Source organism: Musca domestica, unplaced genomic scaffold (assembly GCF_030504385.1).
Source record: "Musca domestica strain aabys unplaced genomic scaffold, Musca_domestica.polishedcontigs.V.1.1 1, whole genome shotgun sequence".
NCBI lineage: Eukaryota > Metazoa > Arthropoda > Insecta > Diptera > Muscidae > Musca > Musca domestica.
Genome location: NW_026712114.1, coordinates 1279760 through 1408573, shown reverse-complemented (window position 1 = coordinate 1408573; position 128814 = coordinate 1279760). Strand labels below are relative to the sequence as shown.

The window sequence follows — 128814 nt, the reverse complement described above, 5'->3', positions numbered from 1 at the left end:
CCAAATATTACGATTCCACCCCTGTTGTTCCGCCAAAATACAAATTGTACATTTTTTTTTTTTGGAAAATTGAGGTACATATAAGTACGAGTTTCCAAAACTACCATACTCCGACAGCAATCAAACTTAGTACTATTTAATACTTTTCGCACAATTGTAGTATACATATCCAAAACCACCTCCATATTAAAATTCCAAATACCAAAAGAGACCTCAATATCAAATTTCAGGATTCCAGCTATATGTATTCACTCAAGATTTGTTCGAATTGGTCATCTTTGGCAAGAATTATAGCCTTCAAACGGCCAATGAAACCGTTACACGCTGCCCGAATTTTGAACTGTGGAATTTTGGCCCATTCCCGGCAAAGCGCTTGCTTGAAGTTATCGACAATTTGGTATTTTTTAGTGCCAACCTTGCATTCCAAAATACTCCGGACACAATAGTCCAACGAATTGGTATCCGGAGATTTTGGTGGTCATTGTGCACTGGAAGTGAAGCGAGGAACCTCATTTTGTAACCGTTCTTGGGTGGCGCGTGCTGAATGCGATGGTCCTGAGTCCTGTTGGAAAGTCCAAGGTCTGCGGCCAAAATGTTTGCGTGCCCAAGGCTTTAATACACTTCCCAGAATATTTTCGCGATAATAATCGGTATTTATTCTGATGCCACGGATCAGAGAGCGACCATCGGCTGTTTTGGCACCCTAAAACACCATCACCTTGGCCGGCGCTTGAGTTCTGGTGGTCAACCGAAGGTGCACATTTTCAGCCGACCACTTTGGTAAGTAAACACGATTCATTTCGTTTGCTTACAAACTGCTGGACAACGAATGTTTTCTCATCGGAGAAAACCAAATTCGGTAGTTCAACACTTTCGGTCAAGCGAAGCAACCCTTTAGCTCTTTTGAGTCTATTTTCTTTCTGTTGCGGTGCAAGTTCTTGCACTTTTTGGAATTTCAAAGGATTTACCTCGAGTTTTTTTTTTCAATATTTGTCGAATGGAATATTGCGATATGTTCAGCTCACGAGCCATTTTTCGGCCACTACGACGCGGATTTCGATCAAATCGCTTCTTTACTTTGGAACCATTTTTGCTGGTGTTGCTGTTTTCTTCCGTCCACTTCCTTGACGTCAGGCTATGCTACCAGTATCACGGTAACGAGCGATGGTACGAGACACAAAAGATTTATTCACATTTAAATGCTGGAGTGCTCTAATGTAGCCACTTGTGGTTTTCCAGCCAAATATATAGCACGCTTCAATTGCATCACGAATAACTTTTTCTGGAAAATTCTCACCAAAATGCCTATGTACGTTCGTATACAATATAATGAGCTGTCGCTGGAATAATTTTAACAGCTGTCGGACGAGTGGCTTAGAAATGACAGTTGTCTGCTCTCAGCAATATAGTACCTTTTTTAAGCCACCTCCATATCTTAACCACAGACCCCAACAGTGACATGTATATCAAATTTCAGGATTTCAGTTCAATTTCTTCACCTAATACGAACTATGGTACCATTTAGTACTTTTCGTACGATTATAGCACACATTTAGTATAATTTAGGCCATTTGGTACAAATATAGTACACATTTTCAAAACCCCCTCCTCATCTAACCATAGACACCAACAGTGGCATCCATATAAAATTCAGGATTCACCTCAATTCCTTCACCCAATACCAAATTTAGTACTTTTCGTACAATTACAGTATTCATTTCCAAAAACCACCTACATATCTCAATTGCAGATACCAACAGGGACCTCAATATCAAATTTTTGGCTTCCAGCTAATTCACCTAATACCAAATTTAGTTCAATATAGTACTTTTTCGTACAATTATAGTACCCATTTCCAAAAAACACCTACATATTTCAATTCCAGATACCAAAACAGACCTCATTATAAAATTTCAGGATTTCAGCTCTATTTCCTCACCCAATACTACATTTTCTACCATTTAGTACTTTTCGTAAAAATATAGGACGCATTTTCCAAACACCGCCAAATCTCAAACATATACCATCAGAAATCCAAATATCAAATTTCCGATTTTTATCTATATCCTTTCACCCAATACCAAATTTAGTACCATTCAGTACTTTTCTTACACTAATAGTACAAATTTATAAAACCACCTCTATTCCTCAATCCTAGAAACCAACAGAGACCACAATATGAAATTTGACCTTTCCAATCCCTTTACCCAATACCAAATTTAGTACTATTTAGTACTTATCGTACAATTTTAGTACGGATTTGCAAATCTTCCTCCATATCTTAATCATAGAAATCCACTGTGACATCTATATTAAATTTGAGGATTCCAGCCCTATCCCTTTACCCAATAACAAATTTAGTACCATTTAGTGCTTTTCGAACAATTTTAGTACCCATTTCTAAAAATCATTTCAATTTTAGTACCATTTCAATATCAAATTTGAGGATTTCAGCTCGATTTCTTCATCCAATAAAAAAATTTGTACTCTTTAGTGCTTTTGGTACAATTATAGTACATATATCGAAAACCACATCCATATCTAAATTCCAGATGCCAACAGAGACCTTAATAACAAATTGAAACACATTTCATCCATATATCCAGGTTACATATGAGCAACGACGCTAATACAAAATTTTAGATTTCAAACAGTATCTCTTCACTCAATACCAAATAGTACCAAATATAGTACTGTTTTGTAATTTCCACGCATTTGTACAAATTTCCATAACCACCTCACTATTACAAACCTATCACCAACAGGGACCCCAATACAAAATTTTAAAATTCCAGCTTCATCCAATCCCCCTAAATCAAACTGTTCCGAATTTAATGCATTTAGTACAGTAAACCCAATTTTAAATGTCAGGATACCAAATATAAATTGTACATATTTGGGCGAACCGATTTAGTACCATACAGAGTGAGATGCAAAAACTGCAACCAACTTCAGATGAACATATCCTAATATTCCATTCGGCAAATATTGAAAAATGAGCTTGGGGTAAATCCATTGAAATTTCAAAAAGTGCAAGAACTTACACCGCAGAGTAAAAGAGTTGCTTCGCTTGTCCGAAAGTGGTGAACTGTCGAATTTGGTTTTCTCCGATGAGAAAACATTCGTTGTCCAGCAGTTTGTAAACAAACAAAATTATCATGTTTACTTGTCAAAGATATCAGCTGAAAATGGCCAACATAATTCAAAAGCCGGCCATGGTGATGGTGTGGGCCGCCATAATAGCCGATGGTCGCTCTGGAGGGTGTATTAAAGCCTTGGGCATTTTGGCCGCAGACCGTGGACATTCCAACCGGACTCAGCACCCTCGTACTCAGCACGCGCCACCCAAGAATGGTTACAAAATGAGGTTCCTCGCTTAATTTTCAGGGAACAATGGCCACCAAAATCTCCGGATCAGTTGGACTATTGCGTCTGGAGTATTTTGGAAAGCAAGGCTGCCATTACAAAATACCACAGTGTTCATCACCCGCTTCGCCGGAAATGGGCCAAAATACCACAGAGCAACATTCGGGCAGCGTGTTATGGTTTCATTGGCTGTTTGAAGGCCATAATTCGTGCCAAAGGTGACCAATTCGAACAAATCTAAACTTATTCTAAAATGTGATGCTATTTCCGACATTTTTTGCTTTCATTCAATAAAATAAAAAAAAATTAAAAATTATAGCGCTTTTTATGACGCATTAGTACGAATTTCCAAAACTACCTACATATCCCAATCTTACACTGCGACATTAATATTATTTTTAGTTTTCAGAATATTGGTTCACCCAAATCCAAAGTGTGCCAAATTTAGTGCTATCCTATACTCCATCAGTAGTCTTAGTTCAAAATTTCAGGACTCCAGCTGTATGGGTTCAACCATATCCAAAGTGTACCAAATTTAGTACATATGAGTACAAATGTCCTACACTACCTACATATCACAATCCTAAACTCCGAGAGTATTTTATTTCCAATTTTCAGGATTTAATACCACCACTTTTCAAATACTACCTACATACCTCAGTCCTACAATGCAATAGTAATCTTATTTCCAAATATCAGGATTCCAATCTTACGGGTTGACCCAAAATTTCAATAGTACCAAATGTTGTACCATTTAGTACACATAGGTACGAATTTCAAAAAACTCCCTACATACCCTCAGTCCTAGAATGCAATAGTAATCTTATTTCTAAATTCCAGAATTTCAGCTATATTGATCCACCCAAATCGAAATTGTACCAAATTTAGTACCATTTAGTACACAAAAGTACAAACTTCGAAAACTTCCTCCATATCCCAATCCTACACTCCGCCAGTGATATTCATTTCAAATCTCAGAATTCCAACTTCATCCGTTCCTCCAAATTCAAATTTGTACTAAATTTAGTACGGTTTAGTTATTTTCCTATAAACGAGTACACACTTCCAAATCTACCACCTTATATTGATTTTACTCCACAACCTTAATTACCATTCCAAATTTGATTACCATTTTTTAGCTCTAACCGTCCACATAATACGAAATGTTTCCAAATGTAGTACATTTTAGTACTTTTCGTACACTGATAGTGATGATTTCCAAAAATCCCTTGGTACATCAATCATACACTTAATCAGTGACCCTCATTCCAAATTTAAGAGTTCTAACTTTACTGCTTCCTCAAATAAAAAAGGATATCATATTAAGTACCTTTTAATACTTTTCGTACCGTTTAGTACGCATTTCTAAAAACACAGCCTTATCCGAGCCCTTTGGACCACGAGTGATCCTCAGGAAAATTTTAAAAATTCTAGCTTTAGCCGTTTCGTCTAGGAGTTGATGAATCATTAAATAAGTCAGTCAATTATTTTTCTATTTTATTTATATAGATGTAGATTTCTAGATAGAATTAGATTATGGCGTCTTAAATGATAATTTCACAAAGTTACAAACATAATGACAACAAATCCATTTCATAACAAATTAATTACAACATGGCAACACTGATATTTATTTTGGTTTAGTTCTCTTTTTACTTCGGTCGGTTGTGGTCTATATTGTGCGTGTCCGCGTCTTGTGAATTGATTTCGATAGTTTGGTAAATGAATACTTGTGTTTTGTTAATAAAATATAAATTTAATGCGTTAATTAAATGAAATTCATAAAAAATTCCTTAAATATTGTCAAAATTGTCATAAATTTGTGCAAAAATTATTCTTGTGTATCGTCTTCTTCTCACGAGAGAGTGAATTGCATTTTTGCTTTGTTGTGTCTCTGCATAGACAAATGAAAATATAGACAACGAAAAGTTAGTTTTGTATTTTTTTCCAGGTGGCTCTCATCATGTTTTGCATAGTAAACATGCTGATTTACGCGTTCAACCCACTCGATTTCGAAAACACATTTTATGGTTTTTCAAGAATTTCACTGGAATATTCCCATATTTTTCGATGTCATCACGTACTTTTCACATTTCTTTTATTATGAAATAATTTTCAACTGGCAAATATCCTACAGTTTTTGTTATTTTTAACGTTTTAGAATTGAGTGACTTCAATATTCCCACTCAAACCCCTGAAACGATATGAACGACATCTGCTGATTCGATTTTTTTCGAAGATAAACGGTGAGAGCATTTCGTTGTCTATATTTTCATTTGTCTATGAATGTTGTTGTCGATTATTTGTATATAGGGTTGTCAATAGTGAGAGTTTAAAGTGAGTAACATGATTTTCTATGCGAGTCTTGTCTCTGAAAGGGCGAGATCTTCTAAAATGATTTTTATTATCCATGGAGAGATATCCGTTGCGTTGGACTTCGCACTTAAAATTTTCGTATTGCATTTTTAAAAGAAAAATCAGTTTTGTGGGAATGACAAGCGAATTAAGAATACTTCGTTCTTTCTTTTTAAAGCAAAGGTTTTTATTTTTATAGGTTTATGAAACACTTCTAAACATGAAGTGCTGCCTCCCAGACCCGTGGAGCTTGTCGCAATTGCGGCGAAATTTGACATACGTCTGTGATCTCCTGGGAGTTTTATTATTATTTTTGCATCTTCCTTTTTATATTCTGATGCTGTCATGATTTTTTTTTCGCGCTTTTGAGCAGAATGTAGAAGAGCCTGACACTCGAAAGTCGTCTAGCATAACTCCATGTGAACTGTGTAGGTTCATCCGCTATCATCTCTACTATCTTATCCAGCGCACATATCTGAAGACCCTATTCCACAATGGTTATACCCTCCACCATAGCATGGAGGGTATATAAAGCGTGTCATTCCGTTTGTAACACCTCGAAACATGCATTTTAGACCCCAACATAAAATTTTATGTCCATTTAGAGATGTCCGTCCGTCTATCCGAATGTGGAATCACTCCAGGTTCCGAACGAAATGAAGTAGGTTGATACAATTTTACTCAAATGTATATAATGTTTGCAGGACTTTTGGTTTTGAAAATGGACCATGGAGGTCTACGTTTTAGTGTAGCCCCCATATAACGATACCTCCCGATATTCGGTACTTTGATGATATAAGAGACATTATTCACCGGGAATGTTTGAAATTTGGTATTTAAAGGTCTTAAGAATGCTACAGCCTATGACAGAAAATTGTCTTTGCAGGCCCACGTCTTCGTATAACCCCCATACAACGGTACCTCCCGATATTAGGTTTTTGATGATTTTAGCGACATTCTTCGTATAGCCTCCATATAACGGTACCTCCAGATATTCGGTATTTTGATGATTTTAGCGACATTTTTTCACCGGAATTGTTTCAAATTTGATATTTGAAGGTCGTAATGGGTACTACAGCCTATGACAAAAAATTGTCTATGCAGGTCCACCTTTTGGTATAGCCCTCATACAAAAGAACCTCCCTATATTCGGTAATTTTAAGATTTTAGCTACATTATTTACCTTTTTTTTCAAATTTCGCATTTGAATTTTGTAAAGGCTTATGACAAAAGTTGCCTATGCAGGCTACATTCGTATACATACGGCTACATTCGGTATTTTTAAGATTTGAACGGAATTTTAAACGGCTTTTATATATATATTTTTTTTTTTTTGAAATTACCAAATTCGTTCCAAATGGTGGAGGGTATTCAAAGTTCATCCGGCCAATTTTACAGCTTTTTTTCTTGTTGTTTTTTTTTTTTTTTTGAAGTTAGATCGTACCGATATATTGGGACCGCTGAAGGTATTTCTTCCATACAACGTTTTCAGGAACGTACTACCCATAATTGGTACATTGAGGACCACGGCATAGTTAATACTGACAATTTTTTTAATGCCCCTTACTGTACAAAGAAAACAGAAACTCATATTTGAATAATTACAACATGGCAACACTAACATTGATTCTAGTTTAGTGCTCTCCTTACTTCTGTCGGTTGTGGTTTATTTCGTGCGTGTCCGCGTTTTGTGAATAGTTTTCGGTAGTTTATTAAATTAAAATATGTCTTTTGTTAATAAAATATAAATTAAATTCGCTAATTAAATGAAATTCATAAGAAATTCTATAAAATTTTAACAAAATTGCCATAAATTTGTGCTAAAGTTATTCTTGTGTATCGTCTCCTTCTCATGAGAGAGTGAATTGCATTTTTGCTTTGATGCCTCTCTGCCGGTAACAAAATGTAAACAAACGTCGACGTCAACGTTCGGGATATTTCGCTGTCGCTGTGGAGTGTTGTTGTGAATGTGTATAGGAATGTGAGTAGTGGAATTTTAAGGTGAGTAACCTGGCTTGTTTTTGTGAGTCTTGTCTGATAGGACGACTGTCATATCTTGCAATTTTTGTCCTATTCTTTCTGTATTTTGTATGGGAAGTCTAAAAATAAAATGTATGTATGTAGATATTTTAATAAGAAAGCCAAAACATCATTGATAATGTAAAATTCGTATTTAAAAGGAAAGCATTGTAGTATTTTTGTCCAAATTTTACTCAAATGTATATTATGTCTGCAGGACTTTTGGTATTGAAAATGGGTCATGTAGGTCCACGTTTTGGTATATGTACCTCCATATTTTCGGTATTTTGGTGATTTAAGCGATATTTTTCACCGCGAATGTTTCAAACTTAGTATTGGAAGTTCGTAATGGATACTACAGTCAGTGATAGGAAATTGTCTTTGCAGATCCTCGTCATCGTATAGCCCCCATATAACGGTACCTCCCGATATTTGGTATTTTGATGATATTAGCGACATTATTCACCGGAATTGTGTAAAATTTGGTATTTTGGTTAGAACGGTAGAGATCGATCCATTCTCTCTGGTACCCTGCCACAAAGGGTCAAAATTTTGAATAACCAAAACGTTTATAAAATCCGAAATAAGCATCAGGTTCCTTTTATATATCAAACCTCCCTTTTTTCCATTAGCAAATGATCCGTTGTGAGGATGGGATATATCTACTTGCTACATTTCAATATTTCCATCAATGGACCATTCATTCTAGTACCTCCATTATGATGTCTTACTCCTTTGGAAGTCTGTTTTTTTATAAATCCTTCATGAAATAAAACCACAATTTATAGATACATAAATTCCTTATAGTAAAATATATTTTGTTCGATATTCAAGTTTTACAAAGTTCTTAACTCATTAACCTATTTTTTCCTTGGTGGCAACCAATTTAAAGCTTCATAAACTGATTAACTGTCATTATTTTAAAATCTTTGGCATTCAGTCGAACGCATTCCTTTGCCTCGAATTCGAGATGAAGAACACAACTCGATGAAGTCATCATAAAACCATTTTTCGAAAATTTATAATGCTTGATGTCGGGGTGATTTTCCAATATTAATTCTATGTAGACAAATATTGCCGGATATTTGGCGTTCAGTGTCAGACTGTAGCTGTTCATTTTGACGTTGACTTGGGAGCTGCAAAATACATTGGAAATAAGGATCTGAAAAAAGAAAGAATTTTATTTTATCTTAATTCCGAAGGAAATGAAAATTGTTGTTGTTGGCTTACTTGTATCTGAGGATCTTTGATAGCCTGAACACTGCTAAACGAGGCAGGGAAATAAAATGTCCTAGCCAATGCCATGTTATTTCGTTGCAGCACAAATTCCACAAAACTGTTGTAGTTGGTAAACTCTCCTTGAAAGATGTCATCCACGGGTATTACCTTGTCGTAGTGAACGCCATTTGGTACCTGGAATTGAGAAAGGAGTTACAATTATTTATAATTTACTAGCAAATGCCTGCTATTTCGTGTGCGAAATAAGGAATTTATGTTAAGAGCATTCTTTACCCCGCAATAGAATGTATTAAATAAGTATCTTCCACAAATACCAAATTCCCTATTCCCGGCGAAGTGCTTGCTTGAGGTGATCGACACTTTGGTATTTTTTGGTGCCAATCTTGCTTTCCAAAATACTCCAGACACAATAGTTCAACGGATTGGTATCCGGAGATTTTGGTAGCCATTTTGCGCTGGAAATGAAGGAATCCCTATTTGTAATCATTCTTAGGTGGCGCGATGGTGCGGAGTCCTGTTGGAATGTCCAAGGTCTCCGGCCAAAAATTTTACGTGCCCAAGGCTTTTAATACACCCTCCAGAATATTTTCGCGATAATATTCGGCATTTATTCTGATGCCACGGTCGATTAATACGAGCGGAGAGCGACCATCCGCTGTTATGGCGGCCCACACCATCACCATGGCCGCGCTTGAGTTCTGGTAGCCAACCGCAGGTACACATTTTCAGCTGACCTCTTTGGCAAGTAAACACGATTATTTTGTTTGTTTACAAACTGCTGGACAAGAAATGTTTTCTCATCGGAGAAACCCAAATTCCGCAGTTCACCACTTTCGGCCAAGCGAAGCGGAAATATCATAAAATTTTAGAATTGTTGGAATTGGTCACCTTTGGCACGAATTATGGACTTCAAACGTCAATGAAACCGTCACACGCCGTCCGAATGTTGCTCTGCGGTATTTTGTCCCATTCCCGGTGAAGCGCTTGCTTGAGGTGATCGACACTTTGGTATTTTTAGTGCCAATCTTGCTTTCCAAAATACTCCAGACACAAAAGTCCAACGGATTGGTATCCGGAGATTTTGATGGCCATTGTGTGCTGGAAATGAAGCGAGAAACCTCATATCGTAACCATTCTTGGGTGGCGCATGCAGAGTGCGATGGTACTGAGTCCTGTTGGAATATCCAAGGTCTGCGGCCAAAATGTTTGCGTTGCCAAAACTTTAATACACCCTCCAGAATATTTTCGCTATAATATTCGGCATTTATTCTGATGCCACGGTCGATTAATACGAGCGGGAAGCGACCATCGGCTGTTATGGCCGCCGAAACACCATCACCATGACCAGCGCTTGAGTTCTGGTGGCCAACCGAAGGTGCACATTTTCAGCTGACCTCTTTGGCATCGTTGCTTTTGTTTACAAACTGCTAGACAATGAATGTTTTCTCATCGGAGAAACCCAAATTCTGCAGTTCACCACTTTCGGCCAAGCCAAGCAACTCTTTAGCTCTCTTTGAGTCTATTTTCTTTCTGTTGCAGTGTAAGTGCTTGCACTTTTTGGAATTTCAATGGCCTTACCCCGAGCTCGTTTTTCAATATTTGCGGAATGGAATATTGCGATACGTTCAGCTCACGAGCCATTTTTCGGCTACTGCGTCGCTACCTTATTTTTCAATCCATTTCTGCTGATGTTCTTGTTTTCTTCCGTCCACTTCCTTTACGACTATTTAGCATTTTTGTACTTTTTAGGTACTAAGAATTCCCAAATCATCTCTCAAACAAATTTAAAGCACTATTCGACAAATTTAGTACCATATAGTACATTCCGTATAATTGTAAAACGTATTTCCAAAACCACCTTCTTATATCAACCCTATTTCCGCAGACTTAATTCTCATGTCATATTTCAAGTTTTTACCTATACTTGTTCTCAGTTCTCCCACCATTTAAATTATACCAAATTTAGTACCTTTTAGTACACATAAGTACGAATTTCCGAAATCTAAACTTATTCTAAAATGTGATGCTATTTCCGACATTTTTTGCTTTCATTCAATAAAATAAAAAAAAATTAAAAATTATAGCGCTTTTTATGACGCATTAGTACGAATTTCCAAAACTACCTACATATCCCAATCTTACACTGCGACATTAATATTATTTTTAGTTTTCAGGATACCAGCTCTATTGGTTCACCCAAATCCAAAGTGTGCCAAATTTAGTGCTATCCTATACTCCATCAGTAGTCTTAGTTCAAAATTTCAGGACTCCAGCTGTATGGGTTCAACCATATCCAAAGTGTACCAAATTTAGTACATATGAGTACAAATGTCCTACACTACCTACATATCACAATCCTAAACTCCGAGAGTATTTTATTTCCAATTTTCAGGATTTAATACCACCACTTTTCAAATACTACCTACATACCTCAGTCCTACAATGCAATAGTAATCTTATTTCCAAATATCAGGATTCCAATCTTACGGGTTGACCCAAAATTTCAATAGTACCAAATGTTGTACCATTTAGTACACATAGGTACGAATTTCAAAAAACTCCCTACATACCCTCAGTCCTAGAATGCAATAGTAATCTTATTTCTAAATTCCAGAATTTCAGCTATATTGATCCACCCAAATCGAAATTGTACCAAATTTAGTACCATTTAGTACACAAAAGTACAAACTTCGAAAACTTCCTCCATATCCCAATCCTACACTCCGCCAGTGATATTCATTTCAAATCTCAGAATTCCAACTTCATCCGTTCCTCCAAATTCAAATTTGTACTAAATTTAGTACGGTTTAGTTATTTTCCTATAAACGAGTACACACTTCCAAATCTACCACCTTATATTGATTTTACTCCACAACCTTAATTACCATTCCAAATTTGATTACCATTTTTTAGCTCTAACCGTCCACATAATACGAAATGTTTCCAAATGTAGTACATTTTAGTACTTTTCGTACACTGATAGTGATGATTTCCAAAAATCCCTTGGTACATCAATCATACACTTAATCAGTGACCCTCATTCCAAATTTAAGAGTTCTAACTTTACTGCTTCCTCAAATAAAAAAGGATATCATATTAAGTACCTTTTAATACTTTTCGTACCGTTTAGTACGCATTTCTAAAAACACAGCCTTATCCGAGCCCTTTGGACCACGAGTGATCCTCAGGAAAATTTTAAAAATTCTAGCTTTAGCCGTTTCGTCTAGGAGTTGATGAATCATTAAATAAGTCAGTCAATTATTTTTCTATTTTATTTATATAGATGTAGATTTCTAGATAGAATTAGATTATGGCGTCTTAAATGATAATTTCACAAAGTTACAAACATAATGACAACAAATCCATTTCATAACAAATTAATTACAACATGGCAACACTGATATTTATTTTGGTTTAGTTCTCTTTTTACTTCGGTCGGTTGTGGTCTATATTGTGCGTGTCCGCGTCTTGTGAATTGATTTCGATAGTTTGGTAAATGAATACTTGTGTTTTGTTAATAAAATATAAATTTAATGCGTTAATTAAATGAAATTCATAAAAAATTCCTTAAATATTGTCAAAATTGTCATAAATTTGTGCAAAAATTATTCTTGTGTATCGTCTTCTTCTCACGAGAGAGTGAATTGCATTTTTGCTTTGTTGTGTCTCTGCATAGACAAATGAAAATATAGACAACGAAAAGTTAGTTTTGTATTTTTTTCCAGGTGGCTCTCATCATGTTTTGCATAGTAAACATGCTGATTTACGCGTTCAACCCACTCGATTTCGAAAACACATTTTATGGTTTTTCAAGAATTTCACTGGAATATTCCCATATTTTTCGATGTCATCACGTACTTTTCACATTTCTTTTATTATGAAATAATTTTCAACTGGCAAATATCCTACAGTTTTTGTTATTTTTAACGTTTTAGAATTGAGTGACTTCAATATTCCCACTCAAACCCCTGAAACGATATGAACGACATCTGCTGATTCGATTTTTTTCGAAGATAAACGGTGAGAGCATTTCGTTGTCTATATTTTCATTTGTCTATGTTTTTGCTTTGATGCCTCTCTGCCGGTAACAAAATGTAAACAAACGTCGACGTCAACGTTCGGGATATTTCGCTGTCGCTGTGGAGTGTTGTTGTGAATGTGTATAGGAATGTGAGTAGTGGAATTTTAAGGTGAGTAACCTGGCTTGTTTTTGTGAGTCTTGTCTGATAGGACGACTGTCATATCTTGCAATTTTTGTCCTATTCTTTCTGTATTTTGTATGGGAAGTCTAAAAATAAAATGTATGTATGTAGATATTTTAATAAGAAAGCCAAAACATCATTGATAATGTAAAATTCGTATTTAAAAGGAAAGCATTGTAGTATTTTTGTCCAAATTTTACTCAAATGTATATTATGTCTGCAGGACTTTTGGTATTGAAAATGGGTCATGTAGGTCCACGTTTTGGTATATGTACCTCCATATTTTCGGTATTTTGGTGATTTAAGCGATATTTTTCACCGCGAATGTTTCAAACTTAGTATTGGAAGTTCGTAATGGATACTACAGTCAGTGATAGGAAATTGTCTTTGCAGATCCTCGTCATCGTATAGCCCCCATATAACGGTACCTCCCGATATTTGGTATTTTGATGATATTAGCGACATTATTCACCGGAATTGTGTAAAATTTGGTATTTTGGTTAGAACGGTAGAGATCGATCCATTCTCTCTGGTACCCTGCCACAAAGGGTCAAAATTTTGAATAACCAAAACGTTTATAAAATCCGAAATAAGCATCAGGTTCCTTTTATATATCAAACCTCCCTTTTTTCCATTAGCAAATGATCCGTTGTGAGGATGGGATATATCTACTTGCTACATTTCAATATTTCCATCAATGGACCATTCATTCTAGTACCTCCATTATGATGTCTTACTCCTTTGGAAGTCTGTTTTTTTATAAATCCTTCATGAAATAAAACCACAATTTATAGATACATAAATTCCTTATAGTAAAATATATTTTGTTCGATATTCAAGTTTTACAAAGTTCTTAACTCATTAACCTATTTTTTCCTTGGTGGCAACCAATTTAAAGCTTCATAAACTGATTAACTGTCATTATTTTAAAATCTTTGGCATTCAGTCGAACGCATTCCTTTGCCTCGAATTCGAGATGAAGAACACAACTCGATGAAGTCATCATAAAACCATTTTTCGAAAATTTATAATGCTTGATGTCGGGGTGATTTTCCAATATTAATTCTATGTAGACAAATATTGCCGGATATTTGGCGTTCAGTGTCAGACTGTAGCTGTTCATTTTGACGTTGACTTGGGAGCTGCAAAATACATTGGAAATAAGGATCTGAAAAAAGAAAGAATTTTATTTTATCTTAATTCCGAAGGAAATGAAAATTGTTGTTGTTGGCTTACTTGTATCTGAGGATCTTTGATAGCCTGAACACTGCTAAACGAGGCAGGGAAATAAAATGTCCTAGCCAATGCCATGTTATTTCGTTGCAGCACAAATTCCACAAAACTGTTGTAGTTGGTAAACTCTCCTTGAAAGATGTCATCCACGGGTATTACCTTGTCGTAGTGAACGCCATTTGGTACCTGGAATTGAGAAAGGAGTTACAATTATTTATAATTTACTAGCAAATGCCTGCTATTTCGTGTGCGAAATAAGGAATTTATGTTAAGAGCATTCTTTACCCCGCAATAGAATGTATTAAATAAGTATCTTCCACAAATACCAAATTCCCTATTCCCGGCGAAGTGCTTGCTTGAGGTGATCGACACTTTGGTATTTTTTGGTGCCAATCTTGCTTTCCAAAATACTCCAGACACAATAGTTCAACGGATTGGTATCCGGAGATTTTGGTAGCCATTTTGCGCTGGAAATGAAGGAATCCCTATTTGTAATCATTCTTAGGTGGCGCGATGGTGCGGAGTCCTGTTGGAATGTCCAAGGTCTCCGGCCAAAAATTTTACGTGCCCAAGGCTTTTAATACACCCTCCAGAATATTTTCGCGATAATATTCGGCATTTATTCTGATGCCACGGTCGATTAATACGAGCGGAGAGCGACCATCCGCTGTTATGGCGGCCCACACCATCACCATGGCCGCGCTTGAGTTCTGGTAGCCAACCGCAGGTACACATTTTCAGCTGACCTCTTTGGCAAGTAAACACGATTATTTTGTTTGTTTACAAACTGCTGGACAAGAAATGTTTTCTCATCGGAGAAACCCAAATTCCGCAGTTCACCACTTTCGGCCAAGCGAAGCGGAAATATCATAAAATTTTAGAATTGTTGGAATTGGTCACCTTTGGCACGAATTATGGACTTCAAACGTCAATGAAACCGTCACACGCCGTCCGAATGTTGCTCTGCGGTATTTTGTCCCATTCCCGGTGAAGCGCTTGCTTGAGGTGATCGACACTTTGGTATTTTTAGTGCCAATCTTGCTTTCCAAAATACTCCAGACACAAAAGTCCAACGGATTGGTATCCGGAGATTTTGATGGCCATTGTGTGCTGGAAATGAAGCGAGAAACCTCATATCGTAACCATTCTTGGGTGGCGCATGCAGAGTGCGATGGTACTGAGTCCTGTTGGAATATCCAAGGTCTGCGGCCAAAATGTTTGCGTTGCCAAAACTTTAATACACCCTCCAGAATATTTTCGCTATAATATTCGGCATTTATTCTGATGCCACGGTCGATTAATACGAGCGGGAAGCGACCATCGGCTGTTATGGCCGCCGAAACACCATCACCATGACCAGCGCTTGAGTTCTGGTGGCCAACCGAAGGTGCACATTTTCAGCTGACCTCTTTGGCATCGTTGCTTTTGTTTACAAACTGCTAGACAATGAATGTTTTCTCATCGGAGAAACCCAAATTCTGCAGTTCACCACTTTCGGCCAAGCCAAGCAACTCTTTAGCTCTCTTTGAGTCTATTTTCTTTCTGTTGCAGTGTAAGTGCTTGCACTTTTTGGAATTTCAATGGCCTTACCCCGAGCTCGTTTTTCAATATTTGCGGAATGGAATATTGCGATACGTTCAGCTCACGAGCCATTTTTCGGCTACTGCGTCGCTACCTTATTTTTCAAACCATTTCTGCTGATGTTCTTGTTTTCTTCCGTCCACTTCCTTTACGACTATTTAGCATTTTTGTACTTTTTAGGTACTAAGAATTCCCAAATCATCTCTCAAACAAATTTAAAGCACTATTCGACAAATTTAGTACCATATAGTACATTCCGTATAATTGTAAAACGTATTTCCAAAACCACCTTCTTATATCAACCCTATTTCCGCAGACTTAATTCTCATGTCATATTTCAAGTTTTTACCTATACTTGTTCTCAGTTCTCCCACCATTTAAATTATACCAAATTTAGTACCTTTTAGTACACATAAGTACGAATTTCCGAAACTATGTACATACCTCAGTCCTAAATGCAATACTAATCGGTTCGCCCAAATGGAAATTGTACCAAATTTAGTACCAATTCCCAATTTCAGAATTGCACCCCTATCGGTTCGCCCAAATACATATTGAAGCATATATGGTACTATTTAATACATATCCCAATCCTACACTTCAACAGTCATCCTAATTCCAAATTTCAGGATTCTATCCCTATCGGTTCGCACAAATCCAAACTGTACTAAAAAAATTGTTACAAATTTCCAAATTTCCCACACCAATTCTACACTCAAAATTTCCAGAACTGCCTCCATACCTCAATCGTACAATCCTATAGAAATCTTATTTTCAAATTGCCGAATTCCAGATCTATCGGTTCATCACAAATACAAGTTATACAATTTTTAGTACCATTTAGTACTCCGATATACAAATTTTCAAAAATACCTACACATCCCAATCCTACACTCCGGCAGTAATCTTACTACCAATTTTCAGCTTCATTGATTCACCCAAATCCAAATTGTACAAAATTTAGTATCATTTAGTACACGTAAGTACGATTTTCGAAAACTTCCAAATCCAAATTGTACCAAATTTAGTGTCATTAAGTACTACTTTCCAGAACTTCCTACATTCCATAATCTTACAATGCAATATTAATATTATTTTCATGGATTTCAGAACTCCGACTCGATTGGTTCTCTCAAAATTTAAATTGTACCAATGTTAGTACAATTTAGTATACATAAGTACAAATTTCAAAAACTACCTAAATTCCTCAGTTCTAGAAGTCCAATAACGATCTATTTCTAAAATTCAGAATTCCAACTCTCTCGTTTCACCCAAATCGAAATTGTATCAAATTTAGTACAATTTAGTACTTTTTGTGCACATAAATCGAAATTTCGAAAACTTCTCCTATGTCCCAGTCCAACACTGCGCCAGTAATTTTAATTTGAAATTTCAGTATTCCAGCTCCATCCGTTCCTCCAAATTCAAATTGTACTAAATTTAGTACCGTTTAGTACTATATATATGTATACATGAGTACACACATCCAAAACTACCTCCTTACATCGATCCTAATCGTCTACCTTGATTCCTTTTCCAGATTTCAAGTTTTTAACACTAACCGTTCACATGATACGAAATGGTACCAAATGTAGTACATATTAGTACTTTTCGTACACTTACACAGTGCGAATTTCCAAAAACCCTTTAGAACACCGATTATACACTCCATCAGTGAGCCTCATTCTACATTTAAGAGTTCCGGCTCTACGGCTTCCTCAAATACAAAGGGTACCATATTTAGTACCTTTTAATACTTTTTGTACCGTTCTATTACGAGTTTCCAAAAACCCAGCCATATTTTACCCCTTCTAATCAAGAATGACCTCACCCAAAATTTCAAGATTCTAGCTTCAACCGTTTCGTCTGGGCATTGATAAATCGTTAAGTCAGTCAGGTATGGATCTTTAGTATCTCTGCATTAATTGGTTAAAAGGGGCGACACATAAGTGGATTTTTATAGACATGTTTTACGGTTTAAGGGTTGTAGAAATTGAAACACCTTACCATCGTTACAGGCCATGTTGTGGTATTCTTTGGAAACAGCTGAGACCATTTGTAAATATTCATTGAGACCTGCAAGCCGTCGGTATTTATTTCGAATAGATCGCATATCAGAGAGACATTTAGGGATCGAATTTTACTCTCATACAAGGCGGTTATGGCAATGGGCGCCAGAAATTCCTTGGACCAATAGTGCAGCAGCTAAGAAAAAAAAAATAAAATGAATTTAATTAAAAAAAGTAAATAAAACAAATAAAAAAGTTTTGAATACCTTCCACCATTTGCACAAGCTATTACAATATTCAAATGCGGAACTTGAAAAAAAATCTGTTTATAATGTAGGTAAAATCATCGAAATACCGAATATAAGGAGGTACCATAGGGGTTGTAAAACGTGGACCTGCACAGACAATTTTCTGTCATAGGCTGTAGTATCCATTACGAACTTCAAATGCGAAATTTGATACAATTCCGGTAAATAAATGTCGCTAAAATGATCAAAATATCGGGGGGTACTGTTATATGGGGGCTATACGAAGACGTGGGCCTGCACAGACAATTTTCTGTCATAGGCTGTAGTATTCATTATGAAATTCAAATGCCAAAATTGAAATAGTTCCGGTAAATAATGTCTCTAAAATCATTAAAATACCCAATATCGGGTTATATGGGGGCTATACGAAGATGTGGACCTACATGGCTCATTTTCTGTCTTAGGATGTAGTATCCATTACGAACTTCAAATACAAAAATTGAGACAATTCCTGTAAATAATGTCGCTAAAATCATCAAAATACCGAAAATCGGGAGGTACCGTCATATGGGGGCTATACGAAGACGTGGACCTACATGGCCCATTTTCTGTCTAAGGCCGTAGTATTTATTACAAACTTTAAATATTAATTTTGAAAAAATTCCGTTAAATAATATCGCTAAAATTATTAAAATACAGAATATCGGTAGATACCGTTATATGGGGGCTATACGAAGACGTGGACCTTCACAAACAATTTTCTGTCTTAGGCCGTAGTATTCATTACGAACTTCAAATACCAAATTTGAAACAATTCGGGTGAATAATGTCGCTAAAATCATTAAAATACCGATTATCGGGAGGTACCGTTATATGAGGGCTATACGAAGATGTGGACTTACATGGCCCATTTTCAATACCAAAAGTCCTGCATACATAATACACATTTGAGTAAAATTTTATCAACCCACTTCATTTAGTTCGGAAGCTAAAGTGATTTCCACAGACGGACACACTGGCGGACATTGATAAATCGACATAGAATTTTTTGCTGATCAAGAATATATATACTTTGTGGGGCCTAAAATGTAAATTTCGAGGTGTTACAAACGGAATGACAACCTTAATATACCCTCCATACTATGGTGGAGGGTATAAAAATCTGAACACACCTTATAATTTCCATAGTAATCAATGGCGGACCATGACGGCGCAACCCAGACATCATTCAGCTGCCAATACAAAGCACCCATTGTTCGATGTTCGGTATCGCGTAGACTGCGATACAACTCTGTCTCGGTTTTCGTGGCCATAGCCTGTGAGATTTGACTGAAATATACCAAAGCTTCCAAATAATTGGCATCCTCCGGCAGCGGCAGAGGAAAATGAATTCGCACCAAAGGTGTTATGGCCATCATGCCCAGTGGATGATGTTGACGATGTTCTATCAAATCGGCTAGATTATCCTCAGCACCCAGTGTGCGTTGCCAAGTCTGTAAAGAAGGTAAACTTTGGAAACCATATTCCGAAGCAAATCTTGGGCGGGGATATATGGAGGGATTCCAACCATCCTTGAAAATGTCATAGAAGTGGACTAAAATAAAAGAATAATTCATTATTTCTATTATTATTGTTTTTCTTCCGAACTCACCATCTCCATAATTTGGATCTTGAGGATTTGCCGATATATAATTATCTCTCGCCGATTCTTTGCCATTTGATGGCGACGAGACCAAAGGCAATGGTCGTGTTGCATGTTCCAATGCCTTTAGTTCATGTACTACCGTAGCTATATACAATTGCCGATATTCTGTCTTAAAACGTTCCTCAACTGTGCCATACCAATTTTGCGCTATGGCCACCTCATTTTCATTATTTGTCGCAAATATGGCGATACTTGGATGATGGGCAATACGTTGAGCATTTTGTATAACCTCTTTACGTACGGAAGCCAAAAATGAATCTGTAACGGGATACATGGCACAGGCAAACATCATATCCTGCCATATCATTATGCCCAACGAATCGGCCATTTCATAGAAATATTCGGACTCATAGATGCCACCACCCCAAACGCGTATCATATTTTGATGCGTGTCCTTGGCTGCTTGCAGGAGGTGTTTAACTGAAAGATGGGAAATACATATACAGGGTGAGATGATAAATGCCACTCGTCCGACAGCTGTTAAAATTATTCCAGTGACAGCTCATTATATTGTTTACAAGTGAGTGAGAATTTTCCACAAAAAAAAGTTATTCGTGATGGAATTCAAGCGGAATATTGTGATTTCTTTATATTTGGCTGAAAACCCACAAGTGGCTGTCGTTAGAGCACACCAGCATTTAAATGTGAATAAATCTTTTGTGTCTCATGCCATCGCTCGTTACTGGGATACTGGTAGCGTAGCCCGACGTCAAGGAAGTGAATGGAAGAAAACAGCAACATCAGCAGAAATGGTTCGAAAAGTAAATAAAGGACTTGATCGAAACCCGCGTTACAGTGGCCGAAAAATGACTCGTGAGCTGAACATATCGCAAGATTCCATTCGGCAAATATTGAAAATGAGCTCGGGTAAAGCCATTGAAATGCCAAAAAAAAAAATACAAAAAAACATAGACATACGGACGGATGAACTGGCAAGCATAAGTCGACTCAAAATTTGATTTTATGTGGATCATACTCGTTTATAATTGTTTCTCCTACAGCTACCTAATAACTTGTAATGATTATTTTGTACAGTACATTTTCTATAACTCCTAAAAGTATGCTCCATTTTCAGTCTTATTGTTATTGGTGATGAGTTACAAAGTAGAGAACTAGATGGTTTATTCAAAATGACATACGACAAACTTTCAGATTTTAACCACACGAGACTGAGGTATAGGGTATATTTATACCTTCCACCTTGGAAAGGAGGGTATATTATCTTTGTCATTCCGTTTGTAACAAGTCTAAATATTCGTCGTAGACCCCATAATGTATATATATTCATAATCAGCATAAAATTCTAAGTCCGTCAGTCTGTCTGTCTGTTGAAATCACGATACAGGCCACATTATTTGACATAGAGCGTCAAAATTTAGCTAAATAATTTGTATTGTGTTTGGAGGTTGGTATTGAAAATTACATATATCGGTCCACGTTTTGGTATAGCCACCAAATAACGGTACCTCCCGATATTCGGTATTTTGATGATTTTTGCCGCATTCTTTCAATCATTTGTCTAAAAATTGGTATTTGTTGGTCATAGTTCGTTCTAGCTCCGGTGACGGAACATTGCATGTATAAGTCCACGTTTTGGTATATCCCCCATATAACGGTACCTCCCGATATTCGGTATTTTGATGATTTTTGCCACAATTTTTTCACGGATTTGTTTAAAAATTGGTATTTGTAGGTCATAATTGGTTGCAATGTTTCCATTACCCTAAGGTGTAGGGTATTAAAAGCTCGGGCCGGCCGAACTTTATGTTTTTTTACTTCTGTGTGCATTTGTTTCTAAAATTCAGAAAAAAAAATAAGTCGAGTTAAGTGAAAATTGCTAGAGGTCCGATATATACAGGGTGAGAGGAAAAAACTGCAACCAACTTCAGACTGCTGTTGAAATTATTCCAGTGCCAACTCATTATATTGTTTACAAGCGTACAAAAGTATTTTGGTGAGAGTTTTTCAAAAAAAAAAGTTATTCGTGATGGAATTCAAGGGTGATAGTGTTATTTCTTTATATTTGCCTGGAATACAACAAGTGGCTATCGTTGGAGCACTCCAGCACTTAAATGTGAATAAATCTTTTGTGTCTCGTATCATCGTACCATGTCTCGGTAGCATAGCCCGACGTCAAGGAAGTAGATGGGAGAAAACAGTAACATCAGCAGAAATGGTTCGAAAAGTAAAGAAGCGACTTGATCGACACCCGTGTCGCTGTGGCCCGCGAGCTAAACATATCGCAATATTCCATTCGGCAAATATTGAAAAATGAGTTCGGGGTAAAGCCATTGAAATTCCAAAAAGTGCAAGAGCTTACACCGCAACAGAAAGTCATTGAAATTCCAAAAAGTGCAAGAACTTACACCGCAACAGAAAGAAAATAGACTCAAAAAAGGTAAAGAGTTGCTTCGCTTGGCCGAAAGTGGTGAACTGCCGAATTTGGTTTTCTCCGATGAGAAAATATTCGTTGTCCAGCAGTTTGTAAACAAACAAAATGGTCGTATTTACTTGCCAAAGAGGTCAGCTGAAAATGTGCACCATCGGTTGGCCACCAGAACTCAAGCGCCGGCCATGGTGATGATAGCAGCCGATGGTTTCTCTCCGCTCGTATTAATCAGAATAAATGCCGAATATTATCGCGCAAATATTCTGGAGGGTGTATTAAAGCCTTGGTCACGCAAACATTTTTGCCGCAGACCTTGGACATTCCAACCGGACTCAGCACCATCGCACTCAACACGCGGCACCCAATAATGGTTACAAAATGAGGTACCTCGCTTCATTTCCAGTGCACAATGGCCAACCAAATCTCCGGATACCAATCCGTTGGACTATTGTGTCTGGAGTATTTGGGAAAGCAAGGTTGGCACTAAAAAATACCAAAGTGTCGATCACCCCAAGCAAGCGCATCGCCGGGAATGGGTCAAAATATCGCAGAACAACATTCGGGCAGCATGTGACGGTTTCATTGGCCGTTTGAAGGTCATAATTCGTCCCAAAGTTCACTAATTCAAACAAAACTAAACTTATTCACAATTTGATGATATTTCCGACATTTCTTGCTTTCATTCAATAAAATTTAAAAAAAAAATGTAAAAATTATGGCGTTTGACTTTGTTGCAGTTTTTTTATCTCACCCTGTAATTTAGTACCAAGTTTGAACCAGATCGATGAGAGAGGAGTACCCCAATTATCGCGTAGACGAGAATATTTCACCAGATTGACTCTTACGTCCTGAATCGAATTCTTTTGCAATGATATATGGTCCAAAGCCGTTATTTCTTTGAAGCTTATTTTAGCCGTATAAAACAATGTATACCCTCTGGATCCATGAGTTTAACAAATAAATTTTCAGATTTAAAATGCAGCCACAAAATGTGCACTGAAATACAGATTTTCAAATGCCAACCTGAACAGGTGCCATAAAGAATTGATTTGTTCAACAAGAACAAAAATGCAGGTAATCCTCCGAAATCAAAGTTATAAGGGCCGAAAAAATATTTAAGTTTTAAACATTTCCCCCAATAACCCTATCGCATCGTCGTTATTATTTCAAACTTATTTCGGGATTACATCGTTGACTTCGTCATTAATCAAATAAGGCTTCGCCTATAAATAATGCAATTTCATGACAATTTAATTCAATTCGTTTTCATTGAGAATGTGACAAGTGTTTTGGCCATAAAACTTCACTCGTAACAAGGTTCTGATAACGCAATACGCTCCCCTCTTGCACAATTTTTTGTGTATAAATGAATAATAATACAAATACATTTGATTATGTTACGTGTGTTTCTTTAAGACCTTGCACTTGCCGGTTCTTTTTTCTGCACCACAAAATATAGATCTAACTGTCATAAATATCGTCATATGGTGTTGTTAATACTTACTTCGTTTTTTATCGCGACTAAATTCTGGTAATATATGACCCGGTATATAGTTGCTGCCTTTCATGAAGATCTCGTTGTCATTGACTTTGAAGAGAAACGTATTGCCGCTACCTAAAAGAGAATAGAAATAAAAAATGGAATGGTTAAGTTTACAAAAAAGTAAGAAGATAAGAAAATTTTAAACTTTTCTGAGATATCGGTAAATATCGTATAATATTTGGACAATTAAATGGGCCAGTTATCAATGGCATTCTAATTTAATGAAATATTTATTGACTAACTGAGTGAAAATCAATGCCCACATTAAACGGCTAAAGCTAGAATCTTGAAATTTTGCACGAGGGTCCATTGTGGTGGCGTAGGCTGGATTATTGAAAATTCTAAAAGGGTACGAAAAATACTAAAATGTAAAAAAATGTAATACTGAAACGTAGTGAGCTAGAATTCAGAAGGTTAGATGGAACCTTGCTCTCAGATAATGGCTGCCCTTCCTCCGGAGAGAGTATTATCTAGACCATTCACCACTACCGGTGTTGATTTTGCAGGTCCCCTTGATCTTAAATCATTTACAGACCGTTTTTCTAAAATCACTAAAGGCTACGTCTGTGTTTTTTTTTTGTCTGCTTTTCTACAAAAGCAATACATATTGAGGCTACTTCGGATTGGTCTACGACAAAATTTTTAACAGCTTTTCATCGCTTTATCTCCAGACATGGTTGTCCAAAAACCATTTTTTCTGATAATGGCATCAACTTCGTTGGAGCTTCAAGGGAAATCGAAAGTAATTTTAAAATAGTTCTATGTGAAAGTCATAATGACTTCTAACTTGTTCCACACTGCAGTATCAGGAACTTTCATGGCAATTTATTCCCACTGGCGCCCCCCATATGGGTGGTGTATGGGAGGCCGCCGTGAAAAGTTTTCGTAAGTGGCATTTTCTCTTTGGAACCCCAATCCTTGCCCCTCCGAAGCCAGTAATTGACGAAGCGCCTTTGCATCCGGTAAATCGGTTTCGGAAACTGAAATCTCTCACTCAGCAACTCTGCCTACGGTGGAAGGATGAGTATTTGAAGAGCTTGCACAAAAGATACAAATGGAAGTTTCCGCAACGCGATCTCCAAAAAGGCGACTTAGTCGTAATTAGACATGAAAATATTCCTCCCACTTCGTGAAAATTAGCGGTTCATCCGGGTTCTGATGGTCGAGTACGAGTCGCATTGGGTTCTTTTTATCTGTATTAGATGAAATATGAAAATGGAATATTTCGGTCTACTATATCTAGTACCTGAAGCACATTTTAACCTTTTTCTAAAAACTATCAGATATCTTATATAAACTAAAGGAAGAATTCGATAAAGTCCGAACCTGACACATCGCAATATTTATATCATATTTATTTAGGTCCGATACGAAATGGACGATATTGGACCATTCCTTCGTAACGTACTCCATAGAGGATCAACAATTTGAATAATCATAACAAAAGTCAAAATAATTAAAAAATCGAATGTTGGCTGAGGGTCAGGGTATTATGTCTTTGTGCATTTGTTTGTAACGGGCAAAAGGAAACGAACCCTATTGAAATTGGAGATAATTGGTAAAAATTTAGATATAGCTCCCATATATATCTTCGTCCGATGTGCCTTTTATTGTGCACCAAACGTGTAATATCAGTAGTATAGTATGGAATTTTGCACATACAACCAAATTAGGCCTGAAAATAAGTATGCAAAATTTGATCGAAATCGGTTCAGATATAGCTATAGCTCCCATATATATTGTTCATCCGATTTGTTATTTTTGTCCTCCGCAGCCCTAATATGCACTCTGTAACAACAATATTTGGGGGAATATATCAAATGCAGCTCAGAAATACCATTGCTTAATTTTATCGAGATCGGTTCAGATTTGGATATAGCTCCCAAATATAACTTCGTCCGATTTACCTTTGATTGTCCACCAAACGTCTAATATTTGCCCAAATGGGATCGAATTTGGCACATACCGAATTGAGTCTAGAAGGTAGTATGCCAAATTTGGTGAAGATCGGTTCAGATATAGCTATAGCTCCCATATATATTATTCATCCGATTTGTTGTATTTGTTACCCACAGCCGTAATATGCACTCCGTAACAACGATATTCAGGGAAATATATCAAATACAGCTCAGAAATATTTTTGCCAAATTTTATCGAGATCGGTTCAGATTTGGATATAGCTCCCATACATATCTTTATCTGATTTCAAATTAATTTTGCACCAAATGCGCAATACAAGTCCGAATTTAAAAGATACAAATGTTTGGCATATTTAGTCCATTGAATTTTAAATTATAATTATAATCATAGGGTGTATGATTAAATTCTCCCATAAAAACTTTTAATTATTATGTGGAGCTCAACTAAATTAGCAAAGTGGTGTAGGGTATCATAAAGTCGGCCCCGCCCGATTTTAGGACTTTCTTTATTGGTTTTTAACTGTTTGTTTTTTTGTCGTTTTAATCATATTTTTCATTCAATTTTTGCCCATTTTCGGAATTCAGAATTATGTTGAGACTCTCGCACTAGAAACCTGGGCGAATATTCTCAATTATGATTTTGGGCATAGCACTTCAAGCACACATACCCTGGGTTAACTTGCGGTGTAGGGTATACAAAACCTCTACGATTGACCCAAAATTGGGTGTGTCTTCATCAATTATTTATTTGTTGTTGCATTTGTCCAAACAATGACAACCTAATCTTCGAATGACAAATAAAAAATTAGTTGTCAGTTTATTGTCTATTTTATAACCGCCGAGATAATGATGAAGCAAATGTATTCATCATTTATTGACATAAAAAATATTTACGCCACAAAAACAAAATGTTTAAAATTAGATTCTCGTACAAAAAAAATCTGCTTCTGTTTCCACTTACCTTCCACCACGGGATCTTCCACCAATTCCACGGTACGAAAACCAATGCTAATCGATTTTTGTGAAGCAATTTTATTTTTGAGACTGGTGCCCCTCTTATCCAACCAAGCTTTGAGAGTAAAATGTAATGGATACAACTTTTGGCCACCATAACCATTTGGCCACCAAAGAGTAACTTCATCCTAAAAACAAACCAACACACACACACACATACACATGGATTATCATTACAAGATCACAATTGTGTGTGTTCAACTCACAAACTGCATTCAATGCCGCAATACTTACAATAGGAAAGGCCACTTGAAACTCAATTACTGGAGCCTTGTAACTAATTGGCGTTTTTACATGGTCACTGATAATTAGCGGATTCTTCAGAAGTTCTCTAAACGAATCAAGATCAATAACAAAATTTACATAATTCGTATAATTTTTCAATTTACTTGCCCCCATCATTGTTACAGGGTCTCAATTTAAAGTGGCCACCAAATACTTACACGGCATAGAATGTCAGTTCACCATAGAAATTCTGCCGCCCTGCACAGTCCATAAACACCCGAATATCCATTATCCAGTGTGTCGTATTTTTCCATGTGGCCACATCAACATCACGTATCACAGCCACATCATAATACTCCAAGGCTACCGATTTCCAAATACCCATCGAAGGTGCCGCCAGACCCCAATCCCATGAGAAACTAGCCTGCATTTTACGCAACATATTCATGTGACATTCCCCATGATAACGTGCACTGGGACAATTGGGTGGGACATCAAAGCCTTGAGCTTTCAACTCATTGGCCCTTTGGCGGGCCGCATAGACCGGTGACATTATCTCAATTTCGAGTAAATTTTCTTCTTGGAGAAACTGCGAAATTTCATAGGAATAGCGGACAAACATATTATCGGTACGGCCCAGGAGATAGTGATTAAGGCGCACCTCTGCCACAGTGTCGATGCCGTAGAGAGTTAAGTTTTTATAGCGAATATTCCGCATGGTGGTGGTGTTCACTGGAAGACAGTAGGAAGATTTTGAAAAGTTTTCATTACCTCTATTTATATAAACTAACCCATAAATTTATTGGTATATGTCCAATTATCGTAGGCAATCCAACGCATATCCACATCGTTCCATGAATCCAACACTTGTTCGCCATACAGTGCGGAATAGACACCACTCGGTAAAATTATATCCGAAACAGTTAAAGCTAGAATAAAGCAAATAAAAAAACATTAATTTCGGCGAGCGAAAATTTTAATACCCTCCACCTTAGGGTAAAGGAAACATTAGAGCCTATATACCAATTTTTGGGGAAATCATCAAAATACCGAATATCGGGAAATAGGCTATATGGGGCTATACAAAAACGTGGACCTATGCCTACAGTGTTTCACCAAAAGAGCTAGATCCCATTTAGATCAAAAAATACCAATTTCTAGACGAATCCGCGAAGAAATGTGGCAAAAACCATTAAAATACCGAATATCGGGAGGTACCGTTATTCCCGATATTCGGTATTTATGCTGATTATGAATATATATACTTTATGGGGTCTACGACGAATATTTAAGGATGTTACAAACGGAATGACAAAGTTAATATGAAAAAGTGGCTAATTAAAATAATAATCAGAAATATGAATTAATACATGGATGAATCAAATGGTCGTAATCTAAGAGACCTTGAAAAAAGCAAAAACAAAATTCATGTTCTTTTAGTCCTAAAAAAAAAAAATATTCAAATATTAACAATTGTTGGTCTATATTTCATATTCTTAGGATAAGATTATTTTATTTACGAATATTTTTCAAGACCCATATTTTTTGGTATAGCCCCCGGATTTCAATAATTTTAGCAGAATTTTTATCATCGTTTTTTTTTTTTTTTTAATTTTACAAGTTCCCATACGGTAAGTGGTATTTAAAGTTCGACCCTTCCGAAATTATCATTTTTTTTTGCCGGTATGGCGTTACAATATTTGTGGACATAAAACGATTTTTTTCAAGGTCCGTACGGTTTAAGAATATTTTTTCCAGGCCCATGTATTAATAAAAAAAAAGTTTTGAAATTTTCCAATTTTTTTTTTCAAGGGGCAATAAATCATAGCTCTTGGTAGAATATTTTTTAAACATTCCAAAACTATTCTTCAAAATCCCAGGAGCTAGAAAAAATATTCTTAAGAAGCTTAAATATTGTACCACCAATCCCCCATTAGAAAACCACTTTATTGGTATAAAAAACATATAAGTTCAGCCGGGGCGAACTTTTAATACCACCACCGAAAGGAGCTCGCAAATTTTCAGAAAATAAAGCTTAAATTATTAAAATACCAAATATGAATTTGGTATTTGGTTCTCTTGAGAACTCCAAATATCAATTTTTAAACGATTCCGCTGGAAAATGTGGCTTAGTTTAGCAAAATACGAAAACATCGAAATATGGGGTTATAAGAAAATGTCGGCATGTATTTCTGTATAAGCTCCAGATACCAAATTTGAAATAAAGGCATAGAGCACCAAAATATCGAATATTGCCAGGTACAGATATATGGAAGTTATACAAAAATATAGGGTGAGATAAAAAAAACTGCATCAAAGTCAAACGCCATAATTTTTACATTTTTTTAATTTTATTGAATAAAAGCAAAAAATATCGGAAATAGCATCAAGATTTAGAATAAGTTTAAATTCGTTCGAATTTGTCACCTTTGGCACGAATTATGGCTTTCAAACGGCCAATGAAACCCTCACACGCTGCCCGAATGTTTCTCTGCGGTATTTTGGTCCATTACCGGAGAAACGCTTGGTTGAGGTGATCGGCACTTTGATACTTTTTAGTGTCAATCTTGCTTTCAAAAATACTCCAGACACAATAGTCCAACGGATTGGCATCCGGAAATGTTGGTAGCCATTGTGCGCTGGAAATGAAGCGAGGAACCTCATTTTGTAACCATTCTTGGGTGGCGCGTGCTGTGAGCGATGGTGCTGAGTCCTGTTGGAATGTCCAAGGTCTGCGGCAAAAATGTTTGGGTGCCCAAGGCTTTAATACACCCTCCAGAATATTTTCGCGATAATATTCGGCATTTATTCTGATTAATACGAGCGGAGAGCGACCATTGGCTGTTATGGCGGCCCACACCATCAACATGGCCGGCGCTTGAGTTCTGGTGGCCAACGGAAGATGCACATTTTCAGCTGACCTCTTTGGCAAGTAAACACAATCATTTTGTTTGTTTACAAACTGCTTGACAGCGAATGCTTTCTCATCGGAGAGAACCAAAATCGGCATTTCACCACTTTCGGCCAAGCGAAGCAACTCTTTAGGTCTTTTGAGTCTATTTTGCGGTTCTGTTGCGGTGTAAGTTCTTGCACTTTTGGGAATTTCAATGGCTCGGGGTAAGCTCATTTTTCAATATTTGCCGAACGGAATATTGCCATATGTTCAGCTCAGGAGCCATTTTTCGGCCACTGCGAGGGGGGTTTCGATCAAGTCACTTTTCGAACCATTTCTGCTGATGTTGCTGTTTTCTTCCGTCCACTTCCTTGACGTCGGGCTACGCTGCCAGTATCACGGTAACGAGCGATGGTACAGGACAGAAAAAATCTATTCACATTTAAATGCTGGAGTGCTCGAACGATAGCCACTTGTGGTTTTCCAGCCAAACATAAGGAAATCACACAATCACGCTTGAATTCCATCACGAGTAATTTTTTTTTTTTTGGAAAATTGTCAACAAAATGCAGTTGTACGTTTGTATACAATATAATGAGCTATAACTGAAATAATTTTAAGAGCTGTCGGACGAGTGGTTTGGGAATGACAGCAGTCTGAAGTTGATTACAGTTTTTTCGTCTCACCCTGAGAGAGAGAGAGAAAGAAATAACTGGTTGGTCCAATAGGCCTTGGTTCAATAGCTTCAAGAAATATTTTTAAAAAATTTACGATTATTGACCCAATATGTGTAAAGAAGTATATTTAAAAAAATTAAGATTATTCATAATATAGTCCCCGAAAATATCCAGGATAATTGATAAAATTGGCCGCGAAATTATAATTTAAAATAATTACAATTATTGGTCCAATATTATGAATGTAAATATATTATTATTAGTCCAATAGATCTTGAAAAATATTTTTAAAAAATCCACGATTTTTAATTCAAAAACTCACGAAAAAAATATTATTAAAAATCCATGATATTTATACATTCCGTTGCAAACTCTCTGTACCAATTTTTCAACAATTCCGAGGACAAATGTGAATGAAAAAATCAAAATACCGAGGTTCGGGGGAATATTGGGATATATGGGGGCTTTACGAAAACGTGGAACGACATATCTCATTTGCAATACCAACCATCCCAGGGACAACACAAACTATTGTGCGAAATTTCGAATATTTAGAGGTTTTACAAATCAAATGACAAAATTAATATATCCTCCATACCAAGGTGGAGGGCATAAAAATCCATGACTTTATATTCTTTTTCCTGTAGACCAGTGTTATAATTCAAAACAGATTTCAAACAGCTTGCAAATCGCATACGATAACACCAAGAAACTTAAACAGCTGTTAATTGATACAAATTTAATCAAATCAATTCGCTCGAGCAACAACAACAAAAGCAGTTAATTTGATTGCTTTTATGGGATAGGTCGTGAAAAACGGTGACATTCATATTTTGAAAAAATACTTTTGGCAGATTTTTTTTCAGACTCAACAAATATCTCCGTAACTTCCATTAAAGCTGATTCAAAATCATATTTGCCTTTATTTTCATTTGATTTCATATTACAGACGTTATACTAATCTTTATGGCTTAAGGACGCACACACACATCGATATAGCAATTAGAATTACGTTTAATTATCTTTCCGATAAACAAAAACGTCAATTCAAATTGAGTCTTCAATGGAATAATGCCTATTGCGTTGATTAGTGGAGATATTGATTGATTATAAACAAATATGTGAGTGAATAGTAGTAAGTATTGGCAAATATTGAGACTCACAGTATCATAGTATCTATAGGGTATCATATTAACCCATAATCACAAAGCTATCGTTTTCATGAAGGGATACAGGGTGAGATAAAAAAACTGCAACAAAGTCAACCGCCATAATTCTTAAATTTTTTATTTAATCAAATTTTGAAATACGTTTAGATTTGTTCGAATTGGTAACCATAGGGACGAACTATGGCTTTCAAACGGCCCGAATGTTGCTCTGCAATATTTTTTGGTCAATTCCCGGCGAAGTGCTTGCTTGAGGTAATCGACACTTGGTATTTTTAAGTGTCAACCTTCCTTTCCAAATTACTCCAGAATATTCCAACGGATTGGTATCCGAAGATTTTGGTGGGCATTGTGCGCTGAAAATGAAGCGAAGAACCTCATTTTGTAACCATTCTTGGGTGGCGCGTGCTGAGAGCGATGGTGCTGAGTCCTGTTAGAATGTCCAAGGTCTGCGGCCAAAATATTTGCGTGCCCAAGGCTTAAGTACACCCTGCAGAATATTTTCGCGGTAATATGCGGCATTTATTCTAATGCCACGGTCGATTAATACGAGCGGAGAGCGACCATCGGCTGTTATGGTGGCTCACACCATCACAATGGCCGGCGCTTGAGTTCTGGTGGCCAACCGAAGGTGCACATTTTCAGCTGACTTCTTTGGCAAGTAAACACGATCATTTTGCTGTTGTTTACAAACTGCTGTTCAATGAATGTTTTCTCATCGGAGAAAAAAACAAATTCAGCAGCTCACCACTTTCGGCCAAGCGAAGCAAGTCTATTTTCTTTGCGTTGCGATGTAAGTTTTTGCACTTTTTGGAATTTCAAAGGCTTTACCCCGAGCTTATTTTTCAATATTTGCCGAATGGAATATTGCGATATGTCCAGCTCACGAGCCATTTTTCGGCCACTGCGATGCAGGTTTCGATCAAGTAGCTTCTTTACTTTTCGAAACATTTGTGCTGATGTTGCTGTTTTCTTCCGTCTACTTTCTTGACGTCGGGCTACGCTACGAGTATCACGGTAAAGAGCGATGGTACAAGACACAAAAGATTTATTCACATTTAAAAGCTGGAGCTCTCCAGTGATAGCCACCTGTGGTTGTCCAGCCAAATATAAAGAAATCACACTATCACGCTTGAATTCCATATGAACAACTTTTTTTCTGGAAAAATGCTTTTATACGTTTGTAAACAATATAATGAGCTGTCATTGGAATAATTTTAAAAGCTGTCGGAAGAGTGGCTTAGAAATGACAGCAGTCTGAGTTTGTTTGCAGTTTTTTCATCTCACCCTGTACTATTAAGATGGTAGCCCGCGAAAGGTAGAAGCTGAAGTGGATTAATTGCGTCGAAAAAAAGAATCACAAAGTATGTTTGTTATCTTCTGAAATACGAGTGGAAGGGAATTATTTTTAGCGAAGACCTGAAGAGAGTATTTTTTCATAGACGATCTTCTCTAAGGGTAAAATTACGTTTTTGACGACTTGAGGGGACTGATTTAATTCCATCAGTAATTCATAACTTTCTTTGTAGAGACTAAAAAATATCAAAAAGCAAGTTAGAAAATATCAGTCGGTTTAACGACAAATATTAAGTGTGATAATAAAATATATTTCGACTCGATTATTCCAAATGGGATGGTATCGAAGATATAGGGCAACATTTTCTATTTAGCAAATAGCCGATTTGAAATATTTGTTCATATTTTTTGGAAAATGTTGGTTATTGAAATATTGAGATGTGTCGAATTTGAATGAAATCAGATGCTCATTTCCCGTTTATTGAGGTTTATGGTTATTCAAAATTTTGACACGTTGTAGGGGAGGTACGTTCCGTCTATTCGTCACACCAGGTCTCGTGCTAATAAGAATATTGGGACGTGTCGAGTTTGATAGGGATCGGATGCTTAATTCACTTTTTATAAGCGTTTCAGTCATTAAAAATGTCAACCCAAAAGGAGTGGACCAATATATCTCACAGTCCTACCTGAGGTTGCGTTAATACAAATTTTAAAAGGTTTGAAATTTGATGGGAATCGGATGCTTTATTCGCGTTTTATGAGGCATACAAATATGCAAATCATTGATCCCCAGCAATTATGTAGATTATGTCTGTATTTTTTTTTTTTTTTTTTTTTTTTTTGCCATAATATGGTGGGGACTATGTCCGCTTCCAAAACGGTCATTATAACCATTTGGAGTAGACCGGACATAATCCCCAGAAAGATAACAAGGCTTAAGTTGAGTTTAGGGTATTATCATTGTGCATTCGTTAGTAACACGTAGAAGGAAGCGAGACAAGATCTTCATAAAATCACTTTCTGAGTTAATTTGTGCATGCCAGTCCTTCCGCCTGTCCATTTATTTTTGTGAACAAAATGTAGGTCGCATTTATTATCCGATTGAGATGAGCTTTTACAGTGTTTGTTTGGTCCAAGGACGAACTCTATTGAAATTGGTGAGAATCGGCCAATATTTGAATTGAATTTCGGCACATCCGACCGAATTCAGTCTAGAAGCAAGTACATCAAATGTGGTGAAAATCGGTTTAGATATAGCTATAGCTCCCATACATATGTTTCATCCGATTTGGGATTTTAAGTCTCTCACATGCGTAATATGCACTCCACAACAATGAATTTGGTACAGGTATCAGATAAAGCTCAGGAAAAAGTGGTTAAAATTTTATCAAGATCGGTTCAGATTTGGATATAGCTCCCATATAAACTGAATCTAGGCAATTTCGACTGAATTCAACCTAGAAACAAGTACTTCAAATTATTGTAAAAATCGTTTCAGATATAACTATAGCTCCAATATATATTTTGCATCAGATTTGGTGTTAAAGTCCCTTACATGCGTAATATGCATACCACAACAATATTTGATACCAGGTACAGATATAGCTCACAAATAAGTGGTTAAAATGTAATCCAGAACGGCTCAGATTTGGATATAGCTCCCAAATATCTCTTTATCTGATTTCAGTTTCTTTGTGCACAAAATGGCTATTATTAGCCCAAATGCATAGAATTTTGTCGATTCCGACTCAATTTATTCTAGAAACAAGAGCTCAAAATTTTGGGGAAAATTTGTTCCATACATGTTTCATCCGATTTGGGGTTTAAAGCCCCTCACATTCGTAATATACACTCGACAACAATAATATTTTGTACTGGGCATCATATACAGCTCGAAAATACCTCGGCCAAATATTATCGAGTTGGGTTCAGATTTTTATATACCTTCGATATACATCTTTATCCGAATTTACGGATGTCAGCCCAAATTGGATGGTGTTTTTCGTATTCAACCGAATTATTCCATTTGGTAAAACTCGGTCCGGTATACCTATTGCTCCAATAAATATTTTCTAATATAGTCCTTATACAGCAATGTTAGTTGGTATTAGAGTTACAGAAGCCTCCGTCATATTTGTTGAAAATCAATTCGGAGTTGGATATAGTTTCCAAATTGTGACTACCCTAAAGGCATGATGCGCATTCAAATAAGATTCATAGTTTCTATGTTCTGCTTCACATAAATTTCCAATATAAACATTTCTTGTTACGGAAGCTCTACTAAACATGCATACTGGGTTGGAAATACCAGGTTATCCGAATACGAAATCCGGGTTTTATCCGGCTCTACAAAACTGATATGTGCAAAAATGAAAGTATATGGAAATACCTATCCAACTATTGATGGGCGGCAAGGTAATTTGTTCGTGTTGAAAATACCTGGTTACCCGGTTATTGGTTCAAATAGGAAATCCTAGTTTTATCAACATCTGATGGGCGGCAAAATATTTTTTTTTATGTTGAAAATACCTGGTTACCCGGTTATTGAACTCGAAAGTTCGAATACAAAATCTGGGTTTTATTCGTTTCCCAAGAAGTGGTATATACAAAAAGAAAAGCTTTTATAAAAACCTATCAAGAAAGTGGTCATATGATGGGGTTGTATGAACCGGTTCCGGAGCAATACAATAACATAATTATTTTTGTACCGGAACATTTTGAAAGACCTCTAAAAAGTCGAAAATCACTGTAGGCTACCTTCAGATATTTTGTATTTTGGCTATTTAGACGACAACTTCAATGGAATTTGTTTAAAATCTAATGTTTGTAGTTCTTAATGGACTCTACCAGCGGGGTCTAAACATTGTTCATATTGGTCCACGGTTTCTTGTAACGGTACCATTCGATATTTGGTATGCTGGTGATTTTAGCCACTCGAAATGTATTCCATTCCCGGAAAATACATTTAAATATGTAATAGTGCCCAATTGAACAAAGAAGGTACTTAAATTATTTAAGTAAAAACCTATTTTTAGAATGGTCTTCAAAAGTTTGGGGTACACAGCTGCTGGAAAAACCCAAGGCTCTTTGAATAGCAAAATTTCTGTCGAGAAAATTTATTGAATTATCTATCAAAAAAAACAGTAAAGAAAGTCTTAAAGTCGGGCGTGGCCGTCTTTATGATACCCTACATCACTTTGCTAATTAAGAAGAGCTCCGCATGGCAATTAAAAGTTTTTATGGGAGAATTCAATCATACACGCTATGATTATAATTATAATTTAAAGTTCAAAGGACTAAATATGCCAAAGCATTTGTATCTTTTAAATTCGGACTTGTATTGCCCATTTGGTGCACAATTAATTTGAAATCGGATAAAAGTATATGTGGGAGCAATATCCAAATCGGAAAAGATCTCGATATTTCTAAGCTGTATTTGATATATTTCCCTGAATATCGTTGTTACGGAGTGCATATTACGGCTGTGGGTAAGAAATATAACAAATCGGACGAACAATATATATGGGAGCTATAGCTATATGTGAACCGATCACCGATTCACCAAATTTGACATACTGGCTTCTAGACTCAATTCGGTCGTAATTGCCAAATTTCATCCAATTTGGGCAAATATTAGACGTTTGGTGCACAATCAAAGGTAAATCGGACGAAGTTATATATGGGAGCTATATCCAAATCTGAACTGATCTCGATAAAATTTAGCAAATGTATTTCTGAGCTGTATTTGATATATTTCCCCAAATATTGTTGTTACAGAGTGCATATTACGGCTGCGGAGGAAAAAAATAAAAAATCGAATGAACAATATATATATATATGGGAGCTATAGCTATATCTGAACCGATTTCCATCAAATTTGGCATACTTATTTTCAGGTCCAATCTGATCGTACGTGCAAAATTCCATACTATTCGGTCTGATATTACACGTTTGGTGCACAATAAAAGGCAAATCGGATGAAGATATATTTGGGAGCTATATCTAAATTTTGACCGATTATCTCCAATTTCAATAGGATTCGTCCTTGGACCAAACAAATGATTTGTGCAAAATTTCATCTGGATTGGGTAATAAATGCGAACTGTACTTTGTTCACAAAAATACATGGACAGACGGGCGGACAAGCATAAATCGACTCAGAATGTGATTCTATGCAGAACATCAATAGGAACTATGGGTCTATCTCGTTTCCTTTTGCCCGTTACAAACAAATGCACAAAGACATAATAACCTGAACACCTTGTGGTGTAGTGTATAAAAAACAAAATTGTGGACAACATCCCACCCAAGAAAAATATGTATATCTCCCTATTTTCCCGTTCAAGTACCCACTTCAGATTTTTCAATGCTTCCCCAAGAACATCAATCAATTAAAGAATGTCATTAGCCGATAACGTCAAGATTTTGTTGATATTAGGCAACTGTGTTGTTGCTGCTGATTTTTTTTACTTCCATTCCAATTTTCATCATCACCAAAAAATTGACTCACTTTCATTTTGATTTTTCAGCGACCAGTTACGATTCAGGTAAACCACACTTATTGAGTCGGCTCGGCTCTCACGTGCCATGGCGAATAAAAATAGCAAAGTAATCACAGCAAACATTGTAAATGGGGTGCCATAAAACCCTGTCTTGTGAACACAGGAGTTAATTTTTAATCTCAACATTTTCTTTTCTTAATTTATATCACTTCAATTTTCTACTCGGAACAGTTGAAGCGAACCTTAAACTTTTAACACAAGAATAATCTCAATTTTCATATATTTTCAGTACACAAAACAAATTATCTTAATTATTTGAGTTTGCCGGCATGAATTTAATTTCAGTTTAATGGACGTTTTTATTATACAATTTACTCTTTTTTTTTTTTTTTTTTTGTTTTGTTCACTTCATATCATAATTTGTTTGTTGATAATTCACAAAAAAAAAAAAAAACAAAACGAATTAAAAACATTTGTTATGGTTCGAAAACTTTGATGCTTCCTTCCTAGCAGCGTTCGCACATTATTTCCATTTTTATTAGAATTTTCGAAGCGCTTCCATCGACTTGACCGCGACCACAAACAAATGACGACTGTTTGCCTTGCGGTTTCATTTCAAAGTTTCAATTGGAGAAGCTAGTGCCGCTTTGGCCGTTGGTCTGTTCATTCATGCATTTCTTCTTTTTTTATTTTTTCTTTGCATGCAAACCTTATCACAGTCATAAATATTGAAATACGTTCTTTGAGTATAAGAGAAAACCTCCAAAAAAAGAGAATGAATTAAGAGTTGGGAGTTAGAATGCGAGAGAGAATGTTTTGAAATGTATGAACGTTTGTGTACTAATCAGCGGTGCTCAAGAAGAAATATCTCTTTTCAGTCAAATTTCTCTTTTCTTATTTAAATCAAGAACTAGACAGTGTTAAGTCATTATTTATACAAATATTTTTTATCAATTTGTTTTATAAATTATTTTGGCAAACATTCGTGTTTAAAAACAATTAAATAGAACCGTAAAATATAAAGAAAAACAGAAGCTTAATTTTCTCTTAAATTATATCTTTTTTCTCTTCATGTTCTAGAACACGGTTTTGAGCACCGCTGGTACTAATAGATCATGCGTTCAAGTGTGGCCAATTTAGCGTGTTTTTTGAGGGTGGTATAATAGACTCAACCCATATGCTAGTAAAGAAAAGTCATAAGAAACCTTTAAATTATAGCAAAATCGGCTTGTAAATTCGGCTAAGACATTTAAACCTGGTTTTTATACCCTGCACCACATTGAGGTAAGGGTATTATGTCTTTGGGAATTTGTTTATAATATGGGAAGGAAGCGAGACAGACCCATAGTTACTTTTGAGGATTTTCATGGAAACACATTCTGATTCCGATTTATGCATGGCAGTCCGTCTGTCCGCCTGTCCATGTATTCTTGTGAATAAAATGCAGGTAGCATTTAATTTCCGGTTGAGATGAAATTTTGCAAACAATATTTGTGTGATCCAAGGACGACTATTGAAATTGGTGATAATCGGATCAGATTTAGATATAGCTCCCATATATCATCAACCGATTTCGGGTTAATTGTGCACCAAATGGCCAATATAAGTCCAAATGACTTGAATTTTGGGTCATTCCACCGCATTTGGTCTAGAAGCAGGTATTTGGGAAAAATCGGTACAGACATAGCTATAGCTCCCATATATACGTTTCATCCGATTTGATGTTAAAGTCCCTAACATTCGTAATATGCATTCGACCACAAAGATATTTGGTACCAGATATCTTATACAGCTCGAAAATATCTCTACCAAATTTAATTAAGATCGGTTTAGATTTTGATATAGCTCCCGCATATATCTTCAACCGATTTCGGGTTAATTGTGCACCAAATGGCCAATATCAGTGGTAAAGCCCTGAATTTCGGTACATCCGGCCGAATTCAGTCTAGAAGCAAGTATATCAAATTTGAAAAAAATCGGTTTAGATGTAGCTATAGCTCCCATATTCAGGGTGAGATAAAAAAACTGCCACCAACTTCAGACTGCTGTCATTTCCAACCAACTCGTCCAACAGCTATTAAAATTATTCCACTGACAGCTCATTATATTGTTTACAAGCGTACAAAAGCATTTTGATGAGAACTTTCCAGAAATAGAGTTATTCGTGATGGAATTTAAGCGTAATAGTGTGATTTCTTTATATTTGGAAAACCATAAGTGGCTATCGTTAGAGTACTCCAGCATTAAAAGGTGAAGAAATCGTTTGTGTCTCGTACCATCGCTCGTTATGGTGATACTGGTAGCGTAGTCCGACGTCAAGGAAGTGGACGGAAGAAAACAGCAACATCAGCGGAAATGATTCGAAACGTAAAGAAGCGACTTGATAGAAACAAGCGTCGCAGCGGCCGAAAAATCGCCCGTGAGCTGAACATATCGCAATATTCCATTCGGCAAATATTGAAGAATGAGTTCGGGGTAAAGCCATTGAAATTCCAAAAAGTGCAAGAACTTACACAGAAGTACTGAACTGCCGGCCATGGCGATGGTGTGGCCGCCATAACAGCCGATGGTCGCTCACCGCTCGTATTAATCGCGAAAATACTCTGGAGGGTGTATTAAAGACTTGGGCACGCAAACATTTTGGCTGCAGACATTGGACATTCCAAAAGAACTCAGCACGCGCCACCCAAGAAGGGATACAAAATGATGTTCCTCGCTTCATTTGCAACGCACAATGACCACCAAAATCTCCGGATACCAATCCGTTGAAATATTTTATCTGGAGTTTTTTGAAAAGCAAGATTGACAAAAAAATACCAAAGTGTCGATCACCTCAAGCAGGCGCTTGGCCGGGAATGGGCCAAAACACCGCGGAGCAACATTCGGGCAGCGTGTGACGGTTTCATTGGTGGTTTGAAAGCCATAATTCGTGCCAAAGGTGACCAATTCGAACAAATCTAAACTTATTCTAAAATTTGATTCTATTTTCGACATTTTTTGCTTTCATCCAAAAAAAAAAAAAAATGAAAAAAAAAAAATGTAAAAATTATGGCGTTTGACTTTGTTGCATTTTTTATCCCACCCTATATATGTTTCATCCGATTTGGTGTTTTAATCCCTCACATTCGTAATATGCGATCGACAACAATGATATTTTGTACCAGATATCAGATACAGCCCAGAAATACCCCTGCCAAATGTTATCAAGATCGGCTCAGATTTGGATATAGCTCCCGTATATATGTTCAACCGATTTCGGGTTAAATGTGCACCAAATGACTAATATCAGTCCAAAGTACCTGAATTTTACCACATTCGACCGAATCAAGTACATCAAATTTGGTGAAAATCGGTCCAGCTATAGCTATAGCTCCCATATATATGTTTCATCCGATTTAGTGTTTAACATTCGACAACAAGGATATTTCGTATAGCTTTCATATATATCCTTAATCAGATTTTAGGTTTATTGTGCAAATAAACGCTAAAGCCAAGTGTTGGTAGGTGGTATGAAATACTTCAAATAAATTCTTTTGTTACGGAAGCTCTACTAAATATGCATTGTGGTGAAGGGTATCATACAGTCGGCCCCGCCCAATTTTGGACTTTTCCGTACTGTGTTTTAGATGAAGTGCGAAAGTGGAATATATCGGTACACTCTTTCCGGTACACTCTCCACAAAAGTTTCACGTTTTTATACCCTACACCACAAGGTGGTCAGGGTATTATGTCTTTGTGCATTTGTTTGTAACAGGCAAAAGGAAACGAGATAGACCCATAGTTCCTTTTGGTGATCTGCATAGAATCGCATTCTGAGTCCATTTATGCATGTCCGTCCGTCCGTCCGTCCGTCCATCTGTCTATGTATTTTTGTGAACAAAGTACAGTTCGTATTTATTACCCGATCCAGATGAAATTTTGCACAAATCATTTGTTTGGCCCAAGGATGAACCCTATTAAAATTGGAGATAATCGGTTAAAAATTTAGACATAGCTTCCATATATATCTTCGTCCGATGTGCCTTTTATTGTGCACCAAACGTGTAATATCAGCCGAATAGTATGGAATTTTGCACATACAACCAAATTAGGCCTGAAAATAAGTATGCCAAATTTAATCGAAATCGGTTCAGATATAGCTATAGCTCCCTTAGATATTGTTCATCCGATTTGTTATTTTTGTTATCCGCAGCCGTAATATGCACTCTGTAACAGCAATATTTGGCGAAATATATCAGATACAGCTCTGAAATTTCTTTGCTAAATTTTATCGAAATCGGTTCGAATTTGAATATATCTCCCATATATAACTTCGTCCGATTTACCTTTTATAGTGCACTAAACGTCTAATATTTGCCCAAATGGGATGAAATTTGGCACTTGCTAACGAATTGAGTCTAGAAGCTAGTATGTCAAATTTGGTGAAGATCGGTTCAGATATAGCTATAGCTCACATATATATTGTTTATCCGATTTGTTATATTTGTTACCCACAGTCGTAATATGCACTCCGCAACAACGATATTCAGGGAAATATATACAGCTCAGAAATATCATTGCCAAATTTTGTCAAGATCGGTTCAGATTTGTATATAACTTCCATATCCCATATCAAATGGGCAATACAGGTCCGAATTTAAAAGATACAAATGCTTCGGCATATTTAGTCTTTTGAACTTTAAATTATTATGATTAAATATTATGATTGAATTCTCCCATAAAAACTTTTAATTGTTATGTGGAGCTCTACTAAATTAGCAGAGTAGTGTAGAGAATCATAAAGTCGGCCCCGCCCGACTTTAAGACTTTCTTTACTGATTCTTTTTCATTTTGACCCAAAGAAGTACCCGACGTAGTCCAAACCTAGTACGTCAAAATATATATGTCAGACTAAGGTCAGATGCAAAAAATGGATACTCCTTTCGTACATCCCGATAGAGGGTCCACATTAACGATATTCTTAGGCTAATGGTATACATCTATCTGAAAACAGCGGCCTATACTTTTAATACATACATATTTGTAGAGATTTGAAGAGTAATAAATTAATTTTGTATTGCATTAAAAGAGAATAGCATGTCATAGAGAGATAGAGAGAGGGGGAGAGAGAGAGTGAGTGGCAGAAAATTGCAACAATGCAACGCATGGCATTGTTGTTTTCCAGTCAATGAACTGCAAATGATCCACTTTTATAGTCTTGCTAACAAACAAAGAGAGATTAACATAAACACTAGCAACGTATGAGGAAAAGTACACGTGTATTAGGTGGGAACGTTCGAAATTAGTTTTTTCTGATATATACTTTGAAGATGTGTTTATGGGATAGTACTACAGTATTCCAAACTAAGATTGTAATCGACTCTTTCAAAAAAAAAAAAAAAAAAAACGGAATATAATCTTGTCATTAATTTGCCGTATTTTAAGGCCCACCCTAATGTCCAAACAATAACTGAACTGAACAATTTGTCTAATATTGTTTGCTGTAACGCTTCGAAACCTTGTTAATGAACTTTAAATTGAGCTGGAAAATTTACTTGGAAAATTTAGAGAGGGTGGAGTGTTATATCTCGAATAAGAAAAAACATGTAAGGGTCGGCTTTATATGTATAAGAATAAAATTTACTCAATATTTTGGAATTTATGTAATAAATAATATATTTTTTAAATTATATGTATATCTTTGTATAATACATATGTTTATATATGTGTTCGGATATTTCCTTTCGATCAGTAAAATATTTATTTTTAAATATGATATTAAAATATTTATAATCAATCTGCTCCAGTTCCTTCATCTTCCGTTGTTGTTGGTCGAGCCGACGTAAAATTTACACCTTCACCATTCTCCGTATTGTTATTGGCGGTAACATCTGAGAAATTTGGACGTTCACTAGTTGAGTAGCCAATTCCCGAAGAACCGGCATACAATTGATTCAGGTGAAAGACTTTGACATGATCCGCCGACAACTTGATGCAATATTCATTTTTCAACTCAATTTCGGCGTGTATAATTTTGATGGGCTCAGTTAGGACGAAACCATTTTCCGAAAATTTATATTTATGCACTTCCGGATGGTAGAGTTCCAAATACACAAAAACGGCAGGTTTCTTTACCGAAATGATGAAACTATAATAAATTGTACGAATTTTATTGTTTTTGTCCTGGCAATTGTCCGAGACAAATTGGATCTGAAAAAAGGAGAAATTCAGAAAATTAAAATAAAAACCAAAAAGAAAAAATCCAAAGCATTTACCTCCAATTGAGGATCGGTCATTCCCACAACCTGATGGAATTTTGTGGGGAAAATATAGGTGCTGGCCAGAGTTCTCTCATCCTTGACCAAATTGAATTTCAAAAAGCTATTATTGATTGTAAATATTTGATTGAAAACCTGTGACAGCTCTATATACAGTTTATAAATGCCATTTGTGGTCTAAAATGGGAAATAAATATTAATTTATGTACAATTTTGAAAAACTATATCTCATCCTACCACAGATATTTCAAACGAATTGGAACGTCTAAAATATAGTTCAGACCATAAATACGTGTATATGGTTATATTATATGATTCCGGCTTCTCTATATCATCCACATGTTCGTCTTTGGTAACTGTGATATTTATGCGATCATTTTTGCTGTCGATCAGGGCAGTAATTGCAATTGGAGCCATAAACTCCCGGGACCAATACCAGAGTAACTGAAAGTTAATGAAAAGAATAGAAATAATAATTGAAAAAATAAAATTATATTTAAACTGAAAGAAAATCCTTAAAATAAATATTTGTTTAAAACCTAATAGTCCTTTAAAAAAATAATTTAAAAAAATCCACGTTTGTAGCTCTGATTGTCCCTGAAAATATATTTTTAAAATTCCACGTTTGTAGCTCTAATAGTCCTTGAAAATATATTTTTAAAAAATCCACGTTTGTAGCTCTGATTGTCCTTGAAAATATATTTTAAAAAAGTCCACGTTTGTAGCTCTGATTGTCCTTGACAATTTATTTAAAAAAATCCACGTTTGTAGCTCTGATTGTCCTCGAAAATATATTTTTAAAAAATCCACGTTTGTAGCTCTGATTGTCCCTGAAAATATATTTTTAAAATTCCACGTTTGTAGCTCTAATAGTCCTTGAAAATATATTTTTAAAAAATCCACGTTTGTAGCTCTGATTGTCCTTGAAAATATATTTTAAAAAAGTCCACGTTTGTAGCTCTGATTGTCCTTGACAATTTATTTAAAAAAATCCACGTTTGTAGCTCTGATTGTCCTCGAAAATATATTTTTAAAAAATCCACGTTTGTAGCTCTGATTGTCCTTGAAAAAATATTTTTAAAAAGTCCACGTTTGTAGCTCTGATTGTCGTTGAAAATATATTTTAAAAAAATCCACGTTTGTAGCTCTGATTGTCCTTGAAAATATATTTTTAAAAATCCACGTTTGTAGCTCTGATTGTCCTTGAAAATATATTTTTAAAAAATCCACGTTTTTAGCTCTTGAAAAATATTTGTATAAAATTCACTTTGTAGCTCTGATTGTCCTTGAAAATATATTTTTAAAAAATCCACGTTTGTAGGTCTGATTGTCCTTGAAAATATATTTTTAAAAAATCCACGTTTGTAGCTCTGATTGTCCTTGAAAATATATTTTTAAAAAATCCACGTTTGTAGCTCTGATTGTCCTTGAAAATATATTTTTAAAAAATCCACGTTTGTAGCTCTGATTGTCCTTGAAAATATATTTTTAAAAAATCCACGTTTGTAGCTCTGATTGTCCTTGAAAATATATTTTAAAAAAGTCCACGTTTGTAGCTCTGATTGTCCTTGACAATTTATTTAAAAAAATCCACGTTTGTAGCTCTGATTGTCCTCGAAAATATATTTTTAAAAAATCCACGTTTGTAGCTCTGATTGTCCTTGAAAAAATATTTTTAAAAAGTCCACGTTTGTAGCTCTGATTGTCGTTGAAAATATATTTTAAAAAAATCCACGTTTGTAGCTCTGATTGTCCTTGAAAATATATTTTTAAAAATCCACGTTTGTAGCTCTGATTGTCCTTGAAAATATATTTTTAAAAAATCCACGTTTTTAGCTCTTGAAAAATATTTGTATAAAATTCACTTTGTAGCTCTGATAGTCCTTGAAAAAATATTTTTAAAAAATCCTCGTTTGAAACTTAAATGGTCCTTAAAAAATATTTTTAAAAATTCAATGTCCAATGTCAAAAATATTTTTTGGAAAAAATCCGTCTGTAGCTCTGATAGTCCTTGAAAAATGGTCTTTAAAGTTAGTTGCATCCCTTTAGAGGATTTCTCTATTTTAGTTCTTTTTACAAATCCACGATATTTGTCCTTGAAAGCCCTCAATTTTCACCTTTATATTCCTACAAATCTACCATTTTCATCCTTGACAAACCTCATACCTTATAATTTCCAAAATAATCAATGCTCGACCAAGTGGGTGCAACCCAGGCATCATTCAACTGCCAATACATTGCACCCATTGTCCTTTTATGTGTTCTCTCCGAACGGAACAGATCAGTGGCTGTCTTCACGGCCATTGCTTGTGTTATTTGACTCAAATAGATTAATTTATCGATATTCTCTTCGGATACTGTTGCAGGTAGGCGGAAATGTCGAGATATCATTTTTGTTATGGGTGTAAAACCTTTGGGATCATGTTGTCTGTGGACAACAATATCGGCTATCTCATCATCGGGATACATTGTGCGATTCCATGACGACCGTATGGGTAGACTTTGGAAACCGTATTCCGTTATAAATCGAGCCCTTGGATATATATCGGGATCCCAGAGATCTTTTTCATCGTCCCAGAAATGAACTGAAATGGCAAGGAAATAAGTAAAAAAAACTTCAATCTGCTGTTTAACACCCCTCACTTACCATCACCATAATTCGGATTTTGTGGTTCGGTGGATAGATCTTTTTTACTTTCTTCCACACCCATAGAGGGCGTGGAAATCATTGGCCCAGCTCGAGGATTGAAATCATTGCGCGAGATGACATTCAGCTCGTGACGAATGGTACCCATAAACAATTGACGATATTCATCCTCCAAACGTTCCGAATCATCTCCAAATTCGGTTTTATTTTTCATTAAATACCATTCAATTTCATCGTTTGTTACAATCATGGCAAAGCTAGGATGAAAAGCCAAACGTTTGGCATTTTGATAGACCTCGACGCGGACCGATCTGCAAAAATAAGATTTAATATTTGAAATGATATTCTAGAGCTTCCATGCAATACTTACTCCACAAAGTCTTTATTTGACATGGGATATGTAGCGCCTGAAAATGCCATTTCCTGCCACACCAGCAGGCCATAGTGATCGGTTAAATTATAGAAGGTATCCGATTCGTAGAGACCTCCACCCCAGACTCGTATCATATTCAAGTGAGTTTCCTTTGCCGATTTGATAATATGCTCCAAACTCGATTCCTTAGACGAGTGCTCTGGCAGTATGTGTGAGGGCACATAACTGGCACCCTTAACAAAAATCGGCTGATCATTAACTTTGAAATAGAAGTTGCGACCATAATCTGGAAAAGAAGAAGATTTTGGAAATATTAAATCAAAGATCGTTTAGAATACTTTGATGGGAAAAAAAAGATATTTCTCAAAAAGAAATTGAAATAGAAATTACGACCATAATCTGAAAAAAATTACAATTTGGAACAATCAAAGACCATTTAGTATACTTCGATAGAAAAACAACGATTTTTCATAAAGAGAAGATAAGAATATCTTTCTTTAGCAGAATATATTGTCTTTAGCTGAAGACCCTAGTGTTACCTTAATAATATCCTTACAGCATTTCTCCCATACAGCAGATGATATTCACTCGCATTGAAGAGCAGACGATAGGCTAGAAAATCTCTTTTATAAAAGAGATGGCTATATTCTGTCCTATAGGGAAGCAAACGATCTTCCCTACCTTTAGGTGATATTTACGGAGAACAGACGAACTTCTCTCTTATAGAAGAGAACATTATTTGAAAAATACATTCCGATTTTTTCCTCACCTATGGGGGAGCAATCTTTGTTCTCTCCTATCGGACAGAACAAGATCTTCTCATAATAGCAAACCTAACGATTTATAGAAAAGCTGACGATACATTCTGTCGAAGAGCAGACGATGTTCACTCCCATAGGGGGGCATAGGATTTCCCCCTAATAAGAGAAAACGATCTCTCCACTATAGGAAATAACTTTACTCGCCCTTTTAAAAAGAAAACGATATGATTTTCTCCCTTATAAGTGAGCTGATAAGAAATAACTCTCTTAGAGGTGAGCAGAGTCGATTTTCTCCAATCTTCTCCTATATAGTGAATAAAAACATTCCAATTTTCATAGAAAGGTAGAGACAATGTTCTCTCTTGCAGGTGAGCTGAGAAAAAAAATACTCTCCTAGAGGTGAGCAGAGACGATTTTCTCTCCTATAGGAGAGCAGACGATCTTCTTACAATGGCAGAACAAACAATTTATGAGAAAGCTGATGATGTATCCTAGCGAAGAACAGACAATCTCCCCTTCCATAGTAGGGAGGACAATCTTCTCTTCAAGAGAGAACAATATCCTATCCACCATAGCAAAGAACTTTACTTGCCTTTTGGTGAAAGAAAAAAAACATCCCGGTTTTCCTATAAAAAGGCAGAGACAATCTGACCTCTTATAGGTGAACCTTGTGGATTATCATTCCCAGAGGTGAACAGAGACTTTCTCTCCAGAGTTCTTCTTACAATAGAAGAGCAAACGATTTATATGAAATTTAACGAATATTTATCGGAGAACAGACGATCTCCTCCTTCAAAGGTGTGAAACCATCTGTTCTTTAAGAGAGAAAAAGAAACATTTGGTTTTTTGCTAAGGATGACTTTCTCTGACTTGGAGGGAACACTTTATTTTCTCCTAAAAGAGAGCAGTTTTTATATATTCTCATAGAAACTTTCGCTCCTGAAGGAGAGCGGAGAAATTCTTTTATCCTCTAATAGAAGAGCAGAACGGCTCATATCTTATAGAAGACAAAACAGACTCTTCTCCTACATGAAATTAACTAATATCTTCTAAAAGTGAGCGGTCGGCCCTCTTATATTCCATAGAAGAGAGAAATATATTCTCCACTTAAGGAAAGAGCTTTATCGTCCTTTGGATGAAGAAACCATTCCTTGTTTTTCTATAAGAAGACAGAGACGACCTTCCCTTTTATAAGAGAACAGTCTTCTACTCTTCATGAGAATAGATTATACATTCTATAAGTGAGCGAGCCGTCTGTTCCTACAAAGGCCAATATCACGCTATGTTTACTTACAGAAACCTTCCTTTTTTTCTACAGATGGCTTTCTTTCATTCAGGAGAACATAATTTATTTTCTCCTATTGGAGAGTAAACCTTCTTCTTTACAAGTGGAGATTAGCTGACGATTCTCTCCAGTAGGAGAGCAGCAGGCCATATTTTCTTCCGTAGAAGACCAGCAGACTATATTCTCTTATAGAGGAGAGTAAAATACAATCTTCTCTCCTATAGGAGAGCAGCAGACGAGAACAGAAAAAAATGTCTACCTACTCATAGAAAACCAAGGAGTATTCCCATCTAACAAAGAATGGAACTCACTACATATTTATACCCTCCACCTTGGAAAGGGGGGTATATTGACTTCCGTTTGTAACATCCTTAAATATTCGTCGTAGACCCATAAAGTATATATATTCATAATTTACATAAAATTCTAAGTCGATTTGTAGGTCATGACGGGTCCCAGTTCGTGTGGCGAGGCATTGCATGTATAGGTCCACGCTTTGGAATAGCCCCCATATAAAGGTACCTCCCGATATTCGGTATTTTGATTGTTTTTACCTCATTTTTTTCACGGATATGTTTAAAAATTGGTATTTGTTGGTCATAATGGGTTCTATGGTCCGATGGCAGAACATTGTATGTATAGGTCCACGTTTTGGTATAATCCCCATATAACGGTACCTCCCGATTTTCGGTATTTTGATGATTTTTGACACATTTTTTTACGAATTTCTTTGAAAATTGGTAGTTGTAGGTCATAATGGGTTCTAGCTCCGATGGCAAAACATTGTATGTATAGGTCCATGTTTTGGTATAGTCCCCATATAACGGTACCTCCCGATATTCGGTATTTTGATGATTTTTGACACATTTTTTCACGAATTTCTCTGAAAATTGATAGTTGTAGATCAAAACGGGTCCCAGTTCGTGTGGCGAGGCATTGTAATTATAGGTCCACGTTTTGGTATTTTGGTCCCCATATAACGGTACCTCCTGATATTCGGCAATTTGTTGATTTTTGCCACATTTTTTCACCAATTTGTCTGAAAATTGGCATTTGTAGGTCATAATGGGTTCTAGCTCCTTTGGCGAAATATTACATGTAAAGGTCCACGATTTGGTATAGCCCCCATATAACGTTACCTCCCGATATTCGGCATTTTAATGGTTTTCGCCACATCTCTTCGCAGAGTTGTCTAGAAATTGGTATTTGTTGGTCTTAGCTTTTTTGGCGAAACACTGTATGTATAGGTCCACGTTTTTTGTATAGCCTCATATAGCCGTATTTCCCAATATTCGGAATTTTGATGATTTTTGGCAGATTTTCCCATGAATATGTCTAAAAATTGGTATATGTGGGTCATAATGGGCTCTAATGTTTCCTTTACCCTAAGGTGGAGGGTATTAAAAGTTTGGTCCGCCCGAACTTAATGTTTGTGTTTTACTTGTTTTATATACAAAATGTCCTCTCATCTATAGAAGATCAATTGTTATTCGTATCTCTCTGAACATGGAACATACCGACTTCTTAGATTCGAGACTACAAAGTCCCCTCAAATAGTAGACCGTAAGTGTTTCACTCAGAAAAAAGATTATCTGAGAAGGAAACGCATAGAGTGTTCTCAAATAGGGTGTTCTCACTTACGGTTGTATCAGATGGAAGACCATACGTATTTCTCGGATTGAAGATCGTAATGCCTTCTGTGAAAGATAAAAGATCATAAAGACAAAATACCATAGGATCTTCTCAGGTAGAAATTGAAAATCTCTAAATCACTCTAGCTTCCGAACGAAATGAAGTAGGTTGATAAAATTTTACTCAAATGTGTATTATGTCTGCAGGACTTTTGGTATTGAAAATGGGCCATGTAAGTCCACGTCTTCGTATAGCCCCCTATATAACGGTACCCCGATATTCGGTATTTTGATGATTTTAGCGACATTATTTACCGGAATTGTTTCAAATTTGGTATTTGAAGTTCGTAATGGATACCACATCCAAGGACAGAAAATGAGCCGTAGACCTACACGTCTTCGTATAGCCCCCATATAACGGTAAAGCCCGATATTGGATATTCTGATGATTTTAGAGACATTCTTTAGCGGAACTATTTCAAATTTTATATTTGAAGTTCGTAATGGATACTACTGCTATGACAGATAATTGTATGCGTAGGTCCACGTTTTATAACTCCCATTGTACCTCCTTATATTCGGTATTTTGATGATTTTAGCTACATTATAAACAGATTTTTTTTTTTCAAGTTTCGCATTTGAATATTGTAATAGCTTGTGACAAAAGGTCCACGTCGTTGTATAGACCCTAATATACGGCACATTCGGTATTTTTAATATTTTAACAGAGTTTTTAACGGATTTTATTTTTTTGAAAATTGTTAAATTTTTACCAAGTGGTGTCGGGCCGAACTAACACCTTTTTACCTGTTAATTCTATTATTAATTCGATTATTACTTACCATCTAAATCCTCCTCAAGTTCGATGGTACGAAAACCAATGTTGATAGTTTTTTGGGACTTTGTCTTCGACCGAAGCGTTGGACCATTGATTTCCGTATAACACTTGGCGACAAAGTATAGCGGGTACAATTTTTGTTCACCATAGCCATTGGGCCACCACAATTTGATTTTATCCTAAAATTAAGGACGGAACAAAGGGTAATGATGCAGATCAATTTAAAAAATGTCATTGAAAACATTACCTTGGGAATATGAACTTGAAATTCAATCAGTGGGGAGTTATACAAAATCATGCGTCGATTCAAGGTAAGGGGTGTGTCTAAAAGTTCTCTAAAATGTTTTCAAAATTTTCACTCATATCTTCATTGCTTTCAATTTCGATTTCACTTACGCTGCAATAAACAACAATTCGGCATAGAAATTCTGCCTTACACCCGTGGTGAGAAAAACACGTATATCCAGCGTCCAGTGGGTGTCATTGCGACGCATGGCCACATCAACATCTCGCATAATGGCCACTTCATAATACTCCAATTCGACAGGTTTCCAGAGGCCAATGGATGGCGCTGCCAAATTCCAATTACCACCAAAGCTCATTTGCATTTTCCGCAACATATTACGATGACATTCACCATTCTCCCGTACATGTGGACAATTGGGTGGAGCATTAAACCCCTTGGCCATTAAATCCTCGGCTCGTTCCTTGGCCACCTGTATGGGTGATCTAATTTCAATTTCCAAAACATTTTCCGGTTGTAGCAATGTTGTTATGTCATACGAATAGCGGATAAACATGTTATCCGTTAAACCGAGAATTTTATTGTTCAAACGTATTGTCGAAACCGTATCGATGCCATGGAAGGTCAGATTCAGTTTGGTATTGACATCAAGAGTAGCTGAAAGAGGGTATAAAGGTTTGGAGAATTTCTTTGGGGTTTTTTTTGGGTGGATGGGTTTAACATACCACTAAATGTTGTTGAAAATGTCCAGGAGTCTTTGGCAATCCAACGTAAAGCTTCATCGTTCTTGGAATATAAAACATCGCCATAGAGATTTCTGAGGGCGGAATAGACACCAATGGGTGATTTCAATCCATTTAAAGTGATAGCTGCAGGAGATAAAGAAAATATTACTCAGATGCCTTTAAAATAAATTTCGAGAAAACTAAATAACCACAAGTCATGCCCCGTCGCCATTCAGCCGTCGTAAGCAAACTTCTACAGATTCTGGTGTCTTGGCATCTGTAGCAGGAAGGTAAGCTACAAACCCCCAGACTTTGGGGAAACCTAAGCTTAAGTTCGTTTCAACTTTCGGAGACAGGTAGAAACATTGCTTGGAACTCCGAATCGCCAAGGACTTACTTACACAGAGGAAGAGGACCATAAGTCATGAAAGCAGCCGCTGTCTTTTTCTAAAGTTGCCAAGAAGCACTATAGGGTAGAGCCAACAAACTGTATAAAGATCTCTTTAAGACCGTGGCAGGCTAGGACAACAGAAGATATTGGAACACCTCCGACAAGGCGGGAATCCGAAAAACCAAATGAATTTCGAGATAAAATTTCGAGATAAAATTAAACTCGAAGGGACAAATCTGAGGAGGTTGGTGAGGAAGGAAGAGGCTTGACTAAGGCAACCTTTTTCGTCGGATGATGGACGTTAAAAGGTGGGAGATCTTCCCCAGGAAGGGGTGAGAGGACTGTACTCTGCTTGTAAGGGCCTGTACAAAATCTCAATGTCCAGTCCGACCAAGATGAATGTCATGGCATTCTACGTCCCGAAGACTCTCTTCTTGGCATCTGTAGCAGGAAGGTAAGCTACAAACCCCCAACCTTTGGGGAATTTTAAGCTTAAGTTCAATTCAACTTTCGGAGACAGGTAGAAACATTGCCTGGTACTCCGAATCGCAAAGGACTTACTTACACAGAGGAAAAGAGCCATGTGTCATGAAAGGAGCCGCTGTCTTTTTCTGAAATTACCAGGAAGCACTATAGGGAAGAGCTATGCTATGCAGTAATCGACACCGACAAACTGTATAAAGATCTCTTGAAGGCCGTGGCAAGCTAGGATAACAGAAGATATTGGAACATCTCCGACAAGGCGGGGATCCAAATGAAAAACCAAATGAATTTCGAGGTAAAGGGCGACATATTATCAATTAAACTCGAAGGGAAAATCTGAGGTTGGTGAGGAAGGGAGAGGCTTGACTGAGGCAACCTTTTTCGTCGGATGATGGGGTACAAAGCACAAATGCTAGAAGATATTGGCCTGCAAAACAAGAGGTTGGATGTTAGACGGTGGGAGACCTTCCCCAGGAAGGGGTGAGAGGACGGTACTCTGCTTGTAGTGGGCTTGGACAAACTCTCAATGTCCAGTGTCGAAGGCTCTCTTCTTTAAAGAGAGAAATCGAGGATCGACCAACAGGAGCACTAGCAGCAAAAAAATTAAATGAACAAATGCTCGAAGATATTGGCCTGCAAAACAAGAGGTTGGACGTTAAAAGGTGGGAGACTTTCCCCAGGAAGGGGTGAGAGGACGGTACTCTGCTTGTAGTGGGCTTGGACAAACTCTTAATGCCCAGTCCCGAAGGCTCTCTCCTTTAAAGAGAGAAATCGATGATCGACCAACAGGAGCACTAGCAGCAAAAAAAATCCCTATGCAATAAAGAGGAGAGAGCCACACAAATGATCAGCGATCCAACCTCAGATATCAACAGCAGCGACCCTTATATCAAATTTTATGATTTCAGCTCTTTAATTTCGCCTATTACCAAATTTAGTACCATTTAGTACAATTATAGTACGCATATCTTCTTCCCTCACCCATAGGCATCAACAGTGATATGCATACAAAATTTCGGGATTCTGGGTCTAGTACCATTCAGTACTTTCCGTATAATTTTAGTACAAATTTCCAGAACCACCCCTATATCTCAATTCTAGATACCAACAAAGGCCTCAGTAATAAATTTCGGCATTGCAACTCTATTCCCTCACCCAATACCCAATTTAGTACCCCTTAGTATTTTTCGAACAATTATGACACACATTTTCAAACCACCTCATTATTTCAATCCCAAATAGCAACAGAGAGTACTTTTTGTACAAATATGGGAATATTTCAAAATCACCGCCAAATCTCAAACACAGATGCAATCAGTAAGCTAAATATCAAATTTCAGAATTTTATCTCTATCTCTTCACTCAATACCAGAGTTTTCGTACAATTATAGTACACAATTCCGAAACCTCCATATGTCCATATGGGTACACACGAACAGCGGACCTAATACCAAATTTCAGATGTCAGGCACTATATCTTCACCCAATATCAAATTGTACCGAATATAGTACCATTTAGTACTTTTCGTGGACTTGTAGTACACAATTTCAAAATCATGTAAATATACCAAATTTAATTCAATTTAGAACACATAAGTACGAATTTTTAAAAATACCTACAGACCTCTGTCCTACAATGCAATAGTAATCTAATTTCCAAATTTCAGGATTTCAACTCTATGGTTTCTCCCAAAATTGAAATTGTACCAAATTTAGTACCATTTAGTACACATAAGTTCGAATTTCCAAAACTTCCTACATTCCTCTGTCCTAGATTGTAATAGTTATCTTATTTTTAAATTTCAAGATTCCAACTCTTTCGGTTTACCCAAATCTAAATTGTACCAAATTTAGTACCATTTGATACTTTTCGTGCACATAAGTACACATTTCGAAACATTCTTCATAACCCAGTCCTATACTCCGGCAGTAATGTTAATTTAAAATTTCAGGGTTCCGCCACCATCCGTTCCTCCAAATTCCAATTGTACTAAATTTAGTACGAATTTCCAAAACTCTAACATACCTCAGTCCCACAAGTCATATTTCAAAATTCCAACTATATTTGTTCTACCAAAATCGAAATGGTCCCAATTTAAGTACAACTTAGTACACATAAGTACAAATTTCCAAAACTACCTACATTTCTCAGTCCTAGAATGCAATGTCAATCTTATTTTCATATTTCAGAATTTCCATTCAATTTGTTCTCCCAAAATTTAAATGGTACCAAATTTAGCACCATTTAGTACACATAAGTACGAATTTCCAAAACTACCTACATTCCTCAGTCCTAGAATGCTAGAATAGTAATCTTATTTCTAAATTTGAGAATTCCAGCTGTATCGATTCATCCAAATGAAATTTAGTACCATTTAGTACTTTTCGCGCACATAAGTGCAAATTTCGAACACTTCATCCATATCCCAATCCTACATTCCGCCAGTAGTGCTAATTTCAAATTTCTGAATTACAGCTGCATACGTTCCACCAAATTCAATTTGAACTAAATTTAGTACCGTTTAGTACTTTTCGTATACATGAGTACGTACTTGAAAAACTATCCCTTACATCGACTCTACCCCTCAGCCGTGATTCCCATTCCAAATTTCAAGTTTTTAGCTCTAACTATTCAAAAGATACGAAATGTTACCAAATGTAGTACATTTTAGAACTTTTCGTACACTTAAAGGGCGATTTTCCAAAAAACGTTTGGTACATCTAACATACACTCCATCAGTAACCTTCATTTCAAATTTAAGAATTCTAACTCTACAGCTTCCTCAAATACAAAGGGTACCATATTTAGTACCTTTTAATACTTTTCGTACCGTTCTGGTACGAATTTCCAAAAACCCAGTCTTATCTGGCCCCTTTCGGACCAAGAGTGACACTCAAAATTTAAAGATTCTAGCTTCAGCTGTTTCGTATGGCCTTTGATGAATCGTTAAGTCAGTCAGTCAGATATACAACAGCAGGACTTTAGAAGCGGAAACTAGAAGTCAAACCCTTGCCATTAGAACGCCAAACCCTATAGAACCTTCCCACTGGTTTCTTATGACATATTTATTTTTTTTTTTGCCCCCAAACTTTGAGTAACCTACAGCTTTGTTGTATTTATTCACTTCAAAAAACGAATGAATTCCACCAGAAACCTCAACATTACTTTTCTCGAGAATCCAAAAATAGTTACAAAAGCTAAACAAAATCACAATCACAACGATTTGTTCGCGATATAAACAAACGAGATAAACAAAAATAAAAATTCGCCAATTCAAAGTATTCTCACAATTGTGTTATAGAGAGAGAATATCTTTGTTTCCCATTTTTGATTGGTTTTGTTGGTTGAAGAGAACAGTAGGCGGAATTGAGTACCGGTTATCTTATCGCAGAGTGGCAGCCCATCACACAGCATATTGTTATTAAACATTTTTTTCCGATTTGATTAGATACGCTTGTTTTATACACCACTGTTGTCTGTAATTGCGAGCCAATTGAGAATGTTCCCAGTGTGTGACGCATGTTTCGATGGTGGATTCCAGACAAAATGGGTCGTAGAGATTATAATTCAGGTGGTCATATGTTATGTGGTGTTATGGGATGTAAGTACACAAATGTAAGATTTCAGTTTTTTATACCCTCCACCATAGTATGGAGGGTATATTAAGTTTGTCATTCCGTTTGTAACACCTCGAAATACACATTTTAGACCCCACAAAGTATATATATTCTTGATCAGCATAAAATTCTATGTCGATTTAGCGATGTCCGCCTGTGGAAATTACTATAGCTTCCGAACGAAATGAAGTAGATTGATAACATTTTACTCAAATGTATGTTATGTCTGCAGGACTTTTGGTATTAAAAATGGGCCATGTAGGTCCACGTTTTGGTATAGCCTCCATATAACGGTACCTCCCGATATGCGGCATTTTTATGATTGTAGCGACATTATTCAACGGAATTGTTTTAAATTTGGTATTTAAAGTTCGTAACATATGCTACAGCATAAAACAGAAAATGAGCCTTGTGAGTCCACGTCTTCGTATAGCCCCCATATAACGGTACCTCCCGAAATTCGGTATTTTTATGATTTTAGCGACATTATTCACCGGAATTGCATCAAATTTGGTATTTGAAGTTCGTAATGGATACTACAGCCCATGACAGGAGATTGTCTGTGCAGGTCCACTTCTTCGTATAGCCCCCAATATAACGGTACCTCCCGATATTCTGTATTTTGATGATTTTAGCGACATTATTAATCGGAATTGTTTCAAACTTGGTATTTGAAGTTAGTAATGGATACTGCAGCGTAAGGCAGAAAACTCTCTGTGCAGGTCCATATTTTGGTATAGCTACCATATAATAGTGCATCCCGCTTTTTTTCAAGTTCCGCATTTGAATCCACTACATGACATATCTTGTACCAAATATCATTGTTTTGTAGTGCATAGTGCGAATGTGAGGGACTTAATAAAACCCAAATCGGATGAGACCCCGATGAACCGATTCTCACCAAATCCCAAGTTCTTGCTTCTAGGCCGAATTCAGTCGTTGGGTAGATATTTACCATTTGGTACACGGGAGATATATCAAAACCTGAACCGATCTGGATGAAATTTGGCAGAGATATTTCTGCCTACAAAGTGAGATGAAAAAACTTCAACCAATTTAAGACTGCTGTCATTTCCAAGCCACTCGTCCAACAGCTGTTAAGATTATTCCAGTGACAGCTCATTATATTGTTTACAAGCGTACAAAAGCATTTTGGTGAGAACTTTCCAGAAAAAAGTTAGTCGTGATGGAATTCAAGCGTGATAGTGTAATTTCTTTATATTTGGCTGGAAACCACAAAGCGGCTATCGTTAGAACACTCCAGCATTTAAATGTGAATAAATTTTTTGGGTCTCGCACCATCGCTCGTTACCGTGATACTGGTAGCGTGGCCCGACGTCAAGGAAGTGGACGGAAGAAAAGCGCAACATCAACTGAAATGGTTGGAAAGTAAAGAAGCGAAGCAAGTTATCGAAAACCTCGTCGCAGTGGCCGAAAAAGTGGCTCGTGAGCTGAATATATCGCAATATTCCATTCGGGGTAAAGGCATTGAAATTCCAAAAAGTGCAAGAAATTACACCGCAACAGAAAGAAAATAGACTCGAAAGAGCTAAAATGATGTTTCGCTTGGCCGAAAGTGGTGAACTGCCGAATTATGGATTTCTCCGATGAGAAAACATTCGTTGTCCAGCAGTTTGTAAACAAACAAAATGATCGTATTTACTTGCCAACGTGGTCAGCTGAAAATGTGCACCTTCGGTTGGCCACCAGAACTCAAACGCCGTCCATGGTGATGGTGTGGGCCGCCACAACAAGCGATGGTCGCTCTTTGCTCGTCTTGACCGACCGTGGCAGCAGAATAAATGCCGAATATTATAGCGAAAATATTCTGAAGGGTGTATTAAAACCTTGGACACGCAAACATTTTTGCCGAAGACCTTGGACATTCCAAGAGGGCTCAGCACCATCGCATTCAGCACGTGCCACCCAAGAATGGTTACAAAATGAGGTTCCTCGCTTCATATCCAGGGCACAATGGCCACCAAAATCTCCGGATACCAATCCGTTGGACTATTGTGTCTGGAGTATTTTGGAAAGTATGTTTGGCACTAAAAAATACCAAAGTGTCGATCACCTCAAGCAAGCACTTCGCCGGGAATGAGCCAAAATACCACAGAGAAAAATTCGGGCAGCGTGTGACGGTTTCATTGGCCGTTTGAATGTTATAATTCCTGCCAAAGGTGACCAATTCGAAAAAATCAAAACTTATTCTAAAATTTGATGCTATTTCCGGCATTTAAGGGTTTCATTCAATAAAATTAAAAAAATGCAAAAATTATGGCCTTTGGCTTTGTTGCAGTTTTTTTATCCCACCCTGTATATTAGATGTATACCTAGATTTCTTTGGGCGAAATCCGTTTCAGGACATTTGGAGTCGATCTACGATGTCTGTCCGTCCGCCTGTGTGTCTGACTTGTGTGCACTTTACCTCTCGAAGGATCTCTCCAATTTCCTTGAAATTTGTTACAATGTAAGCTAATATTTATTACCAAACATGGATGACATTCGGAGATGCGCAACATCGGTCCACTCCTTTTAGTATTTCCCTCCACATACGATCACAATTTTAAAAGGAAAATAATTTATCTTATAGAGAGAGAGAATTGATCATCCCATTTTGTTCAACCTTGGAAAATCCTAATGTTTTGTATGAATACAAGTTCAAATTCGAAAATGTACAATAGCAGACCTCCCCCGGTTAAAATCTCCACAATTAAAACGGTTAAAATCTCCACAATTTTTGTTTCATTTGATATAATTTACCGATTTAATGCAGTCATAATATTCCATGGAATCATTCGGTCTCGGCAGACTTCAAGTTATTTGTATAAATTTATTATTTACAATTAAAACCTATTTGACAATGAAAATTTATCACTTAAGTCTACACTAATTCCAGATAATATTGAACACCACTTTTAAAAATAATTTATAAAATAAATTATTGTTCAATATTTAATTGACTTCTTGCATTGACAGATAAAATCCCATGGCCTTCGAGTGGAAATATTACTACCCATCATTGGGAACTCACTTTTATTTTCATTACTTAAATTCCAATTGGTCAGACTGACCGTTTTGACTTTATCACATTTCACCGGAGAACTTGAAAAGATAGCTGCTGTTGCTACCAATATCAGTAGAAGCGCAAATGATTCACTCGACTTTAACATTTTTGTTTTCAATTTGATTTATTGTTATGGTGGTATATTTTTTTTTAATTTTTCATTTTTGCATTTATATGGATCTTTTTTGTTATTGACAATTTTATTAAGCCATTTCTTTTTTAGACCATTCAAATCTTTTGTTTTTTTTTTTCTTATCACTTTTTTTGGGGGTGGCAATTTGATTTGAAAATCACACACGTGCGAATTTACTACGTTGCGTTCGTTTAAAGAGTTCGTGGAAAACTGTTCTCTGTTTGCTCGCTAAAGTTATTTTCTCTACCGGAGCTGCCCAAAATTTATTGATTATAGCTTGTTTTATATTGACATATCGCTTTTGAAGAGCTGATATGAACCATTTATCAAGAGACTTCAATCAGTCATGTCGTAGCAATCGATTAGTTGTTATTGTTGTGGAACGTTTTTTACAAAAGGGAAAATATGGGGAATTTTTCGGTATAAGGGAAATACAGCCACCTGTTCTGTGAGAGCAGTACAAATATCAGCAAAATCTACTCAATATTGAGGAAGTTGTTTCTGAAGAGTTTCCGTTACTAAAATAGGGGCCTCCACAATATACATTAACAAGAGAGTAATTTGGTTCATTGGCTGAACACAGAACTTTAAAGGAGATCGAGAATTTTGAAAATTTGCGTTGGGCATTTATAGTTTAAAGTGAGATAGTACCAAAGAGCTTAAATATTTAATTTGGGGGTTTTGTAACTTAAGGACACCACGGACAAACGCAATCGTAGCAAGTCAAAATCTTCCTCAAAATTATTTGTCATATAATTCTACTATAGGTCTCAGAAGACGTCAAAAATGTAAATCTTATATAAACACGAGGAATGCACCAGGAACCTGTAACCAACTTCAAACTGCTGTCATTTCTAAGCCACTCGTCCGACAGCAGTTAAAGTCATTCCAGTGACAGCCCATTATATTGTTTACAAGAGTACATAAGCATTTTGGTGAGAATTTTCCAGAAAACAAGTTATTCGTGATGGAATTTAAGCGTGATAGATTTCTTTATATTTTTCTGGAAAACCGCAAGTGGCTATTATTAGAGCACTCCAGCATTTAAATGTGAATAAATCTTTTGTCTCTCGTACCGTTGCTCGTTACCGTGATACTGGTATCGTAGCCCGACGTCAAGAAAGTGGACAAAAGAAAACAGCAAGATCAGCAAAAATGGTTCGACCAGTAAAGAAGAGACTTGATCGAAACCCGCGTCGCAGTGGCCGAAAAATGCCTCGCGAACTGAACATATCGCAATATTCCATTCGGCAAATTTTGAAAAATGAGCTTGGGGTAAAGACATTGAAATTCCAAAAAGTGCAAGAACTTACACCGCAACAAAAAGAAAATAGACTCAATAGCGTCTTCGCTTGGCCGAAAGTGTTGAACTGCCAAATTTGGTTTTCTCCGATGAGAAAACATTCGTTGTCCAGCAGTTTGTAAAGAAAAATAAACATAATCGTGTTTACTTTCCAAAGAGGTCAGCTGAAAATGTGCATCTTCGGTTGGCCACTAGAACTCAAGCGCCGGCCATGGTGATGGTGTGGGCCGCCATAACAGGCGATGGTCGCTGTCCGCTCGTATTAATCGACCGTGGCATCAGAATAAATGCCGAATATTATCGTAAATATGTTCTGGAGGGTGTATTAAAGCCTTGGGCACGCAAACTGTTTGGCCGCAGACCTTAGACATTACAACAGGACTCAGCACCATCGCACTCAGCACGTGCCACCCAAGAATGGTTACAAAGTCAGGTTCCCCGCTTCATTTCCAGCGCACAGTGGCCACCAAAATCTCCACCACCAATTCGTTGGATTATTATGCCTGGAGTATTTTGGATAGTAAGATTGGCACTAAAAAATATCGGATATCGCCTGTAAGTAATGTTGGTATTTTTTCAGACAAAGATAGTGGTCCAGTTCTACCCGCTGTCCTAAATTCTAACTTAATGCGAGATTTCGTGTCCTTTGGTTTCTCTGCAAAATCCGGAACATTTTTAAATGTTGGTCCATTTAAACCCCTAAATATATTGCGGACATATTTGAAAACAATAGGCCTAGCCTTTCCGAGCCTAACTTCACCCTTATGAACATTTTCGTGAGGATCGGGCGATAATTGCAATCTGTAAAGAATATACCCATCCAATATTAACATCATTATAGGCGGCTTTTTATGCGATTTTTTAGATTTTATTCTTTTATGCCAAGAGGGTATTCTGAATTGACAACACTTGTCAAATTCGGTCCGGCCATTCTTGAGATTCTAGCTAACATCCCCTCCTTTGTATATACACATTGTATATATTTCGCTATATATATCCGATATATATACTATTGGCATCTACGTAACGGTCAGAATTGACCTTTCCGCCTATTTGAGATTTCGCAGGATTAAACAATTCGCGGTTTAATGGAAATTTGAATTTTATTTAACACAAAATATTACCCGATGATCATCAAAATTGGAATGCTTCCGCCCAGCCCTAGCCCCGTGCTAACTTCCGCTTCGATTGGTCTATAATTGCGACGTGTAGAGCTACTGCAAAATCAGGAAATTTTTCAGTTTTCCATTCCATTTCAACCCCTAAATATTATGCGATCATCTCCAAAAACAAAATGGTTCTATTCTGGCCCTAGCCCCACCTCCATTTTCAATTTCGTGAGGATCGGGCCATAATTGCGACCTGTTGAGTGATTACAAATTAACATGGACAGACGGGCGGACGGACATACATAGCTAGATCGACTCAGCTCGGCGAGTAGGAAGATAAATACATACTTTCCTATATGGGAAACCAATATTTCGAGTTGTTACATAATTTTTGGCCCGATCAAACTTATAATACCCCCAACACATAGTGTTGTAGGGTATACAAAATTAAAAACTATGGCGTTTGACATTGTTCCAGTTTTTTTTAAAAACTGGGAAATCTTATTGAGTAGAATACATTTCCTAAAAACTGCTGAATTTATGGGTATTAACAAGGTCTAACCACATTTTCAATATATTAATCTACATTTCTGTATTTTTCAGGTCTCGACAAATCAGCGTCCTAATCCCTTATTATAACATGTGCATGAAGTAGAAAGTAAGTACTTATTTTTCATTGTTTTCTGGCGTTATTCGTTATTCATTACCTCGTATTATAAACGAAAATCATTTGGCCTTGTTGCTTTTATGAGTTACAATTATTTTCAGCTCACTATTATTACAGAGTGTGCAATTGTCATTATTTTGGGGATGCTGGAAGTGCAGAGGGTATATGGTAGTCATTACTAGTAATGTGAAAAGTTACACAAAGGCTATTAAATTTGGCTGTGGCTAAATTGTGGAATTAAGATTTTAAGACCATAGTAATTAATTCGACCATAGTAATAATTTTGACAATCCGTTTTGTCAATCCTTTTGCTGTTAATGGGCACTTATATGTAGCTAACGTTTCTTATATGTAGCAAACATCCCTCCATATACATATGCATATATTCAAGTTTAGGTATAGTCCCCATACCACTGGACCCTCGGTATTCAGGGTGCAGTCATATAAAATTGTCACAAATTTGGTATTTGGAGTTCGTGTCAACACAGGACGTTATTTTATTCTATAAGGGTATTTTATCAAAAAGGAAAACTAAAATGATCCTTTCTTCAATGATCTTCTACACATAGAGGGCTTCAAGTAGTATTTTTCCAATATAAGACTTAAAAACATTTTTATATCACATATTTTTTTTATTTTCTATTGCATTTATTTATGCATTATTTGGTTTGGCATTCATTAGAATTCGTTCCATTATCTAGCTAGCATTTTTATATAGAATACCTTAGGGCGATGTTATATTACATTTCTGCATTGTTAAGTTTTTACAACCAACTCTTCAACTTTTCATCAATTCAAAGAGAGTACCTTCATATCGAACGAAATGTATGTTCATATATTGTGACAAGGCTGCTCAGAACCGAAAAAGAAAAACATTGAAGAGAAAATTAATATTATATTTTTCTTTGTATTCTAGAATCCATTTTAATTGTTTTTATAGCCTCTACCATAGTATGGAGGGTATATTAAGTTTGTCATTCCGTTTGTAACACCACAAATATACATTTTAGAACCCACGAAGTATATATATCCTCGATCAGCATAAAATTCTATGTCGATTTAGCGATGTCCGTCCGTCTGTGGAAATCACTCTAGCTTTCGAACGAAATAAAGTAGGTTGATAAAATTTTACCTGAATGTATATAATGTCTGCGGGACATTTGGTATTTGAAATGGGCCATGTAGGTCCACTTATCTCCCTATTTTCGGTATTTTTGTGATTTAAGCGACACTATTCACCGGAAATGTTTCAAATTCGGTATTTAAAGTTCGTAATGGGTACTACAGCCTAAGGCAGAAAATTGTCTGAGCCGGCCTACGTCTTCGTATAGCCCCCATATAACTGCAACTCCCGATATTCGGTATTTGGATGATTTCAGCGACTCTTGTTGTATAACCCCTCTTCGTATAGCCCCATATAACGGTACCTCCCGATATTCGGTATTTTGATAATTTTAGCGACATTATTCACCGAAATTGTTTCAAATTTGGTATTTGAAGTTCGTATTGGATACTACAACCTAAGACAGAAAATTGTCTGTGCAGATCCTAACCGTACTCCCTATATTCGGTATTTTGATGATTTTTGCTACATTATTTTCGGATTATTTTTTTCAAGTTTCGAATTTGAATATTGTAATGGCTTATGACAAAAGTTGCTTATCCTGGTCCACGTCGTTGTATAGACCCTAATATAACGGCTACACGCTGCCCAAATGTTACTTTGCGGTATTTTGGCCCATTCCCAGCGAAGTGCTTGCTTAAGGTGATCGACACTTTGGTATTTTTTAGTGCCGACCTTACTTTCCAAAAATACTCCAGACACAATAGTCCAATGGATTGATATCCGGAGATTTTGGTGGCCATTGTGCGCTGGAAATGAAGCGAGGAACCTCATTTTGTAACCGATGGTGCTGAGTCCAGTCGGAATGTCCAAGGTCTGCGGCCAAAATGTTTGCGTGCCCAAGATTTTAATACACCCTCCAGAATATTTTCGTGAAAATATTCGGAATTTATTCTTATGTCACGGTCGATAAATAGGGGCGGAGAGCGACCATCAGCTGTTATGGCGGCCCACACCATAACCATGGTCGGCGCTTGAGTTCTGGTGGCCAACCGAAGGTGCACATTTTCAGCTGACCTTATAGGCAAGTAAACACGATCATTTTATTTGTTTACAAACTGCTGGGAAACGAACGTTTTCTCATCGGATAAAACCGAATTCGGCAGTTCACCACTTTCGGCCATGCGAAGCAACTCTTTTGAGTCTATTTTCTTCCTGTTACGGTGTAGGTTCTTTCACTTTTTAGAATATCAATGAATTTACCCCGAGCTCATTTTTCAAAATTTGCCGAATGGAATATGGCGCTATGTTCAGCTCATGAGCAATTTTTCGGGCACTGCGACGCGGGTTTCGATCAAGTCGCTTCTTTATTTTTCGAACCATTTCTGCTGATGTTGCTGTTTTCTTCCGTCCACTTCCTTGATGTATCACGGTATCATTCACACATTTAAATGCTGAAGTGATCTAACGATAGTCATTTGTGTTTGTCCAGCCAAATATAAAGAAATCACACTATCACGCTTGAATTTTATCGCGACTTATTTTTTTTCTGGAAAATTCTCACCAAAATGCTTTTGTACGCTTGTAAAAAATATAATGAGCTGTCACTGGAATAATTTTAACAGCTGTCGGACGAGTGGCTTAGAAATTACAGAAGTCTAAAGTTGGTTGCAGTTTTTTAAGCTCACCCTGTACATACCTATAGATTATTGCTTTATTAATTAGCCTCATTGTATTTTTTTTTGTGTCTTAATAATTTTATTTGCAATGTCGAACATTGTCTGAATTTGACTTGAGGAAACTGTCGGACCAATGTGTATGGGACTTTGAAATACAACTCTAATTGAGGACAATCAGAACCCAGTAAAATATTTATTATATAGTTATATATTTTTTTTGATTTGACTGTCGAACATATCCAATATATTAAATTATCTACCAAACGCACAAACATATTTTTTCGCTATCTCGTGAACTGATAAAAATGAAACTGCCCTACCAGCTGGCATTATCTATCGGCATTGATAATGGCAAATACTATATATAGCAAATAAACAGTTAATATCCAATGATTTCATTTAAGACATGTATTAACAAATAAATTAATTACGTACATTTATTGTAGAATTAAAAGGATTTATTAAATTTCATATCAATACATAGGATGAGTGCATTTAATAACAGATAAGCTTTGATAGACCTTTTGCAAGAACGTCATAGTCTCTGCCGGTTCTGGAATTTATCAATGTGTTGCAAAACCTAATATTTAATAACTCTGTGCGACAAAATATTTTTTATCGGAGATATAATCCTTCAAAATTTGGCCCGTTTTGGGAGAGGTAACAAACGGAGTAGTCCGGCATATTCCATATTCACATCTGATCATGTGTTAATAGATATGCCGGGATAGGAATTACTTGGACTTTGGCGTTGTATGAGCTTCATGGTTATGATATGTTTTTATATATATATATATATATATATATATATATATATATATATATATATATATATATATATATATATATATATAGCATTTTCATACCAGATCTTGTGTTAGTAGAAATATTTCGATCATTTGTGGGGTATATACCAGAAGTAAGGGGACCGATATTGCCCATCTACTAACTTGATCTAAGTTTAATAATAATATTACGATGTACCAAGTTTGGACCAAATCATAGCTATCGTGCTATCTTCGAGAGCTATCGTGCATACCAGCCAGCCAGAGAGACAGGCATACAGACGGACGGACGCCTCTAGATCGACTCAAAATGTCCTGAAACGAATTTTGTTCAAAAGATTTAGGGTCCAAAAACGTTATTTCGGTGAGGCACGTTTTTGGTCGTGTCAAATGATATATACCCTACAGGGTTAAATGAAAAACCTGCAACCAACTTCAGACTGCGGTCATTTCTAAACCACTCGTCCGACAGCTGTTAAAATTATTCCAGTGACTGCTCATTATATTGTTTACAAGCCTACAAAAGATTTCGGTGAGAATTTTCCAGAAAAAAAGTTATTCGTGGTGGAATCCAAGCGTGATAGTGTGATTTCTTTATATTTGGCTGGAAACCACAAGTGGCTATCGTTTGAGCACTCCAGCATTACCGTGATTAGCGTTACCGTGATACTGGTAGCGTAGCCCGACGTCAAAGAAATGGAAGCAAGAAAACAGCAACATCAGCAGAAATGGTTCGAAAATAAAAGAAGCGACTTGATCGAAACCCGCGTTGGAGTGTCCGAAAAATGGCTCGAGAGCTGAAAATTTGCAATATTCCATTCGGCAAATATTGAAAAATAAGCTCGGGGTAAAGCCATTGAAATTTCAAAAAGTGCAAGAACTTACACCGCAACAGAAAGAAAATAGACTCAAAAGATCTAAAGAGTTTTTTCGCTTGGCCGAAAGTGGTGAACTGCCGAATTTGGTTTTCTCCGATGAGAACACATTCGTTTACGAGCAGTTTGTAAACAAACAAAATGATTGTGTTTACTTGCCGAAGAGGTCAGCTTAAAATTTGCAACTTCGGTTGGCCATCAAAACTCCAGCGCCGGTCATGGTGTTGGCCGCCATAACATCCGATGGTCGCTCTCCGCTCGTAATAATCGGCCGTGGCATCAGAATAAATGTCGAATATTATAGCGAAAATATTCAGGAGGGTGTATTAACGCCTAGGGCAAGCAAACATTTTGGCCGCAGACCTTGGACTCACCACCATCGCACTCAGCACGCGCCACTCAAGAGTGGAAACAAAATGAGGTTCCTCGCTTCATTTCCAACGCACAATGACCACCAAAATCTCCGGATACCTATCCGTTGGACTATTGTGTCTGGAGTATTTTGGAAAGCAAGGTTGGCACTAAAAAATACCAACGAGTCGATCACCTCAAGCAAGCGCTTCGCCGGGAATGGGCCAAAATACCGCGGAGCAACATTTGGGCAGGGTATAAAGGTTTGATTGACCGTTTGAAGGCCATAATTCGTACCAAAGGTGACCAATTCGAACAAATCTAAACTTATTCTAAAATTTTATGCTATTTCCGACATTTTTGCTTTCATTCAAGCAAATTTAAAAAAAATGAATAATTATGGCGTTGGACTTTGTTGCAGTTTTTTTTATCTCACCCTGTATACCATTTTAATACCAGATCTTGTGTTAGTAGAAATATTTCGAACTTCTGTGGGGGGAGATACCAGAAGGAGGGAACCGATGTTGCCCATCTACGAACTTGATCTTAGTTTATTAAAAATATTACGATGTACCAAGTTTGGACCAAGTCAGATACCCGCTTCGAGAGCTATCGAGCGTACCAGACAGTCAGAGAGACAGACATACAGACGGAAGGACACATCTAGATCGACTCCAAATATCCTGAAACGTATTTGATCCGAACCAAAAAAAAAATGATTCATAGTTCCTTTTGATGATCTGCATAGAATCACCTTCTGAGTCGATTTATGCATGTCCGTCCGTCTGTCCATGTATATTTGTGAACAAAGTACAGTTTGCATTATTACCCGATCCAGATGAAATTTTGCACAAATTATTTGTTTGGCCCAAGGACGAACCCTTTTGAAATTGGAGATAATCGGTCAATTGGAGATATAGCTCCCATATATATCTACGTCCGATTTGCCTTTTATTGTGCACCAAACGTGTAATATAAGCCCGAGTAATGTGGAATTTTGCACATACAACCAAATTAGACCTGCAAATAAGTATACCGAATTTAATCGAAATCGGTTCAGATATAGCTATAGCTCCCATATATATTGTTCATCCGATTTGTTATTTTTGTCCTCCGCAGCCGTAATATGCACTGTGTAACAAAAATATTTGGGGAAATATATCAAATACAGCTCAGAAATACATTTGCTAAATTTTATCGAGACCGGTTTGGATTTGGATATATCTCCCATATATAACTTCGTCCGATTTACCTTTTATTGTGCACCAAACGTCTAATATTTGCCCAAATGGGATGAAATTTGGCACTTACGACCAAATTGAATCTAGAAGCTAGTATGTTAAATTTGGTGAAGATCGGTTCAGATATAGCTATAGCTCCCATATATATTGTTCATCTGGTTTGTTATTTTTGTTACCCACAGCCGTAATATGCATTCGGTAACAACGATATTCAGGGAAATATATGAAATTCAGCTCAGAAATATATTTGCCAAACTTTATCGAGATCGGTCCAGATTTGGATATATCTCCCATATATATCAAATGGGCAATACAAGTCCGAATTTAAAAGATACAAATGCTTCGGCATATTTAGTCCTTTGAACTTTAAATTATAATTATAATCATAGAGTGTATGATTGAATTCTCCCATAAAAACTTTTAATTGTTATTTGGAGCTCTACTAAATTAGCAAAATGGTATAGCGTATCATAAAGTCGGCCCCGCCCGACTTTAAGACTTTCTTAAATGTCATTTTTTTTTTTTTTTTTTTTTTTTTTTTTTTTTTTGAAGTTTGAAGTATGACTTTCTATTAAATTATGTCAAATTTTGGTATCTAAATTCTTATTAAGTAGGCAGGCTATTACCAAAAAATATAGGACCAGTTTTTTTTCAGCCCGTATGTAAAGAGCATTTGGCTTAATGCTTCTATGAGACAGCTTGACATGAGATTGCCAAGGTTTCTCAAGGAAGCAGTAATTATTATTGTTATCTGAATCAGAAATAGACATTTTCATAATTCTTCAATTACATATTGTTATTTTAAAATATGACTGAAAATTCAGTGAAAAACATCCACCTTGACGTAATTTTCCTGCATTGCGAATTGACATTATGCAACTAAAGGTCATTGACCTTTAGTTTTCCCAATGCAAATAGTCTATGTATTTCACATCGCTTTTGTTCATTAAATTAAAACAATGCCAATGTCATTATCAAGATTAATCACGATTTTGTAATATTTGTGGAACAAAGAACTATGTCCTATAAAATCCAGTGAATGTTCAGAGGAAAATTCAGTGCACATTGAAATTTTTATAGACTCGAATTGAAACGGAGACATGGTAATTTTTTATAAACCCCTACTCCTCATTTTACTGGCCAGCATTGCCTGCCTGCATGCCGATGAAAATGTCAAAGCCATCGAAAGTGACCCAAAGCAAACGGCTGAATTGGAGGAATTAAAAGTGCAACAAAATGATGTGGGTGATACGGAATACACCTTTCGGTGTACAGTGGGTCAAAAGAAAACCGGTAAGGGAAAGAAATACATTTCGAACTTTGGATTAATTTGAACAAATTTGATTTTCCAGTTCGTGTCGGCTGTACTGGAAAAGATCGAAGCTATTGGCCCACGCCTCACGATGTTAACCTGACCTTAAGATGTCCACCCAATGGAGGAGGACCATCTTTGGCCTTTGTCGAGGTGATTTTCACTGTAACAACACGTAATGTAAATTGTGTTGTTGCCGCTGGAGGTATTGGCCAGAGTTACATACAAATACGTTTGGATGTTTACGGCACAAAGACATTGGATTACATAGCGGAATTTTATATTTTTTAAATTAAATTTTTAAGGTGAAATTAAGAATTGAATTTTTCTAAGGTTTCAAAAAGCACCAGAAATGTGTTAAAAATGTATTTTTCTTTTATAAAAACCTAACGGAGATTTAAGATTTTTAGAATTGCAACAGCGCACCATATGTATCGATTCCTGAGATTTTAGGGGTTTTGAAGGTCCCCGCTGTATTTTCTTAGTGTGGCTTTGATTTTATATTTTAAATATTTATAGGCTAACATGTTTCAGCAAAGCATTTTTGTACCCTACACCACATAGTGTTCTTTATAGCATGGAAAAGGAAGCGAGATAGACCCATAGTTACTTTTGAGGATCTTCATAGAATCACTTTCTGAGTCGATTTATGCATATCAGTCCGTCCGCCTGTCCATGTATTCTTGTGAACAAAATGCAGGTCTCATTTATTGTCCGATTGAGATGAAATTTTCCAAACAATATTTGTTTGGCCCAAGAACGAACAATATTGAAATTGGAGATAATCGGATCAGATTTAAATATAGCTCCCATGTATATCCTCAACCTATTTTGGGTTAATTGTGCACCAAATGGTCATTATAAGTACAAATGACCTGAATTTCGGTACATCCCACCGAATTCAGCCTAGAAGCATTTACATCAAATTTGGTGAAAATCGGTTCAGATATAGCTATAGCTCCCATATATATGATTAATCCGATTTAGGGTTTTAAGTCCCTCACATGCGAAATATGGACTCCACTAGATTGATATTTGGTACCGGAAACCGGATACATCCCAGAAATACCTGTGCCAAATTGTATCAAGATCGATTCAGATTTGGATGTAACTCACATATATATCTTTATCCGATATCAGATTTATTGTGCACCAAATCGCTAATATTAGAACAAATGGACTGACATTTGGCAATTACGTCCGAATTCGATATAGAAATAATTACATCAAATTTTGTGTAAATCGCTTCAGATATAGCTATAGCTCCCATATATATGTTTCATACGATTTGGGGTTAAAAGTCCCTCACAAGCATAATATGCATTTCACAAAAATGATCTTTGTTACCAGATATCAGATATAGCTCTGAAGTAAGTATATCAAATTTTGTCAAAATCGGTTAAGATTTGGATATAGTTCCCATATATATCCTCAACCGATTTCGGGTTAATTGTGCATCAAATCCAATCAATATAAGTCCAAATGACCTGAATTTTAGCATATCCGAACAAGTTCAGTCCAGAAGCAAGTGCATTATATTTTGGTGAAAATCTGTTCAGATATAGCTATAGCTCCCATATACATGTTTAATCCGATTTGGTGTTTAAGTCCCTTACATTCGTAATATGCATTCGACAACAATGGTATTTGGTACCACATATCTTAAAGGGCTCGGAAATACCTTTGCGAAATTTTATCAAGATCGGTTCAGATTTGGATATAGCTTCCATATATATCCTTAACCGATTTCGGGTTAATTATGCATCAAATCAAACCAATATAAGTCCAAATGACCTGAATTTTGGAATATCTATAATATAATCCTTTTCGAAGTGGTATCATGCATTCCATAGCATGTTATTTGGTATAAAATATTAAAATGTCTCCATCAAATTTAGTGAAAATCGAAACCAAACTGTAACTGCTCTAAAGCCAAATGTTGATAGGTGGTATGATCTACTTCAAATAAATTATCTTGTTACGTGAGCTGTACTAAATATGCAAAGTGGTGTAGGATATCATATAGTCAGCGCCGTCCGACCTTTGACTTTTCCTTACTGGTTTTATTTTCGATAAATTTGAAACTTTTTCCGAACTCCCTATAAGTATTCTTTTAGTTTAATTGATCAATACCAAAACTCTGAATCAAATGTTGCGAAATATAGCTCAAATATTATTGAGGACCTTCTCTAAATGGCCAAGGCCTTCAAAATGTTTAGTCTAAGAACCCGAATCATTTATGGGTTTTTGATCTACAAACCGAGTACTATCAAATCCACTTTGGAATTTTCCACAATCCAGAATGGCTACTGGACAGTGAAATTTAAAGCAAATTTTGCAGCGAATTTGGAGGAAGTGCTTAATTTATCGAAAATATAAAGTGTTCTTATCAACGAAAATATATCATTTAAATGAGCTCGGGGTAAAGCCATTGAAATTCCAAAAAGTGCAAGAACTTACACCGCAATAGAAAGACGGTAGACTCAAAAGAGCTAAAGAGTTGCTTCGCTTGGCCGAAAGTTGTGAACTGCCGAATTTGGTTTTCTCCGATGAGAAAACATTCGTTGACCAGCAGTTTGTAAACAAACAAAATTATCGAATTTCCTTGCCAAAGAGGTCAGCTGAAAATGTGCACCTTGGGTTGGCCATCAGGACTCAAGCGCCGGCCATGGTGATGGTGTGGGCAGCCATAACAGCCGATGGTAGCTCTCCGCTCGTATTAATCGCATCAGAATAAAGGCTTGGGCACGCAAACAGTTTGGCCACAGACCTTGGACATTCCAACAGGAATCAGCACCATCACACTCACCACGTGCCACCCAAAAATGGTTACAAAATGAGGTTCCTCGCTTCATTTCCAGCGCACAATGGCCACCAAAATCTCCAGATCCGTTGGACTATTGTGTTTGGAGTATTTTGGAATGCATGGTTGGGACCAAAAAAATACTAAAGTGTCGATCACCAAGCAAGCGCTTCGCCGGTAATGATCCAAATTATCGCAGAGCAACATTCGGGTAGGGTGTGACGGTTTAATCGGCCGTTTGAAGGCCATAATTCGTGCCAAAGGTGACCAATTCGAACAAATCTAAATGTATTCTAAAATTTGATGCTGATTTTGCTTTCATTCAATAAAATTAAAAAAAAATGTGAAAATTATGGCGTTTGACTTTGCTGCAGTTTTTTTTATCTCAACCTGTATTAATATAGATATAGCCTTTATATATCGGTACCTCTAGATTTTCGGTATTTTCAAGGTTTCTGCCACAATTTCCAATTAATTCAGCTAATACTTTACATTTGGTTTTTTTTTTTTTTTTTGGTAGGGCTTTTCTCTCCCTGCTAAAAATATGCGCTTTAGGTCCACTAATTGATTTAGCCCTCTTATAACGGTAGCTCCCTATTTTCGTTATATTGAAGGTCTCTGTTCAATTTCCAACCAAATTAGCTCAACTTCACAATTTGGGTTTTCGGTAGGTCTTTTCTCTCCTTGCAAGGAATTTGGTACTTCAAGATAAACTGTATTCTGCTGATTTAAGCCACATATTACTGCATAATTGTTTAAAATTCGGTATGTGGAGTTTGTAATGGCTTCCATCTTCTGTGGTATAAGACAGCTGGAATATAAATTAAATTCAAAATATTGAAATGAAATATTTTCAAATTTTGAGAAAAAAAATTTTAAATATTTATCATTCCTATTATATAATCTTTATTCATCAGTATTCGCAAATTAAAAATAACCTTTGCGGCAAATTCAAAAACGTATGTTCCGAAATTGTGTGTCCAAAGATAAGGTTCTTTCAATATAATAAGCCGAAACAAAGTGTCGTGCAGAATATAAAAACTCATTAAGTTGTTAAATGCATGGCAGTTCCCAATCAATTTCCCTTCGCACAATATTCAAAGAAAATGTTCATTACCAATAAGCACTTTATTACGCTTATTATTTTGAGCAGCATGTCCCACCTATATGCCAATGAAAATCTGAGGGCAATTGAGTCGAATCAAACACAAATTGTGGAATTGAAGTAGTTGATGGTTGAGCAAGATCTATTGGGTTGTTATTTTTTCACCTTTAAGTGTTCGGTGGGTCAACGAAAAACAGGTAAGATATTCGAAATTTGGCAGTGAAAAAATGAATGCGAAAGAAAAATACGAATTCTACGATTCTTGACATTTTTGAATTAGTTTATGTTTGGAAAACACCCACATAAATGTTGTTTTTATTTCCCATTCATTTTTTCGACGTACCTAAACAGGCCGTTATGAATTTGTTATTTAACAGCTCGCATCGATTGTGCCAGCAGGGATCATAGTACATGGCCGAAACCCCATGATGTTGAGCTGAACCTAAAATGTCCCAATGGCGGGGGCGCAGGCGAAAGTTCCACTATAGCATTTGCCGAAGTAGTATTCACAGTTACAAATCAAAATGTCAATTGTTTTGTTGCCGCTGGTGGAATAGGTCAAAACTTCATTCAAATGCATTTAAATGTTGAAGGTACCAGATCGTTGGATTACACGGCTGAGTTTTTTGTTAATTGACAGTTGGGAAAAATAAATTTAAAAAAAATGTAAAAAATATGTAAAAAAATTTTGATGGTCATTGTGCGCTGGAAATGAAGCGTTGAACCTCATTTTGTAACCATTTCTGTCGGAATATCACATGTCTGCGGCCAAAACGTTTGCGTGCCCAAGGCTTCAATACACCCTCCAGAATATTTTCACGGTAATATTCGGCATTTATTCATAATAATAATCTATTAATACGAGCGCAGAGCCACCTTCGGCGGCCCACACCAACGCCATGGCTTGAGTTCTGGTGGCCAAGCAAAGATGCACTTCTTCAGCTTACCTCTTTGCCAAGTAAACACGATCATTTTGTTTGTTTACAAACTGCTGGACAACGAATGTTTTCTCATCGGAGAAAACCAAAATCGGCAGTTCACCACTTTCGGCCATGCTCTTTTGAGTCTACTTTCTTTCTGTTGCGGTACAAATTCTTGCACTTTTTGGAATTTCAATGGCTTTACCCCGAGCTCATTTTTCAATATTTGCCAAATGGAATATTGCGATATGTTCAGCTCACGAGCCATTTCTCGCCACTGCGACGCGGGTTTCGATCAAGTCGCTTCTTTACTTTTCGAATCATTTCTGCTGATGAGTGCTCTAACGATAGTCACTTGTGGTTTTCCAGCGAAATACTATTACGCTTAAATTCCATCACGAATAACTTTTTTTCTGGAAAATTCTCCCCAAAATGGTTTTATACGCTTGTAAACTATACAATGAGCTGTCACGGGAATAATTTTAACAGTTGTCGGACGAGTGGCTTAGAAATGACAACAGTCTGAAGTTTGTTGCAGGTTTTTCGTCTCACCCTGGCCTATCAGCAATATTTTTAAGAAATGCACACCCCCTAAATAACGTTTAAAAAAATCCACGACTTTACTTGGATTTTCATTGTCAAAGCTTTAACATATCTCTCTTGAGAGAGTAAAAACGTTCGATTATTCCACTCTCTATCGATAATAATGGAAGAATGGTCTTTCCCCTACATTGCGGGTGGATCCCCTTCGAAGCTTTAACACCTCTCTCTTGAGAGAGTAAAAACGTTCGATTCGATTCCACTCTCTATCGATAATAATGAAATAATGGTCTTTCCCCTATATTGCGGGTGGATCCCCTTCAAAAGCCTCCATTCAAATACCTTTGTTGTGGCCGTTTGTTTAATCTCTAGTCGACATTCTCCGAATCATTAAATTTGTAAAAAAGATAAAAATGCAAGTTCCTCTGAAAATTTCTTGTTTCGTGATAACATCAGTTTATTCAATTTCAGGTATTTTTACAATCTATAAAAACAAATTGTTTTGGGCATAACTTCTTCAGTTTTAAGTTTATAGCAGAACCGAATAGAATACAAAATAAAAAAAAAATGGTTTCAATAAATCTCACACCCGTTCTCTTGATACTGGCTCTAGTTTGTTCCGCACAAGCGGAATTTTCATTGAAAGCAACTTCAGTGGACAGCAGAAAACAAACTTCACTGAACCTAGTGTCAACCGAAGTTAGTGAATCGGGAAAGACTCTGTATAGCTATGTGTGTACAGCGGGTGAAAATAAGACTGGTATGGGTGCTTTAGAAATTAAAAAAATATTATTTTTTTTAATTTTGAATTTCTTATTTTCAGAATCTCTCGGTTGCTATGTAACAAGTTCAAATGACTGGCCAACTGACCAGAATTTAGAATTGGCTGCCAGCTGTGACAAAAGCACCGAGGCCAAGAGCATACAATATGTTGAGACCCTGCTCGTAGTATCGACCCAAAATGTGGCCTGTAGCATTTCGTCGGGCAGTATGCGTAGCACTTATGTCGAAGTGAAAGTCAATGTTTGGGGCACTGCAGCCTTGAATTACACGTCTTTCTTTTACACTAATTAAATAAATTCGATTAAGAAAAAAAAAAACAACTCAAAATTCAAGAATGTAGGAAAATATAGAACTAAGGTATCATAAAGAGTTTTTTTTTATTAATCTGCATATCAGGCTTCGTGAGTCTCAAATTTTACGTATTTTAAAAAAGCGTAACAGTTAAAGTCAATTCTGACCATAATTTTGTGAGATTCGAAATGTAATCAAGTTGAGTGAATTATTTCATTCCTACTTTCGATATAATCTACCATGATATAAAACAAATTCAAAATGAGGACTTATATATAACTATTTTTCACAAGACAGTTAGATACCCATTAAAATTTTCAAATACAACAATTCCTGACAATTCCATTAAAAATATTGGAAAAGCAATCAGAATACCTAATTTAGAGGCTATAAATATCGGCTGGAGGTGGAGGCTATAAATAGCGGATGAAACACACGTTTTGGAATGAGCTCGAGCTATTGCTGATAGTCATATTCATTAATTGACGTGTGGAGAAGGTTCGGATAAACATCGTAAGCCTTTGCCGACTTTTAGGCGGATTGTCGTCGCACAAAAAATCTATTTTGTTTTTTGGTTTCAAATGAAGCAATTCCATTAAAAATACCTAAAATCGTTGGGAAATGTCCAAAACCGAGCGGAGCCGATTTTGATACTTTGTTCAAATTTGACGCATAGCCTAAAGAGAGGCCTTCACAAGATCTAAAATTGGACTAACGTTATTATGTAGACAGCCAAATGCCAAATATGGTCGACACAACTGAAAAAAAATGGCTAGACTAAAACGTAGGTCCTCTTCGATTGGGAAGGCAAAATATTAAACTCCGTTAAAAAACGTGGATGAAACCTTTTAAACCCGCAAATCTAACTAAACCTTTGTATATGACCTCTACCAATATTGGAAAAACTACAGTCAGATTATATACCAACTTGGAAGAAACAAGTAAAACAAGCTGTAAGTTCGGCCGGGCCGAACTTTTGAATACCCTCCACCATTTGGAACAAATTTTTAAAAGAATGAAATTCTGTTAAAACCTTAAAAATACCAAATAAAGCCATTATTTTAAGGTCTATATGACGACGTGGACCTGCCTAAGCTACTTTTGTCATAAGCCATTAAAATATTCAAATACGAAACTTGAAAAACAATCGGTAAATATAGTAGCTCATACCGAATATAGGAAGGAGCCATTATATGGGGTCTATACCATAACGTGGACCTGCACACACAATTTTCTATCATAGGCTGTAGAATCCATTGCGAACTTCAAATATCAAATTTGAAACGATTCCGGTGAATAATGTCGCTAAAATCATTAAAGTACCGAATATCTGGAGGTACCGTAATATGGGGGCCATACGAAGACGTGGACCTGCACAGACAATTTTTTTTCTTAAGCTGTAGTATCCATTACGAACTTCAAATATCAAATGTGAAACAATTCCGGTGAATTATGTCGCTAAAATCATCAAAATACCGAAAATAGGGAGGTACCGTAACATGGAGGCTATACCAAAACGTGGACCTGCAAAGACAATTTTCTGTCTTAGAATATCAAATGCCAATTACGAATATCAAATGCCAAATTTGAAACGATTTCGGTGAATAATGTCGCTAAACTCTACAAAGTACCGAATATCGGGGGTACCGTTAAATGGGGGCTATACGAAGACGTGGACCTGCACAGAAAATTTTCTGTCATAGCTGTTGTGTTCAGTTGCGAACTTCAAATACCAAATTTGAAACAATTCCGGTAAATAATGTTGCTCAAATCATCAAAACACCGATTATCCGGAGGTACCGCTATATGGTGGCTATACGAAGACGTGGACCTGCACAGACAATTTTCTGTCATAGGCTGTAGTATCCATTACGAACTTCAAATACCAAATTTGAAACGATCCCGGTGATTAATGTCGCTAAAATCATCAAAATACGGAATATCCGGAGATATCGTTATATGGTGGCTATACGAAGACGAAGACCTGCTCAGACAATTTTCTGTCATAGGCTGTAGTATCCATTACGAACTTCAAATACCAAATTTGAAACAATTCCGGTGAATAATGTAGCTAAAATCAAAAAAAAAAACCGAATATCGGGAGGTACCGTTATATGAGGACTATACGAAGACGTGGACCTGCTCAGACAATTTTCTGTCATAAGCTGTAGTATCCATTACAAACTTCAAATACCAAATTTGAAATGATTCCGGTGAATAATGTCACTAAAATCATCAAAATACCGATTATCGAGAGGTTCCGTTATATAGGGGTTATACGAAGACGTGGATCTGCACAGACAATTCTCTGGCATAGGCTGTTGTATCTATTACGAACTTCAAATACGAAATTTGAAATTGTTCCAGAGAAAATACCTCCACTATACCATGGTGGAGGGTATAAAAATCTCTAAACAACACCTTAGTTATATATATTCCTATATTCTTGGATTTTGAGACTTATTTATTTAATTTGTGTAAAACAATGACGTGTAATTCAAGGCTGCCGTGCCCCGAACATTGACTTTCATTTCGACATAAGGGCTGCGCATACTGCCCGACGAAATGCTACAGGCCACATTTGGCGTCGACACTACAAACATTGTCTCAACATATTGTATGCTCTTGCCCTGGGAACTTGTGTCACAGCTGGCAGTCAATTCTAAATTCTGGTCAGTTGGCCAGTCATTTGAACTTGTTGCATAACAACCAATTGGTCCTAAAATAAAAAAATCGACGTTGAAACAAAAATCTATTTTTTTTTTTTTTTTTAATTTTTTATACCGTACACACATAACTGTATAGAGTCTTTCCCGATTCGATAACTTCCGTTGATAATAGTTTCAGGGAAGTTTGTTTTCTGGTGTCCACTGAAGTAGCTTTCAATGAGAATTCCGCCTGTGTGGAATAAAACATAGCCAAGACAATTAGAATTGCTATGGGATTTTTTGAAACCATATTTTTGTTTTCAATTCTATTCGGTTCCGCTATAAACTTAAAACTGTTGAATTCATGTCCAAAACAATTTGTTTTTATAGATTGTGAAAATACTTGAAATTTAATAGATTTTTGTTATCACCAACGAAGGCACTTTCAGTGGAACTTGCATTTTTATCTTGTCACAATTAAACGATTATGAGACTACCGACTAAGGAGATTAAGCAAACGACCACAACAAAGGTTCCAATGGGTATAGATTCTCAGGGCGTGGATCTACCAACAATGGAAAAGAAACAAAACTACTAAATATGGCGAGATAGGGAAATAATCGAACTTTTCTGATACTAACTACAGAAAAAATATGTAAAAGCTCTGAGAAGGGAAATGTAAATCCATTATCGTGGACCTGTTAAGGCTATCTATGTTAGGGATTTTAATGATATTGTTAATTTTTTAGCCCTGTAATTACATTGGTTTCTAAAAATTAAAAAATTAATTCTAAAAATGGGTTATGTAGGTCCACGTTTTCATATAGCCCCCATATAAAGGTACCTCCCGATATTCGGTATTTCGATGATTTTAGCGACATTATTCACCGGAATTGTTTAAAATTTGATATTTGAAGTTCGTTATGGATACTACAGCCTACGACAGAAAATTGTCTGTACAGGTCTACGTCTTCCTATAGCCCCCATATATAAAGGTACCTCCCGATATTCTATATTGTGATGATTTTAGCGACATTATTCGCCGGAATTGTTTCGAATTTGGTATTTGAAGTTCGTAACGGATACTACAGCCTAAGACAGAAAATTGTCTGTGCAGGTCTACGTCTTCGTATAACCCCCATATAACTGTACCTCCCTATATTCGGTATTTTGATGATTTTAGTGACATTATTCACCGGAATTGTTTAAAATTTGATATTTTAATTTCCAAAAGGATAGTACAGCCTAAGACTGAAAAATTACTGTGCAGGTTCACGTCTTCGTATAGCCCTCATATAACGGTACCTCCCGATATTCGGTATGTTGATGATTTTAGCGACATTATTCACCGAAATTGTTTCGAATTTGGTATTTGAAGTTGGTAATGGGATCTACAGTCTGTGACAGAAAATTGTCTGTGCAGGTCCAAGTCTTCGTATAGCCCCCATATATCAGTACCTCTCTATATTCGGTATTTCAATGATTTTAGCGACATTATTCACCGGAATTGTTTCAAATTTGGTATTTGAAGTTCGTAATGGATACCACAGCCTATGACAGAAAATTGTCTGTGCAGGTCTACGTCTTCGTATAGGCCCCATATATCAGTACCTCCCTATATTCGGTATTTTGACGAGTTTAGCTACAATACCCACCGAAATGGTTTGAGACGCGTATTTGAAGTTCGTAATGGATGCTACAGCCTATGGCAGAAAATTGTATATGATGGTTCAGGTCTTCGCATAGCTCCGATATAACGGTACCACCCTATATACGCAGTTTTGATGATTTTAGCTACATTATTCACCGTTTATTTCAAGTTTCGAATTTGAATATGGTAATGGCTTATGACAAACAATGCCTTTGTAGGTCCACGTCGTATAGACCCCAATAAAACGGCTATATTCTGTATTTTTAAAATTTTAACAGAATTTTTTATAGATTTTATTTTTTGAAAATTTCCAAATTCATTCCAAATGGTGGAGGGTATTCAAAGTTCGGCCCGGCCGAACTTACTGTTTTTTAACTTTTTTTTTAATGTTATTGAATGAAAGCAAAACATATCGGAAATAACATCAAATTTTAAAATAAGTTTAGATTTGTTCGAATTGGTCACCTTTGGCACGAATTATGGCCTTCAAATGGCCAATGAAACCGTCACACGCTTCCCGAATGTTGCTCTGTGGTATTTTGGCCCATTCCCGGTGAAGCGCTTGCTTGAGGTGATCGACACGTTGGTATTTTAGTATTTTTAGTGCAAACCTTGTCCAACGGATTGGTATCCAGAGATTTTGTTGGCAATTGCGCGCTGGAAATGAAGCAAGGAACCTCATTTTGTTACCATTCTTGGCTGGCGCATGCTGAGTGCGATGGTGGAATTTCCAAGGTCTGCGGCCAAAATGTTTGCGTGCACAAGGCTTTAATACAGAATCCAGAATATTTTCTCGAAAATATTCGGCAATTATTCTGATGCCACGGTCGATTAATACGAGCGGAGAGCGGCCATCGGCTGTTATGGCGTCCAACACCATCACCAGGGCCGGCGCTTGAGTTCAGATGACGCACATTTTCAGCTGACCTCTTTGGCAAGTAAACACGATCATTTTGTTTCTTTGCAAACTGCTGTTCAACGAATGTTTTCTCACCGGAGAAAAAGCAATTCGGCTGTTCACGACTTTCGGTCAAGCGAAGCAACTCTTTAGCTCTTTTGAGTCTATTTTCTTTCTGTTACGGTGTACGTTCTTGCACTTTTTGCAATTTCAATGGCTTTAGCCCCGAGCTAATTTTTCAATATTTGCCGTATGGAATATTGCGATATGTTCAGCTTACGAGCTATTTTTCGGCCACTGCGACGCGGGTTTCGATCAAGTCGCTTTTTTACTTTTCGAACCATTTCTGCTGATATTGCTGTTTTCTTCTGTCCACTTTCTTGACGTCGGGCTACGCTAACAGTATCACGGTAACGAGCGATGATATGAGACACAAAAGATTTATTCGCATTTAAGTACTGGAGTGCTCTAACGATAGCCACTTTTGGTTTGGCCAAATATAAATAAATCACACTATCACGCTTGAATTCTGTCACGAATAACTTTTATTTCTGGATTATTCTCACCAAAATGCTTTTCTACCCTGGTAAACAATATAATGAGCTGTCATAATTTATTGTGATCCGATTTTCAACCCATTGGGGGTTTTGAGTAACCTACATCCATAATATGTTCTCCTTGACAATTATGTTTGACCGACATCAGATACTGCTCATAAATAAGCGTTTAATATTTTGTTAAGATCGGTTCACATTCTGATATAGTTCTCATACTGATATTGGATACTACAGCCTAAGACAGAAAATTGTCTGTGCAGGTCCAGGTCTTCGTATAGCCCTCATATAACGGTTCCTCCTGATATTCGGTACTTTGATGATTTTGGCTACATTATTCACCGGAATTGTTTAAAATTTGGTATTTGAAGTTCGTAATGGATACTACAACCTATGACAGAAGATTGCCTGGGCAGGTCCAGGTCTTCGCAAAGGCCCCATATAACGGTACCTCCCGATATTCGGTATTTTGATGCTTTTAGTTACATTGTTCAAATCGCACATACTCACAGTGATCATAATACCCATAATTCACATTCCACATTACATTCTATAGCTTAGTACCATTTAGTACATGTCGTACACTATATGCTACATATTTGCAAATCCACTTCCTTAACTAAACGCTTTGCCATAATACCAACATTTATAATTTTGCTTCAATCCCTACGCACTATGCCAAATTTAGTACAATTTAGTACTTTTCGTACACTTATTGTATGCATTTCAAAAATCACCTCCATACATCAGACAACAATATTGATTCCAAGTTTTTATCTCTACCCGCAAAAAAAATCATTATGGTACCAAATAAGTAGGTTTTAGTACTTTTCGTCCACTCAAAATTCAAATTTTGGAAAAAAAGGCTTTGGCACATCTATGCTATACTCCACCACGCCAAATTTTAAAATTCTAGTTGCATCCTTTTCGCCCTATACTAATGATAAACATCAACCTTTTAGTACTTTCCGTACCGATGTTTTTCCCTGCGCCTTTTAATCACAAACAGACCTACGTACAATTTGAGTTTTAGAATCTCCCAATCGCTCAGTATTGGGGGTACCATAAGTAGTACCTTTTCGTACCTTTTAGTACTTTCCGTACCGATGTTTTTCCCTGCACCTTTTTATCACAGGCAAACATACGAATTTACAAAAATTTAGAGTTATAGAATCCTCCAATCGCTCAGTATTAAGGGTTCCATAAGTAGTACATGTTCGTACCTCTCTGGTATAAATTTTCAAGATCCTAACACCAGCCGTTTTTACCCTGAGCGTTGCTGAATCTGTCAGTCAGTCAGTAAATTAGTGAACTCATCTTTTCAATTATTATTTTAGGAAATTTAGAGCTTTTGTGTGACGTGCCCGAAGCAGTGAACAATATGGTCCAAACTTATTAAGGACATACCATAATTCCGTGGAGTGCTCTGTTTAATATCCCGTTAACATATCTCACATTGTATGCTGCAAATTTTTACATTTTATTTTAATTACATCTACTTTTTACTAAATATAAAACAAGGAAGAATATTCCAAATAATTTGTTCCCGCAGCATAAACTTTTACTTCAATGGAACTGGTACCAATGCTGCCGGCTGAAACGTTGCAGCCCACATTTTGTGTGGAAACAACAAAATGTACCTCGACATAGGTGATAATTCTACCGACATTGCTTTTGTCGCAGCTGACAGTCAATTCCACATTTTGTTCACTGGGCCAGGCCACGGAATCGGAACCAGCACATCCCAGAGAATCTGTATTCGAAACTATAAAATTGAATTCATATTCTTTTAATGGTTTTATGAACATACCAGTTTTAATTTGTCCCACTGTGCACACAAAACCATAGAGGGTGTCTCCAGATTTTGTTTTCTGAACTGACTTCAATTCCTTGAGAACTGGTGCTTCGTTTGCATTAACAGGGGAGACCTTTAAATGTTTTACAGCTGTCTCCTCTAGGGATTTTCCAGGATTGACATTCAAAACAACTCCGGCCTGTAAACTGGTGAGGCATCCCAAAAGACCCAGAATTACTAACTGCTTGGTGGAGGAGAACATGTTGATGTATGGAGGTCTAGATTTGAAGACTGTTTGAAATGACAATAAAATCGTTGCCTTTATATATACCTCTAATTTTCTTCGTAAAGCACAATTATCATTTCCGTATTAAATATGATATGTTTCGAAGAAATGGATGTTAATCTCCTATTTGGAAAATTCTTTGGAAATTGCATTCTTATCTGAATTTCGAGGTTCTTTTTGAAGTATCTACATTGACCAATATGGTAAAGTTATAAGTAAACACAATAGGAAAACCAATGGGTTCGACTTTGTATAACGTTTATCAACAAATTAATAAATTTACTTGGGGACCGGCAGCGAAAAGTTCAACCATTGGTTTAACAAAATTTTTTAATCAAAACTTCGTACATCGCAATAACTTTTCAGACTTTCAAGGTTTTATATATTACTCACGTTTTTCCTTGAAACAATTCCAAGAAAAGAATAATAGGAAAATGTTTACCAAAGGGTCTCCAAAATCTTTAATTCTGGAATTTACCGAAAAGGATATTAGAAAAAAACCATTGGGCCCACATCCAATTTTTCAGACCCTAAACGTATGATAACATCTCCATATGTATGTGAACCTGAACTTCAATATCTAATTTCCGAATTTCAGTTTTCTAGACACCAAAAGTACCATTTACGCAACTAGTACTAGTACACTTAATACTTCTTGAACAATTAGAGTACACATTTCCAAAACCACCTCCATATCTTAACCACCGCAGACACCAAAAGAGATTTCTGTATTAAATTTAGGAATGGTAGCTCGATTCCTTCAGGTAATACCAAAATTTAGTACCAGCCTAGACCTCAATACCAGATTTCGGGATTCCAAATCTATCCCTTAACACAATTCCCGAATTAGTACCACCTAGTACTTTTCGTACAATTATGGTACATATCTCTATAACTGCCTCCACATCTCAATTCAAAATACCAACGGCGACCTCAACATCAAATTTGAGGATTTAAGGCCTATCTCGACAACCAATACCAAACTTAGTACTATTTACCACTTTTCGTACACATTTCCGGAACTGTCTCCATATCTCAATTCCAGATACCAACAGAGATCTCAATTTCAAATTTGAGGATTTCAAACCCATTCCTTCACCCAATACTAAATTTAGTACCGATACCAAATTTAGTACCAATACCAAATTTAGTACCAATACCAAATTTAGTACCAATTAGCACAAACATAGGACGCGTTTCCAAACAATCTCAAAATCTCAAACACAGATTTCTCAAACCATCAGCAATCGAAATTTTAAATTTCTAAATTGTATCTTCATTGACAAATATAGTACCATTTGGTACTTTTCGTACAATTGTCGAAATTTCGAAACCACTCCCAGGCTACACGTTAACAATGACCACAAAACAAAATTTCAGATTTCAAGCACTATCACCCACCCAATTGTACCAAATATTGTACTATTTAGTACTTTCCGTACACCTTTAGTACACATTTACAAAACCAACTCTTTAACAGCAAAATGGACCCCAATAAACATTTTTAAAATGTCCGCTTCATCCGTTCACCAAAACCAAAGTGTTCCAAATTTAGTACCATTTAGTACACTTCGCACACAATTTGCAGACATTTCCAAAATCACCTGCATGTATCAAACTTTTTTCCAACCTTAATTCTAAATTGTTAGCGCTTATTTTTTTAGCTCTATCCGTCCACATAGTCTACCAAATGATAACATGTTAGAAGTTTAGTAATATTTTAGAACCTCTCCTAAATTTAAATTTCGAATTTCCAATAACCCTTTGTAATTCCAGCTCCATCGGTTCATTCCAATTCCAATTTGTACCAAATTTTGGTACCATTTAGAAAACAAAGTTCGAATTTCCAATTTTCAGCATTCCAGCTCTATCACTTCACTCAAATCGAAGTTGTACCGAAGTTAGTATAAATTTAGAAAACTACCTCCATATCACAATCCTAGACTCCGTCTGTAATCTCAATTACAAATTTCACAATTCCAGCTCCATACGTTCTCCGAAATTCGAACTGTACCAAATTTAGTACCGTTTTGTACTTTTCGTATACATGAGTTCACACTTCCGAACTACCTAATTACATCGACCCCTTAACCTTGATTTCCATTCCAAATTCAAGCTTTTTATTCTGTCCGTACCAAATATAGTACATTGTAGTACTTTTCCAACACTTCTAATCCGAATTTCAAAAAAAAAAACTCTAAAATTTAAGAGTTTTAGCTATACTGGTCTGTCAAAAACAAAGGGTACATATTATGTACCTCTTAGTAGTTTTCGTACCGTTCTGGTGCGAATTTCAAAAAACCCAGCCTTATCTGATATCTCTAGACTAAGAACAACCCCCATCCAAAATTTCAAGATTCTAGCTTCAGCCGTTTCATCTGGACGTTGATGAATCGTTAAGTCAGTTAATTTCTTCACTTTTCATTAACAGGGTTAGATGAAAAAACTGCAACTAACTTCAGATTTGTTCGAATTGGTCACCTTTGGCACGAATTATGACCTTCAAACGGCCAATGAAACCGCCATACGCTGAACGAATGTTGCTCTGTGGTATTTTGGCCCATTCTCGGCGAAGTGCTTGTATGAGGTGATCGACACTTTGGTATTTTTTAGTGCCAACCTTGCAATCCAAAATACTCCAGACACAATAGTCCAAAGGATTGGTATCCGGAGATTTAGGTAGCTATTGTGCGCTGGAAATGAAGCAACGAACCTCATTTTGTAACCATTCTTGGGTGGCACTTGCTGAGTGCGATGGTGCTGAGTCCTGTTGGAATGTCCAAGCTCGCAACCAAAATGTTTGCGTGCCCACGGCTTTAATATTTTCGCGAAAAAATTCTGCATTTATTCTGAGTCCACAGTCAATTAATACAAGCGGAGAACGACCATCGGCCGGCGCTTGAGTTCTCGTGGCCAACCAAAGGTGCACATTTTCAGCTGACCTCTTTGGCAAGTAAACACGATCATTTTGTTTGTTCGCAAACTGCTGGACAACGAATGTTTTCTCATCGGAGAAAACCAAATTCGGCAGTTCACCACTTTCGGCCAAGCGAAGCAACACTATAGCTCTTTTGTGTCTATTTTCTTTCTATTGCTATGCAAGTTCTTGCATTTTTGGAATTTCAATGGCTTTCCCCCGAGCTTACTTCTCTATTTTTGCCGAATGGAATATTGCGATATTTTCAGCTCACAAGCCATTTTTCGGTCACTGCGACGTGGATTTCGATCAAATCGCTTTTTTACTTTTCGAACCATTTCTGCTGATGTTGCTGTTTTCTTCCGTTAATTTCCGTGACGTCGGGCTACGCTACCAGTATCACCGTAACGAGCGATGATACGAGACACAAAAGATTTATTCACATTTAAATGCTGGAGTGCTCTAACGATAGCCACTTGTGGTTTTCCAGCCAAATATAAAGAAATCACACTATCACGCTTGAATTCCATCCCGAATAACTTTTTTTTCTGGAAAATTCTCACCAAAATGCTTTTGTACGCTTGTAGACAATATAATGAGCTGTTATTGGAATAATTTTCACAGCTGTCGGACGAGTGGCTTAGAAATGGCAGCAGCAATCTGAAGTTGGTTGCAGTTTTTATCATCTCACCCTGTAGGTATACATAAGTCTTTTTTATAGTTCTCTCACTTCGTACCAGACATTTTCCTAGGAAAAATCCCGATAAGATTAAGAGACCAGTCCTGTAGTTTCTATACTAGCACTTTCTTTCACGCCATTGGTCAATGCAGATATTCAAAATCAAACAACAAATGTGCGATAAGAATGCAATTTTCGGAGAATTTTTAAATAGGCGATTAACATTGATTTCTTTGAACGATTCATTGTCAGAAAACTATATAAAAGGTAACTCTTTTACCTTCCTTTCAAACAGTCTTCAAATCTAGGCCTCCAAACATAAACATGTTCTCCGCCAAGCAGTTAGTAATTCTGGGTCTTTTGGGATGCCTCTCCACATTACAGGCCGGTGTTGTTTTGAATGTCAATCCTGGAAAATCCCTAGAGGAGACAGCTGTAAAACATTTAAAGGTCTCCCCTGTTAATGCAAACGAAGCACCAGTTCTCAAGGAATTGAAGTCAGTTCAGAAAACAAAATCTGGAGACACCCTCTATGGTTTTGTGTGCACAGTGGGACAAATTAAAACTGGTATGTTCATAAAACCATTAAAAGAATATGAATTCAATTTTATAGTTTCGAATACAGATTCTCTGGGATGTGCTGGTTCCGATTCCGTGGCCTGGCCCAGTGAACAAAATGTGGAATTGACTGTCAGCTGCGACAAAAGCAATGTCGGTAGAATTATCACCTATGTCGAGGTACATTTTGTTGTTTCCACACAAAATGTGGGCTGCAACGTTTCTGCCGGCAGCATTGGTACCAGTTACATTGAAGTAAAAGTTTATGCTGCGGGAACAAATTATTTGGAATATTCTTCCTTGTTTTATATTTAGTAAAAAGTAGATGTAATTAAAATAAAATGTAAAAATTTGCAGCATACAATGTGAGATATGTTAACGGGATATTAAACAGAGCACTCCACGGAATTATGGTATGTCCTTAATAAGTTTGGACCATATTGTTCACTGCTTCGGGCACGTCACACAAAAGCTCTAAATTTCCTAAAATAATAATTGAAAAGATGAGTTCACTAATTTACTGACTGACTGACAGATTCAGCAACGCTCAGAGTAAAAACGACTGGCGTTAGGATCTTGAAAATTTATACCAGAGAGGTACGAACATGTACTACTTATGGAACCCTTAATACTGAGCGATTGGGAGATTCTATAACTCTAAATTTTTGTACGTAGATTTGTCTGTGATAGAAAGGCGAAGGGAAAAACATCGGTACGGAAAGAACTTAAAGGTACGAAATGTATTACTTATGGTACCCCTAATACGGAGATTCTATAACTCTAAATTTTCGGTACGGAAAGTACTAAATGGTTCATATTTATTATTAGTATTGGGCGGAAAGGATAGAACTAGAATTATAAAATTTGGAATGGTGGAGTATAGACTAGATGTACCAAAGCCTTTTTTTCCAAAATTCGAATTTTGAGTGGACGAGAAGTACTAAAACCTACTTATTTGGTACCATAATGATTTTTTTTGCGGGTAGAACTTAAATCTTGGAATCAATATTGTTAAGTACGTCTGATATATGGAGGTTGTTTTTGAAATGCATACAATATTGGTGCGAAAAGTACTAAATTGTACTAAATTTGGCATAGTGCGTAGGAATAGGACCAAAATTATAAATGTTGGTATCATGGCAAAGCGTTTATTTACAGAAGTCTATTTGCAAATATGTAGCATATAGTGTACGACATGTACTAAATGGTACTAAATTAGCTATAGATTGTAATGTGAAATGTGAATTATGGATATTATGATCACTGTGATTGTGTACGTTTTAGATAAGGATGTGGATTTGGAACTGCGTAATGTACGAAGTACGAAAAGTGAGAATAGAACTGAAATGATAAAATTCGGTATTAAGATAATTGTGAGTTTGAAACGTAAATACGCACAAGGATTTGTACGATATATTCGAAAAGTAGTAGAACAAATAAATACTAAAAACCAGTGAAGAAAGTCCTAAAGTCGGGCGGGCCGATTTTATGATACCCTACACCACTTTGCTAATTTAGTTGAGCTTCACTTAATAATTAAAAGTTTTTATGGGAGAATTCAATCATACACGCTATGATTATAATTATAATTTAAAATTCAAAGGACTAAATATGCCGAAGCATTTGTATCTTTTAAACTCGGACTTGTATTGCCCATTTGGTGCGAAATTAATTTGAAATCGGATAAAAATATATATGGGAACTATATCCAAATCTGAACCGATCTCGATAAAATTTGGCAAAGATATTTCTGAGCTGTATTTGATATATTTCCCTGAATATCGTTGTTACGAAGTGCATATTACGGCTGTGGGTAACAAATACAATAAATCGGATGAACAATATATATATGGGAGATATATCCAAATCTGAACCGATCTCGATAAAATTTAGCAAAGGTATTTCTGAGCTGCATTTGATATATTTCCGCAAATATTGTTGTTACAGAGTGCATATTGCGGCTGCGGAGGACAAAAATAACAAATCGGATGAAAAATATATATGGGAGCTATAGCTATATCTGAACCGATTTCGATAAAATTTGGCATACTTATGTTCAGGCCTAATTTGGTTGTATGTGCAAAATTCCATACTATTCGGGCTGATATTACACGTTTGGTGCACAATAAAAGGCAAATAGGACGAAGATATATATGGGAGCTATATCTAAATTTTTACCGATTATCTCCAATTTCAATAGGGTTCGTCCTTGGGCCAAACAAGTGTTGTATTCAAAATTTCATCTCAATCGGATAATAAATGCGACCTGCATTTTGTGCACAAGAATACATGGACAGACGGACGGACGGACGGACGGACAGACGGACTGACATGCATAAATAAACTCAAAAAGTGATTCTATGCAGATCATCAAAAGGAACTATGGGTCTATCTCGTTTCCTTTTGCCTGTTACAAACAAATGCACAAAGACATAATACCCTGACCACCTTGTGGTGTAGGGTATAATTACACTGGATACGTGGCGACTGAGAAGCTTGTTTGATTCTGGCTGAATAAAAGGAAAATTTTGAGCTTTTACTTTAAAAGTTAAACCCATTTACAATGGTTCCACCCACATTCCCCCATTTTATCTGACCGTATAAAAATAATAAATAATAAAAATTGGTCACCACTATCTCTAAATCCTACAAGGACCTCAATACCAAATTTTAGAATTCCATCTCTATCCCGAAACTCAATGGCACATTTTGTGGCATTTGACACATTTTGTACGTTCATAATACGCACTTCCAAAACCTTCTCCTTTTCAGAACTACACACACCAACAGTGACATCCATATCACATTTCAGGACTCCAGCTCTATCCTCTCACCCAACATTTTCAATAATTACAAGTCTTATAAAATGTTATGTAAGAGTCCGATTGTCTTCAAATTTCACACATCCCAATATTTTTATAAAGCCAAGATCTGATGTGAAGATGGAGTATATCGGTCCACTCCTTCTGGCACCTCCCCCACAAAGGGTCGAAATTTGGAATATCCAAAATGCTCATAACGGGCGATATTAACATCCGATTTAATTTATTTTATTTTGAATATTTCTATAAACGCAGAATCTGTTATAAAAATGGTATAGATCGGATCATTCCTTCTGGTAATTCCCCCACAAAGAGTCAACGTTTTGAATAACCAAAACGTTTATAAAATCCGAAATAAGCCTCAGGTTCTCCTTATATTTCACACATACCATTATTTCTACTAACACAAGATCTGTTATTAAGATGGGATATAGCGATCTATTCCTTCTGGTAACTCCCCCACAAAGGCTCTTAATTTTGAATATCCATGAAGCTCGTAAAACGCGATATTAACGAAATAAACCGATTCCATTCCAGGCCAGATACATCTCAATATTTCCATCAACACAAAATATGTTATAAAGATGGTAGAGATTTCTTTTGCTACCTATCCTGTATACAGTGTGAGAAAAAAAATGCAACAAAGTCAAAGGCCATAATTTTAATTTTTTTTTTTTAAATTTTATCGAATGAAAGCGAAAAATGTCGGAAATAGCATCAAATTTTAGAATAAGTTAATTTTTTTTCGAATTTGTCACCTTTGACACGAATTATGGCCTTCAAACGGTCAATGAAACCGTCACAACCGAATGTTGCTCTGCGGTATTTTGACCCATTCCCGGCGAAGCGCTTGCTTGAGGTGATCGAAACTTTGGTATTTTTGTAGTGCCAACCTTGCTTTCCAAAATACTCCAGACACGATAGTCCAACGGATTGGTATCCGGATATTTTGTGGCCATTGTGCATTGGAAATGAAGCAACGAACCTCATTTTGTAACCAATCTTGGGTGGCATGCGCTGAGTGCGATGGTGCTGAGTCCTGTTGGAATGTCCAAGGTCTGCGGCCAAAATATTTGCGTGCCCAAGGCTTTAATGCACCCTCCAGAATATTTTCGAGATAATATTCGGCATTTATTCTGATACCACGGTCGATTAATACAAACAGGGAGCGATCATCGGCTGTTATGGCGGCCCACACCATCACCATGGCCGGCGCTTGAGTTCTGGTGGCCAACCGAAAGTGCACATTTTCAGCTGACCTCTTTGGCAAGTAAACACGATTTGTTTGTTTACAAACTGCTGGACAACGAATGTTATCTCATCGGAGGAAGCCAAATTCGGAAGTTCACCACTTTCGGCCAAGCGAAGCAACTCTTCAGCTCTTTTGAGTCAATTTTCTTTCTGTTGCTGTGTAAGTTCTTGCACTTTTTGGAACTTCAATGGCTTTACCCCCAGCTCATTTTTGAATATTTGCCGAATGGAATATTGCCATATGTTCCGCTCACGAGTCATTTTTCGGTCACTACGACTCGGGTTTCGATCAAGTCGCTTCTTCACTTTTCGAAGCATTACTGCTGATGTTGCTGTTTTCTTCCATCCACTTCCTTGACGTCGGGCTACGCTACCAGTATCACGGTAACGAGCGATGGTACGAGAGATTTATTCGCATTTAAATGCTGAAGTGCTCTAACGATAGCCACTTGTGGTATTCCAGCCAAATATAAAGAAATCACACTATCACGCTTGAATTCCATCAAGAATAACTTTTTTCCTGGAAAATTCTCACCAAAATGCTTTTGTACGCTTGTAAACAATATAATGAGCTGTCACCGGAATAATTTTAACAGCTGTCGAACGTGTGGCTTAGAAATGGCAGCAGTCTGAAGTTGGTTGCAGTTTTTCATCTCACCCTGTAGTTTGCGATTTTTGAGATTTCACTCCTCCGTCTCGAATATCTGCAGTCTATGAAGGAAATTCCAAAAAATGTCTATGAAAATTCTGGAATGCCAAATAAAACTAGTTTGTTTATAAAAAATAATACATATTTATTTGTTAATTAATTAATAATTTTCAATTTGCATTAATATTTCTTTTCTTTTTATAACTAATATATTTATATAAACAATGATAAATTTACATATCAATTTAATAATATTTAATAATTTTTTTAAATACATATCCATGTGTATGTATGTATATGTGCAGCTAGCTATTCTAAACTTATTTCGAATGAAATCCTATGTTACAGCAAAATTTGATTACTTTGTTATTCACAATTGGGAATATTGTCAGAATTTTAGAATTTTGTTTGGTCCCGTTTTTAAGTGATATATCCTTTTTTTATTAGTTTAGGAATTAATAGAAAAAATAATAATTTAAAAAAAATTAACTCCACCCCTTATAACAACCAACGTAAAAAGCTACCAAACACCGTCAGGCCTAATAATATGGCCGGCACTGTAATGGTTAAGAAGGCACGGGTACGTGACCCAGCTCCCGTGGCTGCCCGATACTCTTCCTCGGGTAGATATTCACGTATGTGCCGGGTCTTATTCATCATCCAATAGAAGGCTTTCATGTTGCCCTGGCGTTTCAGTTCTTCGCCCACGTATTGGCGAATTTTGGCATTGTATTCGTTGAGCCAGCGTTTCTGAGGGATTAAAAACATAAATATTTTTAAAATTCTTCGATTGAAAAATTACTTACCTCCAGTGAACTCAGCAGAGTACCATCAATCAAGCGTGGCTCATAAGGCACTAAGGTTACATCTTGGAATGCTAAATATTTGGCCCCAGATGGATGGACATTGTGGGTATTTTTTACCTCCAATACGTTCTTCAAGCGCACACCATATTCTCCGTTTTTATAGTGGCCGGATTCTGTAACAAATAACAATTAAAAAAACAGTAAAAAAAGTCTTAAAGTCGGGTGGCGCGGAATTTATGATACCCTACACCACTTTGCTAATTTAGTAGAGCCCATTTGGTGCACAATTAATTTAAAATCGGATAACGATATATATGGGAGCTACATCCAAATCTGAACCGATCTCTATAAAATTTGGCAAAGATATTTCTGAGCTGTATTTGATATATTTCCCTGAATATCGTTGTTACGGAGTGCATATTACGGCTGTGGGTAACAAATATAACAAATCGGATGAACAACATATATGGGAGCAATAGCTATATCTGAACCGATCTTCACCAAATTTGACGTACTAGCTTCTAGACTCAATTCGGTCGTATGTGCCAACTTTCATCCCATTTGGGCAAATATTAGAAGTTTGGTGCACAATAAAATGTAAATCGGACGAAGTTATATATGGGAGCTATATCCATATCTGAACCGATCTCGGTAAAAATTTAGCAAAGGTATTTCTGAGCTATATTCGATATATTTCCCTAAATATTATTGTTAAAGAGTACATATTACGGCTGCGGAGGACAAAAATAACAAATCGGATGAACAATGTATATGGGAGCTATAGCTATATCTGAACCGATTTAAATCAAATTTGGCATACTTATTTTCAGGCCTAATTTGGTTGTATGTGCAAAATTCCATACTATTCGGGCTGATATTATACGTTTGGTGCATAATAAAGGGCAAATCGGTCGAAGATATCAATGAGAGCTATCTAAAATTTTACCGATTATCTCCAATTTCAATAGGGTTCGTCCTTGGGCCAAACAAATGATTTGTGCAAAATTTCATCTGGATCGGGGAATAAATGCGAACTGTACTTTATTTACAAAAATACATGGACAGACGGTCGGACAGACAGACAGACGGACATGCATAAATCGACTCAAAATCTGATTCTATGCAGGTCATCAAACGGAACTATGGGTCTGTCTCGTTTCCTTTTGCCTGTTACAAACAAATGCACAAAGACATTATACCCTGACCACCTTGTGGTGTAGGGTATCATTATGAATCAATTTCTAATTTATTTTTTTTAAAAATTGACAGCTACGCCTTACCACTTGAAAAGAAATAACCCTCCTTGAAATGAAAATGACTATCATGGCCATAGTCCACTGAAATTGGAGCTAGAAAGAGACAAGAATATATTAAAAATTTTGTATTGACTAATTTCCCCCAATACCTACGTTCTCGCACCGCCCCATACACTCCAATACCATGTCCTGTCGCACCCGGATAATCACTCATGGTGGTCCACAGGGGACTACGCACCAATGCATCCAATTTCGAGACCTTCAAATCGGAGGGAAATTTCAAATGTGACAAACGTAAAATTCCCGCCAACACCATGGTGTAGGTTTGTTTCATATCATTTGTGGGTTCACCGAAAATAAAGGTCCTCGAAACATCGGTGGTACCGTCATAATATTGACTACCCGATTCTATAACTAAGAGACTTTGATCGGTCACTTCAATATCGGTTACATTGCTGGAAATATAGAATGGATACGAAGAGTGTTCGCCGTAGGCAACCACGGTGCGCAAAGACAGTCCCTTGGCATGCTGCTGAGATAGACGCGAACGTTCCACTTCATACTTGATTTTCTCCTCCGTCCATTGTTCGGTATAGAACTGCAAGGAAAGAAAATTAAAATATTAGATTAGATTTCCATTCCATGAGGAGTGGAGTCAATGTAAGGCTGTAATGTAATGGGAGAGTATACTCATATGTATACGAAAAGTACTAAACGGTACTAAATATAGTACCATTTGAATTTGGAGGAACGGATGAAGCTGAAAGCTTGACATTTGAAATTAGCATTACTTACTGGAAAAAGTTTTCGAAATTTGTACTGAAGTTCACGAAAAGTACTAAATGGGAGTAGAAATTTATACTTATGTCCACGAATAGCACTAAATGGTACCACATTTGTATAATGTGGGTAGTTTTGAAAATTTGTACTTAAGTGCACTAAATTATACTAAATTTGGTACAATTTGGATTTGGCTGAAACAATAGAGCTGAAAATTTCAAATAAGATTACTGTCGGTGAGTAGTATTGAGATATGTAGATAGTTTTGGAAATTTGTACTCATATGTACTAAAAAGGTACTAAATTTAGATTTAGTTGAACCGATAGAACTGTAATCCTGATTTTTTGTTTTGGTTTATATCACTGGTGGAGTGCAGGATTGGGTTATGAAGGAAATTTTAGAAATTCCTACTTACTTATCTGTACTGTACTAAATTTGGTACATATTGTATTTCGTGATGGAATCCTAAAAAATTAGAATTGGGGTTACTGTGAAGGTGTAGGAAGTCTTGGAAATTCGTACTTTTGTGTACTAAATGGTACTAAATTTGCAACAATTAGGTTTTGTGTGAACCGATAGAACTGTAGGATTGTGGTATATAGGAAGTTTTGGAAATTCGTACTTAAGTGTACTAAATAGTACTAAATTTGGAACAATTAGGTTTTGTGTGAACCGATAGAGCTGGAATCCTGATATTGGGAAATACGATTTCTATTGGATGTTATCTGTTGTAAATGGTACTAAAATTTGTACAAACTGGAATAGTAGAGAACCGATAGATCAGACGAAACTAGAATCATGAAATTTTGCATGAAAGACAGTCTTGGTGCATAAGAGTGTGTAAAGGTTGGGTTCTTGAAAATGCGTAGCAAAATGGTACGAAAAGTACTAAAAATTAAGTCTTTGTATTGTACAAACGGAAGTCAGAATTCTGAAATTCGGAATTAGCGTAAATAAAAATCAAATATCAAATTTGAAACTATTCCGGTGCAAAATGTCCATAAAATCATTAAAATGCCGAATATAGGGAGGTACCTTCATATGGGGGCTCTTCGAAGACGTGGACCTGCACACACAATTTTCTGTCTTAGGCTGTAGTATCCATTATGAACTTCAAATATCAAATTTGAAACTATTCTGGCTAATAACGTCGCTAAAATCATCAAAACACCGAATATCGGGAGGTACCTTTATAAGAGGGCTCTACGAAGACATGGACCTGCACAGACAATTTTCTGTCGTAGGCTGTAGTATCCATTGCGAACTTAAAATATCAAATTTGAAACAATTCTGGTGAAAAATGTCCCTAAAATCATTAAAATACCGAATATCGGGAGGTACCTTTATATGGGGTATCTACGAAGACGTGGACCTGCACAGACAATTTTCTGCCGTAGGCTGTAGTATCCATTACGAACTTCAAATACAAAATTTGAAAGAATTCCAGTGAATAATGCCGCTAAAATCATCAAAATACCGAATATAGGGAGGTACCGTTATATGGGGGCTATACGAAGACTTGAACCTGCATACAAAAATTTTTGGTATAGGCTGTAGTACGAATTAGGATCTTTCAGTACGAAATTTGAAACGATTCCAGTGAATAATGTAGCTAAAATCATCAAAATACCGAATATCGGGAGAATCCGTTAAATGGGGGCTATACGATGACGTGGACCTGCACAGACAATTTTCTGTCTTAGGTTGTAGTATCAATTACAAATATCAAATTTGAAACAATTCTGGTGAAAATGTCCCTAAAATAATTAAAATATCGAATATCGGGAGATTCCGTCTTATCGGGGCTATGCGAAGACATGCACCTGCACAGACAATTTTCTGTCGTAGGCTGTAGTATCCATTACGAACTTCAAATACCAAATTTGAAAGGATTCCGGTGAAAAATGTCGCTAAATACCGAAATACCGAATATCGGGAGGTACCTTTATATGGGGGGCTATACGAAGACGTGGACCTGCACAGACAATTTTCTGTGTTAGGCTGTAGCATCCGTTACGAACTTCAAATACCAAATTTAAAACTAGTCCGGTGAAAAATGTCGCTAAAATCATCAAAATACCGAATATCGGGAGGTACCTTTATATGGGGGCTATACCAAAACCTGGACCTACATGGCTCATTTTCAATACCAAAAGTCCTGGGGACATAACATACATTTGAGCAAAATGTTATCAATGTACTTTAATTCGTTCGGAAGCTAGAGTGATTTCCACAGACGGACGGACATCGCTAAATCGACATAGAATTTTATGCTGATCAAGTATAAATACACTTTTTTGGGTCTAAAATGTGCATTTCGATGTGTTACAAACGGAATGACAAACTTAATATACCCTCCATACTATGGTGGAGGGTATAAAAATAAAATTGTGGAGGGCGGGGAGGAATTTTTCTATTTTAAAGTTATTTTGCGATTTAAACGTTCAAAATTCCGATACGCGTGCCATTAACAAAATCCTTTTCGTAACAAACTTTTTTTTTTTAAGGGAACTCTCAACACATACCCTTGTTTCCAAATTACTCATGGCCTCACATATCGCCGCACCATCTCTGATATGGGCCATTCGCATACCCTCCTGTTCGACGGAATTCTTTTGGGCACGCATCATAATGATGGGTGACATGTGTTCAAAAATGATTTTCTCCGGAAACGAAGAGTAGACCATTTCCGAGGCACCCGGCTCTTGGACACATGGGGCGGGTATTAGAACTTTTCTCCAGATTTGGGCATAGGTGCGTATATCATTCCAGACCTGTTGGTAGTCCTTAGATCTGAGAGAGGCAGAAAAAAAACAATTAATTAGTTAAGAGAACATTTAATGAAAAAAGCAAATAAACTTACTTTACACACAAGGAGTTATAGCAATCCGTATGTAAATGGGCAGACACTTCCAATGTCATCTTAAAACGATCGACATATAGAAATATGTCATGGTGGCTGACAATCAAATATGCCTTCAAATAAAGCAAAATTTAATTAAATTGTCGGAAATATATATATGACCTACCTTTATAACAGGTGTAAACGGCAAATCTCGCCCGCGTATATTCAGCAGATATGCAATCTCCGTCAAAGAGGTGACAATCATGGCATCACACTTAAAATGATGTAATCTTTCACGTAACTCCTTGATCTTATCCTCCCATTTTTCTCCGGCATACGATTTATGCAATATTTGAATTTTAATCATATCCGGTTCGGGGCGATCCTTCCACACCAAATCGATTAGATTATTGTTGACATTTCTCAATTTCAGCATACGATCTTCCAGCTCACTTTCCCATTTACGCCACAAATGGTGGGGCACAAGATGGGGATCTGCTCCAACACGTTGGCCCGGTCGCAAATTGTACTAGAATATTGCCGAACATATTATATCTGATATTAGCACACATTTTCATTTTTACTTACCGCCAACCAATCAACAATGGTCACCGTATCATTCATCCGATAAATTTCCCAATCACAATCCAATTCACCATCCGCTTGTTGGACATAACGATTTTGCACCCACAGTGCCGCCCCTCTCAAAGTGACCACAGCAAAAGCATCGGTGCCACTAAATCCCGTCAAATATTTCAGACGTTGATCCCTGACACTGGTCTCCTCATTCAGATGTTCATCATAGGAGGGTAAAATATAGGCATCAATTTCAGGTCCCTGTAGAGTGGCTCTGATTTGCATTTGTTCTCGTATGGCATTCAGGTGAAGTCGCGGCTCACTGACTGGCTGTAACAGTAATTTGTTAGATTCTTTTGCTCTGAAATAGTGCATTGTAATGTTTGTATTATATATCCTACCAATTGAGTACTGCGATATGAGCAAATGTTGCGAAAATATCCTTGTGGTCGATTGCCATTGGCCGGTTGGTAAAGGCAAACTGAAAGTAAGAGGGAATAATTATAAGTTAGGGGATAAATTTGCTTTTAGTCAAAAAATATATAAAATAGAGTAAACAAGCTTAAACAGCAGTAAGTTCGAAAGTTTTCAAAACATAAAATCCGTTAAAAATTCTGCTAAAATCTTAAAAATACAGAATATATCCTTTTGGACCTACATAGGCATTATTCGTCATAAGCCATTACCATATTCAAATTCGAAACTTGAAATAAACGGTGATTAATGTAGCTAAAATCATCAAAACCGCGTATATAGGGTGGTGCCGTTATATCGGAGCTGTAACCTGGATCTGCATAGACAATTTTCTGTTATAGGCTGTAGCAGCCATTACGAACTTCAAATACGACATTAAAAAAAAAAATCGGTGAGTATTGTACCTAAAATCGTCAAAATACCGAATATAGGGAGGTACTGATATATGGGGCCTATACGAAGACCTGGACCTGCATAGACAATTTTCTGTCAACGACTGAAGTTCCTATTATGAACTCTAAATACGTAATTTGAAACAATTCTGGTGAATAATGACGATAAAATCATCAAAATACCGAATATCGGGGGTACCGTTATATGAGGGCTATACGAAGACGTGTACCTGCACAGATAATTTTCTGTCTTAGGCTGTAGTATCCACTTCGAACTTCAAATACCAAATTTGAAACAATTCCGGTAAATACTGTCGCTAATATCATCAAAATACCGAATATCGGCAGGTTCCATCATATGGGGGCTATACGAAGCCGTGGACCAGCACAGATAATTTTGTGTCTTAGGCTGTAGTATCCATTTCGAACTTCAAATACCAAATTTGAAATAGTTCCGGTAAATAATGTCGCTAAAATCCTCAAAATATCGAATATCAGGAGATACCGGTATATGGGGGCTATACGAAGACGTGGACCTGCACAGACAATTTTCTGTCTTAGGCTGTAGTATCCATTTCGAAAAAATACCAAATTTGAAACAATTCCGGTAAGTAATGTCGCTAAAATTATCAAAATACCTAATATCGGGAGGTTCCCTTATATGGGGGCTCTACGAAAACGTGGACCTGCTCAAACAATTTTCTGTCTTAGGCTGTAGTATCCATTTCGAACTTCAAATACCAAAGTTGAAACAATTCCGGTAAATAATGTCGCTAAAATCATCAAAATACCGAATATCGGGAGGTTCCGTCAAATGGGGGCTATGCGAAGACGTACACCTGCACCGACAATTTTCTCTCTTAGGCTGTAGTATCCATTTCGAACTTCAAATACCAAATTTGAAACAATTCCGGTAAATAATGTCGCTAAAATCATCAAAACACCGAATATCGGGAGGTTCCATCATATGAGGGCTATGCGAAAACGTGGACCTACTTGGCCCATTTTCAATACCAAAAGTTATGCAGACATAATATTCATTTGAGTAAAATTTTATCATTCTACTTCATTTCGTTCGGAAGGTAGAGTGATTTCCGGACAGAGGACATATAATTTTATGCTGATCAAGAATATATATATTTTGTGCCGTCTAAAATGTTTATTTCGAGGTGGAACAAACGGAATAACAAACATAACATACCCTCCCTAATATGGTGGAGGGTATAAAAGTACTAAAAAGTATTAAAAAATTAATCCAATCCAAGTAAGGGCTATAGTCATGCGGGGCCGACCATGTGATACTCTGTTTGCCAAGTTTTAAAAGAATTGCTGACTTGTTTCGCAAATTATGAGATTATTAAGTATTGAAAATTGCGATCCTTTTTGGGGGGGAAGGTACAGTGGTGAACCGGTATCTTTCATCTTCACACCAGATTGGGATGAATAAAATTTTAAGAGAATCTGATGCTTATTTCGCATTTTATGAGAGATATAATTATTCAAAATTTTGACTCGTTATCGGGAGATATCAGAGTGAGTTGCCTGACATATTCGCTCTTCATAACTGATTATGTGCTGGTAAAAACATTGGGATGTGCCAAGTTGGAAAATATTTGGATGCTCATATTGGGGTTTATGAGCTTCATGGTTATCCACAATTATGACCTATTTGGGGAGGATGTACCCATATATTCCATTTTTAGACCATAGATATTGTGTTAATAAACAAGTACTTTTAATACCCTCTACCTTAGGGTAAAGGAAACATTAGAACCCACAAATACCAATTTTTAGACATATTTGTGGAAAAATGTTGCAAAAATTATCAAAATATCGAATATCGGGAGGTACCGTTATATGAGGGCTATACCAAAGCGTGGACCCACACATACAATGTTTCGCCACCCGAACTAGGACCCATTATGACCTACAAATACTAATTTTTAGCCAATTCGTGAAAACATGTGACAAAATCCATTTAAATACCGAATATCGGGCGGAACCATTATATGGGATCTATACCAAAGCGTGGACCTATATATACAATGTTTCGCCATACGAACTAGGACCCATTATGACTTACAAATACCAATTTTCGGACAAATACGTGAAAAATGTGGCAAAAATCGTCAAGATATCGAAAATCGGGAGGTGCCCTTATAAGAGGGCTATACCAAAACGTGGACCTATACATACAATGTTTCGCCACACGAACTAGGACCCATTATGACCTACAAATACCAATTTTCAGACAAATCCGTGAAAAAATGTGGCAAAAATCATTAAAATACCGAATATCGGGAGGTGCCCTTATATGGGGGCTATACCAAATCGTGGACATACAATATTTCGCCACCAGAGCAAGAACCCATTATGACCAACAAATGGCAATTTTTAGACAAATCCGTGAAAAAATGTGGCAAATATCATCAAAATACCAAAATTCGGGAGGTACTGTTATATGGGGACAATACCAAAACGTGGACCGATATATTTCATTTTCAATACCAACCATCCTAGACACAATACAAATTGTTCTGCTAAATTTTGACGATCTACGTCAAATAATGTGGGCTGTATCATGATTTCAACAGACAGACGGACAGACGGTCATAGTTAAATCGACTGAGAATTTTATGCAGATTATGAAAATATATATACTTTATGGGGTCTACAACGAAAATTTAGGGATGTTACAAACGGAATGACAAAGTTAATATGTGGAGGGTATAAAAATATTGAGATGTTGATGAGAAGAGAAAGAGAGAAGTCATATTTTACAAGAGTTCTAATTTTTCAAAATTCTGACGCTTTGTATGGATCCTTTCTTTTTCTATACGAAAGATTATTTTCTGTGAAAATTTTGACCTTTTGTGGGGTAGCTACCAGAAGAAGTGGACCTATATTTCCTATCTCTGAACTCGATCTAAGTTTGGCAATAAAATTCCATGTACCAAGTTTGAATAAAAACGGATAATCCCATCGAGAATTATCATGAGCACCAACCAACTAGACAGACAGAGAGACAGACCGACGGACATCCCCAGATCGACTCCAAATGTCCAGATTGATTCTTTGAATCAAACCAAAGAAACCTCAGGTCTAAAACTGTTATTTCGATGATGACCGCTTTTGGCTATATCAAATGATATATACCCTCTGTAGCCATAATTTGTATACCCTCAGCTATGGGTATAACAATTGCTACTAAGTTTGTTACCAGTGGATCAATAGGACGAGCTCGGGGGAAAAAATATTCATTGACATAAATATTCTTTAAATTTTCCATCTGAATACACATTCCTAATTTAGTAATTTCCACACAAAAATGAGCATGAACTTAGAGCACAAATTCTTATCTAGATTATTATTTTGGATAAAAATAGCCACGAACGCGTCATAATTATTGTCGGACAACAACACGACATCGACGACATCACATTAACACTGAAATAGTACTGTCCGCCTACGACGATGGAGGAAAACATAATTTTCCCACGACCATAAAAATGGTGTTAGTCCAAATTCTTGGTGTCGTTTTCTTCTAGACGCAGATTTTCTATATGCGTATGGATGTTGTTGGTGTTGCGAAAATTCGTGAAATAAAAAATGTAAATTTCAATTACAAAATACAATATTTAAATAATTTTCATATTAAAAACATAAATACAAAAATTCAAATTATTTTTTCATTTTTGAGTAACCGACAAAATCGGTAAATTTCAAATGCAAAATTTTGATATAAATAATAAATAAAAGTTGACAACATTTGGTATCTATCGGTAAGTCTTAGCGACTACCTTCCGAAACTATAACCATTTGAATTTTGCCGATTTTTTTTTTGGTAACTCAGCAAATTTATTACAGAATTCCAATACTGGGATACATTAAAATTGCAATAATACAGTAATACAGGGTGATTTAAAAAAACTGCAACAAAGTCAAATGCCATAATTTTTACATTTTTATACCCTCATTTCGTTTGTAACTCCTCGAAATACTCATGTCAGCGTAAAATTCTAAGTCGATTTAGCCATGTCCGCCTGTCTGCCCGTCTGTCTGCCTGTTGTATCACGCTATCTTTCGAACGAATTGAGATAGAAGGCTAAAATTTTGCATACATGTTTATTTTTTCACTAGGCAGCTTAAGTTCGAAAATGGGTCATGTAGGTCCACGTTTGCATATAGCCCCCATATGACGGTTCCTCCCGATATTCGATATTTTGATGATTTTAGCGACACTATTCACCGGAATTGTTTCAAATTTGGTGTTTGAAGTTCGAAATGGATACTACAGTCGAAGACACAAAAATTATTTGTGCAGGTCCACGTCTTCGTATAGCTCCCATATTTTATTTTAGCGACATTAATAACCGGAATTGTTTAACATTTTGTATTCGAAGTGTGTAATGGATACTACAGCCTAAGACAAAAAATTGTCAGTGCAAGTCCACGTCTTCGCAAAGCCCCCTATATTCGGTATTTTGATGATTTTAGCGACAGTATTAACCGGAATAGTTTTTAAATTTGGTATTTCAAGTTCGTAATGGATACTACAGCCTATGACAGAAAATTTTCTATACAGGTCCAGGTATTCGTATAGGCCCCACATACCAGTACCTCCCTATATTCGGTATTTTGACAATTTTAGGTACAATACCCACCGAAATTGTTTGAGACGCGTAGTTGAAGTTCGTAATGGATGCTACAGCCTATGGCAGAAAACTGTCTACGCTGGTTCAGGTCTTCGCACAGCTTCGATATAACGCTACCTCCCTGTATACGACATTTTGATGATGTTAGCTACATTATTCACCCTTTATTTCGTGTTTCGAATTTGAATATGGTAATGACTTATGACAAGCAATGCCCACGTAGGTTCACGTCGTAGACACCAAAATAACGACGGTATTTTTTCAATTTTAACAGATTTTTTTTTAAGGATTTTATTTCCAAATTTGTTCCAAATGGTGGAGGGTATTCAAAGTTCGACCCGGCCAAACTTTCTGCTTTTTAACTTGTTTTTTTTTTTATTATATTGAATGAAAGCAAAAAATGTCGGAAATAGCATCAATTTTTGGCATAAGTTTACATTTGGTGCAATTGGTCACTTTTGGCACGAATTTTGGTCTTCAAACGGCCAATGAAACCATCACATGCTGCCCGAATGTTACTCTGCGGTATTTGGCCATTCCCGACAAAGCGTTAGCTTGAGGTGATTGACACTTAGTTTTATTGTAGTGTCAACCTTGCTTTCCAAAATACTCCAGACACAATAGCCCTACGGATTGGTATCCGGGGATTTTGGTGGCCATTGTGGGCTGAAATGTAGCGAGGAACCTCATTTTGTAACCATTCTTGGGTGGCGCGTGCTGAGTGCTGTTGGAATGTCCAAGGTCTGCGGCAAAAATGTTTGCGTGTCCAAGGCTTTAATACGCCCTCCAGAATATTTTCGCGATAATATTCGGCATTTATTCTGGTGCTGAGTCTTGTTGGAATGTCCAAGGTCCGCGGCAAAAATGTCTGCGTGCCCAAGGTTTTAAGATAATATTCGGTATTTATTCTGATGCCACGGCCGAGTAATACGAGCGGAGAGAGACCATCGCCTATTATGGCGGCCCACACCATCACCATAGCCGGCGTATGAGTTCTGGTGGCCAACCGAAGGTGCAAATTTTTCAAGTAAACACAATCATTTTGTTTGTTTACAAACTGCTAGACAACGCATATTTTCTCATCGGAGAAAATCAAATTCGGCATTTCACCACTTTCGAAACAAGCGAAACAACTCTTTAGCTCTTTTGAGTCTATTTTCTTTCTGTTGCGGTGTAAGTTATTGCACTTTTTGGAATTTCAATGGCTCTACCCCGAACTCCCTGTTCAATATTTGCCGAATGGAATATTGCGATGTGTTCAACTCACGAGCCATTTTTCGGCCACGAGCCATTTTTCGGCCACGAGCCATTTTTCGGCCACGGTTTCGATCAAGTCGCATCTTTACTTTTCGAACCCTTTCTGCTGATGTTGCTGGTTTCTTCAGTCCACTTCCTTGACGACGGGCTACGCTACCAGTATCACGGTAAAGAGCAATGCTACGAGACACAAAAGATTTATTCACATTTAAATGCTGGAGTGCTCCAACGATAGCCACTTGTGGTGTTCCAGCCAAATATAAAGAAATCACACTATCACGCTTGAATTCCATTACGACTAATTTTTTTTTTCTGGAAAATTCTCACCCAAATGATTTTGTACGCTTGTAAACAATATAATGAGCTGTCACTGGAAAAATTTAAACAGCTGTCGGACGAGTGCCTTAAGAGATGACAGCAGTCTGAAGTTGGTTGCAGGTTTTTCATTTCACTCTGTATTTCCAATATTTGCACTCTCTTGGCGATTTTCATAAATAATGGATTATTTACTAATCTTAGATTTTTGCCAAGTACCGGTAAAAAACTGGCAGCTGCCAAACAAACGATTGCATCAGAAACTTTTAACATATTTATTTATTTTCAAAATGATGACTAACGTACGCACCACTGTGCAGTAACTGAGCTTAAATAGGTGATGACATTTAGATGCTAGGAAAAAAATTAAAAAAAAAAAACATTTCGAATAGAAGTGTGCGATTGATATGATAGGGTACGAAACCAACATTTCCCATCAGCAAGAATTTTAAGCAGTCCCAGTTTATTTTTCTGGGGTGATATACATATATTAACGTGTCTAATGTTGGACGATAATGATGATGATGATAATGACGATGCTGATGGTCATGGATATGTTTGTTTATCTTTTGCCATCTCTTTGGTAGACTTCCAAATCCACATCTACATCAGTCAAGTGTGAATGTCAAAAAAAAGCAAATTTTGGTTGTTTTTGTTTTGAAAATGAAAAATGTCGTGTATCTCTATATATATAAATACGTATGTATGCCTATTTAAATGTCTGCAAAATTTATTTTTTTCTCAATGCTAGCGCATATGCCCACCCGGTGTATTTTATCAACAAACAGATTTTTTTTTCCAAAAATTAAGAAAAATTAATGCTTTTGAAAGAAAAGAAAATATTTTTCGTTGAAATGGTGATGATGATCCCATGTGGAATATTTAAAAAGGGTGATTCAGTGGCGCGATATCCCTCAGATGTTTACAATGACGTGTTGAATTCCAGGATTTCATTAGTCATTCAGTTCAGAGTCAAAGATCTTTTGTGGCGTCTTTGATATTTTTTAGAAAGCCCCTACACAAAATATTAAAATTTACGAGAAATGATGCTACCTTTTATGTGTTTTCTAATTAAATAGATATTTTATGATCAGCTATGGAAGTCCCTTTTAATCACATGTGACATGGGTATTAAAGATTAAATATACGCCACTATTCTCATTTTTTTCGACACGTGTTGGCAAAATCTTAAATTTTGGCAAAAAATTAAGACCACAGTTTTTATACCTCCACCATACTATGGAAGGTATATTAACTTTGCCATTCCACTTGTAACTCCTCGAAATACTCATGTCAGACCCAACAAAGTATATATATTCTTGATCAGCATCGATTTAGCAATGTCCGTCTGTCTGTCTGTCTATCTGTCCGTCTGTACTACACTCTAAGACAGAAAATTGTTTATGCAGGTCCACAACTTCGTATAGCCCCCATATAACGGTACCCCCCTATATTCGGTATTTTGATGATTTCAGCGACATTGTTCACCGGAATTGTTTCGAATTCGCTATTTGAAGTTCGTAATGAATACTACAGCCTAAGACAGAAAATTGTCTGTGCCAGTCCACGTCTTCGTATAGCCCCCATATAACGGTACTTCCCAATATTCTGTATTTTGATCATTTTAGCGACATTGTTCACCGGAATTGTTGCAAAATTGGTATCTGAAATTCGAAATGGATACTACAGCCTATGACAGAAAATTGTCTGTGCCGGTCCACGTCTTCGTATGGCCGCCATATAACGGTACCTCCCAATATTCGTTATTTTGACGAGCTTAGGTACAATAACCACCGAAATTGTTTGAGATGTGGTATTTGAAGTTCGTAATGGATATTTCAGCCTGTGAGAGAAAATTGTCTATGCTGGTCCAGGTCTTCGCACAGCTCCGATGTAACGACACCTCCCTATATACGATATTTTGATGATTTTAGCTACATTATTCACCGTTTATTTCAAGTTTCGAATTTGAATATGGTAATGGCTTATGCCAAACAATGCCTATGTAGGTCCACGTCGTATAGACCCCAATATAACGGCTATATTCGGTATTTTTAAAATTTTAACAAAATTTTTTAAGGATTTAATTTTTTGAAAATTTTCAAATTCGTTGCAAATGGTGGAGGATATTCAAAGTTCGGCCCGGCCGAACTTACTGCTTTTTTACTTTTTCTTACCTAAAGTCTTCTAAAATGAAGATTGTCAGAAAAGCCATTAATTCTAGCTCTGAACAAAAAAAAAACAAGTTAGAAAATTCACAATATTTTTTACATTTCGTATCGGACCTAAATAAACGCGATATAAATATTACAAGGTGCCAGATTTGAACTATATCGACTACTTCCTATACTTTATATGAAATATGTATGTGAAAATATGCTTGAGGTAACAGATATAGCGGACCGAAGTATTCTATTTTCATACTTCATCTAATGCTGGAGTGCTCTAATGATAGCCACTTGTGGTTTTCCAGCCAAATATAAGAAAATCACACTATCACGCTTGAATTCCACCGCGAATAACTTTCTTTCTGGAAAATTCTCACCAAAATGCTTTTGTACCCTGTATAGGGGTTTTAAATCGAAGATTGGATACATAACCAACTTTCAAAATATGTTCTTCATTTTTATTCCTTGTGCATCGCACGGTCTTTGTTTTCAGTAAAAAAAATATCAGCTCACTAATTGAGTTGGATTAATTGATGATCAATTAAAATACATTGGCGGAGAAAGATAAAAATTTAATGAACTCTGCAGGCGAATTTTACCCCAAACGATTTGGTAGAACAGCTCACGCTGCGAAATGCAAAAAAAAAAACAAACGGCGGAAAATAATTTGAAATGTCAATAAAATCATAAAAAGAAAATCTCACGAAAAAAAATGTGACAGCTACAAATTGTTTGATTTATGAGGCTTTTCCAAAATTTTCGGACAAATAAATAAAAAATGTAATAACAAGAATGTTTCTTTGTTTATTATTATTATTTCCCATTATGAACGCCTCAATATTGAGTCGATTGGCTAACCACCAGTCACCACCGTCCTGTGTTTTATTTTTAAGCAAAACCAAAATATTTAAAAAATTATTTTCGAAAAGTGAAACTGAAAGCAAACTATTTGAGTTTTTAATTAAAAAAAAAAATATAAAATTGGAAACATTTTTCTTATGAATGACGTTAATAGCGGTGGATGTGTTTGTGATTTTGTGGACGTCATATAAATTGGAAAATATTTAGCTTTCATTGAACACAATGGCAAGTGATGATTTTATTAAAAAAAAATTATTTCATATTTTATGGTGTTGCCATTCTATAAAAATTAAACCGATTTATTCGTATGGGTAATTATATCAATTAATTTCAAAATTTCCAGGGGGTAAGGGAGGCAATATCATACCAATACTAAGGGAACTGATGAGAGTTGGTTGCTCTTCCGAAACCATGGTAGATTATTGTATTATATTGTGCAAGAAAAAAAAAATAAGTACAGAAAAAAAATCCATTAGATTGTGAAGGTAGAGATAAAAATAAAGGACATGTGTATCGGTGTATTGAAAGCTTAACTTCAACATTTTTCAAAATTTTTAGATTAAGATTTCTTGGAATCCTTGAATTTTCAAATATTCGAATTAAAATTTGAAGCTAAAAACCGAGTCATCAAAGGCGTCGTTTTTAGTTACCTTTTCAAAATAATGTTAAAAACTTACTTTAAAAAGAATCGCAGCACTTCAAATTTAATATATACAGGATGGGATGAAAAAACTGCAACCAATTTCAGACTGCTGTCATTTCTAAGCCACTCGTCCGACAGCTTTCAAAATTATTCCAGTGACAGCTCATTATATTGTTTACAAGCGTACACAGGAATTTTTGTGAGAATTCTCCAGAAAAAAATTATTCGTGATGGAATTCAAACGTGATAGTGTGATTTCTTTTTATTTGGCTGGAAAAACACAAGTGGCTATCGTTAGAGCACTCCAGCATTTAAATGTGAATAAATCTTTTGTGTCTTGTATCGTGATACTTGTAGCGTAGCCCGACGTCAAGAAACGGACGGACGGAAGAAAACAGCAATATCAGCTGAAATGGCGACTTGAAGCGACTTGAACGAAACCCTCGTCGCAGTGGCCAAAAAATGACTCGTGAGCTGAACATATCGCAATATCCTATTCGGCAAATATTGAAATATGAGGTCGGGGTAAAGCCATTGAAATTCCAAAAAATGCAAGAACTTACACCGTAACAAAAATAAAATAGACTCAAAAGAGCTAACGAGTTTCTTCGTTTGGCCGAAAGTGGTGAACTGCCAAATTTGGATTTCTCCGATGAGAAAACATTCGTTGTCCAGCAGTTTGTAAACAAACAAAATTATCGTGTTTACTTTCCAAAGAGGTCAGCTGAAAATGTGCACCTTCAGTTGGCAACCAGAACTCAAGTGCCGGCCATGGTGATGCTGTGGGCCACCATTACAGCCGTAATGGTGGGTCGTATTAATCGACTGTGGCATCAGAATAAATGTCGAATATCGTCGCGAAAATATTCTGGAGGATGTATTATTATTGGGCACGCGCCACCTCAAGCAAGCGCTTCACCGGGAATAGGCCAAAATACCGCAGAGCAACATTCGGGCAGCGTGTGACGGCTTCATAATTCGTGCCAAAGGTGGCCAATTCGAACAAATCTAAACCTATTCTAAAATTTGATGCTATTTCCGACATTTTTTGCTTCCATTCAATAAATTTAAAAAAAATAAATAAAAATTATGGCATTTGACTTTGTTGCATTTTTTATCTCACCCTGTATGGTGCATTTATGTGCACGCTTTCCTTCACAAGTGATTTTTTGTGATTGGCTTTAGTACCGATACCGAACTGCAAATACGAATTTTGAAACAATACCGGTGAGAAATGCCGTTAAAATCTTCAAAATACCGTATATCGGGAGGTATCGATGCATAGGGGCTATACGATGACGTGTAAATGTATAAGCGATTTTTTTGTCACAGACTGAAGTTTCCATTTGGAATTTGAAATACGAAACTATTCCGGTAAAAAATATCTCGAAAATCGTCAAAATACCGTAAATTGGGATGTACCGTTATATGGAGGCCCCCTGAAAACGTGGACCAATATGACCCATATTCGAGCTTAACCTGCATACACAATTTTAGCCTTCTATCCCAATTCTTTGCGAAGATAGAGAATTAAATCATACCAACTAGGATTATAGTAATAATTAAAAGTCCAAAGGAACTAATATATGGGAGGAATATACCCTTCTGAATCGATTTCTACGAAATTTTTCGAGCCATTTGCGCCTTTTCAATTCGGGATTGTATTATCCATTTGGTGCACAATTAACTTGAAATCGGATAGATATATATGAGAGCTATATCTAAATCTGAACCGATTTATATAAAATTTGGCAAATTAATTTCTGAGCTGTGTTTGATATATTTCCCCGAATATCGTAACTACGGAGTCCATATTACGGCTATGCAGGGCAAATTCAACAAATCGGATGAACAATACATATTGGGAGCTATAGCTGTATCTGAACCGATTTCCACCAAATATGACATACTATCTTCTAGACTCAATTCGGTCGTAAGTGCCAAATTCCATTCCATTTGGACAAATATTAGACGTTTGGTGCACAATAAAAGGTAAATCGGACTAAGTTATATGTGGGAGCTATATCCAAATCTGAACCGATCTCGATAAAAATTAGCAAGGGTATTTCTGAGTTATATTTGATGTATTTCCACAAATATTGTTGTTACAGAGTGCATATTACGACTGCGGAGGACAAAAATAACGAATCGGATGCACAATATATATATATGGGAGCTATAGCTATATCTGAACCGATTGCGATCAAATTTGGCATACTTATTTTCAGGCTTAATTTGGTTATACGTGCAAAATTACATACAATTCGGGCTGATATTACACGTTTGATACACAATAAAACGGAAATCGGACGAAGATATATATGGGAGCTATAACTAAATTTTTACCGATTATCTCCAGTTTCAATAGGGTTCGTCCTTGGGCCAAACAAATGACTTGTGCAAAATTTCATCTAGATCGGGCAATAAATGCGGCTTGTACTTTGTTTACAAAAATACATGGACGGACGGACAGACGGACATGCTTAAATCGGCTCAGAATGTGATTCTATGCAGATCAACAAAAGGACCTATGGGTCTATCTCGTTTCCTTTTGCCTGCTACAAACAAATGCACAAAGATATAATACCCTGACCACCTTGTGGTATAGGGTATAATTAAGGTCATATTCCATTCCAAAAATCGAAATCACATATAGATGTCGCTTTTTAATTATTTTGGTTTATTAACCCAATAAAATCCCCCCATTCGAATGAGCTATTTTAATTCGAAATATAAAACACATTTCCCCTGTGAATAAAATATATTTCCTATGTTTATCCAATAAAAAATTATGGCATTTAACATAAATCAATTAAAATCTTGTATATTTATTTTGAAATAGAATATTCCGCCAGAATAAACAATAAACGGATAACGTCAGTCCGAAAACGAAAATACATACACTTATATATAAATACAACTTACCGAATATCGTTAAAGATAAATACCAAATCCATTTAAGTGACGTCGTCATGGCAGGAAATTTTGGATTTTTTTGTTTTAATTTAATTTTTAATTGAAACTATATGTGTTTCGGGTATTTTTTTTTTTTTTTTTTTTTTTTGATTATTGGAAATTGTTATTTTTAATTTTTTTTTTGTATTAGAAATATTTTTTTTTGTTTTTTTTTATTTAGAATTACATATATTTTTGTGTAATTTTAATTTAAAATTTAGTTATTGGAAATCGTCGTTGTTATTTCTTTTATTATTTATTTATTATTTTTAATGTTTTTTTTTCTTAATTTATATTACATTATATGTTTATATTATAATTTTTTTATTGACAATTCTCGTTATGTTATCACATTTAAATTTTCATTTTTCTTTTTATATTTTTATTTCTTTCCAGTGTTGGCGTTTTGCTTTCTTACAACCATTCACTTGCTGTTAATTTATTCGACTTGTGCGGCATGCGAATTTCCTGTGCAACATCAACTGCTTCTGTTCTATGATTTTTAACACTTCCGTAATGGCACTTCATCAGGTAGTTTTTCGAATTTTCACACTTCCATTCTAAACAATTTTCTAATAACAAAAGAAAACAAATGATTTTTTTCGTTAGTTTTATGCGAACTGAACTGCTGAATAAGAGATTTTTGTTTACAAGTCCAAATCTGGGCACCGTGACTTATGTGTTTTTGGAGGATTTTGTTCATATTTTTTTCCAATTGCATTTAATTCGGAGAATTTTGAAAAATATTCCTGGGTATGTTTTCTTGATGTTTGATCATCTAAGGGGGAAGGCAATTCATCGAATGAAATGAGGGAGAATTTTCTATTAATAAATTGTTGAAATATACTTTAATGTTGACGATGTGTTATACCCACTGCAGATTTGAAGTGTTAAATTCCAACCAAATTTTAAAGGGTCTACAAAAAAATGTTGGTCCTTAATCCTAGTTTTGTGTTAAATGGTCCCAAGTCTGAATGGAATCGGATGTTAATTTCGCGTTTTATGGGCTTCATGGACATTTAAAATTTTGACTCATTGTGGGAGAGGTACCAGAAGGAGTGGACGGATATAGCCCATCTTCACAGGACATATTGTGTTAGCAGAAATAATGGAATGTCTGAAATATGAAGAGAGCCGGATTCTTTTTTTGGATTTTATGATCGTTTTGGTTATTCAAAATTTGGACCCTTTGTGAGGGAGGTACCAAAATAAATTGTCCGATCTGTACCATCTATGTAACAGATCTTGTGCACATTGAAATTTTAAGATATACCAAATCTGAATGGAATCGGATGTTCAATTCGTTCTTTAGAGTTTCATGGACATTTAAAATTTTGACCCCTTGTGGGGGAGGTACCAGAAGGAATGGACCTATATATTCCATCTTCACAGCACATCTTGCGTTAGTAAAAATAATGGGATTTCTGAAAGATGAAGACAACTGGATTGTTTTTTTTCGGATTTTATGATACTCAAAACTTCGACCCTTTGTGGGGGAGGTACCAGAAGAAATGGGCCAATATGTCCCATCTTTACAGTAGATCTTGAGTTGATGAAAATATTGATATGTGACAAGTCTGAGTGGAATCGGATGTTAATTTCGTATTTTTTGAGCTTCGTGGATATTCAAAATGTTGACCCTTTGTGGGGGAGATACCAGAAGGAGTGGGCCGATACATTCCAACTTCACACCAGACCTTGGGTTAATAAAAAATATTGCGATGTGTGTAACTTGAAGACAATCGGACTCTAACATCAAATTTTAAAACAGTTTGAAGAAAATCGGACCCTAACATCACATTTTATAACAGTTATAATTATTCAAAATTTTGACCCTTTGTTGGGGAGGTACTTGATGTAGTGGACAGATATTGTCCATTTTCGCACCTGACCTAGCACTGATGCAATTATCAGGATTTGCAAAGTTGGAGCAAAATCGAATTATCCTCTTTCTTTTTGTGCAGTAAAATATTTTTCGGAAAATCTCGGCCTTTTTTTGGGGAGTTACCAAAAGGAGTGGACCGATATTACTCATCTCCGAACTCGAACTAAGTTTGATAATTATATTACGATGGACCAAATCGGTCAGACAGACGAACATCGCTAGATCGACTTCAAATGTCCTGAAACGAATTTGGTCCAAAGAGACCTAGGGTCAAAAACCGTTATTGCGATTAGGCACGTTTTGGCCGTATTAAATCATATATACCATCTCTATATCCATATGACTGAGGGTATAAAGACTGAAAATATACTTTAGACGTTGACAATGTGTTGTACCCACTAGAGATCTGAAGTGTCAGTTTCCAATTTTTTGAGGTAAATGTTTATAAGTGCGGTTGTAAGATTTAGAAGATTTTCCAAAAGAATTTTAGTTTTATGTAATTCTTTTGTTCCTCTTCTATTGAGCTTACGATCTCGTCACTTGGGTAAAAAATGTTTTTTGTCATAGAAGTTATTTTTAAAATAACTTCTGGGGAGAATATCCCAGACAAGAAACAAGGGAACTGATGAGGATTGGTGGCTCTTTCCGAAACCTAGGTATTCCCTGCGTTACCCCGTGGTAAACATTACATCGTTCTCCACTCATAAACAAACGTTGTTTTTATAAAAACAACAATAATGGGATTTTGCCTGATGATTTTGCAACAACAGTCTACAAAAAAATTATTTTTTTTTTGGTTCTTCATCTCAGACCGTTTCCTAAAACCTTTATAATCTTGACAATTCTTTTCGATTGCCTTGGACTTCAATTGGAAATTTACCACAGCAAAATGTAGTGCTCCTTATTAAATATAAAAATGTCTATAAAATAAATGTAAATATGCCAAACTGTAGCGTGCACACATGTTATTGGGTGTGTAACAACGTCGTCAGAACCTAGCCCAAAAGCCTAAGGGAAATTTCAACTCAAATCTTATTATATTAATTGTTTTAATTCCATGCTAGCAAATACTTGTGGAATTTTTACCCAGAGCAGCAATTAAATTTATCATTTCCATTGAATCGGCAGCGATTCGGAAACAATTTAAATTCAACAAAATCGGCAGCTTATTGATCTCTAAAAGTCAGTCATTCATTCATGCATTGACCAAAGGCTGTTGCAACACAAACTCAATGTAGAAAAATTCAACAACAACAAAAAAACCAGCAGCTAATAACTAATTACCGCGTAGGAAAACCGACAAATGGCGAAGGAAAACAACCACACCAAAAACAACAACACACAAATCTACGCCTCTAGAAATAGCCAAAGTAATTTACGGCACCCAAAGAAAAAATTACATGAAACATGAAATGAAAATTGTTTCAATATTGGATTTTTTACAAAACTAAATTATGCGTACATTGTTTTGTGCTGACCCTGAAAGCCACAGAGATTAGACGCATTCCAAAATGAGATAGTCGCCCCAGTCAAAAATGTCAATGTCAAAAAATGCAAAGAAATTTGTTTGTTAATAATATTGTGGGAGAAAAGAAACACAAAAAAAAAAAACAAATTAACGCTACGCTTGGGGTGCTGCATAGCCGGCCCACAACTAATACCAAACAACCAGCTGGTTTATCCATTTATTCTGGCAAGAAATTTTATAAATGGCCAATGGCAAATAATTCACTGCAATATCAATGAGTGGGGTTTTATTTTATATTACTTTATAACTGTATGCAATTCATTTGCTTCCGCACATAAATTTGAAAATATTGGGTTAGAAAGGGAGAGAGAGGGAGAAAGAGAAGAGTAGAGTTGGCACCAAATATAACACCAACTATGACCATATTACTGTATCTCCTGTAAAGAGATAGACTTTCCAAAGTTCTTCTAAAATTAAAAGAGTCTCTCCTATTTTTTTTATAAATTTAAGAACATCTAAAGAAGGGCTGAACAAAATTGTTGTTTAAGAGAAAACAACAATTACATTTTGTATTACATTGTTCGACTTACAGGGTGAGATGAAAAAACTGCAACCAATTTCAGACTGCTGTCATTTCTAAGCCACTCGTCCGACAGCTGTTAAAATTATTTCAGTGACTGCTCATTATATTGTTTACAAGCGTACAAAAGCATTTTGGTGAGAATTTTCCAGAAAAAAAGTTATTCTTGATGGAATTCAAGAGTGATTCCATTCGGCAAATATTGAAAAATGAGCTCGGGGTAAAGCCATTGAAATTCCAAAAAGTGCAATAACTTACACCACAACAGGAAGAAAATAGACATTTATTAGTTGGTTTAATAAAAAATAAGAGAAATTGGCAGCTTACACTAGAATACCTTCTTGCTCAGCATTGTTTTAGTAGCCTACTATAGATACAAAAGCAATATACGATTCTCAATAAAAAATTCAGACCCTCTAAAGTCCTTCTATTGAAAGCATACTTTCTAATTGCCCTATATAGAGACAAGATCTTCAAAAGGCCTACTATAGAATGAAAATCACATTAAGGGTTCAGAGTGATGAATATCACGCAAAGGTCTTTTACAGAAAGGCCCTTAAAAAATATATTATAAAAATTACTTTAAACAGAAGACATTTTTAAAGATTTCTTTTAACCGCAGACCTTTGAAGGAAGCACAACAAAATAGTCTTTGGAAATTTGTTAACCGCAGACCTTTGAAAATTTATTGAAAAAGTTCCCTTAGATTTTTTTAGGAGTTCAGAGCAACAAACGTAGATTTTTTAAGGAATACTTGTTTTACTATCCTCAGAACCTTTGGAATTTTTTCCCGCACCTCTTATGTCACAAACGTCGATTTATTAAAGAATATAATAATAATAAGAATAAAATTTAATAATATTTTTTTAGGACCTCTTATGCCACAAAACTGGATTTTTAACGAAATTTTATCCAGGACCTTGTAAGGCACAAATGTGGACTTTTAAAATAATATTTTTTCCAGGTAAAGAGTATTTTTTTCATGTCATAAATTTTTTAAAGAATATTTTTTCCTAGGAAATCTTGCGCAACAACCATAGATTTTTCCAAGCCACGAACTTGGATTTTTTAAAGAATAATTTTTCCAAGGTCCTCTTAAGCCACGGACATGGATTTCATCAGAATCGTGGATTTTTTTAAAGAATATTTTTTTCCAAGGACCTTTTAAGCAGCGATCGAGGATTTCATCCAGAAACGTGGATTTTTTTAAAGAATATTTTTTCCAAGGACCTCTTAAGCCACGATCGTGGATTTCATCCAGAATCATGGATTTTTTAAAGACTATTTTTCTCAAGGTCTTATTAAGCCACGAACGTGGATTTCATACAGAAACGTGGATATTTTTAAAGATTATTTTTTAACGGACCTCTTAAGCCACGAACGTGGATTTCACACAGAAACGTGGATTTTTTAAAGATTATTTTTTCAAGGACCTCTTAAGCCAAGAACGTGGATTTTTTAAAGATTATTTTTTCAAGGACCTCTTAAGCCAAGAAAGTGGATTTTTTAAAGATTATTTTTTAAAGGACCTTAAGCCACGAAAGTGGATTTCATACAGAAACGTGGATTTTTTTAAAAATTATTTTTTAAAGGACCCTAAGCCACGAAAGTGGATTTTTTAAAGAATATTTTTTTCAAGGTCCTCTTAAGCCACGAACGAAGATTTCATACAGAAACGTGATTTTTTAAAGATTATTTTTCAGGGACCTCTTAAGCCGCGAACGTGGATTTTATCCAGAAACGTGGACTTTTTTAAAGATTATTTTTTCAGGGACCTCTTAAGCCACGAACGTGGATTTCATCCAGAAACGTGGATTTTTTTAAAGATTATTTTTTCAGGGACCTCCTAAGCCACGAACGTGGATTTCATCCAGAAACGTGGATTTCATCCAGAAACGTGGATTTTTTTAAAGATTATTTTTCAGGGACCTCTTAATTTAAAAGAATATTTTTTCCAAGGAGCTCTAGAACATTTGTAAACAAAAGAACATTTAACCTTTTGAAAGGCTCCGAAAGATAGAAGAGCTTATGAAAATCCCCAAAAGACAGACTGATAGCTTCGGAAAGTTTTCTATAACCAATAAAACAGAAAAGAATTAAGTTCGACTCGAAAGGGAAACAAATAAACCCATAAATCTTAAACAAACGATCTTCGCCTTAACAAGGCAAAATTCTAAACAAAAGGAAAAGCTTTTAAATAGCCTCTCCTAGACAGAAGATCGTTTGATCATAAACAGAAGAGCTTATTAAAACCTTCTACAAGTACCATTCCTTCTTAATGTCATATTCAGACTCTCTCAAGTAAACAGGATACCTTCCAGAGGTCTTCTGGGAATAGAGGACTTTCTGGAATCATTTTAAAAATGAAAGACCCCCTTACTACTTTTAAAAAGCCTTGATATGAAAGAAACCCGTCTGAAGATCCTCTAGATATAAATGGTATTCTGAGTATCTTAATTCTCTATTTTTCTAAACTACTAAAAATGACTTATAAACTCCTTCTATAGATGTAATATATTATTACCCTATGCCTTTAAGATAGAGAATACCTGCTGAAGTCCGTGTTTGAGTAGTAGATCGGTTATATATTCAATATATGTACAAGCCTCTAAAGATCCTCTTTGGATGAAGCTCTTCTATGTTTTTTTTTTTTTCATATTAAAGTTAAAGTTGAGATATTATTGCTGCTTGGAGTTTCGAAGTCTTTTTAAATGTGAAATGGAAGCATTTTTGAATTTTTAGATTCCCATCCCTGGTTATTTTTTTTTTATTTCCTATCATAATGTCACTTCGCCAACATTGTTCTTATATTTACCAGTTCAGACACAAAGAATATAATTTACAATTTTTTAGAGGTTAGAAGTCCTCCATAAAATAAATTAGTAATTTTTTGTTAAAAATAGCATCTATGGCATCGAAGTATATTTTAGCATTTTTTAGAATTTCAATCTCCTTTTTCCTGATGCTCAAATCTTGTTTTAATAATTAAAACTTATTTATAGAAAAGATTTTAAATTTCATATTTTCATGGAACAGACATCCAGCCTCCATTCCAGCCAATCTAAATTTTTTTAAAAAAAATCTGCAAAAATGGCAGAAGTCTTTCATAAAGTCAATTTGAATAAATTGCCAATTTTTGTGTTAAATGCACCATTTAAGACAAAAATAATTTTTTTAGTAATTTCATAACATTTCCAATTTCCCATCCCCGTCTAAATTCACCCAGTTATCATTGTCATGACCAAAGCCGGGGGAGTTCATTTTATTTTTGTTATTTATGCCTTTCATTTAACACCCATCATCACCAGCATTTGCCCTCGAACTGTGAATATATTGACACAAGTGCAGTGACAACAAAACTGCAGCGTTGGCATTTGCCCAGATCAAACGATTCATGATTCCCATTTGGCAGATAATTGAAAATTGTTTTATTTCCCATTTATTTACCAACATTGTTTTGTTATGCCCAACACCATTGTTGACGGAATGTTGCATTTTACAAAAATTACAAAAAAAAAAAAAAAACAACAAATGGGAAGCATTTATGGCATTTATTTTCGTTATTAGTTTTATTCCATGGCGATGGCATCAATTTTCAATATGTAAATTTAGATGTGTGTGAGTGTGTGTGCGTTTTCCAATCATTTTGAATTGCTAATTTATTTGACACGCGACTAAAATTTTTATATATTTTGTCACTATTATGAAGTGTTATAACAATTGTCATAAACCATAAGAGGATGCGGCACGGAATGAAATTTATATGAAAATCGTACACCTGCTAAGGAAATGATTTGCTGTAGTCATTTAGGCGTTTAGTATTCTCTATTCATTGGAAAGGATAGGTCAGGATTTAAGTGACGTGAACGTTTTTCAATAGGTTTAGACACATATTCTTGTAATGAATCCTAATTTAACCAGTAAAGAAAGTCTTAAAGTCGGGCGGGACCGACTTTATGATACCCTACACCACTTTGCTAATTTAGTAGAGCTTCACATAACAATTAAAAGTTTTTATGGGAGAATTCAATCATACACGCTATGATTATAATTATAATTTAAAGTTCAAAGGAATAAATGTGCCGAAGCATTTGTATCTTTTAAATTCGGACCTTTATTGCCCATTTGGTGCAAAATTAATTTGAAATCATATAAAGATATATATGGGAGCTATATCCAAATCTGAACCGATCTCAATAAAATTTGGCAAAGAAATTTCTGAGCTGTATTTCATATATTTCCCTGAATATCGTTGTTACGGAGTGCATATTACGGCTGTGGGTAACAAATATAACAAATCGAATGAACAATGTATATGGGAGCTATAGCTATATATGAACCGATCATCATGAATTTTTGCATACTAGCTTCTTGACTTAATTCGGGCGTAAGGGCCAAATATCATCCCATTTGGGCAATTATTAGACATTTGTTACACAATAAAAGTTATGTATGGGAGATATATCCAAATACGAACCGATCTCGATAAAATTTAGCAAAGGTATTTCTGAGCTGTATTTGATATATTTCCCCAAATATTGTTGTTACAGAGTGCATATTACGGCTGCGGAGGACAAAAATAACAAATCGGATGAACAATATATTAGCAAAGTGGTGGGAGCTATAGCTATATCTGAACCGATTTCGATCAAATTTGGCATACTTATTTTCAGGCCTAATTTGGTTGTATGTGCAAAATTCCATACTATTCGGGCCGAAAATACACATTTGGTGCACAATAAAAGGCAAATCGGACGAATTTGTGCAAAATTTCATCTGGATCGGGTAATAAATGCGAACTGTACCTTGTTCACAAAAATACATGGACGGAAGGACGGACGGACATGCATAAATCAACACAGAATGTGATTCTATGCAGATCATCAAAAGAAGCTATGGGTCTATCTCGTTTCCTTTGCCTGTTACAAACAAATGCACAAATACATGATATCCTGACCTCCTTGTGGTGTAGGTTATAAAAAGGCAACGCCTGAACCCAGGATCTTAAAATTCGTACAAGGGTCAATCTTGATGCGTACCATCGCACTCAGTACGTGCCACCCAAGAATGGTTACAAAATGAGATTCCTCGCTTCATTTCCAACGCACAATGGCCACGAAAATCTCCGGATACCAATACCTTGCACTATTGGGTCTGGAGTATTTTGGAAAGCAAGGTTCGCACTAAAATATACCAAAATGTCGATTATCTCAAGCAAACGCTTCGCCGGGAATGGGCCAAAATACCGCAGAGCAAAATTCGGGCAACGTGTGACGGTTTCATTGGCCGTTTGTAGATCATAATTCGTGCCAAAGATGATCAATTCGAACAAATCTAAACTTATTCAAAAATTTGATGCCCTTTCCTACTTTTTTTGCTTTCATTCAATAAAATTATAAAAATATAAAAATTATGGCTTTTGACTTTGTTGCAGTTTTTTATCTCACCATATATGTACTATAATTGTACGAAAAGTAATGAATGAATAAATATTTGGTTTTATTTGAAGGGATGGAGATAAAATTCGGAAATTTAAAATTGATTTCCGATGATTTTTGTACGAAAGGTACTAAATGGTACTAAATTTTGTATTGGTAATAAAGTCTCCGTTGTATTTGAAATTTAGATATGGATGTAGTTTGGAAATGTGCACTATAATTGTGCGGAAAGTACTATTTGGTACTAAATCTGTTATTGGCTTAAGGAATAGAGCTGAAATCCTCAAATTTGATATTGAGGTCTCTGTTGGTATCTAGAATTGAGATATTTTCTCCGACATGCAAGTGTTCCTTACTCTCTTACGATGATAATAAAACGTTCAGTTGTAAATATTTTTGAATTGCATTTTATTCCCATACCCCTATGATTTTTTGAACATAAATCTTATTTGGAGCCATACATATTAATTCAAAATCTACAAACATATATTGTACACAAACTTCAATCAACCTACCACCCAATAAAGCTGATCATAATAATTTATTTTAATTATTATCGCTGATCGTTTAAATTTCCAAAAAAGGAACAACATTATTACCATGGCGCATGGGCTACCCTCATAAATATGCCTAAATGTCTTCCAAATGGATAAATTGCGGATAAACGTAATTGGTTAATATCACCAATTAAGAAATTGTCAAAATGTTGTGTCAACCAAATAAATTGTCAATAATTGAAAATAGCGTTTGCCTTTTAAGGGTTTACGTGCCACCATCATGTCTATGAGTAAATGTTGAAGAGTGGCTATTTTGAAAATCAAAAAAAAAAAAAAATCAGCTAATGACAAGTTCTTCAACGATTCGATTAATATTTTTTTCTTCTAAGTAGTACAGAACTAGTGTATATGTGAGAGTGGGTTGTTTTCACAATTCAAATAAATTGGCAATATAATGCCATACCAGATTTTGCAATTTCGAAAACGGGAAACTAAATAACATTATTATATCCGTTTCCTATTCAAAAGAAAGAAAATTACATAAATGTAGGTGTTGACTCATATATTATCGTTTTGCTGTTTCAAAATAAATTAAAAAAAAAAATTAAATGAAAATTTTTTTTGTAGATTTTTCGAAATTATTAATAATTTCTTTATAATAAATTATAAATATTATTAATATATTTATTTTAAAATAGTTTTTCTTTTGAATATTTCAAAACAACCAAATTCATTGCAGGGAGAGATAAAAAAAACTGCTACAAAGTCAACCGCCATAATTTTTTTTTTCTTTTGAAATTTTATTGAACGAAAGCAAAAATGTCGGAAATAGCATCAAATTTTAGAATAACTTTAGATTTGATTTAACTTTAGATTGGTCACCTTTGGCACGAATTATGGCCCTGAAACGGCCACACCCTGCCCGAATGTTGCTCTGCGGTATTTTGCTGCCCTGCTTTAGGTGATCGACACTTCGATATTTTTTAGTGCCAACCTTGCTTGCTACTCCAGACACAATAGTTCAACGGATTGATATCCGGAGATTTTGGTGGCCGTTGTGCCCTGGAAATGAAGCGAGGAACCTCATTTTGTAACCATTCTTGGGTGGCGCGTGCTGAGTCCTGTTGGAATGTCCAAGGTTTGCGGCCAAAATGTTTGCGTGCCCAAGGCTTTAATAAACCCTCCAGAATATTTTTGGTATAATATTCGGCATTTATTCTGATGCCACGGTCGATTGATACGAGCGGAAAGCATGTCCGGCGCTTGAGTTCTGGTGGCCAACCGAAGGTGCACATTTTCAGCTGACCTCTTTGGCAAGTAAACACGATCATGTTGTTTGCTTACAAACTGCTGGACAACGAATGTTTTCTCATCGGAGAAAACCAAATTCGGCAGTTCACCACTTTCGGCCAAGCGCATACACTCTTTAGCTCTTTTGAGTCTATTATCTTTCTCTTGCGATGTAAGTTCTTGCACTTTTTTCAATGGTTTTACCCCGAGCTCATTTTTCAATATTTGCCGAATGGAATATTGCGATATATTCAGCTCACGAGCCAGTTTTCGGCCATTGCGACGCAGGTTTCGATGAAGTCACTTCTTTACTTTTGGAACCATTTCTGCTGATGTTGCTGTTTTCTTCCGTCCACTTCCTTGACGTCGGGCTACGCTGTCAGTATCACGGCAACATTTAAATTCTGGATTGCTCTAACGATAGCCACTTGTGGTTTTCCCGCCAAATATAAAGACATCACACTATCACGCTTGAATTCCATCACGAATAACCTTTTTTCTGGAAAATTCTCAGCCAAATGTTTTGTACGCTTGTAAACAATATAATGATATGTTACTGGAATGATTTTTACAGCTGTCGGACGAATGGCTTAGAAATGACAGCACTCTGAAATTGTTTGCAGTTTTTTCAAAGTTTTATTTTCTAAATCATAGATTTTTCGAAATTCTATAAAAAAACAACTAAGCAAAGGCTATTGTCGTGCGGGCCTGAGCAGGTGATATCCTACAACACTACAATATTTTAGGAACCCCTTTATGCCCAAATCACATTTGGGAAGATGTCGCTTTTGAAATTATATCATAGTACTGCCCAAATATTACCCTTAGCTTTTTGACCATTTTACAGCTAAACATAATCCAATGGTCTTTCAAAATGCTAGACTTCTTCCCTGTTCTTAACTCTCTCTCTCTCTCTCTCTCATGCAAAATTCCGTGTCGATTGGTTTCAATTATGTCATCAGGAAAATTTTCCTCCTTTTTTTTTTTGTTCATTTGAACCTTTAAATATTTTCCGATCATCTCCGAAAGCAAGAGGCCCCTCTGTATCTCCAAATTTAGACTCATTTATATAATTTGCTTGTCTACGATATTTGTCTATATTCGTCAACGAAATCAGCATAAAAAAGCGAAAAGTTCTCCTTTTGTGTACTTTGGATTTCGCCTCTAATTTATTTCCAGCGTTTCGGTAGAATGGAATTCTCGGTATTTTTTTCACAGAAAAGTAGTGGTCCATTCCACCCGCTGTCCTAAACTCTAACTTCGTGTGAGATTTCATGTCCTTTGGTTTCTTTTTGTGACCTTTATAACGGCTGCAAAATTAGGAATATTTTTAGTTGTTGGTCCATTCAAGCCTTAAATATCTTGCGGCCATCTTGAAAAACAACAAGTCTTGCTCTTCTGACCCTAACCCTACCCGTATGAAAATTTTCGTGAGGATCAGACGATAATTGCAATCTATATATAATAACCTCAAACTGTGTTGTAAGGAGAAAAAATATTACAAAATGTACACTTCAATATTTTAAAAAAATCGCATGAGATAAAAACAAGTTAAAAAGCAGTAAGTTTGGCCGGGCCGAACTTTGAATACCCTCTACCATTTGGAACGAATTTGGATATTTTAAAAAATAAATTCCTAAAAAATCTGTTAAAATTTTAAAAATACCGAATATAGCCGTTATATTGGGGTCTATACGAGGTGGACCTATTATATCAGATCTGTGCGAAGGCCTGGACCACCATAGACAATTTTCTGTCACAGGCTGTAAAATCCATTACGAACTTCAAATACGATATCTCAAACAATTTCGGTGGGTATTGTGCTTAGATTGGTCAAAATACAGAATATAGGGAGGTACTAGTATGTGGGGCCTTAACGAATACCTGGACCTGTACAATGGACCTGGACAATTTTCTGTCACAGACTGTAGTTCCCATTACGAACTCTAAATACGTAATTTGAAAGAATTCCGGTGATTAATGACGCTAAAATCATCAAAGTACCGAATATGGGGACTATATGAAAACGTGGACCTACATGGCCTATTTACGTACTTAACCTGCCTACTGGAAAAATAATATATATATATATATATATATATATATATATATATATATATATATATATATATATATATATATATATATATATATATATATATATATATAGAAATATATATATATATATCCGATATATTTACTTTCGGCATCTACGAACGGACCTGTTCGTCTGTTTGTGATTTCGCCGGGATTATTAATATTCGCGGTTTAATGGACAATTTGACTTCTATTAACCACAAATGTTATGGTCTATTTTTCCCGATGACTATCGAAATTTGAAGACTTCGGCCCAGCCCTAATATCATGCTAACTTCCGCGTCAATTGGTCTATAATTGCGACTTGGAAATCAGGAAATTTTTCTGTTTTTGGTCCATTTCAACCCTTAAATAATACGCAATCTTCTCCAAAAGCAATAGGCTTCTATTCTGGCCCTACCCCCACCTCCATTCTAAATTCTAATTCCATTCTAGAGTGATTACAAATTAACATGGATCAGCGGACGGAAGGATGACATACATGGCTAGACCGACTCAGTTGTCGATCCATATATACTTTCCTATGTGGAAAACCAGTATTTCGAGGTGTTACATAATTTTTGGCTCAATCAAACACATAGTATTGCAAGGTATAACAAACAATCCATTTATTAGAAATTGTTTTTCTTTTAAATATATTTTCAAATAAAAATAAAAGCAGAGAAATCCATCATTCACTCAAAATTTCTTTTCCTCCCAAATCATCACTCAATATTGTCCTAAAATATGAACAATTTTCATTTCTAAATGACTTATTTTGAAATGACACTTTTTTTGTCAAAGGAAATTTCAAGCATTTCAAATTTTCGAGCAGATGTTCTGTGTGGCGAAACCAATAACATTTTTAATGGTCACTGTTCCGCTGGCTTTTATGCGGTGATAAAAATACTTTGTCAGCCGAGAATAATTTCAATTTTGGCAAAACTTGTCAATGGACACGGAAGTTTTTTTTCTTCTAAAGTGAATGTTAATGATTGCAGTTCATTGAACCGACAATTTTCTGTGGAAATGAGATTCATTTAATAAGAAGCAGATTTTCTAAGGAAATTATGAGGGGGCTAGAATATAGTTGCTGGAAAATAATTTTAATGAAAAAATGTCTTTAAAAATTCATATTGGAAAAAATTAATGATGGAAAAAATTGAAAAAAAAAAAACAAGTAAAGAAAGTCTTAAAGTCGGGGAGCTATACCTAAATTTTGACCGATTATCTCCAATTTACTTGTTGTATCCGTTTAGTACCAATATCACGCCTACGCACCAAGACGGAACTTCGTACAAAATTTCATGATTCTAGCTTCAGCCGCTTCGCGTGGACGCTGATTCTCTTCTCGATCGCACAGTCAGTTATTTTACTTTCCAATCAGAAATAAGTTATGTATTACCACTCTCGAAAAAAGCACGAGTCGAAAGAAAATGCATTGCGGAACCTTTATACGGTGAAGGTGACTATAGAAAGTTTAAATCTCTTTTAATCAGTACTTTGCTGGGTATGTTCTTAAATACAGAGTGAGATAAAAAAAACTGACAAAGTCAAACGCCATAATTTTTATTTATTTTTTTTTTTTTTAAATTCCATTGAATGAAAGCAAAAAATGTCGAAAATAGCACCAAATTTTCTGCGGTATTTTGACCCATTTCCGGCGAAGCGTTTTTTTTTTTTTTAGGTTATCGACACTTTCGTATTTTTTAGTGCTAACCTTGCTTTCCAATATACTTCAGACACAATAATCCAACGGATTAGTATCCGGAGATTTTGGTGGCCACTGCAAATGAAACGAGGAATCTAATTTTGAAATTATTCTTGGGTGGCTCGTGCTGAGTGCGAGTCTGTCCAAGGTCTGCGGCCAAAATGTTTGCATACCCAAGGCTTTAATACACCCTCCAGATTATTTTCGCGAAAATATTCTGCATTTATTCTGATGTCATGGTCGATTAATATGAGCGAAGAGCGACCATCGGCTGTTATGACATGCCACATCATCACCATGGCCGGCGCTTCAGTTC

The 128814-nt window shown here is 36.2% G+C and overlaps 7 protein-coding genes across 7 annotated transcripts; 2 read left to right on the top strand and 5 right to left on the bottom strand.

The window, feature by feature from the left end:
• Nucleotides 1–8566: 8566 nt before the first annotated feature.
• LOC131803107 (uncharacterized) lies at nucleotides 8567–11885 on the bottom strand. The gene is made up of 3 exons (XM_059124133.1): nucleotides 11865–11885; nucleotides 8971–9153; nucleotides 8567–8902 (listed from the first exon to the last, which is right to left on the bottom strand). Exons 1-3 carry the CDS (start codon nucleotides 11883–11885, stop codon nucleotides 8627–8629), a joined length of 480 nt encoding a protein of 159 aa, XP_058980116.1. The 3' UTR covers nucleotides 8567–8626.
• A 2129-nt stretch (nucleotides 11886–14014) lies between these two features.
• Nucleotides 14015–37967, bottom strand: LOC131800602 (beta-mannosidase-like). The gene is made up of 11 exons (XM_059131966.1): nucleotides 37590–37967; nucleotides 27839–27976; nucleotides 27266–27779; nucleotides 27057–27153; nucleotides 26770–26950; nucleotides 23851–23961; nucleotides 19904–20377; nucleotides 19425–19846; nucleotides 18003–18200; nucleotides 14418–14600; nucleotides 14015–14349 (listed from the first exon to the last, which is right to left on the bottom strand). Exons 1-11 carry the CDS (start codon nucleotides 37765–37767, stop codon nucleotides 14074–14076), a joined length of 2772 nt encoding a protein of 923 aa, XP_058987949.1. The 5' UTR covers nucleotides 37768–37967; the 3' UTR covers nucleotides 14015–14073.
• Nucleotides 37968–43353: 5386 nt separating this feature from the next.
• LOC131803106 (beta-mannosidase-like) lies at nucleotides 43354–60265 on the bottom strand. The gene is made up of 11 exons (XM_059124129.1): nucleotides 59869–60265; nucleotides 52343–52486; nucleotides 51770–52274; nucleotides 51621–51708; nucleotides 51378–51552; nucleotides 46856–47144; nucleotides 46486–46796; nucleotides 46005–46423; nucleotides 44076–44282; nucleotides 43836–44015; nucleotides 43354–43770 (listed from the first exon to the last, which is right to left on the bottom strand). Exons 1-11 carry the CDS (start codon nucleotides 60005–60007, stop codon nucleotides 43354–43356), a joined length of 2874 nt encoding a protein of 957 aa, XP_058980112.1. The 5' UTR covers nucleotides 60008–60265.
• A 9915-nt stretch (nucleotides 60266–70180) lies between these two features.
• LOC105261869 (uncharacterized) lies at nucleotides 70181–70762 on the top strand. Its single transcript, XM_011294653.3, has 2 exons — nucleotides 70181–70400; nucleotides 70460–70762. The coding sequence occupies exons 1-2, from the start codon at nucleotides 70208–70210 to the stop codon at nucleotides 70708–70710; spliced, it is 444 nt and encodes a 147-aa protein (XP_011292955.2). The 5' UTR covers nucleotides 70181–70207; the 3' UTR covers nucleotides 70711–70762.
• Nucleotides 70763–84068: 13306 nt separating this feature from the next.
• LOC131801191 (uncharacterized) lies at nucleotides 84069–84742 on the bottom strand. The gene is made up of 2 exons (XM_059119434.1): nucleotides 84423–84742; nucleotides 84069–84365 (listed from the first exon to the last, which is right to left on the bottom strand). Exons 1-2 carry the CDS (start codon nucleotides 84667–84669, stop codon nucleotides 84118–84120), a joined length of 495 nt encoding a protein of 164 aa, XP_058975417.1. The 5' UTR covers nucleotides 84670–84742; the 3' UTR covers nucleotides 84069–84117.
• A 3838-nt stretch (nucleotides 84743–88580) lies between these two features.
• On the top strand, nucleotides 88581–89211 carry LOC101891119 (uncharacterized). The gene is made up of 2 exons (XM_005184581.4): nucleotides 88581–88857; nucleotides 88915–89211. Exons 1-2 carry the CDS (start codon nucleotides 88614–88616, stop codon nucleotides 89160–89162), a joined length of 492 nt encoding a protein of 163 aa, XP_005184638.2. The 5' UTR covers nucleotides 88581–88613; the 3' UTR covers nucleotides 89163–89211.
• Nucleotides 89212–93759: 4548 nt separating this feature from the next.
• LOC131806942 (xaa-Pro aminopeptidase 2-like) lies at nucleotides 93760–113646 on the bottom strand. The gene is made up of 10 exons (XM_059131910.1): nucleotides 113524–113646; nucleotides 100235–100314; nucleotides 99846–100163; nucleotides 99442–99786; nucleotides 99276–99388; nucleotides 98938–99205; nucleotides 95785–96229; nucleotides 95656–95724; nucleotides 94376–94548; nucleotides 93760–94319 (listed from the first exon to the last, which is right to left on the bottom strand). The coding sequence occupies exons 1-10, from the start codon at nucleotides 113570–113572 to the stop codon at nucleotides 94068–94070; spliced, it is 2112 nt and encodes a 703-aa protein (XP_058987893.1). The 5' UTR covers nucleotides 113573–113646; the 3' UTR covers nucleotides 93760–94067.
• Nucleotides 113647–128814: the final 15168 nt, after the last annotated feature.

Excerpts from the sequence above, each read along its gene's own strand:
- LOC131803107 (XM_059124133.1), bottom strand. The coding sequence starts at position 11,885 with ATGGTAATCAAATTTGGAATG. Across the intron at positions 9,154-11,864 it reads TGGTAATCAAATTTGGAATG|GTACCAAATGGCGTTCACTA; the intron begins GTAATTAAGGTT and ends TCTCAATTCCAG. Across the intron at positions 8,903-8,970 it reads TCAAAGATCCTCAGATACAA|ATCCTTATTTCCAATGTATT; the intron begins GTAAGCCAACAA and ends TTCTTTTTTCAG.
- LOC131800602 (XM_059131966.1), bottom strand. The coding sequence starts at position 37,767 with ATGTTGAGATTAAAAATTAACTCCTGTGTTCACAAGACAGGGTTTTAT. Across the intron at positions 20,378-23,850 it reads TAGTCGCGATAAAAAACGAA|TTAAACACCTCCTGCAAGCA; the intron begins GTAAGTATTAAC and ends CCCATCTTTCAG. Across the intron at positions 14,350-14,417 it reads TCAAAGATCCTCAGATACAA|ATCCTTATTTCCAATGTATT; the intron begins GTAAGCCAACAA and ends TTCTTTTTTCAG.
- LOC131803106 (XM_059124129.1), bottom strand. The coding sequence starts at position 60,007 with ATGTTAAAGTCGAGTGAATCATTTGCGCTTCTACTGATATTGGTAGCA. Across the intron at positions 52,487-59,868 it reads TTTAAGTAATGAAAATAAAA|CTATCACTTTAAATGGATTG; the intron begins GTGAGTTCCCAA and ends TATCTCCTGCAG. Across the intron at positions 47,145-51,377 it reads ACTTGAGGAGGATTTAGATG|ATTATGGTCGCAACTTCTAT; the intron begins GTAAGTAATAAT and ends CTTCTTTTCCAG.
- LOC105261869 (XM_011294653.3), top strand. The coding sequence starts at position 70,208 with ATGGTAATTTTTTATAAACCCCTACTCCTCATTTTACTGGCCAGCATT. Across the intron at positions 70,401-70,459 it reads AGTGGGTCAAAAGAAAACCG|TTCGTGTCGGCTGTACTGGA; the intron begins GTAAGGGAAAGA and ends TTGATTTTCCAG.
- LOC131801191 (XM_059119434.1), bottom strand. The coding sequence starts at position 84,669 with ATGTTCTCCTCCACCAAGCAGTTAGTAATTCTGGGTCTTTTGGGATGC. Across the intron at positions 84,366-84,422 it reads AGTGGGACAAATTAAAACTG|ATTCTCTGGGATGTGCTGGT; the intron begins GTATGTTCATAA and ends TTTCGAATACAG.
- LOC101891119 (XM_005184581.4), top strand. The coding sequence starts at position 88,614 with ATGTTCTCCGCCAAGCAGTTAGTAATTCTGGGTCTTTTGGGATGCCTC. Across the intron at positions 88,858-88,914 it reads AGTGGGACAAATTAAAACTG|ATTCTCTGGGATGTGCTGGT; the intron begins GTATGTTCATAA and ends TTTCGAATACAG.
- LOC131806942 (XM_059131910.1), bottom strand. The coding sequence starts at position 113,572 with ATGACGACGTCACTTAAATGGATTTGGTATTTATCTTTAACGATATTC. Across the intron at positions 99,787-99,845 it reads CCATTGTTGATTGGTTGGCG|TACAATTTGCGACCGGGCCA; the intron begins GTAAGTAAAAAT and ends GCAATATTCTAG. Across the intron at positions 95,725-95,784 it reads GTATGGGGCGGTGCGAGAAC|CTCCAATTTCAGTGGACTAT; the intron begins GTAGGTATTGGG and ends GTCTCTTTCTAG.